Source organism: Macrotis lagotis, chromosome 2 (assembly GCF_037893015.1).
Source record: "Macrotis lagotis isolate mMagLag1 chromosome 2, bilby.v1.9.chrom.fasta, whole genome shotgun sequence".
Taxonomy (NCBI): Eukaryota; Metazoa; Chordata; class Mammalia; order Peramelemorphia; family Peramelidae; genus Macrotis; species Macrotis lagotis.
This window is the reverse complement of record NC_133659.1, coordinates 69,095,316-69,239,494: the sequence shown is the minus strand read 5'-3', so window position 1 is coordinate 69,239,494 and position 144,179 is coordinate 69,095,316.

Genomic DNA, 144,179 nt, shown 5'->3' with positions numbered 1-144,179 from the left:
ATAGCTCATATAGTGTCTAGAGCACTGAAATTGAAATCAGGGAGACCTGAGGTTGAATCTTGCCTCACACACTCACTAGTTGTATGACTCTGGCCAATTCACCTAGCCTCTCTCAGCCTCAGTTTCCATATCTATAAAATGGGGATAATAGCAAATGCTTTATAGTTTTTCTGAGGATCAAACAAGTTAACATGTAAAGTATTTGACAAATGATACATTTGTCCAATGACTTGCCCACTACCTTACTGTCATGAAGTGTCCTGGCAGGGCCCTGACCTCAGGTCTAGCAGCCTATCTACATCACTGATGTCCTCTCCCATGGAAGGCTTTGTAAGACCATCATTGTTTCCAAACTCAGCATTAGTGATCCAAATTCACAAATAAAACAAACTCTGCCCTGCAGGAGTTTACATTCTGTTTTGGAAATTCAATATGCACAGAAAAATAAATAAGAAGTGATCTGAGGAAGGAGAGGACATTAGCCCCTGAGAGGTGAGGGTGGGAGGACAGGAAGGGTTTATGGAAGAAGGTGACTGATGCCTGGGCTGAAATTTGAGTGAAGGGAATTCTAAGAACCAGAAAAAGGAAACAGTGAATTGATTGACTGAAAGCTTGTGCAAATTCCCAGAGCTTGGAAATGGAATGTGGAGTTTCGAATTGATGGACAAATCTGACAGGTGGCATGGACCAGGAGATAAAAGACCTGAATTCAAATCTGACCTCAGACACTTACTAGTTGGGTGATTCTGCACAAGTCATTTGACCTGTCTGCCTCAATTTTCTAATCTATAAAAAGAGCTCAAGAAGGAAATGTTCCAATATCTTTGGCAAGAAAATCTCGAATAAACTATGCCTAAGAAATGTACCCTTTGATCCAGTAATAGCATTATAGGTCTATATCCTAAAGAGATCATATAAAAGGGGAAAAGGCTGACACATTCAAAAATATGAATGTAATTGGGAAAAAACAAAATGAAATAAAAAAGAAAATCCCAAATGGGGTCCCAGGAGGTGGGCATGATTGAAAATGACTAAGCATGATAAAACAACAAGGTCACACTAACTAATGAGAATCTGAAATAGAGTTCACAGCTAGTTCTTCTGTCTCCAAGTCCACTGTTTTTCCCACTGGGCTACACAGTCTGAAAGGAGGCTTTACATGTGGATGTGATCCTGAGGGTAGCTTATATAGTGTACATTTAAAATGAAAGAATAGAATCTGAGAATTTTCTTTACTCAGCCTAGAATGAGTAAGATTTTTTTTTTCCACTGTTAAAAGAAGAGGTATAAAGAATCAGTTGGAACTGTTGTTCACTAAAATGTTGTCCCCAAGGGCTTTTCCTCTTTTTTGCCCTGCTGTCACTAGTCAGAGGAAACCAATTGATCTCTGGTTGCTTCCTGGCTCCATCTATTAATTTGGTAGAGATAAGATTGGGTTAAAAAAATAAAAGCTTTATTAAATGATTAAGGGAAAAGGCAAAATACAATAAAATAACGTATAACATTTAAGATCCGGGACACCCTAGTATGGAAAAAAAAATACTGCTTCTGAGGAGTTGGCTAGTGCAATCAGAGAGGGATGGATTTGATGCTGCATTACACTGTGGTGTAATGAAATGAATACTGACTCTGAAATCAGAGGTCCTGGGTTCAAATCCTATCCCTGGAATTTACTCCCTTCATGACATTGAGCAAGTCAGTTTTCCCTTCTGTGAACTGGGAAGGTTGAAGTAGATGGCTTCTAATCTAACCCTATAATTCTGTCATTTAGATTCTGTTTTTTTTTTTTTGTAAGGCAAAGGGGGTTAAGTGGCTTGCCCAAGGTCCCACAGCTAGGTAATTATTAAGTGTCTGAGATTGGATTTGAACCCAGGTACTCCTGACTCCAGGGCTGGTGCTTTATCCACTACACCATCTAGCCTCCACCCTGTAATTTAGATTCTAAATAATGGTTCTTCTCTTGTTAACTGTGTGATCTCAGGACAAACCACTGACTTCCCTTCTCTGGACCATCAGTAAAATGTACAATGGTTAGTTTAATTTTTAGGTTCCCATTCAACTCTAAATCCTATGATTCTAAATGTGATGAACCCTACAGAAGCAGAGAGCAGTCCTCCTCTTTCATCTGAACCCCCAAGACTCATCCCCATTTAACTTCTTGTCCCTTACCCTTCTCTCATTCCTCCTAGCCTTTGATGTGTGTATGGCATGGGGGCCATGATGGTGAGGGACTGAAGCAGGCCACAGAACATTTCAATCACCTCATTATTAGAACAAGGTCGATTTTAGAAGAGATTCTCTTGGGGGTAGAGGGGTTATGAAGGGGAGAGAAAGTCGATTTAAAAAAATATTTCCTGTGGAGCATATTTGTCAATCATCTCTGTTAGGGTTTTACCGGAAAGTAGAAAAGAAAGGGAGAACACTAGAGAAAAGGTATTTTCTCACCAGGGGACATCGATTTTGAGCTTTGCTATCTTGGTAGTGGCTCCATTAAACATAAATCCCCAGAAGATGCTGAAATATGTCTCTTCACCATGCTCCTTCTCCTCTTTGTAGAGAGAATCATACCCTTTCACTGACTTCCTTCCCCAGCTGGCCTGCAGCTTGGAGTCTCATCCAAACTGTTTATCTACAGGTTGCCTGTGGCTAAAGTTCTTTGGGTCTGCAGGAATTCTACATGGCAGAAGGAAAGGTATTTCTTCCAGCTGTACAATAGAAAATTGTACTGTAATTTGACAATTAAAAATTCCCGATCCAGGAACAATGAAGAAGGCAATAAAAAAACAACTCACATTTCATAAAGCAATCCTCTCACAACAGCTGTGCAAGCTACTGTAATACAAATTTTAATATATCCATTTTACAGTTACAGACATTGAGGCACAGTTCACCTAGCTAACAAGTGATAAAATTAGGTTGTTTTTAATTCAGAACACTCTCCTTCTAAATAGAAGGTGTATCTGGGAATTTTCTTTTTCATATAGATACAGTGGAATGAGGGATTAAGATTGCACTTGATTCTACAATCATTTCTTACTTTTAAATTGTGTTTTATATTTTTAAAAGCTCTTTTCATTTGCTACCTCATTTCATCTCTATAACAGAAATGTTTTCTGAATCTAACTCAAGACTTATCAGCACTGTGAAATGATGTCATAACTTTATTAGGACAGTTTTCTGACTTATAAAATGAATGGCTTGGATAAAGGTTTTTTCTTAGCTCTAAGTCATCCAAAATCTGAGGTTCCTATGAGCTCTAATCTGCTAGGTTTATAAACCAAGTGTTAATCTTTCTCGTGTCATAGATCTCTTGGGTAGTCTAGTGAAGTCTTAAGGACATTTTCTTACATACTTTCTTTTAAAATAAAAGTTAAGGGAAATGTTAGATTTCTATTAGAAGTATTTTCTCCCTTTTAAATTCACAGACACCCCCCCCACCCAGAAATCTATGGTTCAGAATCATTTGGTAAGGGATATTCTTTGGTGATCCAAATCCACATATCTGTGTTCTGCCTTAGAATTTGTGTAAAAATGAGCACCGAGTATGAGAAATATTTCTGTAGAGTGGATAAATATTGGGCAGCATAAGGAACACACAGCTTCAAATCCAACAGTGGAACTGGAGTAATGAAAGAAATGAGTTCAAATTTAGCCTCAGACAACTAGTTATATGAGCTCAGGCAAATCATTTAACCTTTGTCTCATTTTTTTTCCAACTATAAAATGGGGATAATCATGGCACCTCCCTCCCAGAGTTGCTAGGAGGACCAAATGAAATAATATTTGTCAAAGCACTTAGACCTGGACCTGAACCATTGTAGGCACTATATAAATAATCTCGAGTTGTGTGCCTGTGGACAGAACATTCGGCCTTCCTGAGCATCTGACACAAGACCTCTACTAAATTGTAGGTCTTGGATATCTCAATCCTGGCAGGCACTTTTCCAATATAACACTATGGAGAGGCATCTATGCTTAAGAACAGAGGTTTTTCTTGTTGAGGAGCCCAGTTGCCTCTGTGGTAAAAGTCAATTGGTAACAAGCCTAAGAAGCAGCAGACTCTCTTCTAAACTGGGGGAGGGGGGATACAAAAAAGGTACAAGACCCTGTTCTTTAGGAACTCAAATCATTGCTCTTTAGAATCAACTGTGCTACCATGGTGTAGTGGGAACAGACTTTGTTGCTGTTTTTGAATGTTTCAGCCATGGCATGTGCCAGATAAATCTTTAACATGGAGAGGAATCAGGGCACAATGGAAGATATTCTGGATTTGTGGTCAGGAGAATTGGGTTCTAGTCCTATCTATGTCAGTAGTTTATTCAGTTAGTTGGGCAAGTCATCTCACTATTATCTTGGGTCTCTCTAGAGTTCAGTTTTCTATTAATGAAATGAGTTAGCTATACCATTTGATTTCAAGAGTCCCATTTAATCTTGGAATTTCAGACATACTGGGCCTGAATAATCAATTAATCAGCATTTATTAAGCATCTACTATGTGCCAGGTCCTGCTGATGATGTTGGCCCTTCATTCTTTTTTTTCCTTTAGAAAGATTTTATTTATTTTGAGTTTTACAATTTTTCCCCTAATCTTGCTTCCCTCCCCCCACCCCACACAGAAGGCAGTCTGTTCGTCTTTACATTGTTTCCAGGGTATACATTGACCTAAGTTGAATGTGATGAGAGAGAAATCTTATCGTTAAGATAAAAAAATAAAGTATGAGACAGCAAAATTATTTAATAAGATATCTATTTTTTTTTAAATGAAAGGTAATAGTCTTTGGTCTTTATTCAAACTCCACAATACTTTCTCATTGTAGATAGCCCAAAATTGTCCCTGGTTGTTGCACTGATGAGATGAGCAAGTCCATCAAGGTTGATCATCACCCCCATGTTGCTGTTAGGGTATATAATGTTTTTCTGGTTCTGCTCATCTGGCTCAGCATCAGTTCATGCAAATCCCTCCAGGCTTCCCTGAATTCCCATCCCTCCTGGTTTCTAACAGAACACTATTGTGTTCCATGATATACATATCTCACAGTTTGTTAGACCATTCCCCAATTGAAGGACATTTACTTGATTTCCAATTCTTTGCCACTACAAATAGGGCTGCTATGAATATTTTTGTACAAGTGATGTTTTTACCCTGTTTCATCATCTCTTCAGGGTATAGACCCAGTAGTGGCATTGCTGAATCAAAGGGTATGCAAATTTTTGTTACCCTTTGGGTGTAATTCCAAATTGTTCTCAAGAAAGATTGGATGAGTTCACAGCTCCACCAACAATGTTTTAGTGCCCCAGATTTCCCACATCCCTTTCAACATTGATCATTGACTTTTCTAATCATATTGACCAGTCTGAGAGGTGTGAGGTGATACCTCAGAGATGCTTTAATTTGCATTTCTATAATAAGTAATAATTTAGAGCAATTTTTCACATGACTATGGATCACTTTAATTTCCTCATCTGTAAACTGCCTTTGCATATCCTTTGATCATTTGTCAATTGTTGCCCTTAATTCTTTTTTTTTTTTAGGTTTTTGCAAGGCAAACAGGGTTAAGTGGCTTGCCCAAGGCCACACAGCTAGGTAATTATTAAGTGTCTGAGACCGGATTTGAACCCTGATTCCAGGGCTGGTACTTTATCCACTGCACCACCTAGCTGCCCCTTGCCCTTAATTCTTGAAGAAGACCATGACATCAGGGGAGTGGTGCCATGACAAGCACATGAATTGGAATTGAGTGAGGGGGTAAATCACCAGCCTCACTTTCTCCTCCAGAGCCAAGAGTCCAGTGGCAAGCAATCAATGACTCAGAATGACTGGAGATGGCCCTGAATGGGAGTTAAGTGACTTGACAAGATTATATAGGAAGTGGCAAATGTCTGAAACTGGATTAGAATTCCCATCCTCCTGACTTCAAAACCAATGCTCTATCCATTACATCATCTAGCTGCCCTTGCCAGGTACTGTGGAAAGTACTGGGGATACAAAAAGAGGCAAAAGACAGTCCTTACCCTCAAGGACCTTACAATCTAATGGGGGACAAAATATATAAACACATATAAAAAGCAAACTATATACAAGATATGCAAAAAGAGGCAAAAGATGTCCCTTTCCTCAAGGAGATTACATTCTAACTGAGGAAAAAATATATAGCAAAGATTAAAAAAAATAAGCAAAATAAACAGGAAATAATTAACAGTGGGAAGGTACTGGAATTAAAAGGGATTGGGGAAGACTTCTTGTGGAATATGGCAATTTAGTTGATACTTAAAAGAAGCTTAGGTGCTTCCAAGGTTGTCAACCACTATAGTCATTAAAATTAGCTTTGGATGACAATCTTTGGATGAACAAGATATGTCCTTTCCCTGGACCAAGTTCACTGAGTCAGCTACAGGATGCATTGATTAGAGTTCTGGATCTGGAATCAGGATGACCTGAATTCAAATCCTTGTGTCAAGATACTTACTAGATATGTGATTTTTGAGAAAGTCATTGAATCTCTTTCAGCCTTAGGTTCCGCATCTGTAAAAAAGGAATTGAAGATAAAAGTGAAGATCAAATGATTTAACATATATAAAAAGCTTTCTAAATCTTAAAGTGATATATAAATATTATTATTTTTATCAGTTATTACAAAAATTGCCAATATGACCATATTAGAAATTTCTAGGTTTTAGTTAGTAATTCCACCCAGAGATCAGTCATATCCCAGGCTTTATTACCTTCACCGAAGGAGAGGGAGAAGGTTGGAGAACTCTTAAACTCAGATCTTCTGTGATAGGAATGTATTCTCTAGATGGTCAACTAAGGACAATTTATAGCTTCTCTTTATATACTACTTGAGTGAGCCTCACAATGATCTGAAGCAATGGAAGCTCAGAAAAATGAAAGAATTGTCTACTTGCTACCCTGCGATAAAGTGTTAAATGGAAAATGAGAACTTAGGTCTTCAAATATCAATGAATCTTTCTTTCTTTGGTCTTTTCAGCATGTGGAGAGAAAACTCATTGGGATCGCTTTCATCTTCATCTGCAGATGCTCATATACTTTGAGCTCAAACTCACAAACTCAGTTGTTAAGTTTCCTAGCTTGCCTCCAGACTCCATTAACTGTTCTCTGGCTCACTGCTCAAAGTAATCCCTACATAAGCATTTGCATTTTCCAGTAGTAACATAAACCCAAGATTGACACGAGCACTTTCTTGGTGGCATTGGCCACAGACCCAAGAATGTTGAATGTCAAAATAACCTTGGGTTATGGGGCCCCAAAGTGAGGCAAAAAGAGAAGAAGGAGGGCTAGAACCTGAGATGTCACAAAGCTCTAGTTGATGGGATGTGATACCATAATTTTTATTGCCCCATATTTGAGAAGACAGGAATAAGTCACTTGCAGCTCTGCCACCAGGAAAAAGAACAACCACCTCAAATGCTGGCATATAAAAGTTTATAGCACAGGGCTCTCTCAATGCATAATAAGTCGTTTTCCAAGGGAATACATCAAAGATGACAATCTTTCATTTCATAACAGCTCTTGATGTAGTCATTCAGAGCGGCAGACCTAGGGCATGGAAGAAATCAGACAGGGGACAGAAGTCAGGCTGTGGGCAAAAGCAGTCTCACAAAAATGCAAATTAGCTCATTTTCAGGCAATAATTTGCTAAGTGTTCTTGGACACATCAGTGTTATGACACTGAGAAAGTAGATACTAGCTAGAGATGCTCTATGAGAGATGTTTTAATCAAGGCTTATCTGGCATCAGCCTAACACCTTTCTTTCCAAGGTGTCCCTAGGCAAGTAAAGGATTACTTTGATTTGAGGGCCAGTATTTCTTCCAGTAGGTAGCAAAACTTTGCCCCTCCAGGAAACCTGTGCCAATTAGCTCTGTTCCTTTCATTTGTCCCTCCCACAGCTATCTTCCTTTTAATTGGCAGTCTACTCAGTTAATTATTTTATTTTTAAGATTTTTTTTTGTTGTTTTTTGCAAGGCAGTGGGGTTAAATGACTTGCCCAAGGCCACACAGCTAGGTAATTATTAAATGTCTGAGGTTGAATTTGAACTCAGGCACTCCTGACTCCAGGGTCTGTGCTTTATCCACTGCATCACCTGCTCCAGTTAATATTTCTTTTATGAGTAGATAAATTGGGCCCTTATTAAAGAGTTGCTATGTGTTAAGCACTATACTAAGCTAAGAGAATATAAATATGAGCAAACAATATAATTCCTGCCCTCAAGGGGCTTATGCTAAATAGGGAAAGACAATATTGAAAGGAGTGCCGGAAAATGGAGGTATACTTGCAACCATGTTGAGAAGGCAGCCAAGAAGTGATGCAAGAAGTGATTAAATCTGGCAAGAGAAGGTAAAAACACATGCCCAGGATATAGGGATGGAATCTACAGTTCCAGTAAGAGGGAGATGAGCAAATAATATGATATATATATATATATATACATATATATGCATCTATCTATCTATCTATCTATATATATATATATACATATATATATATATATATGAATGTAGGGATGGGTTGAGAAGACTGCTAAGGTCCCTTCCAATACTATTGCTATATAAACCTAGGCTCTGTTATATCCCTTGAGCCTAAAACTTTATCTATAATTTCATTTATATGAATTATATAGATCATTTATCTATCTACTTTATCTGTAATTTCATTATATGAATTCCACCACCTGGAATGCTCAGTAAAAACTAATTATTTTACACATGAAGCAATGTTTTTGATATCATATAGAGCTGTATCTAAGATAATGACTTTTTTCTCTTTCTCTGACCAATGAGTAAAATTTGACACAGGTGCTGGTCATTGCTGAGCGATTAGGTCAACAATAGTGAAGAGTTTATTAAAGAGTCTGATATCGATATGGTTTTTGATATTTGAGATTTGCCATAAGAGCTATGATGTGGCAGGAAAATATTGACTGAATTTTCGCAGTCATTTTTGAAGCTCTGTATTATTCAGATTATCTCTTCAAGAGGCAAATAGCACAAGTATATCCATTTTTTTCAGATGAGAAAACTGAGACTCAGAGAGGGAAAGTCATTGACTCACAGTTGTACAGCTAGTGTCACTGCCAGGATTCGAAACCATTCCCCTTCTTGACTACAGGTCTTATGCCCATTCCACCCATACCACATTTTCTCTAGATGTTATAAATATAGAGAAAACAGGAGAAATATAAGCTCACTTAATTTCAGGATCACAAGAAACTCTCTTCACAACCTCTTCAACTACAGTGCCTAGTCTGAAGCAAAAGATGAAATCACAGGTCTACAATAAAAAACAAAAGCAAAAATAGCAGTTCATGAGGTTCTCATCAGGGTTCTGCTTGCTTATTACTTGTGTTTCATTGGTTTTGATGACTTAACTTCCTTGGAAGTGGTTTCCTCATTCATTTTTCCAGCACCTAATTAAAGTTCCTTGCTTGCAATCGGCAATCAGGTGGCATGTGAAATGTAGCTAAGACTTAAGTTCAAATCCAGCCTCAGACAATGAATAGCTGTGTGACTTTGGACATGTCACTTAATGGTTGTCTGCCTCAGTTTCTTCAATTTAAAATGGGAATAACGATAGCACCTAACTTATTAGGTTGTTGTGAGGATAAAATGATATAATATTTACATGGCACTTTGCAAATTTTAAGGTGCCATATAAATGCTAGCTATTATTAGGTGTTTAACAAATGTTTGTTGAATTGAGGAGGTTGGACCAGCTGCTCTCTATAGTTCCATTCCAGCTTTAAATACTCTTATTTCTATTATCCAAATGTATTGTTAACATCTATTACTTTGATTTAAAACTTCGTGAAGGTGGAGGCTGTATCTTATCTAAACTTTGTCTCCCCTAGTGCTAAGCACTGTATACTTAGAACACTGTATGTAGGAAGTAATGCAAATGTGTCTGTCAAATGAATGGATAAGAGATCTGCTCTAACCCTTTTCCTCCCAACTAGTTAGAGGATCATATGCCATTTTTCTTTTATGACAACTAGGATTCACAGTCTTTTTTGCATTCATATCTCACTAGCAATGACCAAATAAGCAACACCTTCCTCTTTCTTTCTTGTTCCCCAGTCTTCTTTTATCTTCTTACCATGTGGGAGTAGGTATTGAGAGGCTTTATGTGGACCTTAAGGGAGGGCTCTCAGCTCTCAAATATTCCAGAGGCAATGGGAAGACTAGGTTGAAATATAAATGGAATTTAATCCAAGATTAATCTAAGTGGAGATTTCAACCTGAAAATTTTAGTGCTTGATAGTAATGGCAGTAGCAGTAACAGCAGCAAAAGCAACAACAGCAATAATAGAAGTTAAATTGGATAATTGGACTTAGATTCAGGATTTGGATTTCACTTCCTGATCTAATATTGATTATGGGAACAAGAGTTCCCAAGTTTCCTCCCAGAGCTATGTTCTCATCTCATCTCTTCTGTAAGACAAGAATGGCAATACTAGCACTGCATACTCCCCTCACAGGGCTGTGAGGAGGGCAGTTCTTGGTAAACTGAAGGATCATAAATGTGATTTATTTGAATAGTCCTTTACAGCTTACAAAGCACTTTAGTGAAGGTAAAAAGAATTAACAGTCCTCTTATTTAAGAGGAGGAGTTGAGACAACTGACCATCAGAATGCTGAAGTGACTTCCCCAGTGTCATATATCTTGTAAAGGACTAAGAAGGTTCTCAGTCTTAGGTCTTCCAGTTTCAGACTGGGCTTGTCCCATTATGTCATGTATTTTCATTAGAATTTTCTCCAACAATGCCTTCTCAGTTAGACTATGAAGTCTTAGAGCTAGAGTAGATTATAGAGACTATTTGGTCCAACCTCCTCATTTTACAGATAAAGAAACTGAGACTTAGGAATGAGAAGTTGCTTGTCTAATGTCACATAAACTTCAAGCAGCAAAGTAAGAATTCAAACTCATTATATCTGGCTCCAAATATGCACCATTTCCAGTATACAATGCAAATTGCCCATTGTCTAATTAAGGAGATATTCCAAAAATTTAAGATATAATAATGATCCCTGAATAAAAGTTATCTTCATAGTTGTTTGGATATGCATACACAAGGGCTTAAGATATGCTCGATGAGGGGCGTCTAGGTGGCACAGTGGATAGAGCACCAGCCCTGGAGTCAGGAGTACCTGAGTTCTAACCTGGCCTCAGATATCTAATAATTACCTAGCTGTGTGGCCTTGGGCAAGTCACTTAACCCAATTGTCTTGCAAAAACCTAAGAAAAAGAAAAAAAATATATGCTAGGTGAAGTAGAAGTGCCACATATAGCTTGTGGCACTAAGGAGATTTTGTGGAAAACATAAGATGTCAGAGTTTTGGAGAACAGAAAGGATATAAAATTATATTAATAACAACACCATTTATATGCTATTGTGTTTTAAGGTTCATAAAGTGATTTACATATTTATCTCACCAAATCTTAACAGTGACTTTCAGAGATAGGCATTATTAAACCCATTTTACAGATGAAGAAACTGAGGTAAGCAATGTTAAGTGACTTGTCCAACATCTCACAGCTAGTAAGAGATGGACACAGTATTAAAACTCAAGTTTTTTTTTTCATTTCATTTTTCATTTTCATTTCATTTCATTTCAAGTCTAGCTCTCTATTCCCAGTGGTTCCTGTCCACCATGCTTCCCATCCACAAGGAGGACCTTTGAAAGAGAAGATTGGTATTCTCACATAAGAGTGCATAGAACACCTTTTGTTTGTGGGAGGAGACTATGATAATACTAAGCCATGGTGTGTGGATGCAGCTGGACAATATTGTAACCACTTCTATGAGTAGAGGTGAGAAAGTTGTCTTAGGAGGCCTCGGGTGTCTTGTAAAATAGAGGATGGTTATAATTTGTGAATGACTATCTTGGAAGTCCAGCTAAAGAGTTTAGATTTATAGGAAGAAGGGACTGGAAGACAATTCCAAATACATAAAAACCTGTCATTGAGTCCTTGACTCACAGTGGAGGGAGGTGGATTAGGTATCTTCATAAATTATATATTATACATTTGTAATGTCATATTACACCTCTGAACATTGATGTTTAGGTCATTTGTCATGCCCACGTACCCTCCTAGTTCCATTTCCTGGATCCTTCAGTTCCTTTAAGGGTCAAGTCATATGCTACCTGCTTAGGAAGCTTTCCATGATTTTCCTACCTCCTTGAATTTTCCTACATCCGTCTGTTTTCATCTTTCTTTTGTTCTACTCATTCTTTGCCTTGTGTTATATTTAACTGTGTACTTGGTGCATCCCAGTAGAATATGGACTCCTTTTTTTAGTTGTTGTTGTCGGTTTTTGTTTTGCAAGGCAATGGGGTTAAGCGACTTGCCCGAGGCCACACAGCTAGGTAATTAAGTGTCTGAGGACGGATTTGAACTCAGGTCCTCCTGACTCCAGGGCTGGTGCTCTATTCACTGTGCTATCTAGCTGCCCCATTATAGACTCTTTTAAAGGCATGAACAGTGTCTTTTTGTTTTGTTTTGTTTTGTTTTTTGCAAGGCAATGGATTTAAGTGACTTGCCCAAGGTCACTCAGCTAGGTAATTATTAAGTGTCTAAGGCCAGAGGGCCAGTGCTCTATCCACCTAGCTGCCCCAGGAACAGTGTCTTAAAAATAACACAACTTAAAACTTGTATCTCTGTGGCTTAGCACAGTGTCTTGCATATAGCAGAAAATAAGCATTTTTGGATATATTGTTGAATGATTGGAAAGATACAAATAAGGATCATGGAATAAGCATTCATACACCAAATAGTATAGGTTCTAAAGGCAAGACAAGGATAAGGATAAAATGAGCTGGATGGTGCAATGGATGGGCACCAGCCCTAGAATCAGGAATTACCCACGCTCTTTTTTTCTTTGTATTTCTTTATTTTTAATTTATAGAACTGAATTCAAATCTAGCCTTTGATACTTGCTAGCTGTGTGACCCTGGACAAGTCATTCAATCCCGTTTGCCTCAGTTTCCTCATCTATAAAATGAACCAGAGAAGGAAATAGCAAACCACTGTAGTATAGTATCTTTGCCAAGAAAACTCCCAATGGAGTCAAGAAGAATTGAACACGACTGAAACTGATTGAATATTAACTTGCTAAGTCCCCTTTACGTATGTTGCCTCAATATGGTTATTGTTGTTTGCCCTTCATTCTCAAGGAAGACTAGAAGACCATGACGGTAGGGACATGATGCCATGATAAGCACATGAATTGGATTTGAATGAGGAAGACTGGGACAAATCACCAGCCTCACTTTCTCCTCCAGAGCCATCTGGGTCCAGTGGCCAGGTGTGAATCAGGATGACTGGAGCTGGACCTGGATGCGAGGTGATCAGGGTTAAGTGTTAGTTAAAGTTAAGCCCAAGGTCATACAGCTAGAAAGTAACAAGTGTTTGAGGCTGGATTTGAACCCAGGTCCTCTTGACTTCAAGACCTGTGCTATATACTCACCTAGCTGCCCTATTGCCCCAATAGATCTTCACAACAACTCTTGGAGATAAGTATGTCCTCCTATTACCAATCACAAATTATTATCTGTATTATAGACATGAGATAACTGAGGCAGCAAGAGGGCCCAGAGTCACACAGCTAGGTAAGTTTCTGAGGTTGGATTTGAATTCAGGTCTTCCTGCTTCCAGCCCAATACTCTATCTATGGCACCATCATGTACTATTTAATTTTCTTCAATAAGGATTCTCTGCACAGTGTGCACTGTGTTGGGAGTTAGAGACCTGAAACAAAAATTAAGCAGTTGCTGAACTCAGAGAACTTCCATTCTAGTAGAAAGGATGAAGGGGATGACAAACCAAGGAAATACAGAATCTATACCAAATGGATGAAAGCCATTTTGTTGACATAATGCACAAAAACCCTTAGCAAGGGGAAGCACTTGGAGTCAATCCAACAACACTGGGTCCAAGAAGTGGAAATAAAGGGGGAAGAAGATCTGAGAATGAGAAAGATGGAACAGACAATGTGAAAGCAGGAAAATGAGAGACAGAAGGTTGTGAATAGAAGCAACATATTTTTAATTCATGAGCTACAGTGCCTGAAACATCAGATTAATCACTTTACTGCAGGCTTTGCCCTCTGTGGAATCCTCTTTAAAAAATGTAAATAATTCTTGAAAGGCTAATGTACTAAGTCACAAAAGCCTTAGTACAAATCAGATTCTAGGCACCCTACATGGTCTTAGGAACCCTAAGTGTTTGGAGGGAAGATAGAAGAGGGAGAAGCTATCAATCATCTAGAGAAATTTCCTGCTCTTCACTATTTCATCCAAGATGAGTCTTTCAAGGAATATTGACCCAGAGAGTCCTCTCCACAAAAACTCCTCCTGGTCAGAGCGTGTTCTTCCATGCCTCAAAAATGGAAGTGTTTGAGAGGAATAATGGCTGGCTGAAAGGTTTGAAACTCTAAGCAATGGAAGAAAAAAAGGTCCTACAGTTAATTTTGGGGATGGTAGTTGTGTTACCTCTCCACCAAAAGTGGTATGGATGACTTTGTATAAGTTTAATGGATCCTGTAGGGGCAGGGGGAAAGAGATTGTTTCTTGTTATTAAGTAGGTAAAGGGGAAGAAGAGAAATGGTGTACGCTGTGTTTGGATTTTTTTCTATCTTTCCCCAGTCAAACCTCATGTTTATTAACAGGGCTGTGCCAACCCCCTCTCACTCCCACCCAGTCAAATAGTGTGCAGCCAAATAATTAGTTGCTGAAGTGTCAGAAACAGATGTTGAACTGACATCTTCCATTTACGAGTGTCAGATCCAGTACTTTCCTGCCTCCAGATGAATTATCCCCAGTTTGCCTGCCTGCCTACTTATTGGTGGGTCTAACTGTGTCATTAATAGGGGACATCTCCCTTGGCAGGATAGCAGGGGACCACACTGCTTACTGTCTCTGTCCTTTGTGGATTAGGCACCTCTTTGTTTCCTATCCTTTTCTTCTGTCTCACCTGACTCTCCCTGTGGAACTTGTTGTAATTGGTGGGAGAATATAGCTCCAAGACAAATCTAGACCCTCAGGAACTTCCCTTAGGGGTGTCCATTAGGATCTGGGTGCTCTCTAAAGCAAAGTCTTATGTCATATCTTTATGCTCCCACAGTGCCTTGAATACAGTAATTGCTAACTAAATATTGACCTGAATTTGAATCTCACCAGAAAAATCTTTATCATTTATCCACTAAGACAAGTTCCGGCCAAACAAACCCAGAAAGGCAAAGCACAATCTATAGCTTAAAGGATCTCTCGACTCATCGTCACAAGATCAGCTCTGAGGGAGGATATATAATGTTTGACTTAGGTTCAGAAAGTTGTCATTGCCTTGTTACTTAGTGATGTCTGTCTTTTCATGACCCCATTTGGGATTTTTCTTGGCAAAGATATTGGAGTTGTTTGCTGTTTTCTTCTCCAGCTCATTTTACATTTGAGGAAACTGAGACAAACAAGATTACATGACTTGGCCAGTGTCACATAGCTAGCAAATATCTTCGATCATTTTTGAATTCAGATTCTCCTGCCTCCAGACCTGGCACTCAATCCACTGTTGCTACCCAGCTGCCTTGAATCAGAAAGGCCCAGTTTCTAATGCTGCCTAAGACATAATTTAGAAATTATGTGACATTGGACAAATCACTTAATTTTTCTGATCCTTAGTTTCCTTGGTTTTCCTTAGTAAAATGTGATAACTCAGAATCAATGACAGTTAAAGTTCCTTACAGTTTGAAATCAATGAACCCATGATCTGAATTCTTTATGTATTGAATATGTAAACCAGAACCCAGAAGAACTTCCCCCATGATTCCTGAATGTCAAGAGATAGGGAGGTCAAAATACTCCTGGATAATATTTACATGGTGTTTTAAGATTTTCAATGCATTCATGGGATTATTAATTTTAGATACTTTATTATTATTTTCATTTTACAAAAGAGGAAACCTGCCCATAGCTGAACAGATCAGTACTGGGAGGCAGGATTCCATTCTAGGTCTCGTCTAAGCTTGAGTATAGCACCCTTTGCTTTATTCTGTAAAACAGGATCAAGCATCTAGAGAGCAGGAATTCTTCCAGGATCCCCCTTTTATAGGTTCCCCAGCTATAGACACCAACTAATTGCTGTCATGGATTCTGTTCCCTTCTTAGTTCAAAAATTTCCTGTTCCTCTCCATATAGAGATGAGGATATTTGATACTCATTTTTATGGTGAAGATTACTGAGGATTACTGAGGTTTAATACTGCGAAAGCTGATGAAGAATGACAAAAGGATACAGGATTGGTATTTTTACTAAGGTTTATAAAAACCCTAAATTAGTGTCAGAAACAAGAGAAGACAACCCAGAAGCCAAAAGACAAGTGGGAGAAATGAAAGGTAAATGTGATCATCACAGAGAAACCGAACAGGATTAAGGGTGATCACTGTGGAGTCAATTTGTCCAGTGGAAAACTGGGTCTGAGACATTCTTTTGACACAGTTTACTAGCATTGTTATTTCTCATTGACCAAGGTCTCTAACAATAAGAAATGTATAAAAGATAAAATGTTTCATGGTGCAATGTTTAAAGAATTATAAATACCATGAGAAATGTTTCGCTATTAGCAATTACAACTTAACTGAACTTCAGGCAGAAGCTCCAAACTTACTCTGAACTTGCTAAAGTTCAGAAATATCCTAGGTTACACTCACTCAGGTATTCTGATCTTAGAGCCTTTAGGTCAGTGGTATAGATCATTATAAATGTTTGCTCTTGCCATTTACTTTCCTCTGTGTGGGATATGAAAGAACTCTTACAGAGCTCTTTCTCCTTATAATATTGAAATCATTATTTTTGTCTCTTCCAGTTTCCTAATGATATCTAGTTCTATGTTCCAAGAATCCCTTTCTTCTCTTTGCAATATGAACAGAAACATCCTGTCTTTCTCCTTTGTCCTGATGGCTCAAAACTGAACTCCACCCCATGAAAATTGAAAGTATTTATTATCTTTTCCCACTCATGAGTTATCTCTTTTTTGGTAAAATTCTTAGAATCCTAGTTTACATCACCCTCCACTCTACAGACTTATTTTCATGAAGCAGTACATAGAACTGGACCCAACTCACTTATTTCCTGCCTATGTGATACTGAGCAAATTACTTAACCTTTTTCAAAGTCAACTTTCCCCATCTATCAAATGGGGGATAATAATAAAGTCCTTAAATCCTAGGATCATTTTTTAGTTTCAAATGAGATAATATTTATAAATACTTTACAGCCTTTAAAGTGCTGTACAAATGTTAAAACTATTATTAGCTACCCTCACTAATTGGTTGTGATGGCTGCAATCTGTGGCATGGAACATTGTGAAGATGATTGTTTTACATGAAATTTGTGGCTTTGGCTTTATTAGTGTCCAGCTCAAACCAACTAGGCTAGCCAGTAATGTTCACCACAGAAGAAACAAGATGCATCCAAGAGGCAGTTATCATTTCAAAAAGGAAAGGAGGGGGCTCCTCAGATTGGAGAGGGAAACCCAATCTGGGTCTGAAAGGATGGCTGGATGTCATCTGATATTCTGGATTGTGTTCTGGATCCATCCATCAATCAACAGACATTTATTAAACATTTACCATTTGCCAGACAATATACTAAGTACTAAGGAAGCAAAGAAAAATAAGAAATAACCTCCATCTCCAAGGAGTTCATATTCTAATGGGGAGCAGAAAACACATAAGTGCATAAATAAATTTGAGATATATACAAATCAGATATAAGGCAACTTTAAAGAAGGGGATGCTAAGTGCTAGGGTGATCAGGGAAGGCCTCCTGTAGAAGGAAACATTTGAACTGACACTTGAGGGTGCCAGGGATTCTAAGAGGAGGAAGAGAGGAAGGGCATCTTTCCAGAAATGAGGGATGGGGCAGCTAGGTGGTGAATTGAATGGTGCACTGGTTCTGGAATCAGGAAGGCCTGAGTTCAAATCTGACCTCAGACACTTGCTAGCTGTGTATCTCTGGGCAAGTCATGTAACCCCAATTTCCTCCAAAAAAATCTAAACATGGGGGAAAACAAGGGAAAAGACAGAGATTAAAAATAAATATGGAACCTTTAGTGAGAGAAACAGCAAAAGCAGAACTGTATGGATGTACTCTACTCTAGAGATATGTAAATGATTGACTAGGAATTGAATCATCTGTAGACAAATTTCCATTTCCATCACCAGGCAAGTTTCTCAGTCCACCCCTCATAGTCTGACTTCACTGGAAGATCTTTTACCTCCCACTCTTTGCCTCAGAATTATCACAGTGGGGTTTCATTAAAAAGTAGGCTCTTAATCTTGGCCCAGAGAGTTTATTTTATAAAGATGTTTTACCCAAAGAACAAGAAAAGACCATGACTCACTGTAATAAGGTAGATATTGTGACAAGATAAATGTGAAAAATGTTAATGAAAGCCACTCGGGGTACATTTGCATAAAACAAGCACTTTGTTACTTAAAAAACCACTGATGTCACCTTAAAAAAAAGAGCCATGCTGAACAGTCCATTTGGGAATTATTGGGTCAATAATTCTATTTTTTTCTTTTCTGGCTTCATCTCTGTGTGCAGGAGAGGTTTGAGTTCATTTGGGTCTGAGTACATCAGCTCCTGATGGTGGTTTTCCTGGTTGAAAATTAGAATCCTCTGACTGGAACATGATAATCATATGATCCAGTGGTTCCCTGGAACACCGGGACCCCAGGCTGTTTCATCTCAGCCAAGAGGAAAGAAACTAGGGAAATATCAGAATCTTCTCCACTCTTTGAAGCTCAGATCAGGTGGCCTCTGTTTCATGAAGCCTTCCCAGAAACCTCCAGCCTAATCCCTTAAACTTCCAGGGCTCTTGGTATCTAGTTTATTGATCTGGTCACATGTTACCTTGTGCTTACTATTTTCCCCAGAGTTACAGTTCTGGACTGACACCAACTCAAGTTCATATAATAATACTCTTTTTCCCTATGTCCTTACTCAGTTTCTCAATCTGGCAAAAATCATCACCTGATTCATTTTAACTCTCTTAGGGTTATGAGGTTTTATTGCCTTGTTGGTACCCCTTGGCTCTGGGCCAAGGTCAAAAAGACTGGAGAAGTAAATGGCAAACCAATTCATCCAAGAAAACAATAGCAATATTGATGTGTTATGGTCCATAGGGTCTTGAAGAGTCAGATGTGAATGAACAACACATCAAACATTTGCATATAGCTTTATGTTTTACCAGGTATATTTAATTACCATTAGAGTGTGAACTCCTTAATAGCAAGGTCTGTCTTTTGCCTTTTTTTATATCCCAAGCACTTAGCACAGTATCTGACACATAGCAGGTGCATAATAAATGTTTATAGACATTCAGGCTTTCTTGTCCAACTTGTCCAACTCTTTATCCATTGATGTCCTGCATAATCCTTTTTGGTTTCATCCTCTACCTTAGAGGAGTTGGGAGGAAAAAAAGGAGGAAGAGGAAGAAAAGGAAGAAGAGGCCCAAGAAGACGATGAAGAGGAGGAGGAGGAGAAAGAAGAAGAAAAAGAAGAAAGAAGAAGGAAAAGGAGAAAGTGACAGCAGAGAAGGAGAGGAAGAAAGAGGAGAGGAAGAAGGAGGAGAGAAAGGAGAAGAAGGAGGAGAAATCTTCATTACCATTTTTCAGGCAAACTTACTACATACTTGAGTTATTTTTGAAATTGAAGTATTTTGCCCATCTTACCTTTCCATTCCTTATATGCTTAAGTTATTCATTTCTTCCCCATACCCCTTTGAAAGACAGCCCAGCAGGATGGATAGAAAACCCTTCCCAGAGTCAAGATGCCATGCTTTCAAGGTTGGCTTCTGAATATGACTATGTGACCCTGAGAAAGTGATTTAATCTTAGGCAACTATCTAAAACTGTACATTGCAGTCAAGATGCTAATCCATATTGATAAAGAAAATTTCCTCCCTGGGAGTTTCATACCCCAATAAGAACCTGGTCCAGACTTTTTTCTTTAATGATGCCTTAACCTCAGGTGGTAATGATAATTCCCTTCCCAAGCTGAAAAATGATCCTTTATCTTTATCCATATTGAGCTTAGGACCCTAAGATTCAGTACTGGAAAAGAGATTGTCTACTCTGTTTTATAGATGAGAAAAACTGAGGGCTACAGAAATGAAGTTAAGCCCCAAAAGGCTTAAGTAGTAGAAATGGGGTTTGAACCCAATCCTTCTAACTCCTAATCTAAGAATTCAGAGGACAATTTCCTCTTTTTTTTTTAGGTTTTTGCAAGGCAAATGGGGTTAAGTGGCTTGCCCAAGGTCACACAGCTAAGTAATTATTAAGTGTCTGAGGCTGGATTTGAACTCAGATACTTCTGACTCCAGGGCCAGTGATCTATCCACTGTACCACCTAGCCACCCCCTAATTCCTAATCTAGCCTTAGTTCTCCAGTGCCATATTCCCTCATACATAATGTACTCTTCCTTGTAGCACAGTTAATTGTGGGTCTATAACATTAGCTCATTGCTAACAGGACCTCCATACACTCTATTTTTGTTTCTCCAGGGCCTAACATGAGGTCTTGCACATGGTAGGCACTTCATAAATGGTTATTGAAGGGAATGACAAATTTTATATACTTCCACTATAGCAGATACATAGTCAATATTTATTGAATTGAGGCCATAGATTTGGAACTGGAAGCGATTTTAGGTTGATTTAGCCCACTCTCTTCATTTTATAGATGAAGATGCCATCCAAAGTCATAAAAACATTAAAATGCCAACCTAGGTGTCTTAATTCCAAATCTAACTTTGTTCTTACTATGCCAAACTGCCCCCTTTCAGAAGAACAGCTTCAAAAAACAAATCGTAGAAAAAGAGGAAAATAAGGTAGAAATTCAAGCAAAAGATGGAAAACAGTTACCTACACTATGGCCTTTTCACCTCTGACAAGTCAGACTTTACTTTGTCAGGAAAATTCTGTTCCCAAACCTCCAGTAGTGTCCAGAAAGAAGGCAATATGTCTCCACAGATGAAATACCAGTGATTCTGGCCTACAGAATGGTTGAGGAGACGGCTGCTACCCCCAGCCAATGGGCTGGTTCCCCAAATCAGTGTGAAAACTTTTCCATGTTCTTGTGAAGAATGCTGAGATAGGCCTGGGCTCAGGAAGAAGGTTGCTCATACCCCATTCTCTAGAGTTTTTTTACTGGGTTGAGGTAGCTGGGAAGTCTTTCCATTGTTTCCATTGCATCCTTTAGTGATAGAGGAAAATAATTCACTCTTTATTATTGTTTTTAAAAAGAAGGTGTTTGAGGAACATTGTCTGATCCTCAACTATGATAGAGTTAGCTCTTCTCATCAATACAGCGATAAAAGACAATTCCAAAACAATTGTGTTAGAAAATATTATCCACATCCAGAGGAAAAAATATGGAATCTGAATATAAAACAAATCATGCTATTTTCACTTTTTAAAATTTGTTTTGTATTTTTTCTTTCTCATGTTTTCTCCATTCTTCTTTCATAATATGACTAATATAGAATTATGTTTAACATGATTGTACATGTATAATCCATAAAAGATTATTGGCCATCATGGGGAGGGAAAGGAGGGAGGGATGAAGAAAAATGTGGAACTCATAAAAAATGAATGTCAAAACTTATTTTTACATGTAAATGGAAAAAATAAAATGCAAAGGAAAAGATTAATTGCTTTTCCAATCTCGTGCCCGTTCTGTTTTTGTAGTTCCAAGTGTAAGACTTTCTGGCAAAGACCGGATGGGAAGAAATGGGGTGGGGTCTCTTAGATCAAGGTTAGTGGAATTGGTCTCAGTTTAGTTTTTGTTGTTTTATTTTGTTTTTATTAGAGAGTTCTGCTATAATAGAAAGAATATCAGACATGGAATCAGATGACTAGGTTTGAATTCTAATTCCTTTGATCCTCAAATTTCCTCATCTGTAAAATGAAGTAGCTCTCTAAATATTTGGATCCTTTTATCTAACTAGACTATGTTTATCATGGAATTCGGGGTCCTCGAGAAGATGCTGTCTCCCTTTCCTCAAAAATGTATTCAGAGACTGGATAGTGCTTGCCAGAAGAGCAAGAGTTGGGGTTGGGATAGGGAAGAGAAAAATAACAGTAATATCTTCCATAGCAATTCCAAGTTTGAAAATTTTTTTAAAAAATTGTATTTTGCAACTTTAAGAGATAAACACTTCAAGGATAAATATCCCCATTTTACAAAAGAGGAAATTGAGGTACAAAGAAAAACAATTAAATAATTTGTCCACAACCACCGAGTAAGAGTCAGAGTTGGATTTTATGCATGTTCTTCCTAAATTCAGATCCATCACTTTATTTATTGAATTTTGACATTCTTGCATGGGACTTTTTGAAATTTGAGTTTTTTTTAAACCAATTTTGTGATTTCACTGGCAATGGAGAAAATATTCACAATATAGATTAAACTTAAAAGAATGTTGTATACACATTCTTTTTTTTCTAAAGAGTCAGTTGTTAAACATGTATCAGCATATTATATATAGATATATGATATAAATGAAAACTAAGACATTTATTGATTCATTTAAAATAACAATATTAAATTCATTTCATTTCATTTTTCGTCAGATTTTAAAGGAAAAACAACTAAAATTTCTAATAGAACAATTGAGAGGAATGGTATTATTGTTTTAGATTTTTGCAAATATCTTTAATGTTCAACTTCACAAAAGATGACTATATTCTCCTATCTGATTCTGCATTCACTCTGTTGTGGAATGTCTTTCTGATTGAAATCTTTGAAGAAAATTTGACCTCACACAGATATATAATTGGAAAAGGGAGGAGAATCTTGATAGGTAGATTATGAAAATAATGTATTATTATGATGAAACTATTATTATTATTTTGAAATTAGTATTATTGGTAAAATAATATTGATCTTTTGAGCTCCCCAAAAGACTCTCAGGGAAACATAGGATTCAGAGACCTCACTTTGAGAAGTACTAATCTAGGGAGATAAAGGAAGGAAATGTTCTTTACTTTAAAAAAAAGTCAGTACCTTTGCTATTTAAGTCTCAAATGAAAACCTATGTTCTACAGGAAGCCTTTCCCAACTCCTCTTAATTCTAGTAGGGTCTGTCAAGATGAGTCTTTCTGAATTCAAATCTGGCTTCAGACACTTCCTAGTTATGTGACCCCAAACAAGTTACTGAATTCTGTTTGCCTCAGTTTCCTCATCTATAAAATGATCTAGAGAAGGAAATGCTGAACTACTACATTATCTTTCCTAAAAAAACTCCATATAGGGTCACAAAGAGACTGAAATGACTGAACAACAATGACAAATTGGAAATAATGATACCATCCTACCCATTTCAGAGGACTTTAAGTATCAAAGAGTGTGTGTATACAGGATACTTTTTCAGTTTTTCAGTTGTGTCTGACTTTTTGTGACTTCATATGGGGTTCTCTTGGCTTGGTTTCAGATACTGGAGTAGTTTGCCATTTCCTTCTCCAGTTCATTTTACAGAGAAGGAAACTGAGGCAAAAAAGAGTTAAGTGACTTTCCTAGGATCAAATGCTAGCACATGTCTCAGGTCAGCTTTATACCCAGGAAGATTAATCTTCCTGACTGCTGACCCCATACTTTATCTACTGTATACGCCCAGCTGCCCTACTAGAATTAAGAGGAATTGACAGGAAAGAATACTTTATTTTTGTTTTAATGACCTTCCTACTTTTTGACTGTTGCAATGGCACAAAACAAGAGGCCTTTGTTTGAGATCATTGGTTGTTGAGAGTGGGCTGCTGGACCAGGTGAGTCAGTGCTTTTCCCTCCCCATCACCACCTTCCTGAGCCTCCTCTTTTCTAACTCACCACATTCAAGCTTCTCCCTCCAACCTCCCCAGGCCCCTGGGAATGATAAAGCACTTTACCTGATTCTAGCATCAGCAAAGTTCCTTTTCCTGTGGGAGTCCTATGTTAGGTAGAATACAGAAGCATCTCCCCAAATGCCCTCCCCTGCCTGTTGGAACAGACCCCAAGGAGCAGCCACTTGCCTTCTGGGACCTAGTGTCTGATTTCCTAAGCAACTCCTTCAAGGGGCACATGCTATAAATGAGGCTGTTCTTTTACAGAGCATTTGGAGATGCCAGAACATTCTATTCTGATCAGGTTCTTCTACTCCAGTTGAGGTTAGATTTTATCTGGCTCTTGGTCCCCCACTGCTCTTCTTTTCATCATTATCAGAAGGGGTATTTGCATGAGAAGAGAATCTAAAGTGTAATTTGGACTCCAGAGTTTGTTCCCCAAGGGAAGCTTTCTCTTCTACTCCACTTCTTCATTTTTTTCTCTGAGAACTCATTCTAACATCACAATGACAAGAGAGACATTTTTCAAAAAAAAAACTGTCTTGTGTAAAACTTGGGGAAAATGTATCCTGTCTTGGATCTGTTGAAAGCCATTACTGTACCAGGAGAGATAGCCAATTGTAGTCTTGGCTTGACTGATTATCATTGTATAACTTTGGGCAAGTCATTTCCCTTCCCTAGGTCTCTGTTTCCTCATCTGTAAAAATGAGAAGGCATGATCAGATGATCACTATGGTCCCTTCTATCTTTAGAAGCCTATAGTTCAGTGAAATGAGCACTGGTTGGTTCTGAAGTCAGAAGACCTGGGTTTTTGTCCTACCTTTGATGCTTGTGTGACCTTGGGAGAGTCACTAAATTTCTCTAAACTTCAGTTTCTCCAAATGTGAAATGAAGAGATTGAACTTATTGGCCTTTGAGACCTCTACCAAGTATAGATAATGTGTCTTAGAATCACATGATCTTAGAATTAGAAGAGAGATCTCAGATATCATCTATATCCCAAATAATGGGAGATATGACAACTATTTGAGCTATCTGATAAAGTAGAATGTGTAGTTTTAGAGGGCAGAGCTTCCATAGGACCACTGAGTGCAAATTATGAAGAAGATTTTAGGTTCTGTAAGAAAAACATTTTTAGTCAAAGCTATCAGAAAAGGGAAGTCCTGAACTTCCCATCCTTAGACATAGTGACCATCTAAAAGGATTCTTACTTTGTATGGGTGGTTGGATTAGGAAATTTAAGATGATATGATTAATTGTAAAGATTCCACTGGGGGCGGCTAGGTGGTGCAGTGAATAGAGCACCGGTCTTGGAGTCAGGAATACCTGGGTTCAAATCCGACCTCAGACAATAATTACCTAGCCGTGTGGCCTTGGGCAAGACACTTAACCCCATTGCCTTGAAAAAACCTAAAAGAAAAGATTCCACTGAATCTGGAACCAGGATTTCTAACCCCAGACTGCCAATGACCAGATGTGATCTTGAATAAGTCAACTTACTTCTAGAATTTGGCTTCCATCTCTGTATAATGAGGGGGGTGAAGGGGAGTCGACAAAATGATCCCTAAACATAGGAGAAATGTTTATCCCCACATTAACTGTTATATTAGGTTACATCTTTCTTCCCCCTCTCTCTGGTTTTCATTCTTGTTGATCAAAAGGAGTAGGAAATAGTAAGGTGCCTTGCTGTTCAGTATGGGAGGGGAGAGGCTGATTTCCAAGTCTCCTGACTCTAGTTGGGAGATTTTTTTTTCATATACCATCAATGTGATAATGAGCAAGTCCTCTGATATAATAGCTTACGTTATACTCATTTATTCATTTGGTTTGGACCTTGGATTTCATCAGTGTGAGGAATACTTGGAGTAGAAATTCTCTTCACAATACAGATCATCATCTGTATTTTTTTCAAGAATAGCTGGGATACTAAAAAGGGGAGTGATTTGTCTTGAGTTATATGGCTAGGGTGCGCCAGGTCTCCCTGACTTCTAGGACATAACACTATTCACTATTACATCTCTCCATTCTCAATGTTCTCATCAGTAAATTGAGAATATTGATACTTCGAACTTTTGGAAGGGGAAAGATGCTGCTTTGTGAATTATAAAGTATTAAAGAAATGGGAATTATCAGGTGTCACTTTTGTGCTCAAAAATCTTCAATGGCTTGCTCCCTAATGCCTAATGAATAGAATTCCAACTTCTTTGCCAAATATTCAAAGCCCTCTGAACATTTTCTTCCAGTCTTCTCTTATATTACTACTCCCTCATATACTCTAGGCTCAAACCAGGGTGAACAATTAGACCTCTGAAAACAGCCTGTACTCTTATACCATCTTGTCTTCCCCAGGTCTAGAATTCCTCCCTTTGCTTTTGCTTGCTGAATTTCTGAACATTTTTTTTAGATTTTCTTTTAGGTTTTTTTGGCAAGGCAATGGGGTTAAGTGGCTTGCCCAAGGCCACACGGCTAGGTAATTATTAAGTGTCTGAGGCCAGATTTGAACTCAGGTACTCCTGACTCCAGGGCTGGTGCTCTATCCACTGTGCCACTTAGCTGCCCCTAAATATCTTTTAAAGTCACTCAAGCACTACTGCTTCTAGGAGGTCTTCCTTGTTGTCTCTGCCAATAAAAACTTCCCCTTGGGGGTAGCCAGGTAGCACAGTGGATAGAACATCAACTCTGGAGTCAGGAGCACCTGAGTTAAAATTTGACCTCAGATATTTAATAAGAACTTAGCTGTGTGACTTTGGTTAAGTCATTTAACCCATTTTTCTTGCAAACACCAAAAAAAGTCTTCCCCTTGAACTTCACATATCTCTTTCTTTTACACTATTCCAATCCAGTTATCTTGTCTTGGGTATTATAGATCTCTGCTTCTATGTCTTATTTCGTGATTAGATTTCATAAAGGTAAAGATTGTTATTTTACATACTTTGTCTCTTCTCTAGCTTATAGTATGGCCCAAATGCTTGATGAGTTGAATTAATTTTTGTATGAGGGCAAGACCTTTTCCAACACTAACATTAGGTTTTCGGACAGCCCAAAGGAAATAACTTCAAAGAGATAGCTATGGGGTCACTCTGTTGAGGGGAAAGCACAGTTGAGAGTAGAACCCAAGGGATCTGATACCTGCACCTGGGTATCCATTGCATTATGGACCCTGGGTAATTCCCTTAATTCAGGACCCTTATTCTTCCTTCTTTTGAAGTATTTCTTCCCATTTCCTTAATCCCCCTGGGGATTTCTATGAGCCTTGAGCAGATGAGGGAACTTCAAATTAAAACAATAGTTTGGGTTTTACTTGGGAGTCCTCCAATAAAGAGCATAGGAGGAAGAGAGAGGAGGAACTTCTTAGAGATGTCAAGTAACATTAATGGAAATCAAGTCAAGGCAACAAGAAGGAATTATTTCCATCTCCATAGGAAGAAGTTATGGAGCCTTAGAATCTGTATTCAAATTTCGCTCCTTTACCACCTGTGTGACCTTGAGCAAATGACAATCTCTCTGGTTCCCAACTTCCTCATTTGTAAAATTAGGGGTTTGGGCTAGATAGTGCTCTAGATTTTTGATTTTATAATTCCTTTGCTTTCTGCATCTCAGTTTTTCAACTAGTAAAATTGTGGGTTGGTTAATATTGGTGGGTAACTTTGGGATTTTTAGGGAAGGACAATGAATCAGCACAAAGTGACTTTGCCATCTTACCTTTAAATATTAAAACTGTTTGCATTTTCCAGCTTCACGTATCCTTGCTCAGAATCCCTCTTATCAGCAGAATGCCAGAGGAGTCCAATTCTTGGGGCCTGGGAATGATGTTGTATAACATCTCTGCCTCTTCCCCCCTCACCCCACTGGTCCCTGAAGCAGCAAACAGCATCTCCAGTCATAGGCAAGGTTATCTTCCTTTGCACAGATTCTGTCTACTGAAGAATTTTCTTTGGGGGAGGAGGGAGAAACCTGTAGCCCATCCATAAACCAGTTTCCAAGGTAGGACATTGAAATAGATCTTTTCTGGAGTTCAGGTCACACTGGAAGACCCCAAGGCACTGTTATTGTAGCTGAAAGTGTCTCTGGAGAGTGACCAGGTAAGATAGGGCAAATAGAATTTGATTTAATCTCAAGCCAGTGAACAGATCTTATTAGAGGGCCTGAATTATCTAGCTCTGTTGAGCTTTAGGGCTGCAGGAGTTGGGGGAGGGAATATGTTAAAAAAAAATTCCAGGTCTTTCCTGGGTTGGTTTCCAAGATACACATCATGTCTTGCCATGATAGCAGTATTTACATCTTTTGACATACCATCTGCTACTTCTACTCCTAATATTCATAATAAAATATAACACTGTGGTACTTACTATGTGCCACTATTGTGCCAAATCCTTAAAATATTATCTCCTTTAATCCTTAAAACAAACTGGGAGGTAGGTGCTATTATTATCATATCCATTTTAAGGATGAGGAAACTGAGGCAAATAAATGCTAAGAAACTTACTCAAGGTCACACAGTTAATAACATTGTGAAGTCACATTTGAATTCAGATCCTGATTCCAGTCTTGATGCTTTATCCACTGTGTCACCTAGATACCCTATCTCTTTTTGCTTACTTTGCTCTTTGCTAATGGGATAGGGGCTGGTGACACAAAGTAGAATTCTTTCCTTCTTTTCCTTTCCCCTTCTCTCCTCTCCCCTCCCATCCTTTCCTTTCCCTTCTTTTTCCTCCCCACCTCTTCCCTGCTCTTTTTCTCCTCCCCTCCTCTTCCTCTCCTCCCATATCCCTTCCTCTTGCTTCCCTACCCCTCTCTTCCTTTCCTTTCTTCTCCCTTCCATTCTCTTCTCTCCCCTTCCTTCCCCTTCCTCCCTCTCCTCTTCCTTCCCCCCTTCTTCTCCTCTCACCTCCTTCCTTTCCCCTGCCCTTACTTTCCCTTCCCTTCCCTCCCTTCTTCTCCCCCACTCCTCTACTTTCCCCTTTTATTTCCTTTCCCCCCTCCTCTCTCCTCCTCTCCTCTCTTACTTCCTCTCCTTTTTCTCATCCTTCTTCCCTTCCTCTTTATCATTCCCAACTTCCTCCTTTTTCCATATTTGTCTTCTCTTCTTTCTTCATGCTTCCTTCCTTCTCTTAGACCTGTTTGGTAGATTTGGAGTTAGAGAGACCTGAGTTAGAATCTTGTTTCGCTCACTGATTGACTGTGTGACTGCCACTTATATTAAGCTCTCTTAGTTTCTTCATAAAATAAAGTAAAAATAATAGTACCTACTTTATAGGGTTGTTGTGGGGATTAATACTATAAAAATGTTAGCTATTATTTTCTTTGTTTTACTCTTTCTGTTATTCTTTTCCCTTATTCTTTGTCCCCATCTCATCTTCCTATTTTTTTGTCTCTCCATTCCTCCTTTTCCCTTTTCAACTTAAAAAGTATTATAAAATTCTTCCCTTTCTTCCCACTTTCCTTAATTTTCAGGAAACCGAGGCCCTACCTAAGGCCCTACCTCTAATAATAGTGATGATGATAACAACTAGCTCTTTCTATAAAGGTTCTTTACAAATATCTCATTTGATGAGAATTCTGGGAGGTAGATACTATTGCTATCCCTATTTAACAGAAAAAGTAACTGAGGCACTGGGAAGTTAAGTTGCCTAGAGCTAGTAAATGCCCCAGAATTGATTTGTACCTGGCTCTTCCTTGCTCCAAGACTGGCATTCTATGCATTATACCAAAAAACTATCTAGTGGTGGCCATGACCATTCTACAAATACAATACTAAAAGAAGTTTGAGGCTTTTGGGGACTGGGGAGGGCTTCTGGATTCAGGAACATGAATTAATGTCTACATGCATACACACATATGTTTAATCAATTCCATACATTTCTATATATAGCTAAGTTGGCATGGAGCAGAAAATAGCTAAGAGTGTTTGACTTTTGGTTGATCAGCAATCAATTGAGGAGTTTCACATAATGAAAGAACAGAGTTTTAATGGCCCCCAGCATACCCTGGGCCTACCTGAAAGAGCTAAACGTTTCCAATAGTACTGAGGCATTTCTGTCAGTAATTTCATTTTGAAGTGCTATGAAATGGATGAAAGCACTAATCCCTTTACCCTCTAGCTGCTGGAGAACTGGCACTATCTCTTGGGGAAGAAGGGAAAAACCAGGAAACTGTAATAGTGATTAAAAATTAAACCATAGAGAGCAACCAGAGTAACTCTCAGCAAAGGTGTTTAAGGACATAAAGAAAAGATCCAAACAGAGATTATTCATACCACGAGACCTGTTGATAATGGAAGATGGCATTGAAATACATACACACTATCGAATAGAACGATCAACAGTGATGGGAGGTGAGGTTGACCAAGGAGTAATGAAAGCTCAGTGCTCCACAATTGGGAACAATAAACCCGAATCTTCCTCCTATCTGAAGCCCATCCAGAATAGAAGGGAAAGTCGTAGATTATGTAGTGCATTCTACATAGATTATGTAGAAGAGATTTGATACACTGGAAGGAGGGAGGCAGTTCTCATTTCCTTCTGAGCTCTAGGGAGAAATATTTTGAGTAATATTTAGGTCAAGAGGATTTTATTGATCCTTGGATTAATAAAAAGATGTCCCTGTTCTATCTTGCATTCTATTCTATAAGAACCTCTTTTCTTCAGCTATTGACTAGATGCTTAGCTGAGCATTATTATATCTCTAAGAGTTTTGCAAACATGAATGAGACTTCTTAGTTATAAAAGTTTTCAGAACCAAAAGCATTGTAGTCCTTGTGTTAAAAGATAGGCTCTGATTTATCAGACCTAGGCACAGTTTGGTGATGGTGGGAATAGGTTTGACTTTTTCTTTGATTTATCAGTCCCCACCCAGGTGAAATCTGGGAATATTAGTATCCAAAATTCCTTGTGAGAATATATGGAGAATCCCCCTCAGGTTATCTGCACCAGAGAATGCCAATATCTGGAATTTCTTCAAAGCATCACCAGAATTTTTGAAGTTCCTAGATATAAAACACAAAACAGATTCTATTAAACACCATAAAAGTTAAAAAGAACTTGTATTTGAATTTACACAATTTCTTTTCTAGATGGCCATTTCCTTCAAAGTCTATATATTTCCCAGATATAGATGTCTACTCAGTGAGTTCTCCTAGAAAATAGAAATCATTTGGGGTGGTAGAAGGACCTCTGATGGTGACAGAATGGGTTGAGACTGGAGAAGTCAGACTATTTATAACTTCTGTCTAAAAAAGTATTATCTATATATGCTCTTTACTTTCTCACTTTCCAGTCTCTTAAGTCTTCTGACCTCACAACTCTATTGAAACCATTCTCTTTAAGGTACCTCTTAACTGATAAATACAAAGGTCCTTTTAACCCTACTTGACCTCGCCCTTTGCAATTTTTGATAGTGTCAGTCACTATCAGAAAGAGTTCTTTCTGAATATCCTCTCTTTCCTTGATTTCTATACATTGCTCTTTCCTGGTTTTCCTTCTACCTGTATGCTTGCTTCTTTCCTTGAATCACCATTCCCCAGGATTCAGTCCTGTGAGTTGGTCCTTTTTTTCCTTCTCTCTATTCTTTCCTGATTTCATCATTTTCACTTTGGTTCAATTCTTGTATTCATGCAGATAACGTCCAAACATATCTAGCCTAAACTCTATGGTGATTTCAAGTTCTCCCATATCAACTGCTGGACAGCTCCACTTTCTTATCTCTTTGACATGTCAAACTCAACATAGTAAAAACCGAGCTCATTATCTTCTGTCCTAAATCCACCTTTCCCCCATGGGAGGGCACCATCATCTTTATAGACATTAAGACTTGAAATCTCAGAATTATTTTTGACTTTTCCATCTTCACATCACTTTCCTAGAGGTTGCTAAGTCTTTTGGATTTTGCCTTTACAATAATTTCTCAAATTTCTATTAAAAATCTGATTATTCCAATTCAGACCCTCAGCATCACTTATTATCACAGGATTATTACAATACCCTCTAGAAAGTTTCCCTGATTCTAATCTTTAGCCTCTCTTCTACATAGTTGCCAAATTAATATTCATAAAACATAGATCTGATTATGTCATTCCTCTTAATTTAAAATTTTTTTAATGATTCTCCATTACCTCTAGGAAAGAATAAAAATATTTTGTATTTGATATTCAAAATTGTACCCAATTTGTACTCACTCTTTTTCTAGACTTAATTTATATGTGTTCTTAATTTATATGTGTCCCCAAATCAAATATAAATTTCTAGGTTTATTATCTTCTATTTGTGATTATCTATGACATCAATCTCTCCTTTTAGCATATATGTATAATCAAGAAGGATTGAGGAAGAGAAAGTGAGACTGGTGACAGCACAGCACCCCCATACACACCCACACATACACTCAACACCAATTCATGGACTTGCCATGGCATCACTTCCCTGATGCCATGGTCTTCTTTGGAAATGAAGGTCAGACATCATGACAAATATCATCATCATCATTATAATCAAGAATCAGTAGTAACAACTACTGACAGTTTCCCTCTTCCAATCCATTCATGTCTGATAGGGAGTGGTTCTCAGTTATTGTGCAGAGGCCCTTGGACCAATGGTATTCAGCTGTCAAGTCTGTTTGATGCCTGGGAATAATCCAAATTGGAAGATGATATGCTGAAATCTGTTGGTTGTCAGGATTTCATTTCCTAATGATGAACAGTTTCCAAGTATTGAAAGCAAACTAGGCATTTAAAACCCAGCTGGGCCCTTTGTTTCTTTCCATTCCTACAGCTTCTCTCTGCACTGATGCATCTGACCTACAGCGACATGTAAGATGAGCTCAACATGAATGGCCACTTAATTTGATTTCCAGGAAAATGTATTCTCCAAATCGGGCAGCATCCATCAAGTAGATAAGATTGATTTATTATTTAGTTGTTGGATTTATCTAGATGGCCCTGAGAAAAAGTTGGAGAGAAAACTAGCCCCTATATACACTACTCTTCTAAGAATGGTTCGTTGTACTGATTATTATCCTGGGAACACAATACTGAATCACTGAATGTTAGATTTGGAAGAGAGTTTGTAGATCATTTTGTATTACCCCCCACATTATCATCCTCTGACTCTTAATGGCTGATCTCACACCTGATGGTACCTGTGAATCCACATCATCTTTTCTTGGAAGATAAGCAGTTGTTTCCTGCTCAGATAGGTTAGGTCTCTCTTCTTTTTGAAAAACCTCTAAGTAGGAACCTCTTCTTTTACCACATTTTTTCTCCCCACCCACCAATCTCCTAACACAGCTTAAGTTTCCTCTCTGCCTTTTCAGGCCATTTATTTTGTCTTCTGAAAGGAAAAGGGAGTATTTCCTGCTGAGGAGGTAAGTGAGGGACAAAATAGATTTCCTGGAACTTTGATGGGTGAAAGTCCATCATTGGAATATGCTTCTAGAAGGGGACATTTTATTTAAAAGAAACTGAATAAGTAAAAATTAAGACACATAGAGTCATATTGTACTATCCCTTTCTTATGTAAGATGTTTAGTTGTTAAAAGGATCAAAAAAATGAAATTTTGGAGCAGTAATTAAATTGTTGCATTAAGAAAAAAGAATAAAACTTCTGCAGGCTGTAAGTATTGCTCTTTCATATGTTTAAAATTTGGTTGTGGAAAGGAGAAGAGTAAGAGTTTTTTTTCCATTAAGGACTGATGAAACCCGAGTGTAAAGAAAATTTTTTTTCTGTTAAATATAAGAACAAACAAAGGAGGACTGACTAAAGGATGGAGAGGACCCATTTGAGGAAGAGAAATAGGTTGTAGGTTGTTGTGATTAATCCGTTCATTTTCATGTAACATTTTTTTAGAGATTGAGAAGTTAAAAGTCATGATATGATAAATCAAACAACTCTTTGGAGACCATGGAATGATTAATTAAAGAGAGTTGGTTTCCTAATTAACAGGAAGATGGGTTTTGTGAGTTTTACTTCATAAGAAACAGATGAATCACAGCACCAGGAGGCTTTGGTCTGAGTTGTTGAGAGTATTGAAGAAAGCAACTGGAGAGGAGTTAAGAAATCAAGAGTTGTATGAATATGACAGCAACTCTGTAAATTAAGTGGAAGGCTTCATTGCCTTTTGGCTGGAGCAAAACAGAAATTTAATGGGAGACAGCTGAATTGCCTTCTAGCACCATCTTCAGGTTGAGAGAGGGGGGACCTCTCAGAAGTTCTTGGATGGCCTCTGATGTCCCCTCTGATTTGAGAGGGAAAAAGTAACTGGAAAAAGACAGCTTTTGCAGCTGTTGTGCTAAAGCACAAGTCATTAGATGCTGTTGAACAATGCAGCATTCTGTTAAGTGAAGATCAGACTTTTCTGCATTACCCAGTGAGTCTACCTGAGGAGTTTTGCAACAGACTCTATTTTTATTAGATGAAGTTGATTGGATGATGCAGCACTCTGTTGAGTGAGGAGACAACTGGACTTGTCCTTATCATCTAGAAAGCCAGTCTGATTCTTTACAATTCCCTGACTTAATGGAACTGCTCATCATCATAGTATTATAGCACAACCTTAGCAACAATTGTGATTGTGATTAAAAGGGCTTGTCATTGTTTCATCAGTTCTAAAGCAGAAAAGGAGTGAATTTACTTTGGTGAGAACCAAAAAGAAAAGAATTAGCAGAACAATATCCTTTGTGTCATGTAAACATAATGGCAGAGTTGGAACATGAAGGAACCAATGATATCAAAACCTTTAGTCTGGAGTTGTGAGTTTCTTTCAACACATGAGCTTTCCTTTTTTATGTATCTCCCTACTAAATTTCTATTACACTTCCCCAGAGATAATACGTGCATTGAAAGGAAAATTTGATGAGAATTCTGGGAGGTAGATACTATTGCTATCCCTATTTAACAGAAAAAGTAACTGAGGCACTGGGAAGTTAAGTTGCCTAGAGCTAGTAAATGCCCCAGAATTGATTTGTACCTGGCTCTTCCTTGCTCCAAGACTGGCATTCTATGCATTATACCAAAAAACTATCTAGTGGTGGCCATGACCATTCTACAAATACAATACTAAAAGAAGTTTGAGGCTTTTGGGGACTGGGGAGGGCTTCTGGATTCAGGAACATGAATTAATGTCTACATGCATACACACATATGTTTAATCAATTCCATACATTCTATATATAGCTAAGTTGGCATGGAGCAGAAAATAGCTAAGAGTGTTTGACTTTTGGTTGATCAGCAATCAATTGAGGAGTTTCACATAATGAAAGAACAGAGTTTTAATGGCCCCCAGCATACCCTGGGCCTACCTGAAAGAGCTAAACGTTTCCAATAGTACTGAGGCATTTCTGTCAGTAATTTCATTTTGAAGTGCTATGAAATGGATGAAAGCACTAATCCCTTTACCCTCTAGCTGCTGGAGAACTGGCACTATCTCTTGGGGAAGAAGGGAAAAACCAGGAAACTGTAATAGTGATTAAAAATTAAAACCATAGAGAGCAACCAGAGTAACTCTCAGCAAAGGTGTTTAAGGACATAAAGAAAAGATCCAAACAGAGATTATTCATACCACGAGACCTGTTGATAATGGAAGATGGCATTGAAATACATACACACTATCGAATAGAACGATCAACAGTGATGGGAGGTGAGGTTGACCAAGGAGTAATGAAAGCTCAGTGCTCCACAATTGGGAACAATAAACCCGAATCTTCCTCCTATCTGAAGCCCATCCAGAATAGAAGGGAAAGTCGTAGATTATGTAGTGCATTCTACATAGATTATGTAGAAGAGATTTGATACACTGGAAGGAGGGAGGCAGTTCTCATTTCCTTCTGAGCTCTAGGGAGAAATATTTTGAGTAATATTTAGGTCAAGAGGATTTTATTGATCCTTGGATTAATAAAAAGATGTCCCTGTTCTATCTTGCATTCTATTCTATAAGAACCTCTTTTCTTCAGCTATTGACTAGATGCTTAGCTGAGCATTATTATATCTCTAAGAGTTTTGCAAACATGAATGAGACTTCCTTAGTTATAAAAGTTTTCAGAACCAAAAGCATTGTAGTCCTTGTGTTAAAAGATAGGCTCTGATTTATCAGACCTAGGCACAGTTTGGTGATGGTGGGAATAGGTTTGACTTTTTCTTTGATTTATCAGTCCCCACCCAGGTGAAATCTGGGAATATTAGTATCCAAAATTCCTTGTGAGAATATATGGAGAATCCCCCTCAGGTTATCTGCACCAGAGAATGCCAATATCTGGAATTTCTTCAAAAGCATCACCAGAATTTTTGAAGTTCCTAGATATAAAACACAAAACAGATTCTATTAAACACCATAAAAGTTAAAAAGAACTTGTATTTGAATTTACACAATTTCTTTTCTAGATGGCCATTTCCTTCAAAGTCTATATATTTCCCAGATATAGATGTCTACTCAGTGAGTTCTCCTAGAAAATAGAAATCATTTGGGGTGGTAGAAGGACCTCTGATGGTGACAGAATGGGTTGAGACTGGAGAAGTCAGACTATTTATAACTTCTGTCTAAAAAAGTATTATCTATATATGCTCTTTACTTTCTCACTTTCCAGTCTCTTAAGTCTTCTGACCTCACAACTCTATTGAAACCATTCTCTTTAAGGTACCTCTTAACTGATAAATACAAAGGTCCTTTTAACCCTACTTGACCTCGCCCTTTGCAATTTTTGATAGTGTCAGTCACTATCAGAAAGAGTTCTTTCTGAATATCCTCTCTTTCCTTGATTTCTATACATTGCTCTTTCCTGGTTTTCCTTCTACCTGTATGCTTGCTTCTTTCCTTGAATCACCATTCCCCAGGATTCAGTCCTGTGAGTTGGTCCTTTTTTTCCTTCTCTCTATTCTTTCCTGATTTCATCATTTTCACTTTGGTTCAATTCTTGTATTCATGCAGATAACGTCCAAACATATCTAGCCTAAACTCTATGGTGATTTCAAGTTCTCCCATATCAACTGCTGGACAGCTCCACTTTCTTATCTCTTTGACATGTCAAACTCAACATAGTAAAAACCGAGCTCATTATCTTCTGTCCTAAATCCACCTTTCCCCCATGGGAGGGCACCATCATCTTTATAGACATTAAGACTTGAAATCTCAGAATTATTTTTGACTTTTCCATCTTCACATCACTTTCCTAGAGGTTGCTAAGTCTTTTGGATTTTGCCTTTACAATAATTTCTCAAATTTCTATTAAAAATCTGATTATTCCAATTCAGACCCTCAGCATCACTTATTATCACAGGATTATTACAATACCCTCTAGAAAGTTTCCCTGATTCTAATCTTTAGCCTCTCTTCTACATAGTTGCCAAATTAATATTCATAAAACATAGATCTGATTATGTCATTCCTCTTAATTTAAAATTTTTTTAATGATTCTCCATTACCTCTAGGAAAGAATAAAAATATTTTGTATTTGATATTCAAAATTGTACCCAATTTGTACTCACTCTTTTTCTAGACTTAATTTATATGTGTTCTTAATTTATATGTGTCCCCAAATCAAATATAAATTTCTAGGTTTATTATCTTCTATTTGTGATTATCTATGACATCAATCTCTCCTTTTAGCATATATGTATAATCAAGAAGGATTGAGGAAGAGAAAGTGAGACTATAACTTCAAAGAGATAGCTATGGGGTCACTCTGTTGAGGGGAAAGCACAGTTGAGAGTAGAACCCAAGGGATCTGATACCTGCACCTGGGTATCCATTGCATTATGGACCCTGGGTAATTCCCTTAATTCAGGACCCTTATTCTTCCTTCTTTTGAAGTATTTCTTCCCATTTCCTTAATCCCCCTGGGGATTTCTATGAGCTTGAGCAGATGAGGGAACTTCAAATTAAAACAATAGTTTGGGTTTTACTTGGGAGTCCTCCAATAAAGAGCATAGGAGGAAGAGAGAGGAGGAACTTCTTAGAGATGTCAAGTAACATTAATGGAAATCAAGTCAAGGCAACAAGAAGGAATTATTTCCATCTCCATAGGAAGAAGTTATGGAGCCTTAGAATCTGTATTCAAATTTCGCTCCTTTACCACCTGTGTGACCTTGAGCAAATGACAATCTCTCTGGTTCCCAACTTCCTCATTTGTAAAATTAGGGGTTTGGGCTAGATAGTGCTCTAGATTTTTGATTTTATAATTCCTTTGCTTTCTGCAGTCTCAGTTTTTCAACTAGTAAAATTGTGGGTTGGTTAATATTGGTGGTAACTTTGGGATTTTTAGGGAAGGACAATGAATCAGCACAAAGTGACTTTGCCATCTTACCTTTAAATATTAAAACTGTTTGCATTTTCCAGCTTCACGTATCCTTGCTCAGAATCCCTCTTATCAGCAGAATGCCAGAGGAGTCCAATTCTTGGGGCCTGGGAATGATGTTGTATAACATCTCTGCCTCTTCCCCCCCTCACCCCACTGGTCCCTGAAGCAGCAAACAGCATCTCCAGTCATAGGCAAGGTTATCTTCCTTTGCACAGATTCTGTCTACTGAAGAATTTTCTTTGGGGGAGGAGGGAGAAACCTGTAGCCCATCCATAAACCAGTTTCCAAGGTAGGACATTGAAATAGATCTTTTCTGGAGTTCAGGTCACACTGGAAGACCCCAAGGCACTGTTATTGTAGCTGAAAGTGTCTCTGGAGAGTGACCAGGTAAGATAGGGCAAATAGAATTTGATTTAATCTCAAGCCAGTGAACAGATCTTATTAGAGGGCCTGAATTATCTAGCTCTGTTGAGCTTTAGGGCTGGCAGGAGTTGGGGGAGGGAATATGTTAAAAAAAAATTCCAGGTCTTTCCTGGGTTGGTTTCCAAGATACACATCATGTCTTGCCATGATAGCAGTATTTACATCTTTTGACATACCATCTGCTACTTCTACTCCTAATATTCATAATAAAATATAACACTGTGGTACTTACTATGTGCCACTATTGTGCCAAATCCTTAAAATATTATCTCCTTTAATCCTTAAAACAAACTGGGAGGTAGGTGCTATTATTATCATATCCATTTTAAGGATGAGGAAACTGAGGCAAATAAATGCTAAGAAACTTACTCAAGGTCACACAGTTAATAACATTGTGAAGTCACATTTGAATTCAGATCCTGATTCCAGTCTTGATGCTTTATCCACTGTGTCACCTAGATACCCTATCTCTTTTTGCTTACTTTGCTCTTTGCTAATGGGATAGGGGCTGGTGACACAAAGTAGAATTCTTTCCTTCTTTTCCTTTCCCCCTTCTCTCCTCTCCCCTCCCATCCTTTCCTTTCCCTTCTTTTTCCTCCCCACCTCTTCCCTGCTCTTTTTCTCCTCCCCTCCTCTTCCTCTCCTCCCATATCCCTTCCTCTTGCTTCCCTACCCCTCTCTTCCTTTCCTTTCTTCTCCCTTCCATTCTCTTCTCTCCCCTTCCTTCCCCTTCCTCCCTCTCCTCTTCCTTCCCCCCTTCTTCTCCTCTCACCTCCTTCCTTTCCCCTGCCCTTACTTTCCCTTCCCTTCCCTCCCTTCTTCTCCCCCACTCCTCTACTTTCCCCTTTTATTTCCTTCCCCCCTCCTCTCTCCTCCTCTCCTCTCTTACTTCCTCTCCTTTTTCTCATCCTTCTTCCCTTCCTCTTTATCATTCCCAACTTCCTCCTTTTTCCATATTTGTCTTCTCTTCTTTCTTCATGCTTCCCTTCCTTTCCTCTCTTAGACCTGTTTGGTAGATTTGGAGTTAGAGAGACCTGAGTTAGAATCTTGTTTCGCTCACTGATTGACTGTGTGACTGCCACTTATATTAAGCTCTCTTAGTTTCTTCATAAAATAAAGTAAAAATAATAGTACCTACTTTATAGGGTTGTTGTGGGGATTAATACTATAAAGATGTTAGCTATTATTTTCTTTGTTTTACTCTTTCTGTTATTCTTTTCCCTTATTCTTTGTCCCCATCTCATCTTCCTATTTTTTTGTCTCTCCATTCCTCCTTTTCCCTTTTCAACTTAAAAAGTATTATAAAATTCTTCCCTTTCTTCCCACTTTCCTTAATTTTCAGGAAACCGAGGCCCTCTAAGGCCCTACCTCTAATAATAGTGATGATGATAACAACTAGCTCTTTCTATAAAGGTTCTTTACAAATATCTCATTTGATGAGAATTCTGGGAGGTAGATACTATTGTTATCCCTATTTAACAGAAAAAGTAACTGAGGCACTGGGAAGTTAAGTTGCCTAGAGCTAGTAAATGCCCCAGAATTGATTTGTACCTGGCTCTTCCTTGCTCCAAGACTGGCATTCTATGCATTATACCAAAAAACTATCTAGTGGTGGCCATGACCATTCTACAAATACAATACTAAAAGAAGTTTGAGGCTTTGGGGACTGGGGAGGGCTTCTGGATTCAGGAACATGAATTAATGTCTACATGCATACACACATATGTTTAATCAATTCCATACATTTCTATATATAGCTAAGTTGGCATGGAGCAGAAAATAGCTAAGAGTGTTTGACTTTTGGTTGATCGGCAATCAATTGAGGAGTTTCACATAATGAAAGAACAGAGTTTTAATGGCCCCCAGCATACCCTGGGCCTACCTGAAAGAGCTAAACGTTTCCAATAGTACTGAGGCATTTCTGTCAGTAATTTCATTTTGAAGTGCTATGAAATGGATGAAAGCACTAATCCCTTTACCCTCTAGCTGCTGGAGAACTGGCACTATCTCTTGGGGAAGAAGGGAAAAACCAGGAAACTGTAATAGTGATTAAAAATTAAACCATAGAGAGCAACCAGAGTAACTCTCAGCAAAGGTGTTTAAGGACATAAAGAAAAAGATCCAAACAGAGATTATTCATACCACGAGACCTGTTGATAATGGAAGATGGCATTGAAATACATACGCACTATCGAATAGAACGATCAACAGTGATGGGAGGTGAGGTTGACCAAGGAGTAATGAAAGCTCAGTGCTCCACAATGGGGAACAATAAACCCGAACCTTCCTCCTATCTGAAGCCCATCCAGAATAGAAGGGAAAGTTGTAGATTATGTAATGCATTCTACATAGATTATGTAGAAGAGATTTGATACACTGGAATGAGGGAGGCAGTTCTCATTTCCTTCTGAGCTCTAGGGAGAAATATTTTGAGTAATATTTAGGTCAAGAGGATTTTATTGATCCTTGGATTAATAAAAAGATGTCCCTGTTCTATCTTGCATTCTATTCTATAAGAACCTCTTTTCTTCAGCTATTGACTAGATGCTTAGCTGAGCATTATTATATCTCTAAGAGTTTTGCAAACATGAATGAGACTTCTTAGTTATAAAAGTTTTCAGAACCAAAAGCATTGTAGTCCTTGTGTTAAAAGATAGGCTCTGATTTATCAGACCTAGGCACAGTTTGGTGATGGTGGGAATAGGTTTGACTTTTTCTTTGATTTATCAGTCCCCACCCAGGTGAAATCTGGAAATATTAGTATCCAGAATTCCTTGTGAGAATATATGGAGAATCCCCCTCAGGTTATCTGCACCAGAGAATGCCAATATCTGGAATTTCTTCAAAGCATCACCAGATTTTTTGAAGTTCCTAGATATAAAACACAAAACAGATTCTATTAAACACCATAAAAGTTAAAAAGAACTTGTATTTGAATTTACACAATTTCTTTTCTAGATGGCCATTTCCTTCAAAGTCTATATATTTCCCAGATATAGATGTCTACTCAGTGAGTTCTCCTAGAAAATAGAAATCATTTGGGGTGGTAGAAGGACCTCTGATGGCGACAGAATGGGTTGAGACTGGAGAAGTCAGACTATTTATAACTTCTGTCTAAAAAAGTATTATCTATATATGCTCTTTACTTTCTCACTTTCCAGTCTCTTAAGTCTTCTGACCTCACAACTCTATTGAAACCATTCTCTTTAAGGTACCTCTTAACTGATAAATACAAAGGTCCTTTTTTCCTGTCTTCATCCTACTTGACCTCGCCCTTTGCAATTTTTGATAGTGTCAGTCACTATCAGAAAGAGTTCTTTCTGAATATCCTCTCTTTCCTTGATTTCTATACATTGCTCTTTCCTGGTTTTCCTTCTACCTGTATGCTTGCTTCTTTCCTTGAATCACCATTCCCCAGGATTCAGTCCTGTGAGTTGGTCCTTTTTTTCCTTCTCTCTATTCTTTCCTGATTTCATCATTTTCACTTTGGTTCAATTCTTGTATTCATGCAGATAACGTCCAAACATATCTAGCCTAAACTCTATGGTGATTTCAAGTTCTCCCATATCAACTGCTGGACAGCTCCACTTTCTTATCTCTTTGACATGTCAAACTCAACATAGTAAAAACCGAGCTCATTATCTTCTGTCCTAAATCCACCTTTCCCCCATGGGAGGGCACCATCATCTTTATAGACATTAAGACTTGAAATCTCAGAATTATTTTTGACTTTTCCATCTTCACATCACTTTCCTAGAGGTTGCTAAGTCTTTTGGATTTTGCCTTTACAATAATTTCTCAAATTTCTATTAAAAATCTGATTATTCCAATTCAGACCCTCAGCATCACTTATTATCACAGGATTATTACAATACCCTCTAGAAAGTTTCCCTGATTCTAATCTTTAGCCTCTCTTCTACATAGTTGCCAAATTAATATTCATAAAACATAGATCTGATTATGTCATTCCTCTTAATTTAAAATTTTTTTTAATGATTCTCCATTACCTCTAGGAAAGAATAAAAATATTTTGTATTTGATATTCAAAATTGTACCCAATTTGTACTCACTCTTTGTCTAGACTTAATTTATATGTGTTCTTAATTTATATGTGTCCCCAAATCAAATATAAATTTCTAGGTTTATTATCTTCTATTTGTGATTATCTATGACATCAATCTCTCCTTTAGCATATATGTATAATCAAGAAGGATTGAGGAAGAGAAAGTGAGACTGGTGACAGCACAGCACCCCCATACACACCCACACATACACTCAACACCAATTCATGGACTTGCCATGGCATCACTTCCCTGATGCCATGGTCTTCTTTGGAAATGAAGGTCAGACATCATGACAAATATCATCATCATCATTATAATCAAGAATCAGTGGTAACAACTACTGACAGTTTCCCTCTTCCAATCCATTCATGTCTGATAGGGAGTGGTTCTCAGTTATTGTGCAGAGGCCCTTGGACCAATGGTATTCAGCTGTCAAGTCTGTTTGATGCCTGGGAATAATCCAAATTGGAAGATGATATGCTGAAATCTGTTGGTTGTCAGGATTTCATTTCCTAATGATGAACAGTTTCCAAGTATTGAAAGCAAACTAGGCATTTAAAACCCAGCTGGGCCCTTTGTTTCTTTCCATTCCTACAGCTTCTCTCTGCACTGATGCATCTGACCTACAGCGACATGTAAGATGAGCTCAACATGAATGGCCACTTAATTTGATTTCCAGGAAAATGTATTCTCCAAATCGGGCAGCATCCATCAAGTAGATAAGATTGATTTATTATTTAGTTGTTGGATTTATCTAGATGGCCCTGAGAAAAAGTTGGAGAGAAAACTAGCCCCTATATACACTACTCTTCTAAGAATGGTTCGTTGTACTGATTATTATCCTGGGAACACAATACTGAATCACTGAATGTTAGATTTGGAAGAGAGTTTGTAGATCATTTTGTATTACCCCCCACATTATCATCCTCTGACTCTTAATGGCTGATCTCACACCTGATGGTACCTGTGAATCCACATCATCTTTTCTTGGAAGATAAGCAGTTGTTTCCTGCTCAGATAGGTTAGGTCTCTCTTCTTTTTGAAAAACCTCTAAGTAGGAACCTCTTCTTTTACCACATTTTTTCTCCCCACCCACCAATCTCCTAACACAGCTTAAGTTTCCTCTCTGCCTTTTCAGGCCATTTATTTTGTCTTCTGAAAGGAAAAGGGAGTATTTCCTGCTGAGGAGGTAAGTGAGGGACAAAATAGATTTCCTGGAACTTTGATGGGTGAAAGTCCATCATTGGAATATGCTTCTAGAAGGGGACATTTTATTTAAAAGAAACTGAATAAGTAAAAATTAAGACACATAGAGTCATATTGTACTATCCCTTTGTTATGTAAGATGTTTAGTTGTTAAAAGGATCAAAAAATGAACTTTTGGAGCAGTAATTAAATTGTTGCATTAAGAAAAAAGAATAAAACTTCTGCAGGCTGTAAGTATTGCTCTTTCATATGTTTAAAATTTGGTTGTGGAAAGGAGAAGAGTAAGAGTTTTTTTTTTCCATTAAGGACTGATGAAACCCGAGTGTAAAGAAATTTTTTTTTCTGTTAAATATAAGAACAAACAAAGGAGGACTGACTAAAGGATGGAGAGGACCCATTTGAGGAAGAGAAATAGGTTGTAGGGTGTTGTGATTAATCCGTTCATTTTCATGTAACATTTTTTTAGAGATTGAGAAGTTAAAAGTCATGATATGATAAATCAAACAACTCTTTGGAGACCATGGAATGATTAATTAAAGAGAGTTGGTTTCCTAATTAACAGGAAGATGGGTTTTGTGAGTTTTACTTCATAAGAAACAGATGAATCACAGCACCAGGAGGCTTTGGTCTGAGTTGTTGAGAGTATTGAAGAAAGCAACTGGAGAGGAGTTAAGAAATCAAGAGTTGTATGAATATGACAGCAACTCTGTAAATTAAGTGGAAGGCTTCATTGCCTTTTGGCTGGAGCAAAACAGAAATTTAATGGGAGACAGCTGAATTGCCTTCTAGCACCATCTTCAGGTTGAGAGAGGGGGGACCTCTCAGAAGTTCTTGGATGGCCTCTGATGTCCCCTCTGATTTGAGAGGGAAAAAGTAACTGGAAAAAGACAGCTTTTGCAGCTGTTGTGCTAAAGCACAAGTCATTAGATGCTGTTGAACAATGCAGCATTCTGTTAAGTGAAGATCAGACTTTTCTGCATTACCCAGTGAGTCTACCTGAGGAGTTTTGCAACAGACTCTATTTTTATTAGATGAAGTTGATTGGATGATGCAGCACTCTGTTGAGTGAGGAGACAACTGGACTTGTCCTTATCATCTAGAAAGCCAGTCTGAGTCTTTACAATTCCCTGACTTAATGGAACTGCTCATCATCATAGTATTATAGCACAACCTTAGCAACAATTGTGATTGTGATTAAAAGGGCTTGTCATTGTTTCATCAGTTCTAAAGCAGAAAAGGAGTGAATTTACTTTGGTGAGAACCAAAAAGAAAAGAATTAGCAGAACAATATCCTTTGTGTCATGTAAACATAATGGCAGAGTTGGAACATGAAGGAACCAATGATATCAAAACCTTTAGTCTGGAGTTGTGAGTTTCTTTCAACACATGAGCTTTCCTTTTTTATGTATCTCCCTACTAAATTTCTATTACACTTCCCCAGAGATAATACGTGCATTGAAAGGAAAGTGTGACCTGGAATGACCACACTGAAGATGATGAATTATTTATAATCATATTATTATTATTATTATTATCATTATTATATTGAATAACTGTAACACATTGGCCACTATTAACTATTAATTGAGATCTAATGTTAAGTAAATATTTTATGTTTAAGAGTTAATGGTGTTATCATTAAGAATAATTTTGTATTGTTGGGAAATATCCTGATGGGAGTTCAGAAGCTAAATTGACTTCTATAACAGAATTTTCCCTCAGGACCCTTGAGAAAATATGAGTTACAACTGCATAAGGGTAGTCTTTTATTGGGAATCCAAACTATCCATGGTGAGGGCTAGTTGGGATGACTGAGTCAATACAGAGAGATAGGTGAGCATTACTTCCTAGAAGGGACTCAATTGTGAGGGTGGTCAGGTCAGACATACCACACAAGGATTACAAAAGACTAAAATATGATTATCTTTCCAGTTCCTCTAAGTTCTAATCCTATAAATAATTCCTATGTAAGTTTAGTTGCTTATATTGTTCAAAATCAGATTTATCCTGATATGGAATTGGAACTGTGACTTTATTAGCACAGTGACCACTTGATGAGGAAAGCCTCTCTACCAGTGCAGATTGGTAACTTCTCTGCAATTTATAGTTTTAGTGGGTAGCCTGCCTGGGGCACTGAGAGGTTAAGTGATTTTTCTCAGGGTTACAAAGCTAGTATATGTCATAGATAGGACCTGAAACCACATTCTGATTCCAAGGTCCTCCATTCATTACAATGTACTGCCTCTCATGTTTAGCTTTATATTAGCCTTCTAATAGAAGTCTCTATTAGATTTTTAATAAGATATTATTTTTAAAAAATAAATTATAATCATAGGAAGAAATATAGAAATCAGAAAAGGAAGATATGGTGAATATCATTTGGGAAAATGCATGGAAAAAAGTCAAATTATTTTGTTTTACTCATCAGATCATCTAGAAATACATATATAAACAACCAAGAATATATACATTTGAACTTTATATATATATATATATATATATATGTAAAATATTCATATATTATAGGTGGATGTGTTTGTATGTATACACACATAGCTTACCCAGATTTTAGTGACTTATTTGTTCAAGCCTCTCATACTGTTCTGGTTGACAAGTTGGAGAGGTATGGGCTGTTATAGTATAACAATGTTATAATAGGGTATATTTCTAATTAATTGAATGGCTGGCCCAAAGAGCAAGCTATTAGTGATTCAATGTCACCTTATGAGAAGGTCTCTAGTATTATGTCCCAGAAATCTGTCATTGACCTTGTTCTATTTACCATTTTAATCAATGGCTAGGACAAAGGTCCAGATGGTCTGCTTATCAGCTGACACAGAGCTAAGAGGGACAGCTAACATTTAAAATAATAGAATCTCCCTTCCCCTCCTCCCAAGAGGGTAAAAAAATCATGACAAGACTAGAACTTGGACTTCATTTGAATAAGATGAAATTTAATAGGGATAAAAATAAGATTGTACATATGGATTAAACATGAATTAATTTAGTAAATTTGCAATTTGAGAGACATGGCTAGTGTATTTGCTTGATGTAAAGAAAAACTTCTTAACAATTACAGCTATGTCAAAGTGAAAAATACTGCCTTAGGAGATAATGGATCTCCCCTCCTTATAGGCCTTCAAAGAAAGAGTGGAGGGCCACTTGCTGGGTAAACTTGTGCAGGAGAATGTTATTCAAGTATAGCTTGGTTTAGATGACCTCTGAACTCCCTTCTACTCCTGAAATTGTCTGACTCTGCACTTTGAAACACAAAACAATTTACAAATAGAAAAGAACAGAAAATATTCACTTTCTAATCTATTGAGTTTTATTTATTCTTCACATTCTGTACCAACTTTCCAATCCAGGAACCTATGAAACCCCCCATGATTTAGAGTAATGGTGAGAATCTGACCCCAAACAAGAGGGAAAGTCTTCACATATATGTCTTCTACCTTGATTCTCCAAATAGGAATTCCTAAAAATAGCCCTCAGTGTAGATGAATGTGATTCAGTAGGAACAGGACCCTATGACTCAGATGGAGGTTATTCCATGTTATGTTATTATTCCATGTTATGTTACTCCCCAGATTAAAAAAATATACCGAAAGTTGATCATAGACAAAAGTGCAGATGTAGGGTAGAGATTTTTGCTCACCTATTCAAATCTAGCCTTTGTGATACTGTTAGAACTAATGAAACCCATGGATAATTATTACAGTAATGGATAGAAAGGTGGCAAAGCACAAAAGTCTGGAACCTTTCTTCCCTGTCCCATTATTAAACATGACATCTCCCCCAAGGAATTCCAGATGTGCCTAAACACCAGAGTTCCTGAAGGAATATAAATTCATCAATATTAGTGAGGTCCTGATTCCTCTCCTGCCCAACTAATAATAAGCTGGTAGGGTTCAAGATTTGCCTGGCACCTATATGACCAGTGCCTCATACATTGTCTGGAACATAATTCATATTTAATAAATAAGTGTTGAATTATAGAATGATTTCTGTTCTGAGAGAAGTTGCATATAGATGTATAAATATTCCTTGTTGTCTTCTCTCTGTAGTCGTTTTTTTTAGATTTTTTTAGCAAGGCAAATGGGGTTAAGTGGCTTGCCCAAGGCCACACAGCTAGGTAATTATTAAGTGTCTGAGACCGGATTTGAACCCAGGTACTCCTGACTCCAGGGCCAGTGCTTTATCCACTGCACCACCTAGCTGCCCCTTCCATTGTCTTTTCAACCTGACTCCTGAATTTATCTTTATGACAGTATTTCTAACTACCAAAGTTAGTCAAAGTTCCCTTTGACATTCTACCAGATCTCTAAATTCACCATGCCAAAAGCATGCCTTAATATCTTTTGCTTTAAATGTTTTATTCCTGATTCCTTTAGTTCTGTTAATGGTTTCACCCCATCAAACTGTCTCAAACTCTGACATTAACTCTTCCTCTTCCCTTATCTTTCTCAAATAATTCAAATCAATAAGCTTGTTAAATAACTACTATGTTTCAGACACTGATCAGTATGGGGAACAAAAAGACAGTCCTTGCCCCTAAGGACCTTACAATGTTACAAGGGTGTAAATGAAGGTAAAGAACATTGTTAACTAAAGAGATCAGAAAAAAAAAAATTTTCCATAGGTAATGGCTCCTGAATAGACCCTACAAGAGCCTACAAGAATTCTAAGGATTTTAAGGGATTTTAAGATGAAGAGAAGGTGTATTCTAGGCAGGGGACACAGTCTGTGCAAAGGCACAGACAATGGTGATAAATGGAATACAGAGCTTTCATAACAGCAAGTTGGAGAGTTTAAGCTGAAAAGAGTGGTAACGGGGAGTGAGGGAAGCTAGGCACAGTAAATAGAGTGCCAGGCAGGGAGTTAGGAAGATTCATCTTCCTGACCTTAAATCTGTGTGACCCTGGAAAAGTCACTTAACCCTATTTGCCTCAGTTTCCTTATCTGTAAAAAAAAGTAGAAAAGGAAATGAGAAACTATTCTAATATCTTTGATAAAAAATCACCCCAGATGGGGTCATGAAGAGTTGGACAGGACTGAAATCATCTGAACAATAACAATATCAAAGAGGAATAGTACAAAATGTTTGGAAAATCAGGTTGGAGATAGATTGTGTGGGGCTATTGATGTGGCACTGAGAAATTATTTCTACTATTTTCTACTAAAGTAATAGGAAAAATAGGAAAATTCTCAATCAGGTAATTGATATCTTAAACCTCTGCTTTATAAAGATAATTTAAAGTGACTGAGTAGAGAATGAATTGGAAAGGGGGGAAAATGGAAGCAGGATCAAGATGACTTTTGTAAGCTCTCAGTGAGAGGTGATGAAGGCCTGAATGGTGGACAGTTGTGTGGAAAGGAGATAGAGGCAAGATCCAAGAAATTAGAATACAATTGATTGTATCTCTATCATATATCTGCCATTCATTGCTTCTCTCATTTTTCTTGGCTCTTTCCTAATACATAGCCACCCTACCATCCACCTGGACTATTGTTATAGCTTTCCAACAAATACTAAATTTGCCTATATACAGCTATCACATATTGTTTCAAGTGATGTTTTAGAGATGATCAGATGAATCAAATCTAATTTTTTTCCCCTATCATGGAATACTTGAAGACAGTGCTTTTGTTTAAGCACCTCCAGTTCCTTCAACTGATTCTAATATGGCAAGAACTGAATGTTCTCTATTAAATTTCTTAGTCAAAATGCTTGCACAAGCTAGGATCCAGACTTAGCTCACCCTTCTCTCTGCCATGTACAATGTTGAGCAATTGAACTGGTGTACTGACCATCTTAAATTTTTTTTGGTTGATATTCTCTGGATATGAGAAGTTGGTGCAAGCATGCCATCTCCAGGAAACTTTTCTAGGAAAAAGGCATTTGTGACATTGGGGAATAAGGGATGGACTGAGTTGTGACAGAGAAGGGAGTTTGTTGACTTTGCTGGTATCAAGACCACATTTTTTTTTGGGCAGGGCAATGGGGTGAAGTGACTTGCCCAAGGTCACACAGTTGAGAATTATTAAATGTCTGAGATCAAATTTGAACTCAGGTTCTCCTGACTCCAGGGTTGGTGCTTTATCCACTGTGCCACCTAGCTGCCTCACATTTGTATCTTAGAAGGAATTTGCCTTCCCTAGGAAAATGCTTTTGTCACCATGTCCCAGCATCCTTCTCTCCCAGGATGATGCCTCTGTCCTTGGAACTTTCTCTGCCTCTGTGACCTTTTCTTATGTTCTACCGAGAAGCCTCATATTAAGGAAGTTCCCAGGCTAGTCATACTTATCTTTACCAGCTTTATTCTTGATTCCTCATATTTTCTTTCCCACAATTTCTTTCCATGGATACCTTCTTTGTTCCTCTAACTTTCTGACTTCCTTTTATACGTTATCATCTCTTATTAGCATGTAAGCTCCTTGAAGGTAAGTTCTGTAATATTATTTGAATTTATATCTCCAACATTTAGTACAGTGCCTAACATATAGTAAGTGCTTTTAAAATATTTGTTGACTAGAATTAGTTTTTACATCATCTACATTTCTCACTCCATCTCTGGGGAAACATTCCTACTTCTATCCCCTCTAAGAGCCATCATTTATAATAAGATTCTTTTTTTGGGGGGAAAAGGCAATTGGAGTTAAGTGATTTGCTTGGAGTCACAACTAGGAAGTGTCAAATGTCTGAGGCTGATTTTGAACTCAAGTCTTCCTGACTCTGGGGCCAATTTTCTATCTGCTGAACTACCTAACTGCCCTAAAGATTCTTTTTTTTTAAAGAGAAGACAAGAGTTTAGTCACATAAACAACATATCGAAAAATCTTGCTGTTATACAGAATTTGCCATACCCACACTTTTGCACAGATGCAGGAATATCTTCTCACATCTCTACTTTGTGGTCAACTTTGATCATCATAATTTCAGAGAATTCAGTTTTAATTGCTTTGTTGTTATTATTTCCACTTCTTGTCTTTGGATATATCCAATACCTTCTAGTTTCCAGGCCACATTCTCTCCCTCTATTTAAACTTTTTCTCTTCTCTATATCTGACTTTTACAATTCTGCTTGTTCTTTAAGTCCCAGCTCAAATGTTATTTCCTCCAGTGAGGGTTTCTGATCCATATTTTCATCTGTCTGGGAATTCAGATCAATTGAACTTGAGTGACCTCAATCCCAGGGTATTGAAATGATTTGTGGATATGATTATTATTGAACCCATTGTCAAGTGACCTCAGAATCATGGAGAGTCACTGAGGAATGGCATGATTAGAAAGGAGTTGATGTTTCTCTCATTTTCAAAAAGGGATAGATATTTTACAGACCAGTGAACTTCATACAGATTTTTAACAATTTTCTAGAAAACATTGTAAAAGAGATAATTTGTGAGCATTTAGCATTGGGAAGTCATGATCATCATAAGCCTTCAAAATTTCATTAGGAACAAAATCTTGCCAGTCTAATCCTTTTTTTTTTTGTTTTTTGAATTGTTCAGCTGACAGATCAAGGGAAATATCATAGACTTAGAATACCTGTATTTCATCAGAAAATTTAAGAGTATCACAGTATCTTTGTAGATGTCTACAAAGATAGAGGAGAGAGGTAGACTGGATAGTAACACTGATAGTAGCTGACATTTAAGGTCTGTGATATACTCTCTCTATATTTGATCTTCTCAACAACCCTGTGAATAAAGTATTACTTTCTCCATTTTGTGTTCATGGAAAATGCAGTTCTAAGGGACTAAAGAGCTTGCCCAGAGTTTTTAGATCCAGGTGTCTTTCTGTTCTAGTCTAGAGTGTAATAGAGTAGATAGACTCCCCTGACTTCAGGAACTAGCTTTGATTACAGAATTAAAATTTTTTTTTAACACAAACAAATCTAATAAAATTAGATAGATTAAAAGAGAAACAATTAACTAGAGGAAAATCTTGGCAGAAAATTTCTGATAAATAATGTCATTTTCAAGGTACATAAGAAAAGGATCAAAATGTATAAGAAGAAGGATCATTCTCTAATTTATAAGTGGTCTAAAGATGTGACTAGTTCTTGAGAGGAAATCTAGGTCTTCTAATATCTATATAAAAAAATTCACCAAATTACTAATTAGAGAAAATTCAATTAAAGCAATCCTGAGATTCTATTTCATACCCATTAGACTGGCAAAGATGATTAAAAGGAAAATGAAAAGTGTAAGAGGGACTGTGGGACACGATACATTGTACTCACAGTGAATGGCTACATTGGTTCTGGAAAGAAATTTGTCATAACACACATACACACAAAGTTACTAATATTGCATACCTTTTGACATCATTATACCATTATTAGGCCTATACTCAAAAGACATCAAAGAAAAGAGGAAAAGGTCCTTTATGTACCAAAATATTCTCTTTTAGTGGAGGCAAAAACCCCCTGTAAACAAAGAGGATGTCCAACAATTGAGGAATGTTGCTCATTGGTTTACTACCCTTTACCACTTTCAGGTTCTTTCTTTACCTTCATCACTTAATAACTTCTCCTCCTAAGGCTCATTCAAGTCACAGCTATCACCTGATCAAAATCCTAGTACCTATCCTCTGCACATCTTCAGGTCACCATTCTTTTCCTGATGTGTTTGGTATTTGGCTCACAATTTTTGTCTCCTCTTGAACTCCTATTCTCATACTTGGAGACTTCAATACACAAATGGACTCTCCTTCAAATACTCCAAACCATTTAATTACTCAATTTGCTCACTTCCCATGACGTAGTGTTCCACCCATCTCTGCCATACACAAATACGCTTGATATTTCCATCACCCATAAATAAATGTACTACTTTATGTTCATGAATTCCATAATCCCCTTCCCTTACCAGAATCTATTGGCTTTCCATCTCTCCCTGTACTTTCTCTTACCAAACTCTGCTCTTCATACTGAAAATGATTTGTAGACCCATAAAATTATAGGTTAGCACACAGGTCTCAAAACAGTTGTTTGGAAGGTAGTTGTATTAGGGAGATGAGTTCTCTATGCTCACAATTTCATACCCAAAGAACAGATGGATATTTGACTTGAAGAGGCAGTTTGAGAGGCAGATGAACTTTATTATATTTCTTTTCTTAATTACAATTTTTCTTAACTGAGTTGCAAGTGGTGCTTCTGTTCTGTCACCCCAGGAAGCCCTAATTAACTTGCACTCAAAAGTGCATACTCTAAGAGAGTGACATCTCTGTTTACAGTGTGCTGTGTTTATACTAAAAACAAAGTTTAGCAAAATGGCTAACACCTGAGCAAAATTTGAGCAACTTTGCACCTGCTCTGAGAATGGGGAGGGGTCTGTTAGAGGAAGATAGGCTGTTCTTGACAAAATCATGGAGAACACAAGATGACTTTGACACCTCTGACCCTCCCCTTGGTCTCTCCTACCCCCAACATCCTCTCCAATCTTAGCAAATGGTGACCTTATCCTGGTCCTGTCTAACAGGAATCTGATCTAGCTCTGTCCTCTTCCTTGGTCTTCAGTCTATCTTTTCCTGTTGCCTTCCTATCCAAGAGTATTTCTTATAGTATAGTGGATGCTGGCTTCTAACTAATTAATCTGAGTTTAAATCCTCTTCCTTCACTTCATAGCTATATGAAGTGAACCTTGGGCAAATTATTTAATCTCCTTCCACCTCAGTTTACAAAAGAAGAAAAAAAACCCTAATGGTTATCTTACAAAGTTAGCTAAAAGATTAAGTAAGCTTTTTGGGGGGAAAGGAATAAGCTAAGCCTGTGATTTCATTCATTCTTTATTTTGTAGAATTCCTCCTCCAATGACATTGAATCTATCAATAATTGTCTTTGAGAGTTGCCTGATGTATGAAGACATGACTATCTGAGTGCTCACTTAGATGAATCAGAAGACCTTGAACTCAAGTTCTCCTTATTCTATGACTGATCTTCTTCCCCATCTTGCTGACTCTCATATTACACTAATGTTTCAGCTATTTTCTTTCATAACTTTTGACCTATGCCCTAGACATTTTAATTAGGAGTTGAGTGTAAACATACCAAGGCTATATAGCCTGTCCTAGACTTCAGAGCAAACCATGTTTTCCAACTTTCCGGTTCTGAGGTTACTTCTCCTAATAAAATTGTGCAGTTCATTGGATATGCTAAATTTCTATTTCTGGTTTATTATGTAACTATTATGTAATGATGTCCAAACACATTTTTAATATCCTTCTTCTTTTGAGATTCTTTGATGATTCTGATTTCTTCACTTCTCATGTTTGTCTATTGAAGTTTTTGATAGATATTAAAATGTTTGTTATGCTCTTTGTGTTTTTTTAACTTCCTGTATTGCTTTAAGATTTTTATTTTTTTTTTAGTTGCTAAGGGAATCTAGAATTTCTAATGATGTTCTAGTTCCTTCTCCCAGGACCAGTCACTACATCTGACCCTCAGGGTCTCTGCTTATTGGCCTGAGCCCCCATTACTATTCCTCTCCCTATTTTTTAGAGGAATAGCCATTAGCTCTCCAGTTCTATTTATCCATCAATTTACTTTTAAAAAGTTTTTTCCAATTCTTATTTTATTTTATTTTTACAATCATACATTATGAAAGTTTTTCAACATTCATCCACATCCATATAGTTTTTTTAAAGTTATATCATTTCCTTACACCTTCCCTTCCCAGCTGCCTCTCCTTAGCAACAAACAGGCTAGTGAATATTGTGCATACATATTTGTGCTTGACATGTTTACAGATTAGTCATTTTCTGTGTGAGGAATTAGGATTAAGGGAAAAGAAAGGAAACCATCACATAGGAAAGAAAAATATAAAAGATGTTTTTTAAAAAATGAATGTAGTGTTCATTCAGATTCTGTAGAGTTTTTTGGTTTTCTTTTGTTTTGATTTTCTTCCTCTGGAGGTGGATAACATTGTCTATGTCCAGTCTCCTATGGTTGTCCTAGCTCTCTGAACTGCTGAGAGGAGCTGCAGCCATCAAGGTTGATCAACTTACAATGTTGTTAATGTGTACAATGTTCTCTTGGTTCTGCTCCCTTTGCTCAGCCTCAGTACCTGTAATTCATCCCATATTTCTCTAGAGTCTGACCATTCATGGTTTCTCATAGAACAATAGTACTGCATAACATTCATATATCATAACTTTTTTAGTCATTCCCCAATTGATTGATTCCCTTAATTTCCAATTCTTTGCCACTACAAAAAGAACTGCTATGAATATTCTGGAATACGAGGGGCTTCATCAGTTGACTTTTACAAAGAAACACTTATTTTATAGATATTAGAAGAAAAAAACACAAAGTAAACACACAAAACTGCTACATTTTCAGAAAAGGTACAAAGACCCCAACTGAATAAACAGAAAGAAGTTTCTAAAGTCTCTTTCTATGTTTGAAAAACATGCTCTCTTTCTCTCTCTCTCTCACATATGATGCTTCTCTCTCTGTCTCTCTTGTTCTCTCTCATTCTTTATTTCTTTCTCATTTTCTCTCTTATGTAATGTTTCTCTATTCAATATAGTCTCTGTCTTAGTGTTTCTCTCTCTCTCTCTCTCTCTCTCTCTCTCTCTCTCTCTCTCTCTCTCTCTGTGTGTGTATGTGTCTGTCTGTCTGTCTATTTCTGTCTCAATCTCACAGACACATATCCCAAAAGTATTTAAGAAAACACAGTCTTATTGATATGGGAGGGATCAAGGACACCTCACCATCTGTCCAATAAAACCCTTTTACTTTATCCTCTCCATATCTTACTTGTCCATTCAGTAGCTATTTATGTGACTCCTTCATTCCTGAGGGCAGGGACTATTTTTTTAACCTTTCTTTATGTCCTTAGCACTTAGCACATAGTCTGGCACATGGCAGGTTCTTGATATATGCTGATTGACTTGATGATCCAGCCTGGTTCTGGGTCTTTTCTTTTTATCTGAGTAAAGGAGTGACTGATCTTTTGATCTGAGCTCCAGTTCAATCTGTGCCAGGAAAAAACTGGAGAAATTTTGTGAGCTGCTGCAACATAACCCCATGTGGATACTGCTGAAATGCTCACAATCCAATTGAGGGCCTGGAGGGCTCCCACAAATGGTTATTAAAATGAGAGGTTCTTTAAACAAGATAAATTGCACTAAATACTCTATTGGGGACCATGGCAGTGTCTTTGTTATGAAGTGTTTTTTAACTATCCTACTCTTAATAACCTCCTTTTAAAACCTTAGAGCTCTGTGTGTGGTTTGTCCTCCATTGTCATCTATAGATTTTTCCCAGAAAAATCCCAATAGCGTGCACATTTTTTTTCCATTCATGGATCAGAAAAACATCCTCTGGCAGACCATACTTTCCAACCCAGTATTTCAAAGTTAGAGACTAAAGGAGCTTTGCAGAAGAAACAGAGATACTAATCAAAGTCAAAGTCCTAATACTTAGAATCTCCAAGGAAAGGTCTTTGAAGGTTTGCTGGTTCCCAAGAAAATGTGGAGGAGTGAATCAGTTGACAATCACTTACTAAATGTTTACTATTTGCAGAGTGCTAAGGAGCAACACTGCATGTTGGCACAAGAAGAGAAAGATACTAGGTTATTTTTGGGTACTCAGCCCAACCTCCCCTTTTGCAGACAAGGAAACTGAGGTTCAGAGTGGAAAACTGACTTTATACCACATGGGTAGAAAGTACCAGAAGAAGAAGTTTTAAACATGGGACTAAATCCAAGAGTCTTTCAATAATAGCACCTTGCCTGTATTAATCCATCTCAATGATTCCATGGAAAGAACATTGGGTTTGAAGTCAGAGAATATGGGTTCAAATTCTAACTCTGCTACTTGCTGGTTGTGTAACTTTAGTCAAATCCCTGCATCTCTCTGAGCCTCAGTGTTCTCTTCTCTAAAGTTCTTTCTAGCTCTCAATCTATGATCTTCTGACAGTAGACTGATTGATTTTCTCTCTTTCTCTCTCTCTCTCTCTCTCTCTCTCTCTATATATATATATATATATATATATATATATACATATATATATATATATATATTATCCCTTAGAGTTGCATGTTGGACTTTTTCATATATTAGGCATAATTTACCTTTTTTGAAAAATGGCAGGTGGGTGTCCCTTGGTTAGAACATGATGTGATCAGGTAGAGCAGGGTCACAGATTCCATCTCCAAATTGGACAAAATTGATTCATCTGTTCCATTCATTGTCCCCTAATTTGAGCCCACTCTCTTGCAAATACTTCCAATATGTAATAAGGAGGATGAGTAGAGAAAATGTGGGTGGCTCAGAGCAAACCAATTTTGCAAATACTTGCAATGGATAAAAAGAAAGATGAGTGGAGAAAATGTAGATTGCTCAGTGGAAACCAATCCTCACTACAAAAAATAGCAACTTACAGTAGTAGTAGGTTCAGGAAATCTATCTTGTATATGATGAATTTGACATGATTATTAGAAATTCATCAACTCATTGCTGTAACTAGGCTAAGGCTATATTATAGTAAAATGCTGACAGCTTTTGTTGGATTTTAATAATGCAGAAATAACTGAGTATCAAGTTAGCAATAATTAAAATTTAAACTTCCAAAAGGCATGCAGTTCCTCCCCTTGGCTACTGCCTCCCAGGTGAGTTTCGTCTCCACTTTATGGAATAATCTCTGGTTTTCTCCCCTCTATTTTTAAATGAAGTTATCTTAATTTATTTGAAGGCCCCCATTTTTTTGACTGCCTCTTTCAATGTATTTTGTGATCGGTTCCCCTGACCTGAAAAAAATGTAGGAATGGAGAAGGGTGAGAAAAAAGAAAAGAAGGAAAGAAGGATAAGGGAAGAGGAAGAAAGGTAGGAAGAAAAATGGAAGAAAGGAAGGGAAGAAGAGGGAGAAGAAAGGAGATTAGGAAGAAGGAAGATAGCAAGGAAGGATTTACTAATATTATGCTATTTGATCCTCATAGCAACTCTCAGAAGTAGGTGCTATTATTTATCCACATTTTACAGTTGCAAACAGAAATTAAATGACTTGTCCTGGGTCACCCGGCTAGTGTTTGAAGTCGTATTTGAACTCAGAATTTCCTGACTCCCGATTCAGTGCTCCATCCAATTTGTCACCAGGACTGAGAGAAGACTGTAACTGAACCTAACATAAAGGATTTCTGTGTCATTAAGAATTATTACTCTTTCCGAAAAGACTTAGAACTCTGAGGGACTTTAGAGCAAATCTAGAGTAATGGCCAAATTTTACAGATAACTGAGTCCCAAGATGGGGAAGAGACTTGTCCAAAGTCACACAAGTAGAAAGTATCATAGTGAGTACTCAGATCTAGATTTGCTGAGTCTACAAGTAGTTCTTTTCATTTTACTATACACTCTTCATGGCCAAAGACAATATTTACACCTACTTGATTCTTTCTAGCACTTTGTCTTAATGGAAAAATGGTTATTGTATCTCCTTTTCCATTTGGTACTTAAAAAAATAAAGAACCAAGAGGAATGTTAAGTGTGAAGAGAGTAAGATAAGTAACAAGATCAGCACAATAGGTTGGTCTGTATTTTTGAGTGCTACCTCAAAAAAATTGTTCAATGATTTTAGAAGATAGTATCAAACAATAGACTTGAAGTCAGAGATTATGGGTTCCAATTTCAGTTCTGCTACATATTTCCTGTGTGTCTGGGTGAATCACTTCCCCTTTCTTTGACTTCAACTATTTTCTTTGTAAAAATAAGAGGACTGGATTAGGGTATCTAATTCTACACTCTTTGAGAAGTCATTATTGAGAGGCCCCATGGGTCAGTGGATAGAGTGCTGAATTTGGAGGAAAGACAACCTTAGTTCATAGCCTGTATCAGATGCTTCCCAGCTGGGTAACCCTGGTTAACTCACTTAACTTCTCTGGATTTTTGTTACCTCATAAAATAAGGGAGATGTTGGATTTGATGACTTCTAAGACCTCTTCCATCTCTAAATCTACCATCTTATGAACTTTAAGTAGCTATATGTCAATACAGGTCTATTGGGCATCATTTCCCCCTAATTAAGCAGCTTACTCAGTTGGTGAGTTTGGTAGTGATAGGGTTGGGGACAAGCAGGGTGTTATAAAGATGTCTGGGTATCTTGTGACTGTTTTTACCTGGAAATAGTCCCATAGATTCCTCTTGTACAGGTTAGGAACAGTGATAGAGAGGGAGGCCAGTGCCATGGCAACATCTATGAACAGGTGTACGTGGGAATGAACTATGAAAAATGCTGCAGGACTTGACGCTCAAACCATCGAAACAGTACTCCAAGATAAAAATGATTCAATTTGATCCAATCAAATGATTGTCCATTGGTTGGTAAAAACTTACAGGCACAGTCCAACCTCCCCAGATTTTAGGTAGCCATTATTGGTATGTAGCCAGAAAAGAAAAAAAACCTTGTAGATATCTTTAATTTGACTTTAATGATCCATGTTGCTATTGGCAGACATTCCAAATATCAAAATGTGAGCATGGAAGTGGGACCTAATAAAATACCATCTTTGTACAATGCATCAGGACCAAGATATTTTTGCAAATGGATCTTTTTTAATAGAAAATTTAGGAATTGGTAACATCCTATAAAATTTATTGAAAAATTTATCTATCCTCCTCTTTAACTAGTGATAAAATTTGCCATTTATCTTCTTCATTTCCTTTGTTATTGAATTGTGACATACAGTTTAGGTATTGCAGTCAAAGCATCATAGAATCCTTGAGTTGGAAGGGATTTTTTTTTTACTTTTTAAATTTATTTATTTTGAATTTTATAATTTTTGCCCTAATCTTGCTTCCCTCCCCCCCACCCCCCACAGAAGGCAGTCTGTTAGTCTTTACATTGTTTCTATGGTATGCATTGATCTAAGTTGAATGTCATGAGAGAGAAATCACATCCTTAAGGAAGAAAAATAAAATATAAGGGATAGCAAAATTACATAATAAGATAATTTTTTTTTAAAATTAAAGTGATAGTCTTTGGTCTTTGTTCAAACTCCACAATTCTTTCTCTGGATACAGATGGTATTCTCCATTGCAGATACCCCAAAATTGTGCTTGATTGTTGCACTGATGGAATGAGCAAGTCCATTAAGGTTGATCATCACCCTTATGTTGCTGTTGGGGAGCACAATGTTCTTCTGGTTCTGCTCATCTCGCTCAGCATCAGTTCATGAAAATCCTAGTTGGAAGGGATTTTAATAGCCATCTGATATAATATCATGCCTTTCATCTTTGCAACATCTCTAAGAAGTGAGGAAGTCATCCGGTCAGTTTGAATGCATCACTGTGCTGAGAAATCCACCAATTCTTGTGACTAACTCTTCTATTTTTGTACAGATCTAATTTTTATGAAATGATTCATAGGATCATGGGATTATAGATTTAGATCTGGAAGGGATCCTCAGAAGTCATTTAGTTCAACCTCCTTATTTTACAGTAGAGGTAGTAATGGCCCATGGAAGTTAAACAACTGGTTTAAGGTCACAAAGGATGTAAATGGATCTGGAATTTAAACTCAGGTCCTATGACTCCATGGTCAAAATTCTATCCACATGCCATCCTGCTTCCCAGAAAATGCCAAATTTCTGCAATCATCTAATTTTTGCTAACTAGTCATTTTCATTGCAGAGTTCTAGAAATCTGTAAAAAATATCATATTTTCAAAAATAACACCCCAAAATGTGTTTTACTATGCATAAAAGATCAGTAAATATATTTGGTTTTGATGGTTTGGACTTCAGTTCAATAAAACACATATTGATTTGGTAACCATGGAAAGTCACATTTCATGTTATTGATCATCTTACTGACTCCAGTGATTTTCTAATACTATAAGTTACAGAAAAGTTGTCAATGTGACTAGATGGATGATATTTCCATGAGATGAAATCCCATGCTGGGATGTAACTCCCTTCCCTGTCCCCCACCAAATCTACTGTGTATAAACCATTGTACTAATTCCTACTTCCCTCACTACAAATAACTTCAACACTTATAAACATTCTCTTATATCTTCAACATCCATGAGACATCATTTCAGAAATCCTATCTTAATTTTAATTAGGATTGCAATGACAGTGCATCTGGGTCAGATATAGTTAGAATTACTAAACTTTCAGGGTTAACTGATTGATATATTAATATTTAATGTCATTAACATGCATAATTAATCACAGCCATACACATTTTAGATGATAATTATATCACATATATGCAAATGTATTATATTATCATGATTAATTAATTAAATTAACAATACTTATATAAATAATGACAAAACATTAATATAATAAATGCATCCACACACATGAAAATGTTCGTATGATTTATTAACACACTAATATATAGTTATCACATATAGAACTCAAGGGAAGTAGGAATTAGTAGTTACATGATGACATTTGGGAAATTTCAAATAAAGGGGTGGAGTGGAAACAGTGCTGAGTCTAGAGTCAGAAAGACTTGAGTTCAAATCTAGCCTCAGATATTTATTAGCCATGTGACCTGGAGTCAAGTTAATTTGCTTCTCACACTCTCAGGTTTCCTCAATTACAAACAATGCTTCACAGAGTTGTTGTAAGGATTAAATGAAATAATACTTGTAAGAGGTCCTATTAGTCACTAAATATTATTATTATTACAGGCAATCTTTTTACCTCTTATTTAAACCATTGTCTCTAAGAAACTACCAATAGAAACTGTATCAGCAACACATTGTCCTCTTGTAGAAATAATACTGGACCTTGGGGAAAAGTAATAGGGTCCCCCAGAAAGTAGATAAAGGCCCTCTGAAGCAAAAGAAGCTTCTTATGCTCCATGAAATGCTAATGAGCCCCCACAAGCTTGGCCAAAAGAGAGGATAAGTATTCCTGGCCAAAGGCTGTGGCTCCCTTCAAATGTCACAAAAAGGGTACCTTTTTTCCACACTGAAAAGAACTCTTAGAAGATATGCTGTTTCTCTGAGACACATATCTAGGACATAATGGAGAATCTCCTTAATCTTGTGAAACTTGATGAATACTACCCATTTTGGTCATGATTCAAAAGGTGACAAATGATAGATACTTTCAGAATGAAATCTCTAGAGATTTTGAAGTCCTGGGCAGGAAAATTAAGACATTATGGGCACATCACTATTTCTTTAAGCAACATTTAGAAGGGGGAGAAGATGAAAAGTAAACAGTCACTTAAGAGGATAGTATGAGATGGGATTAGGATTTTTGAATCACATTTTAAGTCTATTAATATCATGTTAGTATTCAGTCTTTGATGTAATTTGTCATTGACCTATCTGCATTTCCAAACAATTTGATTGCAAGAAGACTTGGTTCTAAATTTATTTCATCATACATGTGTAACTAGTGTCATGTCTCAAGTATTCTTAGATAGGACACACCTGCTAAAGAGCAGAAAAACATTTGCCTGGAAACACTCAGATGTGATCAAAAGGATTATATCATAGGATCACAGATTTTAGAGTTGGCAGTTTAGTCCAACTCTCATTTTATAAACGAGGAATCTGAAATTAAGTCACCAAGTATTTACTGACCACCTACTATGTGTCTGGCACTGTGCTAAGCCCTGGGGATACAAAGAAGGCAAAAACACAGTCTCTCCTTTCAAAGACTTCACAGATTAATGATAGAGACAGCTGATGAACTACATAGAGAGAATAAGATGGAGATAATCCTGAAGTCCCAGAATAGTGGTGGTCTTACTGTCTGCAAAGCAAGTATATCTGTGTATATCGATGGGTGTGTATTTGTGTGTGTGTGTGTGTGTGTGTGTGTGTGTGTGCGTGTGTGTGTGTGTGTATGTGTATGAGAATATATGAGTATATATTGCACAACTTAAACTGCAGGTACTATCATATATATATATATATATATGATATAATCTATGCTGTATATGTGATCATATATGGGATAATCGATGATGCATGCATTCTCATGTATATGGTAGAGTCTATGTGGCATATACTATCATATATGGTAATCCATGCTGCATGTACTATTATATCCATTATATATAATAGAGTCTAGGTTATATCTGTATCTACATATAATACATATGCCATCATATATATTGTACAGTCTGTGCTGCATTTACTGTCATTTATATGGTAGAGTCTATACTGTATATGCTATCATATATACCATATAGTATATATCCATATACTAGCTGGAATTGCTCCCTGAGATTACTGAGAAGTGAGGGGTGCAGTGAGAGTATCTCTGTCTGGGAGGGAGCAGTCAGAATCATGGCTGAGTTGCCTTGCTTCTCAGAGCAGAACACCATCAGCCTGATGCAGCTCATTTTATCTGAAGAGCCAGAGTGCTTCAGGGAACATGCCCACATAATCATTAAGGCTCTCCAGATTCAGAGTCGATCTTATCAATACAGCTGCACATGCTCTGTCTAACTCATGATTGGGCCCTTAAAATGGTGATGCAGCAACAACTTTAGCCACGATTCATGATGCAGTCATCTTGACCCTGGCCAGGTACGTAGAAAATTAAGGAGAAAGAGGAGGGTCCTACAGGTAGAAAGAGTAGAACCTGTGGATTTTCCGACTCTAAATTCTCAAGATAGGCCTAAAAAAGGGCCTTAGGAGAAGAATGGATATCAGTTTGTGAGTCTATGAAATATCTCATTCCCTACCTTAGGTCTAGAGATCCTCTAGGGAGAGGAAGCCTGGAATTCCTTAAGTTAGGGGATCTTAGGAAAAAGGAGGAAAGAAACTAGGATGGTTAGTCGAAATTGCAGAGTCTTCCTATATTCACAGGTAGAAGTCATCAGATCTCCATCTCCCATCATTTTACAAATGAGAAAGCTGAGGCATAGAGTAAGTGACTTGTCCTGGGTAATACAATACACTGGACTATTTGAAATGACTGTCCGGATCTTTAAGGAAAACCTAAGGCAGAAGAGAAAGGGATGGAAATTTATTTGTTCTTGTTGGCTACATGGCAGCTCTTCTAAAAGAGAAAATGATCATTATTCTTTGGGAGAATGGGATCCGTTAAGATCTCCCATCACAGAAATAAGCCCATCTGTCTCTTCCTTTGGCTGAGGGACTGCTTGACTCTGAGTCTCACTGAAGCCACTTGCCCATGGCTGACTGTCCTGGAGCTTGAGGTGGCAGATCGTAGGATGTGAGCATCTGTGCTATTTCAGAATTGTTCTGGGAAGGGACTGCTGATGGTGCAGTCCCTATGTCACAGCTGCCTCGGGGCTGTTCTCTGCATTCCCCCCCCACCCCACCCCAGCCTTCCCCATCTCAGATCTCTCCCTGCCTCTCTCTGCAGCATCATTCTAGCTTCTAGGACAAATAAACCAGAAAGGAGAGAAACAGAAATGGATCCCACACAACCAAGGGGCAGTAATGTTCCATGTACTAAGGGATGTTGCCTGTCAAGGCTGAGAGAACTGAGGTGATATTATCAGACCCATCAATTACTGGTCTTTCAAGAGCCTTGCTTTTTCTCTCAAGTGCAACTTCTCTCTCCATTCCTCCCCCTCCTTTCTCTTGGCTTCCCTCCCCTTTTCCCACTGCTGATGTTTCTACTTTCAGAACTGTGCCCCACAGGTTCTGACTCAGAGATGCAGAAAAGTGAGTCGTTCCTTATGAGTCAGAATAGAGGCAAAGAACCCAAAACAATAAGAAACCCACATCCCCCTTCAAACATCCTTTCCCCCCATCCCTCATACTCACAGATGTCAAATATTCTGAATGATGCCCCTGTTCCTGGTAGATTGAATCTTGGGAAGAGTGAATGATAAAAGGAATTAAAGAGGTGCTGATTCTTCTCATTTCCAAATAGGAGAGTTTTGCTGAAAGGCATCAATGCCTTCTCCAAAATCTTTGCTGAAATTTTAAAATGAACTAGACACTATATCTGAGAGTCACTTTGTCCTCTCCCTCTTCATCCAGTAGTTTCTCAACTTTATAAAATGGAGGAGCCAGGGTGACAGTATTGGGCTGTTCCTAATGAGATTGTAACTTCAAAGACATACTAGTCAATAGTTGTTCATCACTGGGGCACCTGCATCCTTCAATCCTCCCATCCTTTTGCCCACAAACTACTTTGCTAATGCTCTTGATATATCTGGAGAGTATGTGGGAAGTAAGTGGTGACCTGAAGTGTCACCCAAATTAGAGGATTCTATTTAGGTTTTGTAAAGAAAAGGGGAGGGAGGAAAAATACAAGGAAATTGATGGAGACCTCCATTTTTCTTCATTTGGCTCTTCCATGGAGACCTCTACATTTCTTGGATTATTGCCCCTAGAAATACTATTTGTGAGAATTATCATGTGCTAGCTATTATATATATCATTTTAGTGACTAACTTTTGAGGTGTATCAGGGAAGGCCATGAAGGACAAAGATATAATCAGAGAATCTTTATTTTTGTTTTCTTATTAATTGTGGATGGAATGTTGAACTTGGGGTCAGAACACTGAATTCACACATTGACTGGCAGTTTGACCCTGGGCAAGTCACTTAACCACTGTATGGTTCAGTTTCCTCACATATAAGAAAAGGGAAATGATAGTTTCAAAGATTCTTTTTATTTCTTTTCTTTTCTTTTTTTTGCAAGGCAATGCAGTTAAGTGACTTGCTCAAGGTCATACAGCTTATTAAGTGTCTGAAGCTGAATTAAACTTAGGTCCTCCTGACTCCAGTGCCGGTACTCTATCCACTGCATCACCTAGCTGTCCCCCCCCATCCTTTCTATTTCTAAATGTATGATCCTATGATCCAAGGATTTTATCAGAGGAGGGGGTCTAGGCAAAGAAACTCATCTTTCTATGTAAATCAGTACCTGTTCTTCTTAATGTGTGTGTGTGTGTGTGTGTGTGTGTGTGTGTGTGTGTGTGTGTATGTGTGTGCAGTATATGATGGACCCCTCTGGAAATCTGTTAAAATCTATGAACTCTTTCTCAGAATAAAATTTTTAAATCTACAAAATGAAATATGCAGTATTAGAAAAGAAATCCCATATCCATGGAAATAAATATGTGCTTTTCTTCTTCATCAAAGTTCATGAAACTTCTGATTCTCTCTAAATTAGGTAATCCCAGGTTAAGAACCCTTCAGAGAATTGTCTAAGATATTGAAACTTTGAGGACCTCAGTCATAGTCACACAACCACTCAGCCACTAATATTTAAGTCTGGACTTGAACTTGGATCTTATTGGCTCTAAGAATCCATTATATTATTTTATCTCTCTGAGAATCATAGTCACCCCATTTTATAAATGGAATTTCATTTGCAATTATATGGACTAATCACTCAAACAATATAATATTAGCTAGCATTTACACTGTATTTTAAAGTTTGCAGAGCACTTAAACATATATTATCTCATATTATCTCATTTGAGCCTCACAATATCCCTAAGAGAGAGATAATATTATTATCTCCTTTTAACAGTTGAGGAAACTGAGGGGGAGAGTAGCTAAGTAAGTGACTTATCTAGGATCACACAGGTAATAAGTGTCTGAGGATGGATTTGAACTCAGGTCTTCCTGACTCTAGGTTCAGTGTTCTCTCCTAGTTGTCTCTAAATGAAAAAAAAACATAAAAGAATTGCACAAAGAAGGTGACAGCTAGTCTCACAGAAATTCTAGTTAAAAAAGATCATGGAGAACTTATTCTCTGGGATAGTGGGAGGCAGTCATATTTCATATCTCATTTTATGGGAGGCAATGCCCTGATGTAGGAATAAGAATTTGGTCCAGAACTCTACCACTTCCAGCTTGTGGGATCTTGGGGAAATCATATTATTTCAGTCTTAGTTTTCTCATCTGTATAATGGATGGAGATAGCACTAAGTAGAGTTACTTTATAGGATTATTGTGAATGGCACACTGTAAATTGTAGAGAAATTTTGAAGGTACACCATTACTATTGCTTCTGTTTTTCTGTTCTGGCAGCATCAACAATAACTTTTCCTCCTGTGATTTACATTTATCACCCTCTCCTCTTGTGTATTATCATCATCTAACTCCTGGAATGGTAGCCCACTTCTGACCCATCTCTCCTTTTCATTCCAGTCCTGGCCATCCATCCTGGGTGAATTCAGCAGAATGGAGACTGTCACACTTCCAAAAGCCTGGCTTTCCACCTCCTGCCTAGCCTCTGCTTGAATAAACTTAATTTCTACCTCATATCAGTTACTTTGGATCCCAAGGAAAGGGGTCAATCCTTGGACCTCATCACCTCTTAAAATTACTTCTTTTGACCACACCTGCCAATTCTCATACCTGCTTTCCTTCCACCCTGCCCTTCACCTTCATCATGATTTTCTCCTCCCTCTTCCTCTTTCTGATCTATCAATTCATTAAACCCCTTTTAACTTCCCTTATCTTCCTCCCTTACTTGAACCCTAAGGTCAGTCAATTCAACACTGTTTGTGCTAGCACTATAGGGTCCTTCATCTCCCTTTTACCTTACTTGTCTTTAAAAACAAGACAAAACCCAATGTGATATAGCACACTCTAACTATTCACTTTATCTTCTCCTGTTCCTTCTCTGTGAGCTTTGCTGGAGGACCTATCTGATTAGCTTCACTGTAAATGCCAACTATCTAACCTCAGCAGAATTGTCAGTCCTTTTTAGCAATCTTTTACTTCATCTCTTGTTGAATTCTTATCAAATTTCCCATAGCAGTGGTCCACATCTTTTCCACTCACTACAAGGTTTCAACACAACCCCTTCCTTGTCATTTAGCAGATGGCTTTATTCTTCCTTTACTAAGATGATAGAGGTCATTCATCATGTGCTCCGAGTCTCCCATTGACTTGCCAACATGCCCAATGGCCTGCCTAGATTAGATTAGTGTCAGGAGGTCTTTTCCCACCAACTTCAGGGATAACTTTGATTATGAATGCTAAATATAAGATTTGAGTCTTACTCTCAGGAAGTGTACTGTTTTTGGGAAGGCAAAATTGAATAGATAAAAACTATTAGGAATTTCTGAAGAACTCAACAGATTGCAAACAGAAGTTCAGAAAAAGGGAGATATATGAACAAAAATGGGTCTTGAAGGATAGGGTGGAACATACACAAATATGTCAGGATCTTGAGGAAACACCTTAACCTCAACACCCCCTATAAAAGAGGAAAGGGCTTGTTCTCAGTCAAGCAATGAATGGAACAAACCCTGCTGAGAGATAAAGTGGCAGGGTGGAAAAATAATCATATCTTGTATGATGAGGACACCATGCACTCGGGGAGATATAAATGATCAGGTGCTAGACTTGCTAGGCTTGACAGCAGTAGACATGAGTTCAAATCCTGCCTCAGACATTGATTTCTATATCATTCTGATCAAATCGCTTAAGCTCTCATGACCATGGTTTAATTACCTAAAAAAATGGGAAAGTTAATGGTATGCTACCTCCTAGAATTGCTGAGTATAAAGTGCCAATTATACTATTATACAATTATATAATACTATACAATTACTACTTTAAAATCTATACTCTAATACAATTACTACTTTGTAATCTCTACAATTACTATTACACAATTATATAATACTATACAATTACTTCAACATAATCTATCCAATTATTATTAGTATTATTTGCCAGCCTGGCTGAGAGAGAACTGCCAGTCCCTTTCTCAGTCCACCTGTGTAGAGATTTACTGCTATAGTTCCAGATCAATCTTGGTGCCATCAGATAGATGTAGATTATACTGAGGCATTTTATGTCCTTGCCCGCATTGACAATTCTTGGGTTATGCCCTTGGACAGGCTAACTTGGAACAGAAGTCATACTGGGATTCTCTTATATGGCTTCAAGATCAGAGTTAGGTAGTATGGAAAGAGACTGGGCGGGGGGGGGGGGGTGCAGCTTGTACTTTAGGGAAGATTTCTCAGATTTGTGGCCTTCAGGGCCCAAAGCAGGCCTAGGCATTCACCTCTGCTAGTACTCTGCATTTCAGATTTGTTTACTGATGAAATAACTCCCCATTTGTCAGTGGGTCACTGCAGCACCTACTGGTTATTTTATTTTTTTTTAGGTTTTTTTTTTTTCTGGAACAGACAATGATATAAGAGGCTCTGCTTTTTATTTAGTGGCTATTTAAAATTCCATCGCTGTCCCAGCACTTACATAGCTATTTCTGCCGAGTACTTAATCAGTTGGGCCAAAATTTGAGCTAGAAGACTGTGAATAACAAAACTGAGCAGCAGGCCTGCCTCTCCCACAGAGCTCTGACTTCCTGGACCTCTGGTTCCCTTCTCTCTTCTCTTCCTCTTTCCCATGAAAAACTGGGATTAGGGAAGAACTGCAGCTTGTCTCAACTGGTTCTAAGGCTCTGTTTCCCCCCAGACAGCCCCTCGGCTTGTCACAAGGCTTGAAATTGCCATGCTTACAGTTGACTTCTCTAAGTCAAGCCATAGGTCGATTAATATACACATTTCTATAACACTTTGGGATTTGTAAGGCATTTATTTTTATTTTTTTAGGTTTTTGCAAGGCAAATGGGGTTAAGTGGCTTGCCCAAGGCCACACAGCTAGGTCATTATTAAGTGTCTGAGGTCAGATTTGAACCCAGGTACTCCTGACTCCAAGGCTCATGCTTTATCAACTGCGCCACCTAGCCACCCCGATTTGTAAAGCATTTTACACAGGCTCTCTCATTGATTTCTCCCAACTTGCCTCAATCCTAAGAAGGGCAAGGGATTTGCCCTTGGTCCTCCACTTAGTAAGTATCTCAGTCTGGATTCAAACTTGGGTCTTCTTGACTGTAGGTCTAGCACTCTATCCAATGTACTACCTAGTGGTCTTCCAAGGTAGAAGCATGATATCTGGGAAGAGATGGATGGGGAAAACCACTGACATAGATAAACACAGATTATTTTATCAGATTGGCTAGGTATCATTTTGGTAAAATGGTGGTATCAATGGGACAGCTTAGATTGTGATTACACATAGGAAGCACACCAGACTGCTGAGAGCTGAGATTCCCAGGTGGGCAAGCAGAGGGCAATGGGCACCTTGGGATGGATGTTTGTGTGTGGGAATGCATGGGGTGAAGGGATGGGTTTGGTACTAGAGACAAATCTCCCTATTGTCAATGGTTCTATTCAATTTCGAACCATGTTAGATGGTGTCAGTGTGTCACTTCTATTGTGATGGTGCTATCAGGAACAAATCCCCTCACTCTTCTCTTTGTTTACTGAAGACATTTAACTCAAAGGAGTTAAGTATTTACTAAATTCAGTCCCAGTACTGTGCTATATACAAAGAAATACAAAAGTTACAAAAAAATACAAAATAATTTTATGATTGAGTGCCTTCCCTTAAGGACCTTACACTCTCATTTGGGAAATATTCATGGAGAACAATTAAGGAAGACTGTGAGAACGAATATAGTTATTCCTTCCACATTGAGGGGAATAGGAGCATGGTGCCACCATGATCTGGAAAGTCATGAAAAATTTTTTGGCCCTCCCTCATTACCAGAGAAATGTGAATTTTTTCTTTTTCTTTTTTGGAGTATTTAAAATATTGTATTGAAAAAATTGAGCTAAGTATTGGGTCATAGGCATGGGTCTTCATGTGCTGTCTGCAACTTCCATAAATCTATGCAAAATTCCCATTTAATTTCTTAAGCTGATGTGATATATTGAAACTGAGATGTGAAAAGTCAATATATGGAAGGCATAACTATAATTTAAGATGCTATTATTTATTAATATGTATTAGTAATTAATGCTAAATAACCACTGAAATAGTGTCAGGACTACCCCAAACTCATAGTCCTGTGACTCCTTTTCTTGTGTCTCCTCACTTCTCCTCATTCCTCTATCCAGAATATAACAGGAAATGAGGCAGGAAATTCTCCTCTCCCATGGTGCCTGCTGAAGTCCAATTGATATTCTTTTCCAAACTCTTCTTTTTCATCTCATTATAGGAGTCAAAAAAATATGAATCTGCATTAGATAACCTGGAAGTCAGAGACTTGGTTTCAAATGCTCTACTTGACTTATTACCTTGTGCAAGTCATTGTCTATCTTTGAATCTCAGTTCTGAATAGTAAATGACTACAGTAATCTACTGTTTGATAAACCCAAAGACATTTGTTTTTGGGATAAGAGCTCACTATTTAACAAGAATTGCTGAGAAAACTGGAAAATAGTATTGTTGCGGGGAAAAATTGGTATCACCAGTAAAGATTAAGAGTTCTTGTGAAAGTAAAGAATCATGACTAGCCCTGGAGTTGAGGTAGTTAAGGATTTTTATTTCACTAGCTTGCAAAATTCACAGATTAAAACTTTTTTACTGCAGTCAACAAACTGTTTTTAGGGTCTTGAGGATAGGATGAATAATAAAGGTCCAGGTGAGGTGTCTGAGGGAAAGAGTGAAAAGAAATCAGCCAGGAAAACTGACTGGGCTGAGATGGGGGCCTTGAGAGGGGGTCTTAAGCTTGAGTACAGGCAAAACAAAAAAGATTTTTAGGTGAGACTGCCTGAGGATAAGGGGGGAAAGGAACAGAGGCCATAGTTCTCAAGCTGCCTAGGCCCAGAGCATGTGGTTCAAGCTTAGAGAGAGAAAGTGCCCATTCTTCAAAGAAGAGAGGAAAGAAAATCTCTTCTGGGATTCCTTACTTAAATGCGTTTCCTTAGTTGTTGGACAAGGGTGATGCTTGGGGAGTGGTTTAGCACTTGGCTCCAGGTATTCTCCAATAAGTATGTCACAGGGAAGGTCCTCCAAGGGGTGGCCAAGACAGTACTCATTGTACATGGGTGACAGCCCATGCTGTCCAAAAGTAGTCTTTCCTGTCCAAAGGGTGTTGCCTTTAAGTTCAACATAAGTTATTTCCTGTGTTGTGCATCAGTATGGCAAAAAGCTGAGCATAGACTCACATCTCATAACCCCTGTGTTGTCCTTTCTTGGGACAGAGACTACTTTTCATTTTCTCTTGATAGTCCCCAAACCCTCATATATAAATATTTTTGTTGTTAAGTCATTTTTAGTCATGATCCTATTTGGTGTTTTCTTGGCAAACATACTGGAGTGGTTTGTCATATAAGGTCAAAATGCACACAGGATTTAGATATACAAAGTGATACCATAGACCAATTAATAGAGCAAGAAATACTCCTTATCTGTTGGGTCTTTGGAAAGGGGAGAAATTTATGACCAAACAAGAATAAGAGTACATTATAAATTGCAAAATGGATGATTTTGACTGTATTAAATTAAAAAGTTTTTGCACTAATAAGACCAATGCTGCCAAGATTAGAAGGAAAACAGAAAGCTGGGAAATAATTTTCACAGCTAGGGGTTCTGATCAAGGTCTCATTTCTAAAATATATAGAGAATTGAATCAAATTTATAAGGCTACAAGTCACTCTCCAATTGATAAATGGTCAAAGAATATTAACAGTTTCAAATGAAGAAAGTTAAGCCATATATATAATCATATGAAAAAATGGTCCAAATCATTACTTTAGAGAAATGTAAATTAAAACAAACTCATACCTATCAGATTGGCTAAGATGACAAAAAGGGGAAAAGATCAATGTTGAAGAGGTTGTGAGAAGACTGCAACATTAATACAGTGTTGATGGCATTTGTGAACTGGTCCAACCAGTCTAGAGAGCAATATGGAACTATGCCCACAGAGCAATAAAACTGATCATAGCCTTTGACTCAGCTATACCAATGCTAGGCCCATATCCAGAAGAAGTTATAAAAATGGGAAAAGTCCCACATGTTTCAAATATCCATAGCAGCTCTTTTTGTAGTGGCAAAGAATTGAAAATTGAGGGATGCCCATCAATTGGGGAATGGCTGGACAAGTTATGGTATTTGAATGTTATGCAGTACTATTGTTCCATAAGAAACCATGAATGGTCAGACTCTAAAGAAGCATGGAACAAATTATGGGAACTGATTCTGAGGAAAGGGAGCAGAACCAAGAGAACATCGTACACATTAACAACAACATTGTGAGTTGATCAACTATGATTCAGAGAGCTAAGACAATCGTGGGAGACCTGTTAAGGACGATGCTATTTACATCCAGAGGAAGAAAAACAAAACAAGAAAAACTTACCGAATCTAAATGAACACTACATTTACATTTTGAAAATTTCTCTTATGTTTTTCTTTCTTATCTCAGGAAATTGTGAAACTAATAAATATGCATAGGCATGTGGATGAATGTTGAAAAACTTTCTTAACATGTGATTGGGAAAATAAAATTTTTAAAAGGATCTTGGTTTTGTAAGATATGGATAATCACATATATTCTAGGAACCTGGAGAGATTTCTTCAGAAAAGTGCTTTGTAAATTTGGAAGTGCTTCCTAACATGAATTGTTGTCATTCTCAGGTAAGGATGGAAAGATCCTGCAGAGTTTCCTGACTTCCCTTCTGGAGAGGGTTTTAGAAAAAAGATTGATCTTGATCCATTTTGGGTAAAGGAGTTTATATGTATATCTCCATAAGTTTCTGGGGAATTTAATATTTAGTTGGAATTTATGACACCTTTATTAGTGCTACAATTTTCTAAACCATTGGTTTTTTTCTTTCCAAAGAAAAATAATTTAATTCTATCCATTAAGAATTGATTAAATAGGTAATGTGGAGCAGATAGGTGGCACCAAGGATACCAGAGTACCAGGTCAGGTCTGCAGTCAGTAAAATTCATTTCCCTGAGTTCAAATGTTACCTCAGACACTAACTGCTGTGTGACCATGGACAAGTCATTTAACCCCCTTTTAACTTTAGTTTCCTCATCTGAAAAGTGAGTTGGAGAAGGAAATGATAAACCACTCCAGTATTTTTGCCAAGAAAACCAAATAGGGTCAAGAATAAAAAAATGACTGAACAACAAAAATACTTACATATGAGGGTTGGGGGACTACCAAGAGAAAATGAAAAGTAGTCTCTGTCCCAAGAAAGGACAATTCTACCAGAGGAATACATGCAAATGAAGAGGTACATACATGATCTTTTGAGGAGGGAGATGACACTAATTAGGAGAATAAGAAAAGGTTTAAATGTAGGTGGCAGGTGAGTTGAAAATTAAAGGAAGTTAAAGCTTTTTAAGAACTTGAGGTGAGGAGAAAATGCTTTTTAGGTATAGGCAACATCTGTACAAAGGCATGGTAATGGGAAATTAATGTAATAAGTGGAACACTTTTTTTAATTTAAGAGGTCTATTTTTATCATTTAGAGATTTATTGATCTAAGTTAGAGATTCTCTTCTCTAGAGTCTTCTTAAAAATGCAAATAGTCTGGGGAGGGCTATTCTTTAGTGGTAGGTCAAAGAAGCTATATATATAGTACAAAAGAGAAGCTTTCCCCTTTTTTTGTGGGGGTACCTTGGTCAGATCAAGTTTAGGCAGCTTGGACTGAAATGCAAATTGTGTGAAGGAGCAATGGGAAATGTCTGCCTAGAGCCAGATTTCACAGGGTTTTAAATAAACTGTGAGGAGTTTGTATTGATCTTAGAGGTAATAGAGAGTCACTGAAGGTTATTGAGTAGGGAGAGTTACCTATTTCACTTGTTCTTTATGAACATTACGGTTGACAGCTGTTTTCTGATTATATTCTCATCACAAATTGAGTCCTTGTAAGTACCCCAGTTAGGACTGTTGTGAACTATGGTTATGCTACCTCTGGATGCTATATGAGGCTACTTTTCAATGTCTTAATATTTTTACCCCCAGTGTTTAGCAAAGCACATGGAACATGATAAGCACATGCCTTGCTGAATAGTTAATTTAAGAAAGGAAAACCCTATCATAAATGCCTATCGGGTCTTCACTGAGAAAATCTGAGAATTGAGTGAACCACACTGACTCCATCTTGTGATTCAATTTTAGAGTTAGCTCAGTTCCCTTTCTATTCAATATTGGGTCTAATCCAACTTCTGTCTTCTGAGAAAATTTTATGGCATTGTTTGAAGCTAGCCCTGAGAGGCTCTACCAGTTGCTTAGAGACCCTTAAATAAGGACCTAGGTTATGCTGACCAGAAACTCAGACCTAAAAAATGATGCAAGGAACTTTTTTCACAATTATACAGCTTAAGCAAGCCATATGTCTTCTTTGAAAACTGACCCTGTACTGTCAGTTATTGTTTCCTTGTTCCTTTAACTGAAGATAAACAAGGGGGAGGGGGAGGCATAGACAACTCTTTTTCTGAGTTTAGGGAATTGCACCTGTTTGCTTTTATACTTTCAACTTGAAAAATCCCTAAGTCTTTCCTCCAATTGAAAATCTCATTTTATATTCTACTTATTTTTGTCTTTTTTAAGGTTTTTTTTTGCAAGGCAAATGGGGTTAAGTGGTTTGCCCAAGGCCACACAGCTAGGTCATTATTAAGTGACTGAGGCCAGATTTGAACTCAGGTACTCCTGACTCCAGGGCTGGTACTCTATCCACTGTGCCACCTAGTAGCCCCTTATGGTTGTCTTAATACATAAAAATCTGTCTTTCCTTGTTTTGGGGGTCCAGTACCAAGCTGAGGAAGCCTATGTAATTGGCACATAATGCTTAATAGATAGATATGTTCAAGAGCTCAAACCTTTATTTTCTGTCATTTCAGATTTCAGATGTCACCTGTCCCCAGCATCAATATGTGTGGCACATGATCGCATATATACATACATGTATTAATTCTATTTTTGTTTCTGTCTGTTTCTCTTCCTCCTGTGTCTCTCTGTCTCCAATTGTCTGTGTGTCTATCTTGCTCTGTGTGTCTCTCTGCTCTCTGCTCTGTCTGTCTCTGTCTCTATACTCTCTGCCTCTATCCCTGTCTCTGTCTGTCTGTCTCTCTTCCCCTCAACTTTAATCAGAGAGGGATGCAGCCAGTACTGGGGAAAAGAGACAAGAGTTCTTCTTATATCCTAATTCTGGACCTCAGAAACCATCTGATCCAATTATCTTATTTCACCAATGAGGAAACTGAGGCTCATAGGGGTTAAATTACTTGCCCCAACCACACAGGTACAATAAAAATCAGAGGGTAGCTTTGAACCCAGATTCTAGAGTTTTTTCCACTCTTTCCCTGAAAGCACATTGTTTCCCACCTGATCAAAAAAAGAGCCCTCAAACTTTGGATAGGGGTGATCAGAAACCAATTTGAGATAGAAGAAGTTAACCCACAAGACTGATGTTCACACAGGGCTGTGATTTTAGCTGACAGCAGCCACCTCCCCTAAACCTGCTGTAAACATCTTGGCTTCTTCACTCTGGAAGGATATAGGAGTGTGTGTGTGTGTGTGTGGCAGGAGAAACCCAGTAGGGATTTGACTTTAATCTTAGAGAAACTCCTGGCTCAGTCCATCCATTTCTTGTCTGCTGAGCATCCTTCACTGTGGGTGGATGGGCAGGCAGAGCAACCAGTTAGTTAAGGGCACAGGAGCTCAGCCCTCAGGGAACCCCATCAGACTTTGCAGAATTTTCCTCTCCTTATCTCCCTCAGGGATCCTTCTGCATTGAGACTGTTGCTCTCCATCTCTATCAATCCCTGTGTATACCTGATGCTCCAGATTGTTCCTTTCCTTCTGATAATAACAGAAAGAGGCAGTGGTGACAAAGGATTGTTTTGAATGAACTTCATACCCTTCCTCCAATATGCAATGACTGTAGAACTACAGGCAACTCAATCTCTCAGTGTCCTAGGCATCTCTAGGTGCTGATCTGCAATGGTGGAGAGAGTTTATATGCCTGGAATTCTCTACACTGATGAAATCATGGAGCCCCTTCCCAAATGATACCCCCAAACCTATCACCACCAAGAATCTCGTATGTATTGCATTCTTTATATTCTTTCTAATACCTTTTTATCAATTATCTATTATTACTACTTATAGGGACTATGAAGAAACAGGGCAGGGGTTGTTAGACCCATTTTACAGAGATCCAGATAGGACACTTGAGGTATAGAGAAGTCAAAAGCTTACATAAGCTTGCACAGATGGGTTTTTGCAGAGTTCCGACTGGATTCCCGGTCTCCTGACTGTTGGTCAAAGTCAGAGGCATTCAAAAGCATAATCATTCCTGCCATTGGTAATCTGGAGGAACTTTACAAAACTGAAATTTTGATTTAGAACTGGAAGAGTCCTTGGAGACTATTGAGACCAAACCCTCTCATTTTACAGTGGGAAAAGCTGAGAAAAGTTAAGAAACTAATCCAAGGTCTCACAACGAGTGATCACACTTTGAATTCAAGTCTTTTTTTGGCTCTAAGGCCAGTATTTTCTTTACTGAACCATCAACCTTAAAGCAGAAAGAAAGGAAAAAGGAAATTTCTTCCATTAGTTTGAATCGTCCCCCAGAAATTCCCTAGCTATAACATCTCTGTCCCTCAGTTTTTATTCATCTGCAAAATGAAAATAATAATAGTTCTTGCCTCTCCAGGTTGTTGTGAGGATCAAATGAGCAACCCTGGGTAAATCACTTGGCAAATTTTGAAGTGCTATATAGCTTCCATTTGTTTTTTATTTTTATGATTATTGTCTAGACAATAATAAGAATATCATTATTATTTTTCCAACACTTTGCCTCAGTGTTCATAAGGCAAAGAAGCCTAGGGGCAAGGGGAGTTCCAGCTTCATTGGTATTTGCTCCGCTTTGATAGCTTTCTTTATCATTCTTTGGAAGATCCCTCAGAAGCAGAGTGGGATTATGTTCCCCCCAAAGTCTTCATAAGACAGTAAGAAGTTAGAACTTTTTCTGGCACTCAATACCTGACTTACTTCTCTTTCTAAAAAGTGGGCTTCCTCGGTTCAAATCGTCAAACAGTCCTCTATAAGGGAATCTGACCTTGTGCATATAGGGAACCCACGGCTATAGAGCAATAGCTCATGTGAAAAAGACCAAGGGGGTTTTAGTGGATGGCAAGGTCAATAGGAATCAGCAGTGTGATGTGGCAGTCAAACAAGCCAATATGATCAAGCCTGAATTAATGGTAAAATAGTGCCCAAAGCAAGGGAGGCATGAGTTCCTCTATACTTTGCCCCTTTCAGAGCCTGTTTAGAAGATTGGTTTTAGTACTGGGTATCATAACTGAAGGGAACATTGACAAGTTGGACCGAGTCCGGAAAAAAGCAACCAGAATGATGAAGAGACTCAAAACCATATTGAGTCATTTCAATCCTGTCTAAATCTTTGTGACCCCATTTGAGGGTTTTCTTGGCAAGAATACTAGAGTGGTTTGCCATTTCCTTCTCCAATTCATTTTACAGATGGGGAAACTGAGTCAAACAGGTTTAAATGACTTGCCCAGGGTCACACAGCTACGAAGAATTTGAGTCTAGATTTGAACTCAGAGAGATGATTCTTCCTGACTCCTGCTCCCCTGGAAGCTCTCCACTGAGCCACATAACTACTATATTTTGAATATATCAATGTATCTACATTATTATCTCTCTGGATTTACTATAAACTTTTTGAAGGTAGGAATTGTTTCTTTTGAGCTTTTGTATCCTGGTACCAGGATTAGTGCCTGGTTTATGTAGGTGACTAATTCTTTTTGACTGACTGATTGCTCCCACTTCTCCCCTATGGGACACCAGTTACCTAGCTGAGAAATGTAAGCATTAGGAATCATTTTGCAATGTTCTGAGTCAGTGTGTTTGGACCTTCCTGCTGTGCAGTTTTCCCCATGGTTTCTGAGTCTTCTGTCACGGTTATATCTTCCAATGAAGGCTGGATGGCCACTTGTTGGAAAGTTTTAGACAGAATTTCTTTTTAAAAATAGATTGAGAATTGGTCTCTGGGGTCCATTCCAACTCTGACATCTTCTGATTCTTTGATTTATTGTCTTCTGAAGTTATTCAGCTCTGGGATTTCACAAATATGACATTTTTAGATTTTCTTAACTAGTTGTCTGACTTCAAAATCCTGCAACAATGGTTCAACCCCTTCTGCTCGATATTTTCATTCCCCACAAGTTCAGCTCTAGGGAAATTTAAGCAGAAAGGGAGGAAGAAAGGCATGATTCTTCCTCTTCCTATAAGTCATGTATTGAAGTGTTCATCCTATGCTAATGGTCACAATTGCTCTAATAGCAAGGATGGTCTTGTTTGTGGAGCAGTAGCTCTTTTTTTTTTTTGAAGGAATTGGCTCTCCTTTCTCCACTGGAAGTTTCCCCCAAGAATTCATTCACAAAATAGATTTAAAAAACCATATTGCTTCATCTAGGGCAGGGGTGGAAAATGTCTTTATAAGGCCTGTGAAATCATTGGGTCTGGTACTGCCATAGCAACCACAGTGGGGAGTTGAAATTCAATAAATCTAGGAGCTTTTTAGGGTTGAATTCATTAAATATTTGCCCAAATATGGCAGGCTAATTTTTAAGTTGATAATTTTGCATGATCTTCAAATGATATTATAAATATCAAAATGGCCTTGGAAGAAAAAAGGTAACCCACCCCTGATCTAAGGAGTTCTAGGCAGTCTAAAGAAAGCCAGATTGGGGAAACAAGGACATAGATCTGAATCCTGGCTTTGTTTTTAATACCTTTTCATTAAATTACTTTACCAACTGAGGATGGAAAATGAAAGGATTGGAAGTGATTCACTCTGAAGTTACTTCCCACATGAAACCCATGAGCCTAGAATATGTTTCAAGAAAGGATAGAAACATGTGAGAGGCAAGAAAGGTTACACATTCTGCCCTGAGATAGAAGCTTGGTTGTTCATCTTTCAATTTATGGAATTAGTCAAATATGAATATAGCACTCCCAGTCTCCTCTTCCTCTGACCTTTCCCCGTATTATCTCCAGGAGTTGTCTAAGTATATGGTGTGTTTATAACTTTAACTTCCATCAGAACCTGCTCACAGGAGAGGAGCTGATGATGAATTAATATATGCTAAAGTATAAATGACTAATAAGTCTTTGTGTGATAATTTTCCCAGTGGTATTTAAGAGAATGAAAATACATGACAAAGAAATGAAGCTCAAATGATAGGCCTTTAAGCATTAGCTCCTGCAAGAGTTCCAGTTGGAGAATTGTATTTTGGAGACCCTTGAGGACCTTTCTAAAATTACAGTCATTGACTGTGACTAATGCTGTCTTTGGGTAAGATTGGGTTCCTTTGACTCATTTTCTTGTTACTGTCAACATCATTGTGAGAAAAAGTATTCATAAACCTAAGTAAACCTTTCTTCTCTGTAGGGGCTTAAATTGAAGACTGCTAACATTGCCACTATGGGAAAAGCCCTGGATTGGATGTCAGGAAATCTATGTTCTAGTCCTAATCTTGTCAGTAAAAAACAAAACAAAACACACAAAACAAAATAAAACCAAAAAACTCTTTGGATCTTAGTTGATTCATCTGTAAAATGACAGGGTATGAATAAGTGATTTCTAAATTCCATTTGAATTTGAATGGATTATACCTCTGTGATTCTTCTGCTCAAAAATCTGTAGCTCCTGTAGCACTGTAGAAATATAGTCCACAGTGTTGTGCCTGACTGTCAAGTATTTCCCTCCTCATACTGAGATCCATCTATGTATGTGGGTTCCTGTGAATGATGACCTATCTACCTGCCCCTCCCCCTCTTTTTCCTCATTACTTCCCACAAGGAACCTTCTGTCATCATCCCAACTTGGCCAGTGCCTAGACCATCCCCTGAAGGGGATATTCATGCCCACCTTTTTTAGGTTTTGCTCCTTCTAGTCCCTAGAGACAAGTGCCACCCAAATCCCACCTCCTCCAAACATCCTTCTTAAGTTAATACGATCCTCAAGGATTGTATGATTTCACTCATTACTTCTTTAGAACTTATTCTAACATTTAATTATCTGCTGCTTTATATTATTTTGATGCTTTGCTTGTGAATGTTTTCTTTTTTCAGTTTTAATGTAAGCTCCTTGAGGGCAGGGATTATGTCTTCTACTTTTCTCATATTCCATATCATTCTGAGCACATGAGGCTCTGTAAATAGGCAGCAGGATGTGTCAGAAAGAACAGTGATTTGAATATTAACGTAGAGTGGAAAAGTCTCATAGGCCTCCAACCCTATACTTTTTTTTTTTTTTAAACAAATGATGAAAATAAAGCCCAGAGAAACTTAAGTGACTCGTACAGTGTCAGAGGGTCTGGGTAAGATTATCATTCCTGCCTTTTATCATTTATGTGACCTTTGGGCAAGACATTTCATCTATATAGGTCTCATTTTTCTCCTCTGTTAAATGGGAGATATGAATTAATCTCTAAGGTCTCTTTCAGATCTAAACACTATGAATGTTCCAATTGAATTGAAAATAGCATAAGGACACTCAGTCATCATCCTAAAATTACAATAAGTGCTCTCATCAACTTTCTAAGTTCTAAGCTCCTGTGTTTAAATCCCGAGTTTATTTTCTACGTATAATTTTCATTTCTCTTGTTTTTCATTTCTGCATCTCTAAAATGGGAGACTTGGACCATATAATTTATTTTTTTAAAATTTTACTTAAAGCAATGGAGGTAAGTGACTTGCCAAAGGACACACAGCTAGGCAATTATTAATTGTCTATGTTTGGATTTGAACTCAGGTCCTCCTGGCTCCAGAGCTGGTACTCTATCCACTGAACCACCTAGCTGCCCTGGACCATATAATTTCCAAGTAACTTCTGACTCTTGAAGTTCTGTGAACTTTTCCAATTGAATGAAAATGTGAAAATGTGATAAGGCCGATCAGACAACTCCATAAACATGGAGTGAGGGATAACATCCTTATCAGCTCACTTGCAGTCCATTGTGAGCTCATGGGTATAGATTTGGCCAACTACATAGCTTGGCAAGCCATCTATCCCTACACAACTCTGTCAGTCTATTACACTCTTAGGCCTCCTAAACATTTCAAACAATGAATTACTTCAAGTGGTTGAAATATTGGAATTCATACTGCATATTTCCACTGATATGGAACAAATGGCTATATTCTCCATAATTATAACTTGACTAGTGTGAATTTGAATATTTGCAACCATTTCAGGGGAATTCATTATTTGCACTAATTGGGACCTAGTGGTCTATAGCTTTTGTTCTTATTGAAAAATAGTTTTTTACCTGCTTCTCTCTCTCTCTCTCTCTCTCTCTCTCTCTCTCTCTCTCTCTCTCTCTCTCTCTCTCTCTCTCTCTCTCTCTTTCTCCAGAACAAAGGACAAACATTATCTTATTGCAAGACCAGGACACCTTTTCTGCTCAACAATGTTAGGAATGATATCTTACAGAGTGAAAGATACTGGCACCAACTGCTTATAAGGTGCTTTGCCATTTTCCTCTTTTCCCTCTCCCCATCCATCCATCCATCCATCCATCCATCCATCCATCCATCCATCCATCCCCTTCCCCTATACATCACAGAGTGGGTACTGTATTGTAAGGGATCCAGAAACAGCCCTCTCCTGAAAGGGTGATTATAATCAATCTGGGTTTAATGTCCTGGAACCTCGAAACTAGAAAACCTCAGTTTCTCTATAACAACAATTTAAGATATGGAAAATGCTTGCCTTTGCTCCGTGCCTACTCCCATGTAGACTGCCTCTCTCCTCATCCCTCCTCTTAGCATCCTTGCCTCCTTTAAAGCTCAGCTCAAGTGCCCTCCCATTAATCTTTCCTGATTCCCCCGATGTTTGTTTCTAAATCACACTGAATTATTTCCTATATACTTAGGAGTGTATGGGTTTTTTTTTTTTTTTTTACCAATAACAAGTTAGCTTCTGGAGAGCAGATACTGTTCTGTTTTGTATTGTCCGTGTGTGTGTGTGTGTGTGTGTGTGTGTGTTTGTGTGCCCGCCTACTTAGCAGCCAACTATCCATCCTCGATAAAGGCTTGCTGATAGATTCTCACTACAGTCTCGTGAGGTTAATGTTATACTCCAATTTACAGATGAGAAAACTGAGGCTTGGCCACGTTTACACCGGGCATCATCACTACCCAAAGCCAGATCTTCGTGGCTCCAAATTCAGCCCACTATTCACGGCCTAAGCATGATGATGATGATGATGATGATGATGATGATGATGATGATGATGATGATGACGGTGGTGGTCCTCTGGGCCCTGCCTCTCCGGCTCTGGCTCTGGCTCCCTCCCTCCATCCCTTCAGCTAGCTATTGGAACATCTGCCCAGGATGGCCACACCCGTATCCTTGGCTTCCAGGGAAGAGGAATCCAATCTAAAAGCAGCTCAGGGAGCCCCGGAATAACTGGAGTTTTCACCGCCCCCCCCCCCAGCCCCGCGGTGAGCGCCACCCTGGAGTCGGATTTGCGGAATGAGAACCCCCCGCCCCAGCCCCCACGGCTGCTTTCCATATTTCTCTGTTCACGTTCCAGCTGGCAATGGAGCAGTCGGCTATTTGGGGGGATGATTCCGGTCTGGGCTGGCTGAGGTCCCTTGGTCTTTGGCTGCTGCCTCGCGGTCAGGAGAGCGGGCGCGCTCCAGCCGGCCACCAGCCCCCTCCTCTCCTCCGCGGCCTCGCGCATCCTCAAGTCTCACCAAGGAAGGGCTTCCGAGCATGTCCCGCATCCCGCATCCCGCATCCCGCATCCCCCCCAGCCGTGGCCGCAGCCGCCAAGCCCACCGACCTCCTCCTGAGCCCTCAGGACGCTCGAGGGGCGCCTCTGGGCAGCCGATGGGGGGGGGGGCTGTCAATATTGCCAATGGGAGGGAAATCACCAGGGTCCCAACCTTTGTCCACTTCTGATCGGCCCAGACCCTGGCGCGGGGTGGGGCCTGAGGGGCTCGGGGACCCCAACAGTATCCGCCAATACCCCAAGGCCCACGGGCCTAGACGCCGTAGTCCAAAGAGGCTGCTGCGGCTCTCTCTCTTTCTTACTCTCCCTCTCTCCTTTCTTCCCTTTCCTTCTCCTCCCTCTTACTATGGCATTTCCCAGTCTTCATCCCTCAGAGTCAGGGAGCTGTTGTGGAATATGGGCACCGGCTCGCTCGCGCTGCAAACAGAATCAGCCAAAGCTTTGGAAAATACATAGTCCCGGGCCAGCGGTGGCACCTAAGCGCTGGGGAATAAACTTAATCAGGCTTTTTCACCTTAGACAATTATGCTGTCCTGCAAGTGCATAGCCTGGGGTGTCTCCCATGCCTACTAAAGAGCTTCTGGTTTGTGGCCCTTGGGGCTGTTTTACTAAAAGTAGGAAGCACAGTAATTTCACATCTAGTGTCTTTCTCCACCTCTCTCTTTCTCTACTTGTCTCTTTCCCTTCTCTCCTTTCCCCTCTTTCTCTTTGCCCCTCTTCCATTCCCCCCCCCCCCATCTCCCTTCCCTTCCTCTTTGTTGTCAGTGGATAGAGTATTGAAGTCAGAAGGACCTGAGTACAAATTCCACACTAGTTGTGTGACTTTGGAGAAGTCACTTAACCCAAATTGCGTCACATCCAGGACCATCTCTAGTCATCCTGATTCATATCTGACCACCGGACTCAGATGGCTCTGGAGGAGAAAATAAGGCTGATGACTTAGCACTGTGGTCTCACCTCCCTCAGGTCCGATTCATATGCTTGTCACCGGATTATCTTCCTTGATGACAAGGTCTTCTTCCAGAATGAAGGACAAATATCTTCATGTCATCTCCCTTTCCCACATCTCCATCTTCTCCTCCCCACCTCAATATCTCTTTCTTCTTCTATATTTTCTCCTTCCTCTCCCCTTCCTTCCCTTTCCTTTCTCTTTTTCCCTTCCACCTTTGCCTTTTTCCCCCTGTTTCCTTCCACCCTGTCTTCCCCTCCCCCTTATTCTCTCTTCCTCCTCACTCTCTCCCTTTTCCTTTCAATATTGCTCATATTTTCCAAGGCTGAATTTCTTAGATTTTCCTTCTCTCCATGGTTTTCTGGATCTTTTCATTAATCTGTATCTCTTTCTTACTCTCCTTTCTCCCTCTATCCAAATATTTCCCAGTCTTCATGTCTCTCTCACTGTATTTATCACTATATTTCTGTTTTCCTCTGTCTCTGCCTCTTTCTCTCTCCCCCTCTAACTTTTGTTTTCTTTCCCTAGTCTTCCTCTTATTTTTATATTTCTAGTCTTCATCTTTAAGCCTATAGCTGTCTCTCTTACTTTATTAAATCATTCTATTTCTCTGTCTTCCTCTGTCTCTGTCTCTTTCTCTCTAACCTTTTTTCTTTCCCTATCCTTCCTCTTATTCTATTTCCCAGTCTTCATCTTTCAACCTAAATCTATCTCTCACAGCCTTTATCACTCTCTCTCAGTCTTCCTCTGTCTCTGTCTCTGTGCCGTTGTAATGCATGGATTAGCATTATCTTTTTGTGAGATGAATATATTTAGCTGTGTATTTTTTAATCACATGAAGAACATGCTGGTATACTGGGCAAAGGGCCACCTTTGGAGTCAGAAAGATGATTTCTAATGCTAAATCTGAAACATCTGAGTGTGTGTCCATTGATAAAAGTCATTTATCCTTTCCATGCACCAGACAATGATTTAATAAGCACTGATTATCTGAGGAGGTAAAGAAAGACAAAATAGCTGCCCTCCAGGAGCTTACAATCTGTTGGGGGGAGATGATGTGCAAATAAACACACAAACAAATCATCTACAGTTAAATTGGAAATAATCAACAGAGGGAACACATTGACCTTCTTAGGGCTTAAAAAAACCTTCTTGTTCTAACTTTCTTATTCTCATTGTGCTAAAATTGTCTTTGACATTGGTCAGATTGAACCCCTCAAGCTCTTCCCTAGCTTCTCTCAGTGTTTGAGGCTGATTGAATCTTGACCTTGGTCTTGGAGAGAGCAAGGCCAGAGATGATAATGTCTTCTGGTTGGCAGAAGACATTGCTGACAATGACTTGCTGACATTGTACAAAAATACTCTCTGGTATTGACCCCATAGATGATGTAGCTTGATGAGCTTTCTTGCTGGGCTCTTTAACCCTTCCTTGAAATAACCTTGGCAATAACCTTGAATGCTTACCTATAATAGACAAAGACAGAAAACATGCATATAGGAACTTTGAGGTCCTGTAATGAATGGACTCCTAGAAGGGACTGAAACAGAAGTTAAAACTGCCCAGTTAAACTTCCCTAATTCAGACTTGGGTCAGGGAGGGAGACCCTTTGTGAAATCCTGAAACATATGAAATATGGAAAAATTTAAATAAAATGAAGTATTAGCTTTTTAAACAAATTGAAGTAGATATAGCAAAGCTAATCACTCATCATGAGATATCCTATTTCAAAATAAATAATTGTTAGCTTTTGTTTGGTCTTTTGTTCTTTTCATTTATGGCATAGATTGTTTTTACAGGTTCTACTAGTTCACTCTATATTAGTTCCTCTGTTTTATTTCATGCATCTTTGAATTCTTCATGTTTATCCTTCCTTAGGACACAGTGATATTCTGTTACATTCACACACCATAGCTTGTGAAGCCATTCCCCAATCAAAGTCCATCTGGCCTGTTTCTACTTCTGCTGGAAAGTGCTGCTATGAATATTTTGGTGAACAAGAGACCCTTCTTTCTGCCTTTGATCTCTTTGGGGCTTATGTCTAGCAGTGATATTGCTAGGTCAAAGAATATGGATTTTTTACATTTTTAAAAAAATATAATTTCAAATTGGTTTCCAGAATGGTTGGACCAATAGGGGTCCACTTTAATGACTAGATAAGAATTATCTGTAATCCACTTAAAACATTATTGGTATGCAAATGAACTCTTTAGAAAGAACCACACTCTAGGGTATTTAAAAGCAATTTATTCTCTGAAATATTATTTTAAGCACTTTCCCCTGCAATCACAGATTCTGAGGTATAGTCATAGTCTGAACTGTGTACTATATTCCCAATTCCCCCAGAGTAGGACTCATGGGAAATGATAATCTAGAGAATAGCAGGAATCAACATTAGTCTGTATGAATCTTCCCTTTAGTGGCCTCTCTTTCTATTTCTTCTCTTATCAACATTAATTGAATGCTACTAGCATATAATACAAAGTGATCTTGTAAAGAAAGATCTTATGCATTCAGGTTTCTCATGGGGTCATTGACTCAGGGACTCAAGGCATTTGAACTCTAAATTAACATAGGGCATGCATTCCTGGCATGTCCAGGTATTTTGATGTTCTTTGCTTTCCTGTAGTTTTTGCAGCACTTTTCTTCTTTCCTACTCTGATTCATTGGCTGCTTCTCACAAGACCAAATCAGTTAATGATAGAGTAGCCATTCAAGAGAGAGAAACAAAAAGCAAAAAGAAAGGGGAAAATGTCAGCAGCTCATGGTACATAAAAAATATCATGGCCAATTTTGTGAAACAGCCAGAGAGATTAGAGCTTGGTAGAACAGCGTGTTTCCTGAAGCATGGGAAGAGAATACTATTTATCTCCCATTTTCTATGATGACATGGAAAGTAGTAAATTCAAACTAAAGGACAGGTTGTAGGCTAGATGTGAGAAAAGCTATTATGCCTTGGGATGGAAGATGATGTCTGTCCTTCATTCTTGAAGACCACCCTGACATCAGGGAGGTGATGCCATGACAAGCATGTGAAAGAGATTTTAGTGAGGGGATGCTGTGCTAAACCTCACTTTCTTCTCTGAAGTCATCCGGGTCCAGCTACATGGACTGTATAATCTTTTAGGAGGAATGAGTTCCACTGACCATGATTCAGAGTGACTAATTGAAAGACAGATAGAATCTAACTTAATTCTCATCTGTGGTTGCTCTGATCAGGGAAAGTTTCACAAAGGAGGTAAAATTTTACCAGGGCCTTAAGAGATGGTCAACCAAAAAAGAAAAGCATTGAACCATTCCAGGTACTGGAATAAGTCTTGACCAAAGGATTAGGTAGGGAAGTGCAGCAGCCACTGGGGGTTCAGTAGAAGGAGTGCATTAATGTAAGGGAAAAACAGAGGTAAGATTGGAATGGAAGGGTGGAATTAGATTGTATAGAATATTGAGTATTATGTTAATGACATTGTTTTAATATGTACAGTGGGTACCTAGGCAGAAAGGGGAAGAAGACAGGGGCTGAGTAGGTTTTGTTGGTTTCAAGACTCCTAATGCATCTTCTTGAGGAAGAAGGATGTGGGATGCCATTTCTTCTCTCCCCTTCCCATGGGTGACTTTCTCCCAATAGGAGAGATATTTCTCTCAGTTTTTATGTAAAGGGCAAAGACTCCCTGGGGAAATTGTTGTAGTCTAGAATCTAAATTTAGTGCTTGTTTTTTTTTTCCCTGTAAAGTAAAACTTAATCATGATACTTTAGCCTGAAAATGTTCCCAAACCCAGGGTCTTTAGGAGCAAGAGACCTAAGCCAAGCTGGAGCAAGCAGAAACCTGGGGGCAGAAAGAGTACACATCTCCATAATCTTTTCAATGCAGTTCCTTGGGGACCACCTTCTGGCAGTTGCTGATATCTAGGACTTTTGAATGGATCAGCTCTGTAAGTCTGAGAAGGAAACTTAAAAACAGGGGGTGAGAAAAAGAGAGCAACAGAAACAGAGACAGAGACAGAGAGAATCAGAGAGAGACAGAGAGACAGAGAGAGAGACAGAGAGGATCAGAGAGAGAGAGAGAGACAGAGACAGAGACAGAGGGACAGAAATAGAGGGACAGAGACAAAGAGAGAGACAGAGAGGGAGAAAGAGAGAGTCAGAGAAAGAGATGACATGACCTGACTAATGTTTTGGTTCAACAAGACTCAATTCTCAACAGTTTGCCTACAGAGAAATTAGCCATGCCTTAGTGGAAAAAAAAGGACAAGGACCTTTCCCATCTGATCTGAGAACAAAGAACAAGTTATCCAAACATAGTCCAATTTATTGTCAGTAAATCACCCTGAACCACCTCATTCAGTTCTAGAGCTAAGGTAAGACTGCTTAATATTGGGCAGACTTGCTTAGCTACCAGACAAATTAGATTCTCTGTAGACAAACTCTGGTACCAACATAATGATAATAATATAGAGCAGAAGTGCTTAACATATAAAGGCCACAAATCGATTTCAAAGTTTCTGTGACCTTGGTTGGAGGGAAAAAAAGTTACATTTTTATTTCAATACAATTGGCTTCCTTTGTAATCTTATCTTTTATTTGATGTATTCAAAAACATTATTTTGGGAAGGGGTGTATAATATAAAGGTCAAGAATATCTGTTATAGAGCTTTGTCCAATGTCACAAAGCTTGCAAAGTGACAGTATTTCAACTCATCTTCACAATCCAAAGACCATGCTTTTCGACAGCAAATCCGTTGCAAAATTATCTGGTGTCACTGATGAAAGATCATAATTAATTTTTCACGATTTATTATGGAAGAAAGAGAGAGGAAAAGAGAAAGAGAAAGAAAGAATGAAGACTTTTTTTCCTACTTCAGGTTGATTAGAGTTCTCTCATGTGTCTACACTGTAATATAATTTTAGGTCTCAAGAAGGATATGGTATTACTTTTAATCTCAGATCAATGCAATTCATAATGATTTTTCTTTTTGATTGCTTCAGGACTGCACCTGAGGATAAACAGGTAAAAAAGCATTTATTAAGTCCTTAGATTCCAGGCATTGTGCTATATTCTGGAGATGCAAATATAAGCAAAGAAGACAATCATTGAGCCCAAGGAGTTTACATACGTTTTTGTTGTTGTCTTTTTTTTGTGGCAATAGGATTGACTTGCTCAAGGTCACAGCTACTAAGTATCAAGAATCCGAGACAGGATTTAAACTCAGGTCCTCCCGACTCCAGGACCAATGTGCTATCCACCAAACCACCTAGCTGTCCTCAAGAGTTTGCATTCTAATGGGTGAAGATAGCACCCAAAGGTGAGCTAGAAAGCAGAATGAAAGGGCAGATAGGCTTGCACTGCATTATTTGGATCCAGTGCTTGGGAAGTAAAGTATGAGGCTGTTGGCATGGTAAGGAGCAGATGGCTATGTTATGGCTTGGCTATACCATGCTACAATATTTTTCTTTCTCTGGCATAGAAAGGGTATTTTCCTTGCTTCAAAAGTAGGTATTATATAATGTCCTTCACAATTATACTATCATGATATCCTCTTCCTTCCTCTTTTTCTCCTCTCCTTTCCTCTCTTTTCTCCCTTCCAGCTCAATAGGATATGTCTTGGTGAATAGCATACTTTATTTTAGCTTAACAGAGATGTGATTGGTCAAATGTTTAACAAACAAATATTTAACAAACATTTCGCCCCACTCCTCTCAATTAGATCAGATTTTCCTCAAAGGGCAACAAAACCAGGACTTCAATGATGTTGAATAAAGCTCAAACTATATCTTCCTAGATCCAGCTTCCTGGTGACATATGGCTATGTCCATGAGGCTTTAAGGAGTCTATATCCATTAAGGGCATAAAGGATTCTACTCTCATGAATCAAGTCAACACATGCTGCCTGAATAAATATGGAATTTTTATTATTTATTTTTATAGAATTTCAAAATTTAAGAGGTTACATAGAAGGAATAACATAAGAAGAATGGAAATTTTACCTGGGGAGGTCAATATCAGATAATAGCTAGATTAGGAGATGTGAACCCTAAAATTGTAAGAACTTTAAAAGAATAGGATTAAAATAACAGAAAATATAGGGTAGATATTTTTATGTTTTTATTCTCTAAGATCTTACCCATAACCTATTGGCAGAGGTCATTCTGAAGTAATGACCATATGGAATGGGGAAAGAAATTGGACTTTATACCATTTGAGAATAAGGAAAATAATTAACTTCCTCAGTGGCAAAACATAGAAGTTGCATAATATTGCTACCTGAAAACTGCTCCTCGAAGATTATCATCTTTGTTTAAATTCTTCTCTTGCTTCTTCCTGGGATGATGCATCCTGAGCTTTGTCTTAGGTTTGTGAATAATATGAGGAGAAATACTTTTGGAGTCTTAATTTTTAACTAGGGATCAAGGTGGCCCATATGAAGCCTAGTGTTCTTTAAAGGGAATTAATCTCTTATTACAATATATTTATGAGAAATTATTCTTTTTTTCACAGAGAATGCTAGGAAGAAGACTGTACAAGACTCAATATGTTACCCCAAACTTTTGGCCTTTTATGAAGGAAGCATTTATACTCAGTCCTGTCCTGAGATTTATATTCTTTTTCTGAACCAGTATAAATTGTAAGGTCAGTCACTTTCTTTTGTTTCAAATTGTTTCCTGAGATCTTGAGTATGTGATTTGGTTGATGACCCTTTCCAATGATGGGATATGTATGTTGAGCACTGACCCGTGGATTCACTCTGGTTTCTACACAGGCTGATCCAATTAGTTTGGGAAGTATTGCTTCCATGAGTTGAGACTATTTTGAACAATGTATTCATCTGTCCCTTTTACAATTGCTGGTTGTGAGTGAGGATTTGGAAGTATAGTTGGGAACTGAGTTAAACTCATCATAACAAAGGCTGATAGGTAAGCCTAACCTGTAGGCTACAGAAATTTCCACCCTGGTGAGGGGGAAAGGGACTTATTCCTTTTTCTACCATTTATTTGGAAAGTCTAGCACCCCAAAGTCTATAAAGGATAGTAGAACTAGAAGTGGCCCCCTGAACTCCAAGAGCTCCCCCAGGTTATGATGGTAGCCATCTCCTTGATTGTAAGTCACACCAGAGGGTCCTTGACTGTAGTCATTGGTCCAGGAGACTAAGGCTCACTTTGTTGATGTAGCTTCCTCATTGTCTAAGGCATGAAGAGCTTCAAGCAGATTTCCTCAGGCTTAATGGACTCCCCATTTCACTGAAAAGGGATACCCGCCTGCTAGTCAACTTCCCTTAAGATAAAGGAGATACAGGTCTCCATCCTTCATAAAGAGTTAGGTACTCCGTCCTCCAACCCTCCAAACAGAGGTGGAAGGAAGCTGAGGAATTTGGAGTCCATCAAGACTTGAGTTAGCAAGTTAGAATTTATGAGTTTAGAAACTGATGAGTTTTCTTAGGAGGGATTGAAACCAGTCTGGACAGTTGATGAAAGTTGAAGTTTTTCACTTTCTATTATTTTTAAGTAAACTTCTACTAAATTATAATGTCTGTGAATGTCTCCCTTATATCCCACCTTGTTCATGATGAGGAAGACCTAGTCTAGAAGAGCAATTTTACATGTAAGGAAACTGAGGTTGAGCAAGACTAAATGCATCTTAGAGTTGGGAGATATGATAGAATAAACATTTACCAGGATTTTTCCTTTTGCATTTAGGCCAGGGTTTTTTCCCCCCTAAAAGGCAAGAAAGTTGTCCCTAAAATATGGTTCAGAGGATGAAGGTCCAAGCCAACTAGCCACTGACAAATTTTTTTCCAAACTTATATGAGCTTCTGTATTGACCACAGGAATTTCCTTATGGAAAGGGGGAAGAGGGGTAGCTAAGTGACTAGAGCACTAGCCTAACAGTCAGGGAGACCTGGGTTCAAATCTAGTTTCAGACACTTGATACTTTCTAGCTACTTGACTTTGGGCAAGTCACTTAAATACATTGCCTTGTGAAAAAAATGAAAGTAAATTGGGGTGGGGGGAGTTAATGCATTTTTGTTGAATATCCATTCTATGCTATAGCTAAGTAAACCTCCTGATGTGAACTGTTGAATGATCTATTATGTTTCCCTTGCTTCCAATATCTATCTAGCTCAACTCCCAAGGGGCTAGCCTGTGTCAGGCTCAGATCATTACAGAAAAGATCTCTTGATCATCTTGTCCTAAACCTACTCATATCACAATCCTACCAAAATCTCCAACAGCAACAGAGCAGCAGAACAAAAACAAAACCAAAAAACCCTACAGGAGCCATTTTGTCCTAAAATTCTGGAAGATGTGCTATTATTTTCTCCAGGTGAGACATCTAAGGCAAACAAAGGTTAAGTCACATGGCTAGCAAGTGTTTAATCTAACTCCAGTATTTCTAGTCTAGCCACTGAGTCAGCCAACTACCTTACTTAATCTTTATTTGAAGAACTTCAGTATAAAGAAGCTCATTACCTCAGAATCACTTTTAGGGAAACTCTAATCATTAAGAAGCTTTTCCTCTTGGGGAGCTGAATTCTACCTCCCTGTAGCTTCCACTCATTACCCTTAATTCTGCTTTTCAAGTCCAAGCTAAAAAAAAAAAAATCTGTTTTGTCTTCCACATACATAGCTGTTGGCACTCAAGAAAATAATTGATCAGAGAAATTAGGAGACAGCAGCTGTTGCCAATAATCTCTTTAGGGCATTCTAGTCTTGCTCTCTCCCATTCTCAGGTGTGCTGGAGCCAAACTAATCTCCTTCCACCTCTTACCTCCATTCAGGGCTGGTGTTAGTAAACCTGCTCTCACACTGCAGGGCTAATGGTATTGTCTTCAGAGACACCTAGAGATATCTTCAAGGAGTGTGTTTGTTTGTGTGTGTGTGTGTGTGTGTGTTTGAAATTCCAGATGTCCTTGGAATTTCCAGGGTGTGCTACTGAAAACTTCTGGAAATCTTAAGTCAAAGCCTTAAGTCAAGCCAACAGGCATTGGTGATGTGGTGTTTCTGACATGCTCACCTAAACCATCGTCTTGTCCTTAAGGTATATATGGGGTGGAGGATGGGAGACCCTGGAAGTCAGGGTCATACTATAATATCCTATTCAGATATTTCAATCCAACAGTTATTGTTCAAGTGCTAGGGATAAAAAATTTATATTTTTGCCCTGAAGAAGTTTATATTCTACTCTTATTAGATCCTTTCTGAAATCTCCTTTAGGCTAGCTATTCCCAATTCTTTCAACAGTCTTTAAAAACTGTAAACCATTTTTTCCTCCTTTTCTGAACTTGGCACTCACAAATATGAAAATATCCACATACAAAGAAGAATAGAAAAAGAGGATTGTACTGGAAACAATGAAGCTGTTATGTGCAGTTTTTTAAAGTATATAATACATTCAGTGCTTTAGCTCCCAAACTGTACTGTCTGTTTCCCTCTGAAACTCCTTCTGTTCTGCTCAGAACACTTTTAAAAAATGCTTCATTGATGCTTTTAATCATTCTGTTTCTTTTTCCTGACTCAGTATCAATTGATTCTTATATGGCATGATTTCAAGTTCTTTTACTATGCTAGCCAGCTTCCTCTGGTGTCCCCTAGCTTGTCAATGCCCCTTCTAAAATTTGGGCCCCAGAACTGGACCCAATTCCTCAAATGTGGTCTGACCAGGGCAGATTTCATTGACTTTAGCAAACAGGATTTAATTAAACACAGTTCACAGCTCTTCAACTGCTCTTAAAAAGCCTTCAGATTATCAAAATTATGGCTCCTGGTTATGGTAGCCTGTCAGGAGCAACCTTATGTAGATGAATCTATGTATATTTTATTTTTCTCAAACTTTGGGTTTGGAGGGGCATAATGGGGGCAGAATCTGAATAGATACAATATTTAAACCAAGTTAACTGAAATATCTTTTCCTAATGTTAAATAACAGAGACAGAATTGTGTAATGGATGCATCTTACACTAAAGTCAGGAATCTTTGGGCAAGTTCTGTATCTGACACATATTTCTCTCTGACCTTGGGCAAGTCATTCAACTCAAATATCTTTTAAAACTCTCTAAAATGGAGGCTTTCTCTCTCTCCTCTATTTTTCTCTTTTCTTTCTTTCTCTCTGTCTTCTACCTCTTTGGCTCTCTTCTCTCTGTCTATCTGTCTGTCTCTTTTTTCACCCTCTTCTTTGTCTGTCTCTATCTTTCTTCTTCCTCCTTCCTCTCTCTCTCTCTTTCAGTGTTGCAACCCTCTGGCAGTCTGGTGAAACTTGTGAACCCTTTTTCAGAATAATGAGAATTACAAAGGAAATAAATTACATTGAAATGCAATCATAAAAAATATTTTTAAAAACCAAGGTCATAGAGCTCAGGTTAAGATCCCCTCATTTAAGACCATAAACTATAGGGCAGGTAGCAATCTTCTTTGAAGAAAGGAGTTTCTTCATTTGTAGTCCTTCATAGCATGCTGTTTTTACTGGCTCTCCCATAGTTTTGGTTGCAAGATTGTGATTTTGTTGGTTTGAGGAATTTCCAGTATGGGAACTTCTTCCATTGATAGAGTTTGGAAACTTGTCTCTAATTTAGTCTTAGAATTTCTATGGCACTGTGAGATTGTGATTTTTTTCCCCTCCCTCAAGGTCACCCATGTAGTTTCTGAAGTAGGACTTGAATTCCGACCTTTTTAATTCCAAGTCTGACCCTGTAGAGACCATGCCTCTCAGTTTCTCCTATAATACATACAGGATGTCCATAAAATATTTTGTGTAGTCACACAAGCTTATGGAAGATTGTGTCAAAGGATGAACCCAGGTTCCCTGACTCCAAATCAAGTGTTCCTTTTGTAGCATCTCTGTTTATGAAATATATATAACCCTACCTTATAGGGTTGCTGTATATATTCAGTAAAGGAATGCATGAGTTTAGAAAGGAAATCAATCAATAAACAATTCCAGGCAAAGGATAGTTCCTGCCCTCAATGCACTTATATCCTAGTGATGAGACAACATGTAGACAAAAATATACAAAACAAGCTAAATAAAGAATAAATAGGGAATAATTGCCAGAGGGAAGACACTGGAATTAAGAGGAGTTAGCCATGACTAATATAGAAATACATTTTCCATTACTTCATATTATGATTACTGTTACCTTGCTTGCCCTCTCAAAGGTTAGAGGAGGGACTGGAGAGAACGAATTAAAACTCAATTTTTTTAATGTTAAAAATATATACTTATTCACACACATTTATACATGAAACAAATTTACATATATGTAAATATACTATACAATTTATAAAGAGGAGTTGAGAGAAGTTTCCTGTAGAAGGTGGGATCTATGCAGTGGATAGAGCACTGGCCCTGAAGTCAGGTGGACCTGAGTTCAAATCTGCTCTCAGACATATAATAATTGCCTAGTTGTGTGACCTTGGGCAAGTCACTTAACCCCACTGCCTTGCAAAAAAAAAGAATCAAATCAAATCTGACCTCAGACACTTAATAATTAGCTAGCTGTGTGACCTTGGGCAAGTCACTTAACCCTTGCAAAAGCAAAAAAAAAGGTGGGATTTGAAACTTAAAAGAAGCCAGGAGGTCAGTTGTTGGAGCGGAGGAAGGTGAGCATTCCAGAGAAAATGGCCAGAATTTACAGGTCAGCATGAATGTATTAGAGTACACATTGTAGAATAAAGTATAAGAAAAAGACTGAAAGCATAGGCAGAAGGCAGATTACTAAAGGGCTTGAATTCCAAATAGCATTTTGTATTTATTTGCCCTTGGAGGTGATAAGATGAAACTAGAACTAATTGAGTGAGAATGAGTAGTTGATATGATTGAACCAGTATTTTGGGAAATTGAACCAGTATTTAGAGGCTGAATGGAAATAGGGAGAGACTTGAGGCAAGCAGACCTACCAGCAGCAGGCTATTGCAGTAATATGAAGTGATGAGAGCTTTCCAAAACAACAAAAAGACTTAAACATAAAGTAATACAATCCCTGAGCCTTGACTCTATAGATTGGCTTAATCTGAATATAATATTGAATAATAATGATTATAATGAGCCTTCTTGTTTATTTCTGATCTTATTGATAAGTTTCAAGTTTATAGCTATTACAGATTCTACTTGTTCTTGGATTTAGAAGGATACTTTGTATCATTTTAAGAAAAGTTTCATTGATTCCTATGTTTTGTAGTGTTTTTAATAAGAATGGATATTGTTAAAGTCTTTTAAAGTCTTACTGACAAAATCAAATCATTTTTGTTGTTGATGTTATGGTCAATTATGTCAATAATTTTCCTAATACTGAACCAGTCCTGCATTCCTGATATAGGTCCTACCTGGTCATAGTATATGATCTTTGTGATATATTGTCATAATCTCCTTTATATTTTGTTAAAAAATTTTTCATTGATATTCATTGAGGAAATTGGCATATGATTTCCTTTTTCTGTTTTTATTATCCCTGGTTTAAAGGTCAAACCAATATTTGTATCATAAAATGTATGTAATTTTTTCTAGTAGTTTATAAAGTTTTGGGATTGTTTTTTAAATTGCTCTTTAAATATTTGGTAGAATTCACTTGTAAATCCGTATCATTTTGGGATTTTTTGCCTTAGGGAGCTCAATTATGACTTGAATTTCAATTTCTTTTTCTAAGATAGGATCATTTAAGTATTCTATTTATTTTTCTGTTAATTTGGGAAATTCATATTTCATCAATTTCACTTAGATCAGTTTTATTGGTATGTAAGCAGGCAAAATAAATTCTATTTATTGCTTTAATTTTATCTTTATAGGTCAAGCATTCACCTTTTCATTTTTGATTCTTGTAATTCAGTTTTATTTTTGAATCAAATTCAACAATGATTTATTTGTTGTATTGGTTTTTCATAAAATAGTTTTATTTATTAGTTCAATGTTTGTTTATTAATCTCTCCTTTGGCTTTCAGGATTTCCATTTTGGTGTTTATTTTTGGATCTTTTATTTGCTTTTTTCTAATTTTTTAGTTGCATGTTCAATTCATTGAGCTTCTCTTTCTTTCTTTTATTCAAAAAAAATGCATTTGGAGATGTGAAATTTCCCCTAAATACTGCTTTGGCTGCATCATACAAATTTAGGAATGCTGGCTCATTGTTGTCATTCTATTTAATTAAATTACTGATTGTTTATATGATTTGTTCTCTGACCCACTTTTTCTTTAGGATTAGATTATTCAGTTTCCAAATAGCTTTTAATCTATGTTTCTACAGAGCTTTATTCAATTTAGTTTTTAGTGCATTTATGGTCTGAAAAGGGCACATTTAGAATTTCTGCTTTTCTGCTTTTGGTTGTAAGGTTTTTTTTGCCTTAATGTTTGGTTAATTTTTGTGAAGGTGCTAGGTACAACTCAAATCAGTTTTCTCCAAAGGTCTATCATATCTAACTTTTCTAAGATTCTATTTACCTCCTTTACTCCTTTTTTAATTTAATAGATAAATTTATTTAACTCTGAGAGGGAAGGGTTGAGACCCTCCACTAATAGTGTTATTATTTATGTCCTCCTGTAATTCATTTATCTTTTCCCTCTAAGAATTTGAATGCTATTTGGCAGTTTCTGTTTATTTTACTGTGCCTCTCAACACCTCTTTCAACTTACCTTCTTTACTTATCTATTTACCACTCAATACTTATGACCTATATAGTACATCAAGGACTCTACTTTCTTCCCTCTTTAATCCATTCCCCCAAAACACTGCCAAATAATTCTCCAAAACCACAGATAAAATCTTGTCTCCCTTCTATTCAACAATTTCCTTTAGATTACTCTTGGATAAAATATAAAGTTACCAGGTTAACATTTGCAGCCTTTTATGATTTGATTCCAGCCTACACTAATTTATATTCCTTTGTTTTATACAACTGAACCAGTTTACCTACTCTGAACTTAGCATTATCTCACTGGTCCCTTTTTTTTACAAAGATGGTTTCCTATATTTGGAATGTAATCTTCCTTTACCTCTTAGAATTCCTAGCATCTTTTAAGATAAAGGTGTTCAATGCATCACCAGCTGAGGCCCACGACTCTCCTGAGGTGCCTTAACAAGAAATGAAATATAATTGGGACATTTTAAACTAAATAAATAAAATAAAAAAGCCAGATAATATATCTTGAAACTAACTTAGTTATGTGGAGAGATGTAGATTGTCTTTGTATGGATTCTATTTCAATTGTGGGCAGCAATCCAAGCCTGGAGTCAGGAAGTCTGCTCTTCCTGAGTTCAAATTTCTCCTCAGACACTTTTTAGTTATGTGACACTTGACCAAGTTACTTAACCCTGTTTACCTCAGTTTCCTCATCTGTAAAAGGAGCTGGGGAAGGTAATGGCAAAGCACATCAGTATCTTTGTCAGAAAAATGCCCGTGGGGTCTCAAAAAGTCAGCTACAACTGAAAAAAATTGAACCAACTTTCTATTTGTACTTGACTTCACTAATTTAAGGCTTTGCTTAGGTTTCACTCTATATGAAACTTGGACTCATGAATTTGGAGATGGACCTTAGACAGAATATTAAATTATTTGCCAAAGTTCACCCAGGTAGTAGCTCAAAGAGCCAGCATTTGGACCCAGGTCAAAGGATCCTAGGCTTAGAGTTAGAAGGGACCTTGGAGGCCATTGAGTCTAGCCACTTCGTTTAACAGTGAGGAAACTGAGGCACTTAGAGGTTAAGTGATTTGTTTGGGAGCATATAGCTAGCAAGTATCTGAAGCAGAATTCAAGTCCAGGCTTTCCTCACTTTAAATCCAGTACCATTTCTACTATACCATCTAGCTCCCCTAACTCCATCGGGCATCTTTTTTTTCTTTTTCATTGAACCACACAGATTTCCTTGGTTGATAGTACTCTTCTGCCACCTACCAGGTGACTCAATAGATAGAGTACTGAGTATAGAGTCACAAAGACCTGAGTACAGATTCTATTTCAGATACTTACTGGATATGTGACCCTGGACAAGTCACTTAACCTCTTTGGGTTTCAGTTTCCTCATTTATAAAATGGAGATAACGATAGCATTTATCTCCTAGGGTTGTTTTGAGGATCAAAATGAGATCATATTTTCAAAACCATACCAAGATATTTCTGTATATAGTAGTTGCTTAATTAATGCTTATTCCTTTGCTTCTTTCAATAAAGATGGAAAATGTTGGACCTCATTTAGCTTGTGACATAATTAGGATTGCTAAGCAAATCATTTTCTAGAATAGAGCTCAGGTACTTAGGAACACAAAGATGTGGATGATTATATGTAGAAACAGATTTAGAAAGACCACTGAGCATTAATCTTAAATTTAAAAAATGAATTTCTATCTATTTATTTCTCTTCATGTTAGATGCCTTAGAAGAATATAAACTCTTGGAGATGAGGAATTAATTTCCATTTTGGTTTTTGTCTCTCCCTCTCCTAGCATAGTTCCTTCCTTGCATATCGAATTGTCCAGATGATTCCAAGGTCCCTTTCCAGGCTGGAGATTCTGTGATAGTAACAACAATCTGCAGTATCTCAAAGCCCTCCCCAGATGCCAGATATCTGCAGAGAGAAGTGGTTTAACAGTAGTGAAGATATCAGGGAAAAGGAAATGAAAGACTGTCTTCCCTCACCATCACCTCCTTGCCTAGGGTGCTGATCAGCTGGTTGAAATGAGGAGGATCTAGTGGTGAGATTTTCACTTCTTCCTCCTTAAGCTGGATTACAGATGGCTTTGGATGACTAGGAAAGGTACTTGCCAGAACCTCAGTTGGGTAAGTGTTTAAGTTGAAAAAGCAATGGTTTCATCATGTGTTAATCTAAGCATTGGGTAAATATCTGCTCATCTTCCCCAGGAGGGAAACAAAGAGATATAAAGGTAAGGTTTTATGGAAGGAGCCGCACTTTAAGTAGGCAGCTCCGAGGTACTTAATGCAGCTCCTTGCAGTGAAACAGGAAGAAAATGGGACTTCTGAGAATTTCTGGTGAAATCTAAACCTCCTTTTAAATTGCATGGAGCCATTGTGACAGTGAGGGGGTGACTTCTGAGGTTTTCTGGTTCTTTGGATGTCAGTGAATCCCTATTCCTTTACTTCTTCCTCTTCTCCATTATTCCCCACAGGGTAGGGGCCATGCAATGGTGAACTCATTTCATATCTTTAACCCCTTTTGGGCTTCAGAGGTTCACTCCTTCCTTTGGATGCTGATGAAAATAAAAGAAATGCCTGGGAGCAGACAGAAGGAGAAGGGATTGATTGGCATCCAAAGCACTGAACTTTTTCTAGAGTAATGATTCTAAATATTTTTTTTTAATTCTAAACATTTTTAATCATGTACCATTATAAGTAAATAATTTGAGTGTGTACCCTATATATTTTAAAAACCATATATATAATATTACTGTGCTAATAATTATATTCATTTTAAAACTTGTAAAAAAAAAGGAAATTAAAAGGATGAGATCAATGTGAAATGTTATTTGATGGTTGTGTCATTAAGGATCCACTGGAGTTTAATGACTAGGGAGGGTTACATGATCAGACCTACACTTTAGCAACTTTGTGAAAGATGGAATAGAGTGGGGAGAGTGTTGAGAAAAAGAGACTAGTTACACAGTTGTAAGAATACATTTAAGAGGTAATGAGTATCTGGACTAGGGTAGTGCCCAGAAGAAAGTAAGGAGAAACAGAACAATTTATGTAGTAACAACATTGTAAATACAAATGACTTTGAAATACTGAAGAACTCTGATAACCTTAGTGACCAGTCATAATTCCAGAGAATTATTGATGAAGCATACTGCTTACTTTTTGAAAGAGAGGTGAGGACTTAGGATAAAGAAGACAGATTGACATTCTATGTGTCATTTTTTGGACATGGCCAACACGAGAATTTATTTTGCTTGAATATATGTGTACTATCACACACATGTATACATGTTATACATACATGCATGCATGTATGTGTTATGAATGTGATATGTATATAACAATGATGTTTTAATAGGGATGGGAAGGAAAGAAGATAGAACTTAATTAAATTAAAGAAAAAGAAAAGAGAAAAATGAGGAAGAAGGGGATAGATACAAAAAATGAAGGTAGAAATACCCTCACTTGTTATCTTATCAGATGAGGGCAAATATAAAGTTAAGGGTATTGTTGAATTTGTGAACACGACTGACCAGAAGTATAGTAATACCTTTGAGAGAAAGTTAGAAAGAGGGAATGAATTTCTGGGGAAAGATAGTCGAATATGGACTTAGATGAATGTTGCAACTCAGCAAAGTCTGCCTATCTTATGCAACTTGCAATGTCCTTTCCAAAATGAAAAGAAAGAGTAGGACGCTTTTTCACTTGTTTCTACCCTGAGCAACAGACCTACCCACCTCCAAGTAAAATTTCCCACAAAATTTCCCCCAAAGTCACCTTGCAGTGACTGATGTAGGTAGATAATGGAAACTAGGTATCTCTTGTCTTTATAAGTGCTCTTGAGGGACCAACTCCAAATAAAGAAGTGAGGCAGTTGCAAATATGAGCATTAGAAGGAGAGAAAGTAGAGTGTTGGAAAATTAGAGGTGTGGTTGTTTATTAAGGGAAAAATGAGATATGACCCATTTTTCCCATCCTTAGCTTTGGAGATCACTGCTCTTAAATAGTAGCAATAACCATCTTGCTTTATGCTTTTCAACTCATAAATATTTATTAAGTGCTTTAATAAGACATTCTGATAATAGCAATAATTATCTTGTTTTATACTTTTCACCCTATCAAACCATAAGCATTTATTAAGTACCTACTAAGACAAAATTGATTCCATATGAAATTTTCTTTATCAAAGATTTAGAGCGATTTGCCATTTCCTTCCTTGCCTCAGATCGAGGCAAACAAATGTTTTGCTTAGGCTCACAGTTAGTGAGTGTCTGGGGCTGGATTTGAAGTCAGATCTTACCGACTCCAAGCCTAACACTCTAATCTACTGAGCCACTTAGCTAATTATGTGATAATGGAGAAGTCGATTGACTGGTTTGCTTTAATCCATTGGAAAAGAAAATGGCAAACCAATCCAGCATCTTTACCAAGAAAATTCCAAGAGTCAGACATCTGAACAACTGAACAGATAAAGCAAGAAGACAAAAAATGACAATCTCTACTTTCAAGGAATTTATGTATATATATATATATATATATATATATATATATATATATACATATATATATATATATATATAGACATATACATAGACTAATATCCATGAACATATCCTTTGTGTGTATATTATTTGCAATATACATACACAGAATATATAATCATATTTGTGTAAGAAAACAGGGGGAATTGAAGAGTTTAGAAAAGCAAATGGTAAGAATTGAGTGAATCATACTCATTCCATCTTACCAGGTATTCTGTAGCTTGTTCAAGTTCTCTTTCTATTTAATTATGGGTCTGGTCCAAATTCTATCTTGTGGGAAGTTAATTTAATTATAGAAATTGAGAGAAAACCTAGCCCTCTTTGACCAGGAAGCTGGACCACCTCTACTTGCCACTTAGAGACCCTTAAATAAGGACCTTGGTTATGCTGACCAGAAATCTGATTATATTCTTAGATTGATGCAAGTAGTTCTCTCACAATTGTATGTGTGAAACAATCCAGAAGTCTTAGCTGAAAATTGACCTTCTACTGATCAATCAGTTATTGTTTCTATGTACCTCTGATTGTTTACTTAGGGAGAATGGGAAATCTCTTTTTTCTGAATTCAGGTAATTGTACTTGTTTATTCACTCCCTCTTAACTTTGAAAGTTCCTAATCTTTCATCCAGTTAGAAATCATATTACAGAATGTTAAATGACCATTTTATCGATTGTTTTAATCTATAATAATAACAATAATAATAATAATAATAATAATCTATCTTCTCCTGTATTTGGGATTTGGGTCTAAGGTGAGGAGGTCTCATCCCAGTTTGTTGAGCAATTGCCATATGGTACTTTAATAAATCAAAATGCTTAGAAGTTCAAACCTTTGTTTCCTCAATCAATTCATCTTTCACTAATTACATGTACACGTATATCCATATGTACACTCAGTTTCCTCATAAATAATGTAAGTACATATATGCACTTAATTACTTTATACACATATATATATATACATATTTGCACACATGAGCATATATTCACATATGTATATTATTTGAGTGTGTAAAATGTTAATACATATGAACATCCAAGATTATTTTGTCAAGGAGACATTAGCAACTGGGAGCATCTGGAAAGGACTAATGTAGAAAGTAGTGTTTGAATTGAGTCTGTAAAGGAAACAAGGATTCGAAAAGAAGTGCTTTTCAGGTGTAAGACACAGCCTGGGTAAAGACCCAGAGACAGGAAACAAGAGTATCTTGTGTGGGAAAGGAAGAAAAGACTCATTTAACTGAAATATAGAGAAATAGAAAGAGAGTAGATTCTAATAAAGCTGGGAACCTAAGCCAGGTGGTAGAAGGCTTTAAAAAAACAGTAGAGTATGGGGGAGGCTAGGTGGCACAGTGGATAGAGCACCAGCCTTGGAGTCAGGAGTACCTGAGTTCAAATCTGGCCTCAGACACTTAATAATTACCTAGCTGTGTGGCCTTGGGCAAGCTACTTAACCCCATTGCCTTGCAAAAAACAAAAAACAAAAAAACCCCCCGCAAAACCAAAAAACAGTAGAGTTGATATTTGTTCTAGGAAGTAATAAGGAGCCAAAGTGAGGGATGCTTGCTATTGTGAAGCAGCTAGGAAATGCAGTAGGTAGAGTATTTGATTTGGACTTTAGACTACCCAAGTTCAAATCCAGCCTCAGATACTCACTAGTGTGACACATTTGTCATAGTCCCTAGCTCACAGAATTGTAATGAGGATCAAATGGGAATACAGATCCTAAGTGCTTTTTAAATCTTAAAGCATTATAATAGATGCTCACTGCTATTTTCATCATCATCATTATAGTTTTCTGTACCCCTTTAGATTTCCATAAGACTAGTAATTACCTGGTGCCCATGAAAAATCCCTAACTTGGCCTTTAAAAGCCTTCACAGTATGACTCCCATCAACCTTTTGGGTCTTACTTCATTTTACTTCCCTTCAAATAATTTCTATTATAGTCAAATTGGTCTACTAGCCATTTCCTGAGCATGAAATTCAATCTCCCACCTTCCTGTCTTGGCACAGATGGTCCTTCATGTCTGGAACACAATTCTTCATCTTTTTCTCTAAGAATTTCTCGTTTCCTTCAGAACACAGCTCAGCTGTCACCTTCTGACTTTTGTCTTTTGTGATTATTCCCTCCCCCAGTGACCTCAAATGCTAAGATTCTCCCCTTCTTGTGCTCACTTTCTATAACTTGCAAATGCTTTGAATTTGCCAATTTGTTTATGTGTTGAATTCCCTTTGGCATTTATGGTCTTTGAGAGTAGGGACTATTTATGTGTGTATATGAATATGTGTGGATTTTAATGTTAGGACCTTACACATGATAAGTACTTAATAAACCACAATGGAATTACATTTAATTCAATTGCATAGTTTTTCTCAGGTAGGATAAGAGACAACTGCAATGAGGGAGATACTGAGTGCAACAACATAAGTTAATACAGGATAAAGATAAAAGGGAGCTTTCCCCAGTAAGATCTCTTTAACAATAAGAACGTATTTGTAGTCAAAAGGATTTGAGTTAGAATCCTGTATCAATCAGTTTTACCTGAATGGTTTTGGGCAAGTCATTTCTCTCTAGACCTCAGTCTCACCTGTAAAATGAAGGGGTCAGATTAGAAATCACTTTCAGTTCTTAACCTATGATTGCATGAATCTAAAATCCAATGATCAGTCTCCTGATGGTTATAAATTCCATGTGGAATCTCTTATGGAAGTATTTCTTATTGAAACATGAGATGGCAATGCTAGCCAATAGCCTGGTCACATTGAGGAGGAAGGATAGGAAGGCAGCTGGGTGAACCCATGTTCATCTAGTAGTTATGATGTTCCTCTGAGCAGAAGACTGAACTAAATCCTGCCTCTTCTTCAAATAATAGAACATAGATTCAGGTTCTGATTTTTTTCTATTCAATGTTTTATTTCTGAAAGGAGCTTCTGTATTTAGCCACAATTTCCTCACTTCTCATGAAGCTTGCGTTGTTCATTGTTGGGTACATTGGAGTATGTACTATGAAGAGAACTTCTGTTCTAATTTTCTTGCCAATCCCAATTCAACTGGAAGCTGATCCCATCCGCATGGGAGGATATATAGAGTCTCTTACGTATTCTACTCCTCTGGTCACTCTACTCTAGACTTTTTTTTTAGGTTTTTGCAAGGCAAATGGGGTTAAGTGGCTTGCCCAAGGCCACACAGCTAGGTAATTATTAAGTGTCTGAGACCGGATTTGAACCCAGGTACTCCTGACGCCAGGGCCGGTGCTTTATCTACTATACCACCTAGCCGCCCCTTACTCTAGACTTCTTAAATCTCTTCCTTACCCCCTATTCTATGGGATATATAAAGATGCTCATAAATCTTAGCTGAAAATGGAGTTGACTTCTGATAAGATGGAGGGGGAAGGACTTATCTTTGCCAGGTTGCAGCACCCTCTAGACTTCCCCTGCCCACAAATCTGTCCTATTGATATACACTAAGGACTGCCAGGACTTTCCTTTGCTTTCAGAGGAAATTTCTTACATGTGTTATCTCTTTCATTTTGAATAGAAGCTCCTTGAGAACTAGATTGTTTTTTTCCCTTTTCTTTTGTCTCTCTTGCAATTAGCATGGTGCTAATCACATAACTAGCATTTATTAAATGCTTTTTCATTCATTTGATGAGAGTGGAATCCAAGGCAAGACTAAGTAAGTCTATCGCCTCCATTGTGTTCTGGAATCCTTCTGTCCTTGAAAGAGTTCGTTAAAATTTCCCTGAGTCAAGATAGATAGTTCATTTCATTTCTAACTCCCACCCAAATCCAGTGATTCACATTATGGTATCAACTCCCCTCCACCCTCAGTGACTTCATCTTATACCTTCTGCTTGAGCAGTCTCATTCTTCCTGGGCAGTCAAAGGCTGGCTACATCCAACAGTGAGGGAAGGGGGGAAAGGTCTAGAGGGGCACTGTGCTGGGTGGTCATTTTTCATTATATCCTAGCTCTTGGTAAAACGTCAGGACATCCTTTAACTTGCAGATGCATTATGTTTTGTAATCTCTAGTGACCCTTGGGCAATGATGTTTATGAGAAAGTCTCCAGTTACTTGGTGATGAATAGGAACTTTTGATTTTCTACTCTCTTCTGCCTTGACTCTGGTGTCTGAAAAGAAAAGGGTAGCAGGTAGGTCTTTGGGACTTTAGATCTATAGATTTTGTGTGCTTTCTCCTTTGTATATTGAAAAAGTCTAGATCTTAGGACAGAGATGGTGCTGACAGTGAGTGGAAGTAGTGAAGAGGAACATGCTTAGGGCTTGGAGCTGCAGAAACTCTTAAAGATTATCTTGTCACAAATTGCCCACTCACATTTTTAAAAGAAGGAAACAAGACTAAAAAAATGACTGCTTCAAGGTCATTCAAACTAATCTGCCTCTAAAGTCAATATTTTCTCCAGAGTCTCACCATGATTCCTTGTGGTACCATATATAAGGTGGAATTATAGGTTTTCTTTGATGAGACCTGACAGGGTAGATTCATGCATTTATTAAGCAAATAATTTCTGACAGACATTGTGCTCTGTGTGACAAAGACAAAAATGAGATAGACCCTGTTCTCCAAGATTTATATTTTATCGGGGTAAGGGTGAGACTGGGAAAGTAAAACATGCACATAAAAACAAGCACAAAATATCTACAAAGTAATTTGGGATGGTGATAGAGGACACAGCACCTGGAAGAAATGAAGGTTTATTTGTCTCCCATTCCATCCATATAACTGCTAGCAACTTCCCCTCTGAAAATAACTTCCAACTCCTCTATGTGTATCTTGAATAGACTTTAGTCTTCATATAGTGCCCCCCCTCCCAGAATGTAAACTCCTTGAGGTCAGAGTTCTTTTTCTTGCTTTTTTTTTGGTATCCTTATATTTTAACACAGTTCCTAGCCCACAGCAAGGATTTAATATTTGGCAATTATTTGATTGAATCAAGAAGGGTTTCTTGTAGGAAGTAGCTCCTGAACTGAGCTTTGAAGGAAATTTTCTCCACATTGCTGACTGTATTACAAAGATGTATTAAACAAATAGTTCGTGCTTATATCTCTCCAATGTCTCTTGGAAATCTATCCTTAATTCATCTCATCAAGGGCTAAGGAAGCTCTCTTCAAGAAATAATCCTTTCCTTGAAGCCAGGACCTATTTTCAAATTGATGTAATATTCATTCTAGATGTTTGAGTCATGCTGAAACCTGACAAACTGTTCATTCTTGAAGAAACATTTATTAGGTGCCTTTTGTATTCAAAGAACTATCCTAGGCACTGGGAGAGGTTTAAATTTTGGAGAACTAATGACCCCTGCCTTCATCCAGCCTATGTTTTAGTGGAGTCTGACTGTGGTTCAGATTCTTGGCTATTGTAATTACATTTCCTTTCAATTTATTGTCTGCAATTGCTTTAATTATGTACCATCCTAATGACTGGTGATACCATTTCTTCCCCTCACCCTCCACCCCCCTTCCATAGGTAGCCTTTTCTCAGTGGCAGGTGAAATTAAAAGATCCCTGGGGGTCTGTAGCCTATGATCCTCCAAAAGCCCTGAGAGGCCTTTGAAGCCTGATCTCTGAATCTCTGACTATAAATAATGCTATTTGCCTAATTACTAATGCAGGTTCCTTTTCCCAGTGTGTAACTGAGAGAGATGAATCAGAGTCCCCAGGTTGTGTTGCTCACCACTGACTTTAATGTTTGGTCACGAAGCTCTCCATCATTGGTGAATGGCCCAAGGAAACCCATCTGGTAGAGCTGGGGCATGGGAGCTAGGGGAAATGAAACTCTTCTGAAATCAGAATTACAAAATTAGGAACAGGGAAACTCAAAAAACTGATGTGTTAATTGGTCTTTGTGTTAATTTTCTACTTCCCCCACTCCCCAAATTTTCATTTGGTATAGTAAAGCTAAGTATGTTATATGAAATTGTGGGGGTGGAGATGGGGGAAAGAGGAACAGATAAATGATTGAGGAAGTTTTAAAAAGGAACAGAGAGGGAGGCCTTTAAAAGACAATGCCTTTTAGACAGAGATTCTTTCCTTTTGGAGAAAAATAAGAATTAACCCCCTCAAACGGGGTCCCCAAACTCCAAATTCCCTTTGTAATATTGAGAGTGTGTAGGTTAATTGATGCTGATGCTAATAATTTACATTTTTCTAATGCTTCAAGGCTTATACCACCTCTCAAAATTATGAGGAAACCATTTGTTAGGCATCATTTTCAATTTTTTTTTAAATAGATGAAGGAACTGAGGCTTAGAGGTCAAGTGAATGGCCTAGGATACATAGTTGGTGATGGCAAATTGTGAATGAAACCGAGGTCCAGTAAACCTTGGTAAACTAGAAATTAAATGAGGTAACAAATGAGAAGGACCCCAAACCTGGACTCTACTTATGATACTTTGTCTGAGGCTAATCATAGCTAACATTTATGTGACATTTTAAAATTGTCAGAGTCTTTACATTCATTATTCCTCTTAATCTTCACAAAATTCCTGTGAGATAGGTTCCATTATTATCCCTGTTCTAGAGATAAGAGCCCCAAAGTGGTGCCTCAGTGCACAGTCCCTGGAACTAGAGTTGGAGAGACCCATATTCCTGAATTCAAATCTGGCCTCAGACACTCACTAGCAGTGTGACCCTGGGAAAGTCACTTAATCCTGTTTTCCTCACTCTCTTCAGAACTGAAGAAGGACGTGGCAAACCACTCTAGTATCTGTGCCAAGATAACTCTCAAATGAGATCAGGAAGAGTCAGACACTGTTGAAAATGACTAAAAAAAGATAAGTAAACTAAGACTAAAAATGGCTAAGTGGACTTCCCAGGTTTTCACAGCTACTAAGTTTCTGAGGCAGGCTCAGAATTCAGATCTTCCTGCCTCCAAGTTCAGCTTAACTTGCATTCTGGGTTATTTTAGGAGTTGTGGTTAGATCTACTTATCAATCTTTTTTTTTTTTTTCAGAACTTCTGACCCAGATCTGAAAGCCTCGGGTGCTTTACCCACTGCTCTAATGATATGTTCTAATGGGAAGATTAGAAGCCCCAGTATCTCATGCCCTTTTAACTGGCCCTAAAGTTGGGTTTCTTCTCAAGATTCAATAGTGGACATGAATTTTAGCTATACTCAGCATATTAACTAGCATGGGGTCACCAAACTTTTGTTCATGATAATGACAAAGAATCTGTGTGCTTGCTTCCCCCTGGTAGAAAAAATGATTCTGGGATCTGGGGTAACCAGATAAGCATTAGAATTTGGGGACCACTGGAAGATGAATGAATTCCCATACTCTCTCTGGGAAGTTAAAACTGCTCAGGATTTTATTATGAAATTTGGCAAAGTAAATAGGTTAAAGAAACTTCCTCTGGAAGAGTCAACAAGCACTTAAGACAGAAGGAATAACAAAAGGCTAGGTATGGTTGCTTGGTAGAGACTGAGACAGAGATAGCAAGAAGGAGATAAGGAAAGACAGCCAGAGAGAGAGCTGACTGGGCCAGAAAGAGAGGGCCAGCCCAAGTGGAGGTCCAGCTCAGGTTTTATAGACTTGCCCCTTATCTGGGCACTGAGGGCAAAAGGGGAAATCCCTCCCCACTTATATGACCTGAATCAGGTAGAGGGTTGAAGACTGGGGATTGGAAATGAGAAGAGAGGATACAAATTTTACATTAAACAATGAAACAATAGGAGTCAATTTACATCTCAAGAGCAAAGACCTTTCCATCCCTTATCAAGATTCCCAGATTTTAATATCATTAAAAGATTACAAATTTTGTTTCTGCGACATTTATAATTCTCAGTATTAGTAACACTGGTACAGGATGCGCAAAATAAGGTATTAATGTTAATGACAAGGCTAGCCTTTTTTCTAGGTTTTTGCAAGGCAAATGGCATTAAGTGGCTTGCCCAAGGCCACACAGCTAGATAATTATTAAGTGTCTGAGGCTGGATTTGAACTCCTGCCTCCAGGGCTGGTGCTCTATTTACTACTACACCTAGCTGTCCCTAGGCTAGCCTTTTTTCCTTTGTCCATATTAGTTCCCTGGAAGGAAGAAATATCTCCTCTGCTTTTGTCTAGCCAAGGACAACACCTCATAAGATTCCTGTGACCAAGATTCTTCTCTTTCAGAATCTGTTTTTCTATCTTCCCTGACTTGGACACAGTGGTGACTACTTTCAACTAGGGTAGACTACTTGGAAACCACTATCAATCAATCCAGAGACTCAGTAGCAGGTGTAGGGGTGATGACAGGGGTACGCTGGTCTTCTTTGTTTTTTGTTTCCCAAGTAAATTTCCCCCATGTCCTGTATTTTTTCCATTTTGACTACAGCTGATTACCTACATTTTGTCAAGAATGAGAGACATTATAATTCTACTGTTCTTTGACCTTGACAGAGCACATCTGAAGAACTATATAACATTCTAGGAACCACATTTTAGGAAGAATATTGATAAACTGGAAAAGGTCCAGTAAAAGGCAACTAGATTGGTAAAGATATTTGATCATCTCATCTAAGGATTGGTTGAAGGAGCCAAATATGCTTTGTCTGTAGGAAATTGCAGGGAGATGTGTTAGTCATATTCAAATGTCCTGCTTAAATCAAGAGGACTGAACTGGGAGCAGTAAGTAGATGTTGGAAAGCTAGGGAGAGACAAGTAGGGTGATAGAGAAATGGATGTTAGGTAAATTTAGGGAAACTGGTTACTATAGCATAAATAGAATCATGAATTTTGTTACATGAAGATGTGGATATTTCAGATAGAAATGTGGACCCTGTGTGTTTTCCCTAGATTTTATTACAATTTTATCAACATTTGATACTAATCAGGGATAGCGAGATGCTTCAGTGGAAAGAGCCTTGAAGTTAGGAGGAATTGAGTTCAAATCTGACCTTAGACTCTTGACACTTACTAGCTGTGTGGACAAGTCACTTAATCCTGATAGCCTCACATCCAAGGCCATTACCAGCAGGCCTGATCTGGGTATGGACACTAGACCAAATGGCTCCAGAGGGTGTTTAACATGGCAACAGCCCTACCCCCAGCTCTCACATCCAATTCACATGCATGTTATAGTATCACCTCTCTGATGTCATGGTCTTTTTTATTTATTTAAGGCAATGGGGTTAAATGACTTGCTCAAGGTCACATAGCTAGGCAATTAATCTGAGGTCAGATTTGAACTCAGATCCTCCTGACTCCAGGATCAGTGCTCTATCCATTGTGCCACCTAGCTGCCCCCATAGTCTTCTTTGAGATTGAAGGAGAAGCAACAACATATCAGGGAAGACCTTGGGATCAAAATGGATCTTATCACCCTAGACTTTCACATAGATTCTGTAAATTTTGGTGGAACATATTTTCTGAGATGAGTTTTGAGGACATAGGTTCAAAATCAAGAATTAAATAAGAGATAAAGGGAATTTTAATTGTAAATCAACTATTGGTGCAGCTAGGTGGCACAGTGGATATAGAGCACCAAACCTGGAATCAGGAAGACCTGACTTCCAATCTGACCTTAGACACTTAATAATTACTTAGCTGTATGACCTTCGGCAAGTCACTTAACCTCATTGACTTGCAAAAAAACCCAACAAAATAACAAAAGCAAAAGCAAACAGATCATCTATTTTTATAGGACTAACGGAACTTATTTATCAGACAAAGGCAATTAAAAGATTGAATTTAATTTAAGACTGGGGACATTCTACTGATTTTTTGTTTTGTTTTTGCAGGTTTGGTAATGATCTTTTTCTGGCCATAAGGGTTCATGACTCTGGTTAGGGACTAAGTTTTTGCCTATTCTTGGCAAGAAGAGGTTTTCTAGCTGTATCCCTATAAATGGGAAGATATTAAAAAAACAAACAAACAAGAGATGACCCAGAAAACTGGAAGCATGGTAAAAGGTAACAGGAACAATTAATGGATCACAAGATCAACTGAGACAACCATAAGAAACAAAAATTGCCCAATGTCCACTAGAGAGTTAAGATTTGGCACTCAGAAGAAAGTAAAGAACAGTATGATGACATCATCAGATGTCATTGAAGGTTCTGCAAAATTGGAGGCAGTTATTCTGGCAATTTGCACCCAGGACACTTGACTCCGTGTATGTGATTCATATATGATTCTTGGTCATGAATGTTTTCTGCCTCTTCCACTGTTGTTATAGTAACTGTGAGTGTGTCCTGGTTGGTTAAATTTTTGTCCTTCATTGTCAAAGAAGACCAAAATGACATCACTACGTTTGAGACAAATTACAGTGTGTATGACTTGACTGATCAGACCAATATGAGCTTGGAATGCTCCACTGCAAGTTGGGCACAAGTAGTCCATGTGAACACCTGGGGTGGGTACTCTAAACTTATGAATTTTATGTTTCCTTGCAACTGCTTCCATTCTTCCTTCCTCATAGAGTGCAGCACCCTCATGATGAAGGCACACCATGCTGGGTAGTCCTGGACCAGTGTCTCCCATGCTGTATTTAATTCTAAAGTTTTTCAATGAAACCTTCAGGGTGTCTTGGTATTGCTTCTTCTGACCCCCTTGTGAGCACTTGCCCTATGTGAATTCTTCATAAAATGGTTTGTTTTTGGCAAGTGTATGTCTGGCATTCTAACAATGTGTCCAGCCCATCATAGTTGCACTCTGTGGTAATGTTGGAATGTTAGGCCATTAGGCTTGAGAAAGGACCTCAGTGTCTGGTATCTTCTCCTGTCAGGTGGTCTTTATAATCTTCCTCAGACAATTTAAATGTAAACGATTCAGTTTCCTGACCTGGTACTGGTAAGACTGTCCAGGTTTCACAGATATATAACGCCTCTGTAGACCTTCAGTTTGGTAGTTAGTCTAATACCTCTTCTCTCTCGCACTTTCTTTCAGAGCATCCTAAATACTGAGCTAGCTCTGGTAATGAATGTGTATATGTCATTGTCAATGTGTACCTCCCTGGAAAGGACACTGCCGAGGTAAGTGAACTTGTCCACTGTACTCAGAACTTCTCCATTTGCTGTAATTGATAGTTCCACATGTAGATGGTGTGGTGTGGGCTGATGGTGCATCTGTGTTTTCTTTGTATTATTAGACTAAAATTAGCACAAGCAGCAGAGAATTGATCCATACATTGGTGCATCTCAACTTCAGAGGCTGCATTGAGTGCACAACAGAAGATCATATACCAACACAATCTTGATTTTAGAATTGTCTTGTAGCCTTTTCAAATTGAAGAATTTACTATCAGTGCAGTAACTAACCTTGATGCTGTGTTCATCCTCAGTGAAGGCATTTGATAAAATGACTGAAAACCTCATGCTAAAAAGACTTGGAGCTAGGAAACATCCTTGTTTCACTCCATGGCTGACTGGAAAATCTCGAGAACATCGTCCACTTTCCAGAACCTGGGCATGAATGCCCTGATGAAATTGATGTACAATACTGATCAACTTCTCTGGGCTGATTGTCTAGGTGTAGGGAGCTTTTCTTATTTATTTCTTATTTCTTATTTCTTATTTATTTATTTATCTTCATCCATATGCACATGTATACAAAATTTCCTCCTACCCTCCCTTCCCACCTCATTCCCTCAGCTTCAAACAGTCAAGTTCACATCGTATATATGTATTTTTGATAAACATGTTTACAGATTAGTTATTTTAGGTATGAGGAATTAGGATTAAGGGAAAGAGGTACTTAGGAGATATTTTATAAATTTTTCATCAGATTCTGAAGGGTTGGGTTTGTTTTGTTTTGTTATGTTTTTCTTCTTCTGGATGGGGATAAAATTGTTCATAGTTGGTCTAATACAGTTGTCCTAGCCCTCTGAACTTCTGAGAGGGGCTGCCTCCATCATCTCACAATGTTGTTAATGTGTACATTGTTCTCTAGGTTCTATTCCCTTTACTCAGCATCATCAGATCCTGTAACTTATTCTAGTTTCTCTAGAATCTGACCATTTATGGTTTCTTATAGAACAATAGTATTCCATTAGCATTCATGTACCATAATTTGTCTAGCTGTTTCTCAACTGATGGGCATCCCCTCAATTTCCAATTCTTTGCCACTACAAAAAGAGCTGCTATGAATATTTTGGAACATGTAAGACTTTTCTCTTTTTTTTATAATTTCTTCTGGTTATAGACCTAGAATTGGAATTTCTGGATCAAAGGATACAGACAGTTTTATTGCTCTTTGGGCATAGTTCCATATCACTCTCCAGAAGGGTTAGATCTGATCACAACTCTACCAGCAATGTATCAATGTCTCAATCATCCCACAACCTCTCCAATATTGATTACTTTCCCTTTCTCTTATCTTGAAAGGGTTAGTTGTAATCTGATAGTTGTAAAATGATACCTCATTATTATTTTAATTTGCATTTCTCTAATCAATAATGATCTGGAGTATTTTTTCATATGATTATATATAGCTTTAATTTCTTTATTTGAAAACTGTCTGTTCATATCCTTTGACCATTTACCAATTGGGGAATGACTTGTGACCTTATAAATTTGATGTAATTTTCTATATATTTTAGAAATGGGACTTGTATCTGAACTCCTGTTTGTGAAGATTATTTCCAAGCTTTCTGTTTTCCTTCTGATTTTGGCAGCATTAGTAAAAAACCTTTTAAATTTAATATAGTTAAAATCATTCATTTTGCAGTTTATAATGTGCTTTAATTCTTGTTTGGTCATTAATTTATCCCCTTTCCATAGATCTGATAGAGTATTTCTTGGTCTATTAATTTATCAGTGGTGTTGCTCTTTATGTTTAAATCTTGTACCCATTTTGACCTTATTTTGGTATAGGGTGTTAGATGTGGATCTGCCTAGTTTTTGCCATATTATTTTCCAGTTTTCCCACAATTTTGTCAAATAGTGAGTTCTTATCTTAGTTGCTAATGTCTTTGGGGGCTGTCAAATAATATATTGCTGTAGTCATTTACTGAGATTTCTTTTGAACCTATCCTAATTCATTGATCCATCGCTCTATTTTTTTAACTAGTATCAGGCAGTTTTGATGACTAACACTTGGTATAGTTTTAGATCTGGTAGAGTTAGGCCATCTTCCTAAAGGGTTTTTTTCCATCCCTTTCCTTGCTATTCTTGCCCTTTTGTTGCTACAGATGAATTTTGTTATTATTTTTTTTCCTAGATTGGTAAAACAGTTTGATTGGTATGGCACTGAATAAGGAATTTAATTTGAGTAGAATTGTCATTTTATTATACTAGCTTGACCTAACCATGAGCTTTGACATTTTCCCAATTATTTAGATCTGATTTTATTTGGATAAGAAGTGCTTTCTAATTGTGTTCATACCGTTTCTGGATTTGTCTTGGGAGGTAGATTCCCAAATATTTAATGTTGTCTATAGTTATTTTATTTTATTTTATTTTTTTTTAGGTTTTTGCAAGGCAATGGGGTTAAGTGCCTTGCGCAAGGCCATATGGCCAGGTAATTATTAAGTGTCTGAGACCGGATTTGAACCCAGGTACTCCTGACTCCAGCGCCGGTGCTTTATCCACTGCGCCGCCTACCTACCCCCATCTATAGTTATTTTAAATGAAATTTCTCCTTCTATCGCTTGCTCTTGGGCTTTGTTGTTCATATAGAAATGCTAATGATTTATGTGGGTTTATTTTATATCTTGTTATTTTGCTGAATTTGTTAATTCTTTCAAGAAGTTTTTCAAGATGTTTTTCTTGGGTTCCCTAAGTATACGATCATATTATTTGCAAAGAGTGAAAGTTTTGCTTCCTCTTTGCCAACTCTGATTTCTTCAATTGCTTTTTCTTTTCTAATTGCTTCAGCTAGCATTTTTAATACCATATTGAATAGTAATGGTGATAATAGGAATTCTTGTTTCACCCCTGATTTTATTGGAAATGCTCAGTTTATTTACATTCTTTATAATATTTGTTGATGGTTTTAGATAGATACTATTTATTATTTTTAAGTAAAACTTCATTTACTCCTAAATTTTCTAGTATTTTTAATAGAAATATATGTATTTTTTAATTAAAGATTTTATTTGAGTTTTACAATTTTTCCCCCAATCTTACTTCCCTCCTCCCCACCCCCCACAGAAGGCAATCTGTCAGTCTTTACATTGTTTCCATGGTATACATTGATCCAAATTGAGAGTGATGAGAGAGAAATCATATCCCCAAGGAAGAAACATAAAGTATAAGAGATAGTGAGATCAGACAATAAGATAGCAGTTCCCCCCCCACCTAAATTTAAGGTAATAGTCCTTGGTCTTTGTTCAAACTCCACAGTTGTTTCTCTGGATACAGATGGTATTCTCCATTGCAGACAGTCCCAATTGTCCCTGATTGTTGCACTGATGGAATGAGTGAGTCCATCAAGATTGGTCATTGCTTCCATGTTACTGTTAGGGTGAACAATGTTCTTCTGGTTCCGCTCATCTCATTCAGCATCAGTTCACACATATCCCTCCAGGTTTCCTTGAATTCCCATCCATCCTGGTTTCTAATAGAACAATAGTGTTCCCTGACATACATATACCGCAGTTTGCTAAGTCATTCCCTAATTGAAGGACATTTACTTGATTTCCAATTCTTTGCCACCACAAACAGGGCTGCTATGAATATTTTGGTAAAAGTGCTGGTTTAACCCTTTTTCATCATCTCTTCAGGGTATAGACCCAGTAGAAGTATTGCTGGATAAAAGGGTATGCATATTTTTGTTGCCCTTTGGACATAGTTCCAAATTTCTCTCCAGAAAGGTTGGATGAGTTCACAGCTCCACCAACAATGTAATCGTGTCCCAGATTTCCCACAACCCTTCCAATAATGATCATTAACCTTTCTAGTCATATTGGCCAGTCTGAGAGGTGTGAGGTGGTACCTCAGAGAAGCTTTAATTTGCATTTTTCTAATAAGTAATGATTTAGAGCAATTTTTCACATAACTCTGGATTGCTTTGATCTCCTCATCTGTAAATTGCCTTTGCATATCCTTTGACCATTTGTCAACTGGAGAATGGCTTTTTTAAAAAGAAATGACTCAGTTCTCTGTATATTTTAGAAATGAATCCTTTGTCAGAAACATTAGTTGTAAAGATTGCTTCCCAGTTTACTACATTTCTTTTGATCTTGGTTACAGTGGTTTTGTCTGTGAAAAAGCTTTTTAATTTAATGTAATTGAAATCATCTAGTTTGTTTTTAGTGATATTCTCCATCTCTTCCTTAGTCATGAACTGCTTCTCTTTCCATAGATCTCACAGGTAAACTAGTCCTTGATCTTCTAATTTGCTTATAATATTATTTTTTATGTCTAAATCCTGTATCCATTTGGATCTTATCTTGATATAGGGTATGAGGTGTTGATCTAATCTAAGTTTCTTCCATACTAACTTCCAGTTTTACCAGCAGTTTTTATCAAAGAGAGAGTTTTGGTCCCAATAGCTGGACTCTTTGGGTTTATCAAATAGCAGATTACTATAATCGTTTCCTGCTATTGCACCTAGTCTATTCCACTGGACCACCACTCTATTTTTTAGTCAATACCAGACAGTTTTGATGACTGATACTTTATAATATAATGTTAGATCAGGTAGGGCTAAGCCACCTTCTTTTGCACTTTTTTTCATTGAAGAAATGGATTTATTTTTTCAAGGACTTTTTCAGCATCTATTGAAACAATGATATGATTTCTGTTGGTTTTGTTATTGATGTGTTTAATTATGTTGAGTGTTTTCCTAATGTTGAACCATCCCTGCCTACCTGGCTTAAATCCTACCTGATCATGCTATATTATCCTAGTAATAATTTGATGTCTCATTGCTAAAATTTTAGTTAATATTTTTGCATCAATATTCATTAAGGAGATTGGTCTATAATTTTATTTGTCTGTTTTGGTTCTTCCTGGTTTAGGTATCAGTACCATGTTGGTGTCATAAAAGGAGTTTGGTAGAGCTCCTTCCTCTCATATTTTTTAAATGGTTTATGTAGAATAGGAAGTAATTGTTCCTTAAATGTTTGGTAGAATTCACTTGTAAATCCTTCTAGACCTGGAGACTTTTTTTGTAGGGAGTTTATTGATAGTGTCTTCAATTTCTTTTTTCTAAAATGGGGTTATTTAAATAATTTAGTTCCTCTTGTGTTAATTTGGGCAGTTTGTATTTATGTAAATAGTCATCCATTTCACTCAGGTTATCCAATTTCATGGCATACAGTTTTGGCAAAGCAGCTCTGAACTATCTCTTTAATGTCCTCCTCATTGGTGGTTAGTTCACCCTTTTCATTTTTGACACTGGTAATTTGGTTATCTTCTTTCTTTTTTAAAAATCAGATTAACCAAAGGTTTGTCTATTTTATTGGCTTTTTCATAAAACCAACTCTTAGTTTTATTTATGAGATCAGTGGGTTTTCTTGCTTTCAATTTTATTAATCTCTCCCTTGATTTTCAGAATTTCTAATTTGGTATTTAATTGGGAATCTTTAATTTGTTCTTTTTCATAGCTTTTTTTAGTTACATACTCAATTCACTGAGCTCCTCTTTCCCTATTCTATTCATATAGAAATTTAGAGATATAAAGTTTCCCCTCAAAACTTCCTTGGATGCATCCCATAAATTTTGATATGATGCCTCATTATTATCATTTTCTTGGATTTAATTATTGATTATATTATTTGCTGTTTGATTCTCCCATTATTTAAGATAAAGTTATTTAATTTCCACTTAATTCTTGGTTTATCTTTCCATGACCCTTTATTACATGTGATCTGAGAACTGCATATTTATTATTTCTGCCTTTCTGCATTTGATTATAAGGCTTTTGTGCCCTAGTTCATTATCTATTTTGGTAGAAGGGAGATTTTCTTGTCTTTTGATTTTTACTGCAGCTTGATTAAATTCCTTTTGAAGTAATGTAGAGGCTTGGGAGGTCCACATTTGTGTGAGTACTAATCTTCAAAATGCCTTTAACTAAGAGTAACATTTCTGGGGGTCCCAGTATAAGGGACAGCTCAGAAAGTACTTAAGGAAAACTACCTAATGCCAAAAATTGTTCAGTAAAATGGGTTGTGGCAGGAAGCAGTGGGTTACTGATAAAGGTGTTCAAACAAAATATGGTGAAATGGAAAAGGGTACTATATTTAGAATTGGGGTTCCTGGATTTAAGTCCCAATTATTCCACATAATACTTATGGGAAAATAAATTAATTCTGTGGGCTTTATTTTCTTATTCTGTGCAAAGAAGGGTTGAACCTATATGGCATCTTTCAGCTTTGAATCTGGTCCCATGGTAGTGTAGAAGGGATTCTTGTTCAAGAAGGGTTTGGACTAATAATTTTCTTTGGTCCCTTCCTGTTCTGAGATTCAAAATTTCTAGCATGTAATATACTTTCTAATGACATGAGATCAAAGACCCTGATTTCCTCTCCTTTCCTTTTTGGTTACAAAAGCCTGAATGGATCAACAATTCTCTCTGGGTTTGTGACTGTCTCTTCTATGGAGGACTGGAGAGAGGGCAGAGACTCTTGAGTAAATCCTGAGCCAGCACAAGGTCCTTTCCCTTAGGACAGCAAGAAAACAAGCTGTCTTGTGAGCCCAGACACTTCAGGATGACTGCTTGGCTTTTGCTGAATAGCAGGTGAAGTGAGACTGACCCAGCAACAAAGGGATTAGGATCGTTAGTCAGGGTTATGTCTGTTGGTATGCCATTTTTGACTACCTCATTTTCTGCCTATTCTCCAAAGGGCTAGGTATTCATATTTGTGTTTCATTAAAATCTACATTACAGTCCCTTATTGTCACCTGCCCAGGATGACATTATGGCCTTTTTGAAGATCTTCCTGCCTCCATTTTCTCTCCTTTCATCACTGCCAGACTAATCTATCTCCTACATAGATCTAGTCATATCATATGCCTGCTTGCTCACAATACTTTGATGACACTCTCTCTAGTTTCCTTAGTAAAGATATCTCTTTTTCTTGACATTCAAGGCCTTTCATGATCTGTTGACTATCTTTCTACATAAAGAGATGGAGCCCCATCTCTTACATATATTCTGCTCCAAACAAATTGGACAACTCTGATCCCATTCCTGAATATGTCTTACATTTTCATGCTTCCAAGTTCTTGCTCTCTATGGCTAAAATATCCTCCTACATTTTCTACTTCACTTCTTTAGCTCCTATTTATTCTTTAAATCCCTACTCAAGTCACTTTCTCTAAGATGTTGGTCAGTCTTAGCATCACATAATTGACATTCTCCTCAGTCCTTACTTCTCTGCTGTGTTTTGTTAGTTCCTGATGAGCTCAATATGTGTACTATTGTATTTCATAGTCCAAATTGTCCTCAATTCTTCACTCTTTTTTTTTAGGTTTTTGCAAGGAAAATGGGGTTAAGTGGTTTGCCCAAGGCCACACAGCTAGGTAATTATTAAATGTCTGAGATTGGATTTGAACCCAGGTACTCCTGACTCCAGGGCCAGTGCTTTATCCACTATGCCACCTAGCCGCCCTCAATTCTTCACTCTTGATCATACCTCCTATTCAATCAGTCCTCAAAATCCTGTAAGTTTTATCTTACTATTCTGGAGAACAATTAGGAGCTATGCTCAAAGGGCTATAAAACCATGGCAAATGTCCAAAGATATTCAAAAAAAGGGAAAAGGACTAATTTGTACAAAAAATATTTCTAGGAGTTCTTTTTGTGGTAGCTAAGAATTAGAAATCAAATGGATGTTCATGAATTGGTGATTGGCTAAACAAGCTGTAGTATATCATTATAATGGAATATTATTGTGCTATCTGTAGTGAAAAGCAGGATGATTTCGGAAAAATCTGGAAAGAGTTACATGAACTGATGTATAGTGAAGTGAACAGAACCAGGAGAACATTGTACACAGTAATAGCAATATTGCTTAATGATGACTTTGCTATTTTCAACAATACAATGATCTAAGACAGTCCCAAAGAACTCACTTCTCATACTGACCATTGTAAGAGCCTTCTAATTAGATTTCTCATTCCAAACTACCTTAAGGTAGGAAATTAGATTTCCTACTTTATTCCAAACTATCTACACAACTTCCAAAGAGATTTCTTTAAATCTTAGGTCTGCCTATATCACCCTCCCTCTACCTTCCATAAATTCGTATGGGTCCCTATTAACTTCAGGATCAAATATAAATTATTCTGGTATTTAAAACTATTTACAATATGCCCTTTATTATGTTTCCATCATTTTTATTAAATGGGCTATAACTGCTGCTTCCTTTTTTATATACTGTTTGTCTTATTTCTCTCAGTCAGCAGGGTTTCTATTTCTAGCAGATATTGAAGGCAGAGTCATTGGACTTCCCCCTTCCAATCTTATTCTCCCTCTGTTTTCAAGCAAGAGAGGCTGTGGCATATGAAAGTGATCTCTGAGATATTTAGATATAACCAAGATATCGGTGAGTTTCAAGGATCTTTGGTGAAACACATATTAATGTAAGAGGAAATGAACCCATCAGAGTGACTCAGCATTGGAAACTACCTTTGGATTAGTCAACTTGTCCTGAACCTTGACCCTCTTCTATCATCTCCCTTTCTAGAATCAATATTGATTGGGTGATCTCTTCTTTCCTTTTATGGAAACTCCATTTCACCTTGGGGAGGCCAGACTTCTTATATCCATATGCACCATCTCTAGTATGATGAATTCCTTTTTCACAATATCACTTAAAAACTAAGATAAAACTAAGGTAAGATGTGGTGAAAAATCTGTATTCTCCTTGATTTTACTCTCCCTTGGAAGTACCGGTTTCAAATCCTGTCAATCTGTTCTGCACAACTGAAAATTGGTTTGCATCTTAGATATAGTGTTCTCAATCATCACAAATATAAATATGATTATTTCAGGATGGTTTGCATTGTTTTTCAAACTTATTTATCTTTTCAATTTCATCCAGAATGTGGAAGCTAGATAATTCTTCCTTATTTTTTTAAAGAAATGTTTAATTTTTCCCAGCACCAATTTTGAACTAGGTATATTGGCATACTATGGCAGCCAGGTATGAATATCATAGTCTCTAAAGAAATGAAGTTGAAGCTTACCTAAAGGACAAAGGATACTACAAAGGATATTATTGGGGAATTTTATGAATGGGAATAGAGATGGGTTAGTCCCAGAGAAAAATGAACATTTTGGGGTTTTTCTCCTTCTTTTCCTATCCTAAGAAGGTTGACATTAGACCCAAATATGCTTTTTTCCTTGTACAAGGTAGAATTTTATTTTTTTTCAAGTATGATTTTGGTTTATTTATTTTATATTATTATAATATTTTGTTATGAGTAAACATAACCCCCCTCCCCCCAAGAAGATGAGAAACCTTAAGAATAGTGAGAGAGAAAAAAATGTACTTCAGTCTATGTTCAGATTCCAATGGCTTTGTCTCTGGGGTGAGTTGCCTTCTTTATCATAATTCCACCAGAGAAGTCACCTCAATATTTTTCCCACAGTTGCTATTACTAGCTGTATTTCCCTCCACTCTATTCCTCCCCACTCTCATTTATTCTATTCTCTCTCTCTCTTTTCATCCTGGCCCTGTCCAAAAGTGTGTTGTATAAGAGTACCCTCTCCCACAATCTTCCCTCTCTTCTACCACCTATCCCCCCCCCTTTCCTTCCCCCATTCCCCCTTATCCTGTCTCTTTCTTCTCAATTTTTCTCTAGGGTAAGATAGATTTTGGGTTTTTTTGGGTTTTTTTAGGTTTTTTTGCAAGGCAAATGGGGTTAAGCAGCTTGCCCAAGGCCACACAGCTAGGCAATTATTAGGTGTCTGAGACCGGATTTGAACCCAGCTACTCCTGACTCCAGGGCCGGTGCTTTATCCACTGTGCCACCTAGCCACCCCTGGTAAGATAGATTTCTATACCCTATTATGTGTGTATGTTATTTCCTCTCTGAGCCATTTCTGATGAGAATGAAGGCTCACTTATTCCCCCTTGCCTCCCCCCTGTTCCACTCCATTGAAAAAGCTTTTCCTTGACTCTTATGTGAAATTTCTTAGCTCCTTCTTCCTCTCCTTTCCCTTCCTCCCAGTACTTTCCTTTATTACCCAATGACTCCATATTTATACTATCTAATACCATTATATTCTGCTCCTTCCTATGTCCTGTCTATATATGCTCCTCCTAACAGCTCTTATAAATGAGAAAGTTCATATGAGTTAACAATATCTTTTTCCCATGCAGGAATACAAACAGTTCAATTTTTAAATTATTTTTAATTAATTTTTAATGAATTAATTTTAAATTACTTCTTTTGGATCTGTTTTAGAAGTTGGTTGTTTTTTCCAATGAGATATTTCACATTTTCTTCTAATTTTTGGCTTTTTTTTTTGAAGAGTTTTATTTCTTCCTGATTTCTTGCAAAGTCATCATCTTCCTTTAGTTCCATTCTGCATTTGAAAGAGTTATTTTCTTCAGAGAACTTTTTTATCTTCTTTTCCAACTGGCCAGTTCTGCTTTTTAAGGCATTCTTCTCCTCATTTGCTTTTTGTTTTGCTTTTTCCATTTGGCCTAAATTGGTTTTTAACATATTATTTTCTTCAGTATTTTTTGTATTTCTTTCACTAAACTACTAATTTGGTTTTCATTATTTTTCTGCATCACTCTCATTTCTCCTCCCAATTTTTCCTCCACCTCCCTTAATTGCTTTTCAAAGTCTTTTTTGAGCTCACCCATGGTCTGAGCCCATTTTCTATTTCTCTTGGAGGTTTTGGATACAGAAGCTTCGATTTTGTCGTCTTCTGAGTATGTGTTTTGATATTCCATGGGACTAAAGTAATTTTCTATGGTCAGATTTTTCTTTTTCTGTTGTTTACTGATTTCCTCAGCCCAAAACTAGTTTACAGTACTTCCAAAGCTTTGGGGCTTTTTGGGGGACATCCCACTGAGACCTTTATTCCTCCAAGATCTTATGCTCTCTTACCTGTGCTTTGATATGTAGATGACCACAGGAACTCCCCTCTACCCTGGAGCTGTGAGTAGAAACCCTGCTATTTTAGTATGGATGGCCAAACTGCAACCTGGATATGAGTGTGGGTAAACAGCAGAGTCCTGCCTCAGGGAGAGCAGAGAGATTTCTATAGTCTCCCCTGACCCCCTTACCATCTGTGGGCTATGCTCTGGAGGTGCAGGTTGGTTTCCCCTGATTCTTGCTGCAGGTTCTGCAGCCTGTGCTCCTCACTTCACAATCATTTTGGTGCAGCAGAGTTCTCTCACTGCCCTATCAAGCTATTCCCATGATCCCTGGACTGGGCTGTGCTGAGCTGAGGCAGGGGCTTTTTTCCAACTTCCAGTCCTGGTGAAACATGCCTTTCCCAAGGAGCTTCTAAGTTATTTTGCACTGGGAAAATGCATCACTCAGACTTTATGTGGATTCTGCTCCTCTAAATTTTGGCTAGAGTCAATTTGATGACTCTTGGAGTTTTGGGAGGAAGGAGTTCCCGGGAAATGCTGCCTTCATGCCACCATCTTCAAATATTTTGTTGTGAAATCATACTGTACATACTTCTACTTCTCAGTTCTTTCCCTGCATATAGATAGCATACTCTTTCATATGTTTTTTTGTGGTTGATATGAGTATTTATAATACCAAAATGACCTGGTATTTCAAACTTGTTCTTAGAATGATAAAACTATTATTGTGTACAACAGTCTCTTGGTTCTGCAATTTCACTCTTGGTTATTTCATGGAAGTCTTTCCATGTTTTCCTAAAATCAACCAGCTCATCATTTCTTATAGCATAGCAGTATTCCACTACATCATATAGCATAGGATGTCTAGTCATTCACCAATTGATGGACATTCCCTCAGCTTCCAGATTTTTTTTATCACCACAAAGATAATTGTTATATAAATTCTTTTCCTTTTCCTAGTATCATCTCTGGAAATGACCATAGTGGTATTGCTGGGTTAAAGGGTAGACTCAGTTTTCTAACTCTCTGGGCATAATTCCAGATTGCTCTTCAAAATCGTTGGATCAGTTCACAGTTTTACCCACAGTGAATTAGTGTGTCATCAATTTCAATTTCTAAAATCATGTAGTGACCTTGGTATATGAGTTCTACATCCTTCGCAGTAACATTTTCAATATTTGTCATGAGCTGAAAGATAGACATGCTGCAAATGATCCAAGCTTATTTCCCCAATGTTCTGCTTGGAATTGCTATTCCCTACCCTCCTTATCAATGTACATTCTAGAATGCCTGTCCATGATTAACAAACATTCATGCATATTTTTTCATTTCTTACTCCTTTTATCTTTTGTCACTGAAACCCCTTGCTTCCTTTTTTATTTATTAGCTTTCTCACAAGCTCTCTACCTCACTGATTGAGGTGGGGGAACTGCAATAATCCTTGTTCTCATTGTCACTTTGATATTCTCTTTCTGTTATTATTACTCAACTAAATCACTGAGGGTCATGGTATTGACTTTTATCACTCTATCTAGATTTTAGTGGTTGTTTTCTGTCAAACTCTCCCCTTTCCCCTTTAAGGATATTTGCCTTCCTTTTTCAATCAGCTCAATGGCTTGCTTACATTAATTTTCTCCACCCCAGCACCTACGCTTATATTAGAGGACTTCAACATACATGCCAATGCTCCCTCAAATACCCCATCTTCCTTGCTCTCAAATTGACTCAGTTCCTATGACCCTCTCCATTTTATCTCAGCTGTTTACAGATTTCATCATACTTTTGATCTTTCTATCATCTACAAATATTCCACTTTCATGGTCACAAAACCTAAAATTCATTTATATAAAGATAATATATTATTCCATCTTTCATTATGGGTTTTGATCTCTTATCTTGTTCCTCATCTCATCACAATCTATATTCTCTCCATTCTTCAGTTTTTTTCCCCCATTAATTCTGCACTGGCTACACTCTCTTCCCTTCCCTAGCTCCACCTTTTTTTGAATCAATTTAACTCTACACAATTTTCTATTCTTGAATACTTTACCCCTTTGTTTTATTAATGATCATGGTTTGCTAAACCTTAGCTCTGGTGTACTCCTATCATCCATCTCCTTTACTCCTATTCAAAAGCTATTTATTAGCAAAGGGGAAAAATTGCAAAACCAAACTTATTGAGTTCATTACAACCCTTATGTTATCTAACATCAACTGGACCCATAGAGCAGTAAACATTAGAGAATCTATTCTCTAATAATTTAAACATTTTCCACAGTGACTCTACAAGACTTCCATAGCACCCCTTCCCCAACTTTTGCAGCTAAGGACTATATTTCACTGAAAAAAGTGAGACCATTTGCCTCTTCTTTTCTTTTCTCACACCACTCAGGAGTCTTTCCGCATTATCTCCATCTTCAGTATAGTCTCAGATGAAGAGACAGCCCCTCTACTAGCTAAGACCATTCTCTCTATATTGATTTTATTCCTTCCCATCTCCCCCAACAGATTGCTTTTGTTGTTATCTTCTCTCTCTCTAATCTTCAATATCTCTGTATCTGCTGGTTCTTTCTTGGTCCCTTTACCCCAACCATCCTTAGAAAACTCAACGAGATCTGACTATTCTCATTAGTTATCTTCCTATGTCTGTCCTCTAATCTTCTGATAAAGTTCTTGTTATAGCTATCAATGCTAGATTCCTCTACTTCCTCTGTTCTATTTTCTGGGCAAGCTGACTTTTGACCTCATCATTCAATTGAAACTTCATCAAAGTTACCAGTGACCTTCTAATTTTTGAATATAATGTTCTTTTTATTAATCCTCATCATGTTTTATCTTTCTGAAGCATTTGACGCTATTAATCCTCTTCTCCTGGATATTTTTTTCTAATTAGACTTTTTTTTGGATGTGATTTGACTCTCTCATTATTCTCCTACATTTTCCGATCACTTCCCCCGTCATGCCTATTCACTGGAATATTTCCCAAACCTCCTTTTCTGGGTACCCTCTTCTTTTTCCTCTGTGCTATTTCACTTGTCGATCTCATCAGTTTCCATGAGCTTCATTTATTTATGAAAATCTATGCATCAGATTCTTGGAACTGTATATCCCGCCATAGTTTCTCTCATGAGCTCCAATCATTTATCACCAGTTGCCTTTTGAGCATCTTGAACTGAATGTCCTCTAAACATCTCAAAATCAACATGTCTAAATCAAAACTTATCATTTTCCTCTTCCTCCCAATCTTAACCTCTTCTCAACTTTCCAATTATTGAGGGCACCACTACTCCCCCAGTCACCCAGACGTGTAACTTCAGTGTCTTCCTCAACTCCTCACTGGTGTTCACCCAAATGTTTAATTCATTGTCAGATATTGTCACTTTTACCTTTGCAACATATTTCATATATTTTCCCTTCTCTCCTTTCACAAAGCTAACTCTAATTTCTGTATGGAGCATATCTCTGGTCCCTGCTGTGTATACCATTTTCTACTTGTTGAGTAGCTCCTAAGAGAAATTCTTTTGCAGGGGACCTGGTTCTTTCTCCACTTCTGGCTCCTAATGTGGATTTATCCAGGATTTAGCTAATTAAAGACCTCAGGAGCAAGGTTAAAATGTTTGCTCAGCAAATCTCAATTTCTTTCTTGAGTTAGGTATTTGTGTCTCATCAAAGAATTGCAGGGTTAACAACTTTTTTAGCAAGTGAAGTCCTCTTAATTTGTGATTATGTGCTGTGATTACATTAATTACGGAAGGGAATGAGAGTGGAGAAGATTATACCTTCTCTTATTTTAGTATAGCTCTTAAAATTTCTTTGTATAATTGCACATATTTTTATATTTTGCATTTACTTACAAATTCACTATAGACTTTTATTTTTTGTCTTGGTATCTTATGTACTAAACATTTTGTCTTGAGGTTTGTAGGCACTTAAATGTCTGATGAAGTGGATGTACTTGAATTGAATAAACTGGTGTAAGCAACTCATTGAATTTATTCTTCAAAATTATTGACTTCTGAGGATGGAGACCATGTTTTATATTTCTCTTTGTTCTCCAGTATAGTGCCACCTATATATTAAAATGGCTGTAAATATCTGGTTGATTAATTGATCTGTCATTCTGTTTCCTTTTCCCAAGTTATTCTTCCCTGGTAGTGTTCCTCCTACTTGGTGTAGCCCAATATCCTATGGTACAGTGATAAGGCATCATCAGATAAGAGAGCCCATTGCCTTCTAATGAGTATATCCACCATAGTCCTTCCATTCCCTATAGTTCTTGGGAAAAGAAGGTTGCCTCTCCTATATTGTTGCTAGTTTTCATTTTGGTCACCATTAATATTACTATCCTGTACTTCTTTGGCATTTGAGAGTTTTAAAGTACCCTGCAGTTTTTTATTAGCTATTTTTTTTTGACCCAAGGAAGCTTAGACTTGCTGCACAGAGACCTATTTTCAGACTGGTACAGGGGATTTTGTGTTTACTTTACCCAAGGCAGTATGGAATGCTGTCCTTCTCATGAACCCTTTGCTATTATATAAAGGTGAGAGACAGATTTGTAGAATTTGGGGAATATAAGACAGACAAATGAGCCTAAATTTATTCTCCAATTGGGTTCATCTTTTACTAGTAGAGACCAGGTGGTACAGTTGAAAAAAAATGTTTGACTTGGAGTTGAGAGACCTAGTTCCTATCCCACATCTTATATTTACTGATTTTTATGACCATGGTTAGGTCACAGAAATTCTCTGACTCTTGATTTCCTCATCTGTAAAATAGAGACAAAAATATCGGTAACACTTAGTTCACATAGATAAATTAATGACCAATTGAAATAATAAGTAAAGTACATTGACAATGTCAAAATCTTGTATACCTTGAGTAATTTTTATGATACTGAAGGACAGGAAAAATGATAAATCATTTCAAGCTTTCACCTTTGTCACATGCCATAAAACTTGTTTTATGCTTAAAGTGATCAGCCATATCTACTCCTGCCCCTTGATGAGCACCTGTCTATAGCAAACACATGAAGAATTTCCATGAAAACCAATCATGGAAAAGAAGAGGAATCCAAATTCCCTCCACCTAGCACCTGAGTCCCATCAGGTCTATGCAGATTTCTTTTGGATCCCAGGTGTGTGGTTATTTAGATGCTTGTATTAATTATATCTGTTGGACAAGTGCTGAACTTAGGAACTTATGGGTTGTCAGACCTGGGGTCAGGAAGAATGATCTTGCTGAGTTCAAACCCAGTCTCACAGACTTACTAGCTGTGTAATCCTGAGCCAGTCTCTTAACCTTGCTTCTTTGGTCTCCTCATTTCTAAAATGAACTCGAGAAGGAAAGGGTAAACCACTCCAGTATCTTTGCCAAAAAATCTCAGGTTGACAAAAAGTTGGAGAAACCTGAAATGAATGAACAACAATAATAACAGCTATAAATTTGTTGATAAATCAAGTTGCAAAAATTAAACTTACTTCAAGAAATACATGGGGGAAATGGAACTTGGAAATCTTGGAGTCTAGGATTGTGAGGCAAGAGAGTGGTGAGGGAGAGAACTAGCTGAATATTAGTTTGTGAGAGAGTTGATATTTGGATGTACTGAACAGTCCCTATGAGTTAGTAGTATAAAGTGTTGGTTGGGATCTTAGTGCATTCTTGGCAACCTTAGGAGTAGGCATGGTGTCTAGAGTCATTGAAGTAGTGATTCCAAAGCTCTCCTCTGTGGTTGGATTGCATCTAGAGTGTTATGTTCAGTTTTGGATACAAGACTTTGAGAGGCATATCGACAAAGAGGTCCAGAAAAGAAGGCACCAGAATGGTGAGAAGATTGGAGATGATGCCTTGCAAAAATTAGTCAAAGGAACTGAGGATTCTTAGCCTGGAAAGAAGACACAGGGTAGACTTGATGACTGTCATTTGAAAGACTATTTTATAGAAATGAGTTTAAATGTGTATGTTTTGTCCTCAAAGGGCAGAATAAAGACTAGCTGGGTAATATTGCAGAATTTGCCTAAATGAAGAAAAACCAAATGCTAGTACTAGGAGCTGTCCCAAAGTGAAATTAGCTACATCGATGAAGTAATGAGGGTCTCATTATTGGAAGGCTTAAACTAGATATTATGCATCATTTTGTAGGCATGTGAAGTGGAAATAATTGATCAGTTATAGGTTAGACTAGATTGCCTCTGGGATTTTGAACTAATTCTGGGATAACTACTTTCCCAACCCTCTCCTGGAGAGCATAAATTGTTTGATTCTTTGTATTTGTACCACGGTGCTTGGTACATAGTAGGTATTCAATAAATGTTCATGTGTAAATTGTCAGCATATTGGGGTTAATTAGAGTGAGGATGGGTAGTCCTTTCTGAAATGTTTCTTGCCCTTGCTTTCTCCTTGAGTCACTTCCCATAATGTAGTAGGGGTCAGTATATTTTCTTCTATGGGCCCGCACAGTCATATGGCACTTCTTCATGCCTAGCTGCCCTTAAGATACAGTATTCATATGAGTGGATGCATGGTAGAGTGGAAAGAATGCTGAATTTACCACTTGCCCAAAGAATCTTCCCCTCACTTCCTGGGTGCTAATACCCTTTCCTCCAAGTTAGTCTGTCTGTCTCTCTCCCCCTCCCCCTTTTATTGCAAGGCATTGGGGTTAAGTGACTTGCCCACAGTTACACAATTAGGTATTTATTAAGTGTCTTAGGCCGGATTTGAACTCAGGTCCTTCTGACTCCAGGGTCCAATGCTCTATCCACTATGCCAACTAGCTGTCCCCTGCCTGTATCTTTTTTGTTTACCTACATATGTACATGTTATTTCTATAGGCAAGATTCTAAGCTCTTTAAGGATAGAAACTGTCTCATTTTTTTACCTTTATATCCTCAAGGGATGGAAGGCAGTAGGCATTTAATAAATGTATTCTCATTGAATGAAATCAGAGGACCTTTTAACATTCCACCTTTGCCATTTGCTCCATGTATGACCTGAGGTAAGTCATTTCCCCCTCTCTGGATCTCAGTACTCTTATCTTTAAAATCAAGGTTTTCAGAGAGGTGATTTCAAAGTATTGCTTCTAATTCCAGATAGTTTAAATTGCCTAAATCTAGAAACTAATGTTTCTCTTAGGTCTTCTGAGGGTTCTTCATTAATAACATAAGTCACTTAGGCATGCAGACTTCTGAATGCACTAGTGTCACACATCTCCACACCTGTCTGAGGCTCCAAGCTCATAGGTAGACATTCAATAAAAGGAAAGATGCCTCATGATAAATTTTGGGACTTCATTCACAGGGATACATTCTACAATCCTAGATCTAGCCAACTCCACTCATTTCTGCAGTATTAAGATCTCTTTAAGAATGCTTGAGCTCCCTTTCCATGTTATATTAGGGCAGGAAATGCCAACCACCCTTCCCCCACACCCCTCGCCTCAGCTCTGTTTAAATAGCTTTTGTTCCATCTTGGGTCTCCTGGCAAATCTTGTTTGCTCTGTTCATTCTCTTCTACTCATTGACTGATGTCTTCTTTTCCTCAGTAGTCTCACACTGCCACCCACCCCCTGTGTCTTTACTTACTGTCTATTCAGTTATTCTTGATACTAGATAATTTGGTTTTTGATTGTAGGGCATTAGATGGATTTAAAGATTTCAGTTTATTGCTTTCTAGATTACAGTCAAACCCTCTTAATATCACTCACTTTATAGCACAGTCACGCTTCTTCCCCATATATCTGTGAGCCCCTGGACTTGAACGCTCTCAAGGTCTGCCTCTGGAGGCAATCGAAACGATTACTGGTCTTGCCTCCTAGCTCAACACTCCCACAGACTACTGGATGTGACATAGACAGGGTTTGGCAGCATCATGCCCACATACTTTGCACATCCTAATAAGTACTGTCTCATGTTGATATCCTGTTCATATATCACAGCTCTCTCAAGCAAGTAAAATGCTACAGCCCTCAAATTCTCTTTCTTTTTTTGGTCTCTGTTACCATTATTAAACTCAAGACAGGAGACATTTGATTGCAAAAAAATGATATTTGGAGAACCTTTCGCTTATAGGTTCAGGGTTCATAACTCATCAAGATTAATGGAATAGGGGATGGGGAGAGGGGAAGGAACAATATTTATTAGTGGGGGGGCACTAAGAAAGTGCCATAAGGTAGCTTTGGACTAAGACTTAATATAAGGTGCTTGTGTCATAGGGTTTTGTGATGAGGCATTGCAGGGTAATAGAGATTTTTAGAATAGGAATTAACATGATAATAAGAGCCCACATTTATATGATGCTTGAAAGCTGACAATTCACTTTATAAATATTTTCTCCTTTGATTGCTATAATAACTTTGGTGAGGTAGACACAATCTATTTTATAGATGAGGGAAATGAGGTTAAAAGATTAAAGTGACTCAATCAACCTCATGTTGCTAGTGAGTGCCTTGTTTGGCTTTGAACTCAGTTGATTTGACTACAGTTTTGGCTGAGACTTTTGTATTTTGTCCCAGCAACAACAAAACACTTTCTTCAGAGCCATCCGATAAAGTAAGTGGAGTTAAGTATCACTACCCACATTTACAGATAAAGAAATTGAGACTCAGGTTAAGTGATTTATCCTACATCCCACACTTGATAAGGGGCTAGATGAAGACTGACACATAGAGCTCTGACCTCTTTTGCAAGGTGGGCTATCAACTGAGCCTTAGGACAAGCCAGAAATTCTTAGTGGTTGAGCCAATATAGGAATGTATTTCAAGAATGGAGGACAGTCTGTTTAAAAACAGAGAACAAGAAGTAAATCTGTTTACCTATAGAATACAGGGGAATAATCTGAAAAGGTTTGCAAAGTAGGGCTTCAAATGTCAAGTGAATAGTTTATGTTATCCTAGATTCCATAAGGAGTCAGAAAAGACTCAAATGAAGGTGTAGGATATAGGTTTTACATTATGGTTGTTGACTGACAAGATACTCTGGAGACTAGATAGAAGTTGAAAACCAAAATCCTTTACTTTTAAAGTTTGGAGATCAGAGGTCTGGAACCTTTTTGGTATCTCTTTGTTAGTAGATCCACTTGATTAGATCATTATTACAAAGACATATAAGATAGATTGGAATTGCCTTCTTTTACTCTGCCCAGCATTCTTAAAGTAGCTACCTTGAATTACTTTTATAACTAAAAAGGATGCTTATAGATTCACAGATTGACATATGAACATCCCTTGCCCATGGTTTTTTGTTTTTTGTTTTTAGTTTTTGCAAGGCAATGGGGTTAAGTGGCTTGCCCAAGGCCACAGGGCTAGGTAATTATTAAATGTCTGAGGCCGGATTTGAACTCAGGTACTCCTGACTCCAAGGCCAGTGCTCTATCCACTATGCCACCTAGCCGCCCCTCCGTGCCCATATTTGAAGAAGCAGATTGTGATTTTTTTTTTAAATGGGATATCTGTCTCTAACACTGAATGGTTAGGGAATTCTGATTTTGGTTCTGCCAGTGATTGACCAGGTGACATTGGGTTGTTTGTTTTTTCTTTCTGGGTAATTTCCCTACCTGTAAAATGAATATGGTTCTGGGAAAGAAGATCTCAAGTGCCTTCTAGCTCTAACATTCTATGAGTGTATGATTTCTCCTAAATCTAGACATCTCTGTCTTGAAGTCCAATTCTAGGCTATTCTGAGACCAAGATCCTTTGTCTTGCAGCATAAGAAATCTGTATTTTCTCCAATATATTTTTTTTTCTTGCCAATCTGAGAAGTTTATTTTTCAAATTGTCTCCTTCATCAAACTTCTCCAATTCCTCTAGCTCACATAATACCTTCTTTAATTCTGAGTTTCCAATCCCATAACCACCAACCTTTCCAGGAAGAAATAAAAAGATCCCTCTAATTAATTGGAAAGGAACTGTCCATTATCTATTGACTATTTATACTAATGTATGGAATACATATACATGTATATAAATATATATATACCAATCTATAAACACAAGACTTTCAAGTATATATGAGCATCTTATATACCATATGCTGTCAAAGGAAAAGCTTCTGCTTTCTCATTCAGCCATGGAAAAATCAGAAATTGATTGGTTTGTAGAAAGAATAACAACTGATATTTTATAACATCATTTAAGGTTTGCAAATCACTTCATATTATTCCTGCATTTGATCTTCAACCTTGTTATGAAGGACCTGGAGGGCTTACTTTTTCTATTTTATAGATGAAGATTTTCTAACTTAAAACTTGAATATTCAGTTAATTATGTCTCTTTATTTTGATAATATATGTAGATTATCAAGGATATCATTTTTCCTCTGAGAATTGATTTAGTATGCCCTATAAATTTTGGCACATAGTCTAATCATCATTCTCTTTCATATAGTTGTTGTTTATGTAATTTGTTCTTTTACCCACTTGTTATTCAGAATATTATTATCAAGATGATTTAAGTCTGTATTTCTTCTTGGTATGCCCTGAAATAATTACTAATTTCAAAATTGCATTATGGTTTATAAAAGTGTTATTTAACATTTCTACTTTTTAAAAATTTATTTTAAAACTTATGGACTCTAGATCATTTTGTAAAGTGCAATTTGGTATCAAGAAATAGGTATATTCTTAAATATTCCATTCAGAAGATGCCATACATCTTTCAGCTCTAAATTCGCTAACAGTTGCTTAAATTTTATATTTACATTTGTCCAGTTAAATCTGTCTAGTTTGGAGAGAGGAGTATAGATTCCAACTATCATTATATTACTGTGTCTATCTTTTTTGTAATTCATTGTATTTCATATACAAATTCAGAAACTATACATTCAGGTACAAATATATTTAATATGCCGAATGGTTTCCTTGTTTATTTCTTTTGATATTCAACTTTTTAAGTTTTACTTTGATAACATGATTGCAACTCCTGATATTTTAAATTCATCAATTGAATAGCAAATTTTCTATATGTAGCTTTAGATGTTTCTTGCATAAAACAGACTTTCTTTTCTTTTCCATTGTTCTTCTCTTTCACTTTAATGTATAGTATGATCCATGCACATTTAAAGTTATGATTGCTAAGGGTATGTTTTCCCCCATTTGTTTTTTTAGTATTGCTTTCAAAAAAGGCCTTCTTTCTCTTTTATGTAATATTTTGTCCCTGACATCAGTTTTGCTTTAACTAGTGGTAATCTACTTCTATTAGTCTGAAGAAGAGGTAACAGACTCAAAGATGTTGGGAGACTTAGTTACCCAGAGAGCAAATCTTAAAAGCAAGTTTTTGATCCTTCTGATTCCAAGTAACTCACCTACCAAGATTGGAGTTAATTTCCCAACCCACATGCTCACTATGGTGTTGAGCCCCTAGATCCATCTACCTTCAGGATCCCAGGCTATCCCTAAAGGGGGCAGTGGGGTTCTTATGTATTTGGCTCGAGCCCCCATTCTGAGATGTTTTCCCTAGCATCAGTCATCAGTGATTACCTTTTCAATATCCTTTGCCAGAGCCAGTTAGTATCTCCTAAGTATCATTTCACCAGATGGTATCTTCTTGATATCACTGATAAACAATTATAAACTAATTGCCTTTCATAAAGGGATATTTGCCGAGAAAACTAACAAGAACGGAAGTACGAGCATATAACTCCCTTCCCACCCCATATCTAGGTCTATACTTTCTCATCTACCCCATTGCTCCCTAAGGAGATTTGGGTTGAAATTCAAAACAGCTGCTCCAGACATTCTTTCTACCATTGAGTTCATTTCCAGGTGCAACATAGTCAGTCAGTGGATGAGACACTCCCTTGTTTGTAGCACTGGCCTCTTCTGGATTCTTTGGGTCAAAGAGGTTAATTGTCAGAATTGATTATTTACTGGGCTCAGTTTCTGACAAACTCTGCTGGCTCTTCAACCATTTTAAAGTTCACAAGGCCATTTTCTCTTTTATACTTCCCCTGAGATCAGGAAAAAATAAATGCAAAGAAGCAAAAAAGAGGAATACTATAGATTTATGGCTGGTTCTCAACCTGGGTGGGGAAAGTGGGAGCTATCACTGTCTCTGCCCCCACTAGATCACTTTCCAGATTGGTATACGTTGACAATGAGGTTGACATTTGCGTTGCCAGAGCTAACTCAATATTTGGGAGGCTCCAAAAGAATGAAAGAGAAGAGTTATTAGATTGACTACCAAATTGAAGGTCTACAGAGACATTGTTGTTGGCCTCATTGTTTTTTGCCTGTGAAACCTGGACAGTCTACCAATACCATGTTAGGAAATTGAATCACTTCCATTTAAATTGTTTTAGGAAGAGTCTGAAGTTCACCTGGCAGGAGAAGATACCAGACACTGAAGTCCTTTCTTGAGCTAAACTGCACTACAGAGAGTACAACTATGATGGTCTGGGCACATCTGTTAGAATGCTAGATGTATACTTGTTAAATAAAAACATTTTATGGAGAACTCACACAAGGTAAGTGCTCACAAGGGGATCAGAAGAAGCGATACTGAGACACCCTGAAGGTCTCATTGAAAAACTTAAGAATTAAGTACAGCATGGGAGACACTGGCCCAGGATCACCCAGCACGGTGTGCTCTCATTCGTGAGGGTGCTACACTCTATGAGGAAGGCAGAATGGATGCAGTTCAAAGTAAACATGACATCTGTAAGTTTAGAGTACTCACCTTAGTTGTGCACATGGACTATTTATCTATTTATGCCTGACCTGTGGTAGAGAATTTTGAACTCGTATTGGTCTGATCATCCACAGTTTGAAATACTGTACTTTGTCTCAAAGCCAGTCATATTATTTTGGTCTTCAATAATGAAGGACAAGAACCAACCAACCAGATCACTGGATATCTTCCTGAATCCCCAAATGACTGATTTTTCTCTGACGGGGCCTTTTGCATGCACTCATTTTGGCTCAGCATCTACTTTTCTACTCTTTGAATGTAGACTAGTCACTACTCTGTAGTCCAATGTTTAGAGCAAAGGGCTTGAAATCAAGAAAACTGGAGAGCCAGATGTATTACATTTCAATACCCTTAAGTGAGAATTGGTGTCTAGTTACTACCATTGGCTTTAGCCATGGCATTTCCCAAATTCTTAGCATCTTCTGAATCTGTTAACCATTAATTAACCCTGAACAACTAGAGTAGCTTTGACAAAGAAATACTTTACATGTATATTAATAGCAAATATACAGTCATCTTCCTCAACACTTCCCCCCCCCCCCCCACTCCGTACCATCTCAAAGCCTAGGGAAGGAAGCTTGATTAAATTCATAACAACTCAGTTCTGGTACAGCATGGTCCCACCATGTTCTAAATCTGAAGTGATGAAACCCATTGGCTCACATCCTAGGCACTTTGGTTTCTCAGGGCTTCTCTGTTGAACTGAGACTGTGGCCTAGAATCCTGCCTCCAAGGTGTGCATGGCTCCAACTCCCAAGTGCAGAGACATGTCTGTTTGTACCTAGAACTGAAAAGGACAGAGAAAACAGATCCAAAGTCCTTGTTCAGTTCTTGAGGTTCCAGACCTAAAAAGGGAAAGGGGAAAGATGATCTTCCTCCTGCCCAGTTCAGTTCATAGAACACATGTTGAGAGCGAATTGGCATTTTACTACCCTTGATGTAGCTAGAAAAAAGGCAAAACTACATGTACATAGATATATGAATGTATGTACACATGTGTGCATTTACATATACATGAATGTGTTTATAACATGGTATCTCCTCCAAGTTAGATATGGGGAGTGTGTGTGTGTGTGTGTGTGTGTGTGTGTGTGTGTGTCTGTGTATGTAAAAAAAACCATTTGATTTAAGGACTGTTAAACTCATATCTAGCCATGTTCAATTTAGGAAAATCTTAATCTCTGAGGCTGAAGTATGGAATTCCCCCCTCTGCTTTTGGGCTTCCCTCCCTCAAGCTTACATCTAAATGTGATCTTGACACCTCTCCCCTCTCCCATCCATTAATATTAGTACCAAAGGAATATGGTGAACTTCATCTATGACTTCTGAAGACTCTTTCTCCAAGGATACCTGCAATCTACCCTTTTACACAGCACAGTTCACAAAATTTGAATGAATTACAGAAATAGAAGGAAACAACTCTTCAACATACAAAAAATAATCTAGTGATGATTTCCAGGGAGGGGAACATGTTACTTTGAAAGTAACTGATTCTATAATTGAATAGTTCTTATAATTAGGAAGTGTTTCCTCAAGCCTACATTTTCCTCTGTGTAACTTCTTCTCATTATTCCTACTTTTTTAAAAATTGAGGTTAAACAGAATGAATCTAATCCTTTTTCTGCATAATTAGCCCTAAAGAGATGAAGACAGTCCTTCCTTCCCCTGCCCATTCTTCTCTTCCCTAAGTGGAATATCCATAGTACTTTCAAAGTGATGGCCTAGGATGTGATCTTGATGTTTCTTAATCATCCTTGTCATTTTATTTAACAGAGATGCTAAGTGGTTTGTCTAGGGTCACAGAGCAAGTAAGTTTTGAGGTAGGATTTGAAATCAGGTCTTCCTGCCTCCAAGTGCAGCACTTTATTCATTAAGTCACCTGACTGCCTCAGCTAAAGAAGTGACCTTATTCACCTTATTTTAAGTTTTGCCTTTCATACAAATTAGTTGTGTATCCTAGACAAGTCACCTAATGTCTCACGGCTCCAAGCTGGCCCTCTCAGACTCATAAGTAGTTAATCAAGTACTGATTGGGAGTTTTCCTCATCTTTACTGATGAATTGATAGGTCTGGACCAAGAAAATATAATGTCCTTTTTAAGTCTAATTTTTAAAGCATTATTCTATGATGAGCTGCAAGCTTCCAGGATTGGGATTGGCTCTCATCACAGGGAGAGGGGAAGAAAAGCAGCTGAGTAAAAGAATTCACTTTCAGTATCTGTCTTGATGACCTACATCTGTTTGCCTCATTTCTCTTGATTCTCCGGTTTCTGCCTATCCTGTGTTTCCAGGTATTTTCATGGCCCTGTTCCTTCCTGACATGCTGCCCCATCAGATGCTAATGATTTCTTGATTGTTGATTTTTTTTCATGGACTTTTTAAAAATACAATGGCTCTGTCCTTTGGAACTAGTTTTATCCTGATTCTTCCTGACTTATCTAACTTCTGACTTCAGTGGGACCCTGATTTTGTCATTTACTATTCCTAATGATATGGGATTATCTATATGTATATATAATCTATATCTATCACTGTGTCTATGTTTCTATGTATTCATCTATCTATCTATCTGTCTGTCTTCTTCATCATCATCATCATCTTATCCATCCTGATAAGAGTTTGGTGCACTGTTTTGGGGTTTAGAATAATATTTACATGGAATGACAAATACAGAAATATATGATATATTCCTACCACTAGTAAGGATCTTTTTACCCTGGATCCCTACCCAAAACTTATACCTCAGATGAGTATGAAAATAACTTTCCATAAATTAACCAATTTGAAGATAGATTTCCTATGAATGGTAAAATCTTTCAAATGCTCTTCAGTGTGTGTGTGTGTGTGTGTGTGTGTGTGTGTGTGTGTGATAAGCTAGTTACATCAAGTCCCGAACCATGGCAAAACCTCCTAGATGACAGCCTTAACTGTTCTGAAGAGTTTGGCCTGACAACACAGAAAAAATAAAGTGAATAATTAATATCTATTGCATAGAACATAACAAGACTCTGAATAGCCAGCCTATAGAACTTGTTCCATGATCTTGGGAGACAGAGTATAAATGGATAGCAAGCTGGGCTAAGAATTAAACAAAAGGAGGAACAGGGTTGGATTGTCTCTAGAAAACACAAAATCTCAATTAAAGATCCCATGTTTCTTCCAGAAATTTCTTAGCACTAATGTTCTACTGGTATTGTAGGATGGCTGTCTGATATGGAGCACATCAGTGTATGAAGAAATGGAGATCATTATCAGAGGAGATTGGAGAAGCCCATGGTGAGTATGAGGAGGTTGTGATATCTTATGAGATTATAGTCTGGTACCAAAAAAAATCATAGGTACTCAGAGATTACTGAGTCAGGCAACTTTTTAATCATAAACATTTAAGAGTGCAGGACCCCAGCCCTTCTGTCTCCTTGGCAAGTACAGGCAATGACTTGGCATATGTACGCAGAACTCTGGATTTCTGCCCTTATATCTGATTATTATTGCTGGACAGATTCATGTGGATCAAATGGAAGCTGGACCTTTGTTGCTGTTGAATTGTTTTTCAGTCATGTCTGATTATTTGTTACCCCATTTAGGATTTTCTTGGCAAAGATACTAGAGTGGTTCTTCAGCTTATTTTATAGATGAGGAGCTGAGACAAAAAGGGTTAAGTGGATTTGTCTAGGGTCACACAGCTAGTAAGTTTCTGAGGCCAGGTTTGAACTCACAAAGAGGGGTCTTCCTTCCTCCAGGTCCAGGACCCTATTCACAGCACTATTTAGCTGTCCCAAGGTAGACCTTATGGGCGGTTATTCACCAGGTGGTCCACTTCCAACATCTCTTTATTAGGTATTATATACCTGGTCCAAATGAAAATGATTCAACTAGTTATTGGGTTTGTAGGGATTTCCCAGTACATAGGCAGGTCAAACAATACCAAACATTGAGCCACTAATGTTCAGCTAGGGCCTAGCAATAGACCAGTCTCTCTACCACCGTCCTCTCTGCCCCCCAACCATCACTGATGAGGAATTCTAAAAAAGAATAGAAGTAGAAGATATCATCAAGGAAATGTCTAATAAGTAGAGAATATGCTCTAATCATATTGTTAGGGCAAGAGTTGAACCAAACTTGAATATTGCACTATTATCTTTGTTATGTCAGGACACATGAAGGTATCTGCCAGGTTGGGTGAGTCTCCTATGGCAAATATTGGGGAGGATGTGGGAAAGAGTCTCAAGGGAGGAGAAGGCATGAATGTATCATGACGTGCTTCATTAGAGAGAATACCCATACTGATGATCTCACAGAATCATATTACCATGAATCATGACAAATTTACTAACAATTATAATGCTCCAAAAATGGAGTAGGAAGCATTGAGGCTTCATTCTTTATGGGAGTTTTCAAGCAGAAGTTGTAAGATCTTTTGTCAGGATTGTTATAATAAGGCTTCTTTTTCAGATGTCATTGTGATTATTTGGTGGCTACTGAAATCCCTTATAATTCTATGATCGGGTAGTTCTGTGACTTGAGGTTTTTGTCTTCAATCATTGACCCTTTCTCTATAATCTGGTTCTACTATGACTGCTTCTGATGGACTTAGCCTGAATCCATATTAGGACTAGAAACTCATGACTAAGATTGATCTTGAGGTTGTCACAAAAGAGAGTATTCCAATTGCCTCAGTGTCATATGCTCTGGAGTTACGTAGTCAACTTGGCAAATGGGAAGGAAATGTATGTAAGAAATAACACAGGATGGACTATACTTGTGGGTCACAGTATATAATTGAGAGTAACAAGTACAAGACTCACTAACTGATCTGTCCCAAGGCTCCCTCTCTTTTTGCCTTCAAACCTATTTCCTTTCTTTTCTGAGAAGAATAAAACTGGTATCTAGAAAGCATCATAGGCTCATAAGATTTAGAGAAGGAATCTTAGAAGTTGTCCAGCCACATAGCAGTAAAGTAACTTAGTAAATGGAGTTCTTGGCCTGGAGGCAAGAAGACTTGAGCTCAAACGTGACCTAGCTTTTAATCTTTTTTTAAAATTTAAAAAATTTTTAAAGTGATTTTAATCTTTCTGCCTTTTTCCTTGCATTTAAAAGGGGATTAATAATAGCCTCATCTCTAAGGATTGTTATGAGAATCAAACTATAATATTTTCCTCCCCACTACCCTGCATTGGTTTTTTTCTGAAAAAAAAAACAAGAAAAAAAAAGGAAAAATGCATAAATCTTTTCTCTGAATCTATTAGTTTTCTATTGGGAGGTGGGTAGATCTTCATCACTGATCATTTGGAATCATGGTTTGGTTATTATATTAATCAGCATTATTACATCTTTCAAAGTTGATTATCTTCATAATATTATTGTTGCTAGTACATAGTTCTCCTGATTCTACACATTTCATTTTGAATTAGTTCAGATAATTTTCCCAGCTTTTTCCTGAAACAAATTTCTTCATCATTTTATATAGCACTATAATATTCCATCAGCATCATATTATACAACTTCTTTAACCCTTCATTGATTGATGAGCATCCCATCAATTTTGAATTCTTTATTACTACAAAAAGAGCTGCTCTAAAATTTTTTGCACTTATTTATCTTTTTTTTCCATTTCTTTATGTCCTTGAAGTATATAATTATTAGTACTACAGTTGGGTCAAAGGATATGGGCAGTTTTATAGCTCTTTGTTATCCTGAAATGGCTTTATGATTATTTTACAGCTGTACCAATATGCCCCTATTTTTCCATATCCCTTATCCATTCATCATTTTCAATTTCTGATGTTAGCCAATCTAATGGGTGTGAGGTGGTATCATAGAATTAATTTAATTTGAACTTTTCAAATTATTAGTAATCTTGAAATTTTAAAGTGACAGTTAGTAGCTTTTGTTTGTTCCTCTGAAAATTGCCTGTTCATATTCCTTGACCTTTTATGAATTGGAGAATACCTCTCGTTCTTATAAATTTGAATTGGTTCTTTATGAGAGAGAAATAATAGAGAAATTGATGGCAAAGCTATTTTTGTCTTGAATTTCCTGCTTTTCTTCTTACTTTAGCTGCATTGGTTTTGTTTGTGAAAAAAAACTTTTTAAATTTTGTGTAACAAAAATTGAGATATTTTTAAAAGACCTATCTCAGTGCCTACCACATACTAGGTACCCAATAAATGCTTTTTTTTACTTCATTCCTTCCTTCTAATCTTTTACATTTACAAGGAAAGAAAACCAAAGATTAGGGAAGTAAATGATATTCAATATCAAATGAAACCGGAGAGGTTTGAGTGTGTTTTTTTCCTAATTGAAATTTTATTTTATTTTTCCAATTTTACACAATGGTAGTTTTTCAACATTCATCCATTTGCAATGAGTTCCATATTTTTCTACCACTCTCCCTTTCCCACCCTCCCTTATGGTGGCCAATGGACTGGTAAAAGTTGTACATGTAAAGTCATGTTTAACATATTTCAATATTAGTCATGTTATAAAAGAAGAATTAGAACTAAGGATAAAGAGAAAAATTATGAGAAAGAAAAAAAGCATAAAATAGTTTTTTCTTAAGTGAACATAATATGCTTTGCTCTGCATTCAGACTCCAAAGATTTTTTCTGGCTGTGAATGGCATTGTCCATGGCAGGTCTCTCAGGGTTTAGATAAAGTATTAATAAAGTTGACTAGCTACTATTATCAGTGACCTGAGAGAGAATAGTATTGTGTTCTCAGACATTTATTAGTTGTGTAACCCTGGGCAAGTCTCTTATTTTGTCTCAGCCTCACTTTGGTCATCAGTTAAATCAGGTTGACAGTAATAGTATTTACCTCACAGGGTTTTTGTGAGGATCAGATAATTTTATGTAAAGTGTTTTATAAACTGTAAAATGCTAAATACTTATTAGCTGCTTCTATTACTCCTAAAATAGTTGACAAAAGACCAGGCCCTTAAAAAGAGAAGACAAAAGTCATAAAGGATGGAGCAAGGAAAAGTCGGGAGATGCAGAAAACCTGAATCTAATGCCAAGATCCTGGTGCATGGTGCTGAGACCTGTCCAAAAACTG